Source organism: Poecilia mexicana, unplaced genomic scaffold, assembly GCF_051168715.1.
Source record: "Poecilia mexicana isolate PSO_F unplaced genomic scaffold, ASM5116871v1 scaffold_17, whole genome shotgun sequence".
NCBI lineage: Eukaryota > Metazoa > Chordata > Actinopteri > Cyprinodontiformes > Poeciliidae > Poecilia > Poecilia mexicana.
In genome coordinates, this window is record NW_028263386.1 from 18,837,441 (window position 1) to 18,980,480 (window position 143,040).

A 143,040-nucleotide genomic window follows, 5' to 3' on the forward strand; every position below is an offset into this window, starting at 1 on the left:
CACCTGTACATGTGGCATATGGGAGCAAATAGATTTCCATTTATCGCCTGAAATGCTAGGAACATCAGTCTGTGTAGATTAATTATAGTCTAAGCAGGATGTTCTGTGTGATTGCCGCCTTTATCATCAGTTTAAAACTCACCAGAGGAATGCCTGAATTGGATGTGTGGATTTAAAATTAAACAGGGAATTTGGGGGCTCAAAGAGACAATATTGTTTGTGGAGAACCACTAAAAAGCCCCACAAAATGACACCCGGAGTTTGCAAGTCTCAGAGGACACAGCCTCCGTTCGCGAAAACAGGAAGCTTTTGTTGGCGCAAAAGAGGATTTTGAACCATTGTTACTGTCCTTCATTAGTCCTTAGAAATGACAAAATGAGAAGAGATAAAGTTGCAAATTGGAATAAAAAAAAATCATCTTGTCGTATTTTTAGTGTGCTCTTTATTGGTAAGTTCTGGAACTTCTCACATTGCGTCAGTCATATTTACAATAGGAGTCTTTCAAAAATCCAGTCTTTCAAGTACACAAAGGCATGTATCATTTGCACAGTGACATGCAAAACTTTTGCACGCAATAATAGAGTAGATTTATTACAAAAATACAACTTCAAGTTAGACATGTGAACCGAGAAGAGCTACATCAGAGAGGGGCAACACCTTTTTGGAACGTCAGCGCGTCAAGAAAAATACACAAACACCGCTCTGCCATTCACAATGCTCACATACCAGCAAGCACTTAAAGTATGTCTGCGTGTCTCTGTTTAAGCTTAACTAGTCGTGACAAGAGGGACTCTGTCGACACACACAACACCGTGTGCAAGATGCAGCTCCCTGGTCATTGGTATGCTGCTTCTTGCCCAGTATCTGGAAGGGTGGGATGAAAAGGTCGGCGGAGGAGAGGCGAGCCGCTCACTTTCACTGGAGCCTTGACAAGGTCTCCCTAGAGGTTTGCGAGCAGCTCACTGAGCAGCACCTCCCTCTCACCCAGAAGCACATCTCTCTTCAGACTGGTTCCTTTGTTCACAACCTTTATCTTCATGGCCAGATTCTTCACTTGCGCCTGGGGCAGTGCGTCGAAAAAAAAGTCTTCATTGAACTCCGGGTTCCTGCTGTTCTTGATGATGGTGCTCCGTTGTTTCTGCTGCTTGCCGGGGTTCAGGTAGAGCGCCACGCAGCAGTTAATGCTTTTCAGGTCTGTCTGCCTGTTGTAGAGGGCCTCCGCGGCGAGCACGCGCACCCTTAGCCGGGCGGCTTCGGGGTCGTAGTGGGTGCTCAGCCTCAGGGTGCCCCCCTTGTGGAGGTTGACGGTGTGCTCACGCTGCAGGAGATCCGAGGCTGTTGCCCTGGAGCTGCCGGCTTTGGCTCCTCGGAAGGCAGGAGAGGGGGGGCAGCGCGTGCGGCGCCGTTGCATGTTGGGGCTGTTGTCAGCGGAACTGCATTCGTCAGTGGAGAGAGAACTGTGGCGTGCCAGGGAGCGTCTTGCACGAGATACCTTTGGGGGGGGGGGGGTAAAAGAAAAAGCAGCAGGTAAATATACGAAGGATTTACTTCTAGCTCAGATAATCTTATCATCTGACTAAAACAAGCAGAAGTGATCACCTTGGCCTGCGTTTCCTGGGTAATAGATCGAAGTAGGGAAGCAGACCTGGAGAGGAGGGGGGAGTTGAAGGGGGAAGACTCAGCGGATGAGCAGGTGTCGCTCTCTCCTCCACTGAAGTAGCGATAAGGATTGGGGTCAGCTGGGGCCAGCAGAGTCCCCCCTTGGGAGCGCCTCTGGGAGCTTGGGGAGTTGAGGGGGCTGTTGGGATCACTGTGGAACAGGCTTTCCTTGCGTCTAGTGTGAGGAGATTCTACCAAGGTGGAGAAGCCATAGGAGGTCTGAGCTTTAGGGACGTACGGCAAGGACATCGCAGTCTGCGACTGGGGGTCAGCGTTGGTATTGACGTCCACGGTGTGCTTGTCCATTGTTCCGGCGCCCGGCTCGTCCGCGCTCTCTATCTGGATGATGTGACGGTTGGCGGACTTTTGCAGGTTGCGGGAGAACAGGCGAGGGCTGCAGATGCCCTTGCTGCTCCGGGCTCGGGGGCTCTGGCTGCAGATAGCGTTGTCGGAGGAGGAGGGTCTCAGATTGGCGCGGGGCTTGGGCTCTGGGCTGGTGGACTCCTCAGGGGGGCAGCAGATGAGTTTGGGGGGGATAAAGAAATCAGGGATCCTTTCGGGGGTGAGCACATTGGCATAAACAGCAACGGGAATGGCCTCCGTCGTCTGCGGGGGCTGGGAATGAGTCCCACTGCTCTCCACAGAGCTGCGCAGCTTCTCCAGCAACCACATGCCCACTCAGACGCTTCAGCTCACCGCTTAGCGATGGAGACAGAGAAGACAACAAATGAAACCGAAACAGACAAAAATATCAGAGTAATTTTAATTTGTTCCAATAAAGAAATAATAAAAGAAATAATAAAAAATTATGTTTATATATATATTTATATATATATATATATATATATATATATATATATATATATATAAAGTAAAACGTTATTGTTACTATTATGAAAAATTAACTGTTAAGTTAACTAATTATAAATATGAATTAGTAATATTAAAAACATGTTTTTACAAAACAAAGAAATCTTTGGCTTGTTTATAAAATATATATAAAATAATACATAATCTTTTCATTAATATTAATATGTAGATACTTGCACTACTTGACAGAAAAAAATACTAATATTGCATGTGTTTCTTTACTACATCTTTGTTTTAAAAACTGAAATACAAAGCTCTTAATCTGAAAACGATGAACGAAATAAACACTAAAGCGAGAAAAAGACTTCTTTTCAGTACTTCAGTTAGACGTGAGAAAACCAAGCAACAATAATACACGAGCTCAAATGCATTCACTGCAGAGCGAGTGACAGTTTTTATTCGCTTGAAACGAAGATTTTGTTTCAAGTAAACTGCTTTAGGCATCGCGAATGTGTCTTACGAAATTAGATGCTGGAAATAAAAAGAGCATTTGCCCGTCTAAATAACTTTTCCTGTCGCCCAAATCCACATAAAGTGTCTTAGCTGCACTTTAGGAAACAAACCCACCTGTTGCTGGTAAACTCTTTGCTGATCAAAACAATGAAGCGCTCGTCGCAGCCTCTCCAAGCTCTCCGTGCGTAAAAAAAAGGGGGTTTTCCAGCCTGTTGAAGCGCGCTCCTCAACGCTCGCCAGCGGGAAAGAGGGGATGCCAGATCAGGCACCCTCTTTATATGACGAGGTCTGTGACTTCTGAGCCAATGAGAAGATTGTGAAGCCTTCCCATTACATTAACCACAAAACTGTTCTCAGCGCAGGAATGCGCGCAAAGGGAGCGGGGCTTCAGCTGCTGCAAAATGACATATTTATGTCATTTTGTGTGTGTGTGTGTGTGTGTGTGTATATATATATATATATATATAAATCAACAAACTCAATCCCCCATGATTGAGTTTGTTGATTTTCTTTGTTTTATTTTATTTTATTTTTTAAGAGTGCAATTTTATACTAGAGAGATCCAATCAACATACCATAATATTGGCATATTATCTGCGCAGCAGTTTTCATATCTTGCCACTAGTTCTCAGTTGGCTTTGAGTTTGGACCTTAGCCAGCCCACAGCGTCAATAAGATTTGATCAAAGCCCATTCGGTTGCATCTTTGGCTGTATGTTTAAGGTTGTCGTCCGCAGTCAGAAAGAACTGAGATCGTCTGCCAATTTTCTTTTTCTCAGTTCCCAATGAGATTAACTCACAGTTGGAGTTTTACAGGGTGCTTTGATTCTAAACCAGGGGTCCCCAAACTCTTTCCTGCGAGGGCCACATAGCTGTTCCTTTCTCTGGTCGGGGGCCGGTCTTAGTTTTTGGAGAAAGAAACCTTAGAAAATTCTTGTCGAGGGGGGGGGGGGGGGTCTAATAGGTGGTCGTGGTCTAATAACATTCACGCTTTTAGATAGATTTTTACCCAGAATGCAAATGGAAAAACCGTGAGTGAAACGGTGACTGGGACTGACTAGTATATATTCCATTGAGGGAAAGTTAGTTTCACATCTGCTCAAGAGCCCCTCTGGTGGTTGAAGAAAAATCCACATATAAACCAGAAAATACAATATATGAATAAAAAACACTGAACGCTCTCTGGTATGAGGAGGCGGGCCGATCCGGCATTGTTCAGAGGGCCGGACCAAATGACGTGGCGGGCCGGATCCGGCCCACGGGCCGTAGCTTGGGGACCCCTGTTCTAAACCATTACATTGTCGCTTTTGATTGCATGTTTAAGATTGGTGTTGTGCTGGAAGGTGAAATTTCAGCTCAGTCTCAAGTCTTCTGCAGCCTCCAACAGTTCATTTGTAAGGATGTTCCCAAAGTGCATCCATCTCCACATCAACACGATCCATAGTCCTCTTAGAAAATAACCTACGCTCCACACCAATAGATGTGGGTTTCCACTTTGCAAAACTTTTGGAAAAGCTTTCACCATTCTCCTTCCGATTCACAGTTATGTGCTAGTTTGAAATGGTCCATCACATAAGACCCCCAATTCACAAGTTGGAATACTTTTGCTAAGTACTTTAAATGTTAAATACGTCTACCCAAATTTGCAAACTGCTTTGATCAGGTTGCTTTGCAACAAAAAACAAAATGTAACAATATCTCTGTTAAAAGTTCCTACAGTTGTTTTTCAGATATTCCTGGCTGTTTTCATGAAATCCCACAGTTCATCCACAAATCTTCCAGCCGCTGACACGCTGCTGACTTTGATATCCTGCCAGAGTGTGTCCCACGTGAGTCCTTGGATCTCCAGACCCCGCTGATCTTTGTGCAGAAAAAACTGACAAACACCTGTATCAAAAGTTGCCTTCTGTAGTTTGGATGCAAACTCTGGAACGGTCTCCCCACTGATTTCGAAGGCGGTGCCTTAAAAGTTATTTTTAAGCCAGGGAACATATTTTTCTGTATTAATGTTAGAGCCACAACAGATTGTTGCTGAAATCATTGGGTTACTCAACAGACTTCCTGTAAAAGTTCAGAGAGGCGGCAGCCAGATGGGGGGTAATTTACAGTCTCACATGGTTTAATAAAAACACCTTTTGTAAATAGGACTTCTTTTTTCTTGTGACACGATTTCAAATAGCTTCCATATTTTTTTTCCCCTATCCATCCAGAAAGATGCATTGACAAAATAGTTCACAGTGCAAGGGCACAAACAAAGAAAACGTAGCTTTAGGTGGTGAATTTTCATTGTCTTCGATCTTCAGCCGGTTTCTGCTCGGAGCAGGCCAAAAATGCGTTCAGCCCACAACAGACTGTTTTGCCAGGTGTTAAACACGGAGGTGGATCTGTCATGGTAGGAGCAGCCATCTCGTAGGAGTAACTTGGACCAGTCAGCGTTCCACAAAACATTTTAAACATGGCCAAAAAATGCGAAGGCAACCTACAGAACTAGGATTTAATGATTTAGGTCTAAAATCCTCCTGTCCCAAAGGCTGCTGGTACGGTTCCTCCTTGCTGAATTGATCACAGGGGGAGAGTGTGGAACGTCGTCATTGCTGGTTTTGCAACGTGTTCCCGTATGTGTTTTAAATATGGAGAAGTTATGCTTTGCACAGAGGTTCATTCAACTTAAGCTTTTTTTTAATTTGTCGATTTTTAAACTATAAACTTTAACGGATGGAATTGGATTCTATCGGATAAACCAACATACAATAGTGCATAACTGTGAAGTGCATGGAAAAATATGAACCGTTTTCTTGCAAATATCTAAAAGTGTGCTCATTTCTTTGTAGAGCCACCTTTTACAACGGTTTAAGCTTCATGCATTTTGGTATAGGTCTCAGATGGTAACTTGAGTTACAGGATTGGACTCCAGTGCCACTTAATCTAGAGAAACAGAAACTTCAAACTTGACTCTGGCTTGTGCTTTAAAGAGTCAAAACTTGACTCAAACTCATCTTCTGAGATTCTGTTATCAACACCACATTTCTCTCAAGCAATAAAAGCGAAAGCACGTCTCTTGGCGCCGACCACAAAAGACAGGAAAGGCACTGCATGCATGCATTTTCCTTTGAAAGGATTGTGTTAGCTTATGAGTCTCGGACGTTCATGCATCAACTGATCATAAAAATCTGTTCATGGAATAACATTAATAACAAATCACATGGGTATATATCAAGTTAAATATGTTAAATTATTCTGCCTAATTTCAGAAAATAGAATTAATTTACCTCTGGCATCTTCTTTGCTTGCTGTGAAGTTAGCTGCAACGCTACGCACCTTCTATAAAACCACGAAGACCAGAAAGAGTGAGAAGGCATACTTTCTGGAAATCCTTTTGCACATGTTGCACCAAAAAGTGAATTTTTGCATTAGATTTGTTGGCAGAAAGTAAAAAAATGTCCACATGGTGCAGTTTAACGAGTTATTGCTGATTTTCCAATTTCAGATCTATGTAAGACATTTCGCAGAGGAAGACGCAAAGGTAAGAGTCAATAATGAAATTCCCAGAAACATTTAATTAAAATGTGATTCATACAAACAACTGTGGAGTTAAATAATGTTTAAAAATGTAGAAATGTGCAAGATCTAAAAAAAAAAAAAAAGAGAAAGATGAAGACGTTATAAAATGGTGTAAAAATGATTAAAAATATTTAAATGCAGTATAGTGTGTGTGTGAGTGTGTGCGGGAAGCTGAGAGATTAAATCATGTTTATCAGTCTTATGGCCTGTGGGAAGAAAGTGTTGCACATTTTGTGTCTTTGCTCTAATGGAGCGATGTTTCTTGCCAGATGGCAGAAGATAAACAATCCAGGAGCTTGAAGCAGTCCATGAGCAAAGTCAAGTTATTAATTTTGTGCTTTGTTTGGTACCCTTTAATTAGTTGTAGTTCAAACTCATTGTTGATTTAGTAACTACATGTCGCATGTTTTTAAGCTCTGCTAAGTTCAGCTTCAAAGGTTTCTTCATAAAATGGCATTAAAGTCGAGAGAGATAATCATTTCCAAAGCAGAGCAGGGCTACAAGTGAGTGAGTAATGACAACTGGATGGATTGGACCTAAAGTCAATTGTCTTCTGGGTCTCCATTAAGATCTGTGCAATGTTGTTAAACCACATGACCAGCAGCTTCACTTCCACTTCATAGCCTGTTTTATAGTCACAGCTGTTTAAATATAAAATGTATACATTTTTACGTACCGTATTTTTCGGGCAACAAGCCCGCTTTGAACCATGCGGCTTGTAGCCCGGTGCGGCTTTTCTGTGGATTTTTCTTCAACCACCAGGGGGCTCTTCAGCAGGAAGTGAATCATTGGAAGTCAAAATTGGAAATCAAAGAAGAAAGCGCTGCTTTTCATTTAGAACGAGCACATGCTAGCAGCATGCACGAGGAGAAATTTCTTCAAACTCATACCCCCCTCATCATGGAAACCTCACGTAGAAGTTCATATGATGGCGCTTTTAAGTTGAAGCTGCACGTAAGCTCAGCGTGAACGAATCCATGGAGACGCAGGGCTGCGACCTTAATAGCAGATTTATTAAGGATGCAACCTTCTGCTGCTTCCTTGTGGAAAACAGAGAGCGGCGGAGATACCAGCAGCTTATATCCTGGTGCGGCTTATATATGTACGTTTCCAGTTGTTTTTTTTTAATTTGTAGGTGCGGCTTCCATAACTTATAGTGAGGTGCGCTCTATAGTCCGGAAAATACGGTATTTTAATATATTCTATCAAAAGCACAACACAGAGAAAAAGTAGTGGGCTAAGGACACAGCCTTGGGAGCTCCCATACCAATAGTAACACTTATGAGATCATGGTACCAACCCAGATGCTTGTGGTCTGTCTGACCAAATGTTTTAAATGCAATTACAGAAATGTGAGTCTATTGAGGTACACCTAATTTTTATTGGGAGCAATCGATGATAAAAATTAATTATGTTTTTGTATCATTGTACTTTTGTAATTTATTTAGGAAGTGCTCAAAATGTCATGTCTGAGAGTCGATGCTTTCACGATGTAATTGTTTATATTCTCAGTTTAAGGAGATTTTCAAACAATAACATTTTACTTGATGACACATTGCAATTTCTACTTGTGCAAATAAAAGTAACAGAATAAAAGTAAAAAAAAAACACGATGTGATCGCAAGGTGATGAAATCATAATAAATGCGACACTGTCATAAAGTGTGTTGGATGGTGGTGAGGAGAGACGCCGAGACCCAGGTTATGGTGAAGATGATGTTTAATGATGAAAATAAAGCTCAGTCCAAAACAGGCAGCACGGCAGAGAGACAGGCACACAGCCAAATACCGGTAGCAACTGAATGACAGGACTTCGTGCGAGCGAACACAAACCAGGACTTAGCAGTACAACTGGCGCGAGTAGGCAAACGACAATAGACAAGGACCCGACGAGGAACACAGACAACAGGAGGGTTTAAATACACACGGGGTAGTCAAGGGAATGAGACACACCTGGGGAGCAATCAACGGGGAGGACAGGACAGAGACTCACAGGGAAACAGGACTGAACACAGAAAACTCAAATATAAACACACAAAAATACGGATCTTGACAGACACTAAATAATTTTGGGAATTTAACATAAATATGTAAATGTACTTTACACTATTGCCAAATTACTATCAATCACAGAAGAAATATAACCAACATATAGTGTGGCAAAAGGATAAAAATGTGCCAAAAGAAAATTAAAAAGGCATTTTGAAAATAAATACTTGGTAAAATATAATTATCTAAACATACATACATTCCTAGACCTGGGAAATAAATATCCTAAGATTTTCATAAGGAGTATCTGTGCAAAACAGGCCAATTTAAGCTGCCTTTCTAAAAGTAGAATGCAGTCAATTAGTTATATTAGTTACAAACCATTAGCTTTGTATATTACAATGATTCGTCCACTTACAACCCATTAGACTTTCCTCGTTTATTTATAATTCTTTCCCCTCTCTTTCTTTCTCTGTCTCCACTCATCGATCTTAAGATTTATCATTAAGCTTACTGTGACGATGGAGAAAGAAGAGTCGCCTGGATCAAATTATTAGTTACAAAAAATATATTTCCTCCTTACAAAAGGATTCCAACATATGGTGGAATGTTTTCTTTCCCCATTCTGAAAAAAACAAAACAAAACAAAACAAAAAAAAAAAACATTCTCCACAGCTTATGCTGTAAACGTATGAATATGTGTTCTTGCTGGACGGTGTGGCTGCCAGCTTTAATTGGACCCCAAGTAATGAGGCTGTGCACACTTATCTGATTCTTCCGGACCTCTCCACCACAGCCCTGTGGATGGAACGCACCGTTTTCTTGCTCCAATTAGGTGCCTGCCGTAGGCAATCCTCGGCACCAGTAACTAGCCACATCGACACGCCGCGTCTCACATGTCACTTTGACTCCCAGTCGCCTGATCCATAATATCACCAGTCATAAAGGTGTTAAACAACGTAATGGAGGTTTCTCTTCTGTATAAGCAGAAGTTGCCTCCGGGGCTCTTACGAGTTGTTTCTAGCCCTGTGACCAACTTAAATTGTCATCCTTTTATAAGCAAAAAGCTGATTTATAAAGTAAAGTTGTTCATAGTTCTAATTTGTAGACTTGTTGACGTGCAAAACTGGGTTTGATGCGTCGTCTTTTAACGCACTTTTGATGTATTTATGTTACTCTGCAAATCTGTCAGTTATCAAAAATGATCACTTGTGTTGGAACGTCTTAGCAGTACAATATTTAGGGGAGACTGATCTAAAATAAAGTGAGGGTTACAGAAACAGAACAGCTAATAATTACAGCAGGGCAGAAATAAATCAAAATGCAAATAAAAAAACTCAAACTATCCAGAACACTTCACTCACTGGGCATTCTTCTGTGTTTTCTACATTATATTACAGTTGCTGTTGACTATAAGGTTTTAGCTTCAGAAAATGTCTTAATGAAATTCTGAACTATGAAGAAAAGGTCAAATGAAAACATTTTTATTCATAAAATCTGGGATTATATCTAGCATCTTATTAAGGCAGAAGTAGTAATTTATAATACAATTTGGACAACCATTATAGTTTTATGCAAAACAGGATGCTTTACTACTGGAAATACAAAAACAAACAACGATGTAATTGCAAAATATCAGTACTAAGCATTAATCATTTCGACGGTTTCTTTCGAGGGTTGGTTAATAAAGTTAACAAATTTGACAGTCGGTCTTCATTAAATTGTCTGGTTAAATTACAGCTTGTAGCTCAAATGCATAATCCTCTCGGTAGTCCGACTTGTGTTTTTATGAGCTCCTAGCATGACAGGTGTCGTATATAAGAGTAGGTCTGTTATCGTGAAAGCTTGCAGGACATTGTGACATGGATAGATATTAAGTTTAATCAATCAAGCTTATTTGCATAGCACATTTCAGCAACAAGGCAGCTCAAAGTGTTGAGTGCCGTCACGACAACGGTGTAAAAGCAATTTAATGAGTTGGTTCAAGATAAACAAACAAACCAAACCATTCTGAAGATTGCAAACATCCACACATGATGGATTGTGAGCCTGACTTCTGGACCAACATGCTGACATGTTATCAAATTGTCTATGAGCTTTGTTCCTCATAATATCTCTTTACCACATTGCTGAGTCAAAAGCCAGCTTTAAAGTTGATTTAAGATTTATGAAACTGATAATAAGACCCGGTTAGAGAAAACATTTGTAAAAAATAACTAAATAAATAACTGATCTGATGTAGCGCAACATAAAATATGAAACTTGTTTACAAAACTTTGAAACATGATGCCAATTACTGTTGCACAACGGCTCTGTGGTGACTGAGTGTCCATGTACTATAAACAATGACTCTGCCTTCAATAAACGTTAGAACAGTACTCTGCATGGTAAAGATCTGATAACTGAGAATTTGTTGACATGCTTAAGAAATATTGTATGAAACAACAAAAACAAAAAGAGAAAGAACATTGACATTTCTTCAAATATATATGAAGTAGGCAAGTAATTAATAATTACCATGGTCAGTCTACTGACAAGTCATTTTCACTAGTTAAATATCTTGGGCAGCTTATTAGCTGCGTGAATTTTCATAACTTGTCACCTGTTGCATATCAAAAGGCAATAATTATCCACAAAGAATGGGCTCTGGATTTTATTCTTCCAAGAGTCTGCTGTTGTTGTTTTTTTGGAATCAAAATGTATTTCCCGTTTATCTTTTGAGATCATTCACTAACAAAATAAAACAAAAAAAAAAAAAAAACCAACTAGATAGGAAAGAAATTCTACATTGTATTTTATGCTACTGTAGAGCAAAGTGTGTTTAAAAGCAGGACACACAGGGCACAGCAGCTGAAATCAAGAGTCCACCTACGCTTTTCAGCAGCATCGCCTTCATTATGTTGTATTCACCGCTGGATGTTATTTGGCTGTCTTTATTATTGGCCTGATAAGCAACAATTGGACCCACATCACAAAGAAAATTTCTGCGATTATTATTTTTTTTATTTTTATTTTTTTTGTGGGTGTGTGCGTGGGTGTATGTGAGTGTGTGCCAGAGAGAAAGGACCTATTGATTTCAGCTTTCATTACTTACATAGTCAGTGGAGGAAGTTGAAATCTCCTCCAGGAAACAGTACTGAAAACTTTAAATAAATGTCAGAGTAAATGTCAAAAGACCGTCAGCCTCCACACTTCTGTTCTTCTGTAAGGATCTTTTGTGGATTTTTTCATTCCTCTTCTTCAGCAATAGTCACGTAACCCCGAATCAGTCAGCTTGAGTTGACTTAGACGGTGTAACATGACTCGACTAAAAACGTGAAAAAGGAAAAAAAAAAAGGAAAAAAATGAAACACATTGTGCAATCCTGTAGCATGAGGTAAACTTGTTTACTCCTCTCGTAGGATGGGGGTTACAAAGGATTAAATCTGTAGTAATGACGCTCACTGTGATTACTTACACAGTGTTTCATCAGATCAGACTGGTTCATTTAGAAAGATAAAGTTGTCCAAGACGACGGAACCAAAATCTTTATTTCTGTCAAGAAAAACCTGCTTGTAGTTCACATCCTTTAAGTGCAAATACGTGAAATTTATACCAACCAGAAGGAAAGAAACAAAGCAATTCTGTTCTTTAACACATTTTCCAATTTAACTGATTGTCTCATCCCCTGCTTGATAATTGGATGGATTAAGGTTGCCTGATTAGATTGGAAAATAAAATAAATTTTTTTTTTTTTTTCTTTAAAGAAATTCTGATTACTAGTGAAATAATTGGGACCATTTCACGAATATATCAGCAGTGCTCTAACAGAACTAATGAGAATCGTGTTTCAATGCACCGATTGCAAAATGTTATTACATATGAAATATATCTTTTATTATTATTATTATTATTATTATTATTATTTAAAGAAAGCATAAAATACAATGATCCATAATAAAAGACAGAAGCTTTCAGTGTGAGTCACGGCCATCCTGAGATGAGAGGATGGTAGTGAGTTGAGTCATGCAGATAAGTTTGGATCCAATAGTCTTATTGTTGCAATTTCTAGCACATTTTTTTGAACATCATCCCACCTCAGCGTGCCATAACATCATTTAAAAGAACCTTTTAAAATTCCGATTGCTGAATATTTACACATTCCATCAATGACATAACAAAGAAAAAAAAAACGGTAATGTGAAATCACAACATGCTGTTCATGTAGAAATTCTCACTTTATACTCACAACTATCACTACTCTTGAAGTAAACTGAGAACAAACACTGTTGGAAAACAATGTAGGCTTTTTTTTGCAATTCTGTGCTGTTTTCTACATGCAGGCTGACCTTTAGATTGAATCAAATCTGTCACATCAAGAGCAAAGAAAGGTTTGCAAAAAGGGATGCCTCTGTCCCTCGTGCACAACCACCTGAAGCGTGTGAATTAAAAAAGTGCATTCAGACGACGCAGCATCTTCTTACTGTCTGAAGTCTGCCTCAGTGTCCTCTTAAAATGCATCGCACAAGGCAGTTATGTGTGTGGCACCTCACACGATGTCCCGCAATATTTTGCAGTTCAAATGAGCGCCACGTCTGGATCTGCTGTGCACCTCCTCTTGTGCCTGTTTTCTGCTTCACTCGGTGGAGTGGAAAAACAGGATTGGTAAATACAGTATGAGGAAAGAATAAAGTAAGTACATTTGGTTCCCGTTTATTAAAGAGTCTCATATTAGATTAACATTATTATTATTTTTTTGATTGTCATGACTCCAGTACTGATAAACAAAAAGAATCCTGCATAAACGCCAAAACAAGCCTCTTGTGTCCGACTCTTCTTCATTCCAGTTCTTTTACTGACAGGCTCCAAAGTGACAGTCCCTCTGCAGACCACTGGACTCACGAGATTGAGTATTCACGTGAGAGTATGAGCCGGAAATCCCACCATAATAAATATGAGCCAGTCAAGCCAGGCTCGCAGTTTCACTTTTTCATTTTTTTCCTCAACTTCCGGGTTTCTACAACGGTTATTTACCCTGCTTTTTTGTTTTTTTTACTTTTTTTTTTATACATGTTTTGCTTTGCCACCGTGTTTCACTTCCTGTCTCATGTTGATCCCATCGAATTTCTGCGTAGCTCCGATCATGTGTGTAAGGCTCCATTGATTTTAACGTGTTCTATTTTCTGCATACACAATCAGACTCGATTTTCCGTCAGATTGGATGCCAAAACAGATCCAGTGTGTCTTTGTCTCATCCCTTCCATAATGTCACTAGATGGTTATCAGTACTGGTCTCAAACCTGGATAAAGAGGGATGGGCGGAACTGCGACATTAGAAACTACTATAGTCAAAGCAGGGGCAAAACCTTAGTTTGCCACAAGGGGCAGCGCCCTGGAGCCAAATGCAAATGAAGGAACGGGTGAGTTCACACTCTACTCTAGCAATAAATGGGTCTTGCTCTGTCTTTTTTACAGGTTTGCAGGGTAAACAAGAGTTCAAACAGTAGGTAGAAGTTGAGTGTTGCTGCATATAGAGTTGTTTGCAGGTTGGTAGGCAAACGCATATGAAGCTCAGTTGGGTAGTCAGAATCTGAGGTGCAGGATAACAAGGCAAGACAAGGCTTCAAAGACACGAGGAGCAAAATCTCTCTTCAAGTACGGATTTGATTCGATTGCGATTTGATAGGTGAAAACAACAACCTGTCGGAAATTTGATAAAAAAGATGAAAAATATTACAAAAACAAAAAAAACTAGTGACTGTTATAAATCTTATAAAGATCATGTGTCAGGTAGATTGGTGTAGATCTAGAAGCCACAGCAGCAGAAGCAAAGATGTGAGGAGCAAAGGACACACACATACACAGGGAACGATATGAGAAGCAGAAGGAGGAAAAAAGGGGAAGACAACCCAGCAGCCAGTCCTAATCATTACCCGCTGGTTTTCTGTGTGTGCTTTGCATCCGATAATCATTTATCATTCATGAATCCAAGGCGCCAGATTTCTGATAAAACACTCAAACTGCAATCCTTAACTTGACAAGGATATGCATATTTACAGAAGCATGAAAACAACACGGCTGTTGTAAAAAAAAAAAAAATCAGCAGATTTTCAGACTGTATGAAATTATGTAGACTTCAGAAGAAATCATTTTCCTTTACCTAATCTCCAAATGTGTGATTATAGCGCGTATACTTAGGATTTTCTCAGATAAAGGTGGATAGATATATGAAGTCACACGAAGCTGAATCAATTTGAAGGGCATAAAGACGCGCATGGTAATAACGGCATGCTGCAAATCTTTCAAAGGAGGGAAAAGATCTGAAATAATTATAGCTATTTTTTCTTTTAGGTTACATAGATATTTGCTTTCACCAGAAACATGACAAATAAAGATGCTGTTAAGGGAAACATAAAAAGAGCAGGTTTATTTTGAGAGAGATGGAGCAGAGAGGTAACTCTCACTTTTCTTCACTTTGGTGAAAGATTTGTTAAAACTGTAAACTGATTTCACTCGGTAAGCCACTAATCTGTGCTTCGTCACGCAGCCCCAGGGGCTTAGCCAGCATGCTGAACAAACGGCAAGCAACGAAAGCGAAAGACAGACAGAGTGGGTTCCGGGGTGCTTAGTGTCAGTGTTTGGTGGCGGTGATAGGATTAACTCATGTACAGTACAACAGACCACGAGCCATGTGTGTAGATGGAACAAATAAACACAGCAAACAGGAAAAAAAAAAGAAAAAAAGAGGAGACAGATGGAGAGGGGGTGAAGGCGGTACAAGAAGAAGCATGTAAAAAGTGAAGAGTGGACCAAGACCATCTGTAAAACAGTTGGGAGAAATAGTCTAGAGAAGACAGAACATGAGCAACAACAAACACCAAAGTGGATAAGTCACTCAGCTTTATTTGGTCTGGTTTAAAGACCAACTAATCAGTTCTAAATCACAAAAATGATCTAATGCCTTAGTAAAAAAAGAAGTACAGTGAAAAGTGTATGCCCCATTATGAGTTTCTGTTTTTTTTTTTTTTTTTTTTTTTTTTTAGTGGAATCACAAAATGACTTCAAAAGAACCTGTCTGGCAACATGAAAGATTGCAAAAAAAAAACAAAAAAAAACAACAACAACACACTAGTCCTTTTTTAAACAAAATAAAATCACAAGCAGGTGACACATAAAGTCACTGATAATATTTAGTCTGGGTTATAATTGAGAAAACATTGCACAGAGCATTTTTTTTTCGATAAGTGTTTATGAAAATTACTTAAAGAACGCACTGATAACTGATCCAGGAGGTTTCAAAAGATCTGGAGGTTTCACTTGTCTGGGTTAAAGTCAGCACTTAATTATGATCTATGGGAGCATTTAAAGGTCAAAAACACTTATGATTAGCAAACAAAGGCCCATCTCATGTTTGGCAAAGACACCAAAACAGCCCAAAACAAGAACGTCATGTTGACAGTTGTTGGTGGTGTGATTGTTTGGGGCCGCTGCTCCTTCACAACTTGTACAACTTGCTCTAATTGATGGGACTAAGAATTCTGCTTTCCATGAAAAAAAAAAAATGATGGAGAATATTGGAACAATCAGTTTGTAAATTTAAGAATATTCTTTAACACAGGAAGTGATGTTATCCGTTTGCCTCTTTTAAGCTTCTTGTTGTGTGTGTGCGTGCATGTGTGTGCGCGTGTGTGTGTGCTGCTTGAATATAGCGCTGATCAACATGCAGAGCAAGGTGCACCGCCAACCTGACCTCCGTGACATCATCTGGTCATAAGCTTGGTAAGCAACTAGAAAAAAAAAGATATTTTTGTCTATATATAGTGATTCTTGAGAATAGGGACAAAACAGGTCCTATGGATAAAGCATGAAATTTGAATAAAATATACACAAAATATATTTTTTTCAAATATCTAACTAAACTAACCTGGGTCATGTGAGCACAACAATGTATATTTTTCTTTGTTTTGCTGAATATTTTTTTATTTTAAACATTGTAGTCGGTGGATGATGCCTGTAAAAGCCCTTGTCCAGGAGCAGAACTCAACACATTCTTATAGTTTAAAACAATTAAAGAAATACTAAAATTATATATTATGACAATTAAGTATAAGCAGTCATATAAATAATTATAAAAGTATCGATAAATTGAATTAAAAATAATTTTTATATATTTTCCAACTCCGTTGAAATGTGTCCCTAGTTTTTGTCAACACCGTCAGAAATGAAAAGAATGTAAAAAAAAATCAGGCATTATTGGGGGGCACCAGAACTTCTGAGGACCCCATGACGTTGTCTTTTCTCTTCCTTTGCTAGGAGGGCTAGTTAGCTCCGGTTAGCTTAAGTTATTCTTTAGTTTTTTCTTCTGTTTTATTCCTAAGTTGTTTGTCACAACCATGATGTGTCAACACCATAACTGACAATTTACAAAACTTTGATGAAATTTTGCGAAATAAAAGCTTAATTTTGGTTTAATGTAAAGATTTCATGGACCTGACGAGCTACAATATGGCCTCCTTCAGAATAACATCATATAAATTGAGGTAGTTTGGCATTTCGTCAACTCCGTCAGATGTCAACTCCATCAGAGTTTTTCTGACTCTTTCAGTGAAATTGTTGTCAAATCTCACTTAATTGTGCAACTAATTAATTTTAATGTATTTTACATGAATTGCATTACTTCACATGTACCAAGTTTTTCATTTTACTCACTAGTTTGTCACCACCTTCAGTTCTGTGTCAACTCCGTCATGCACTGTCAACTCCATCAGATGGACTTTTTCTTGTTTTTTGTTTTAAATAATATTTATTTTATTTCTTGAGAAGCATTTGTCTGTAAATTGAGTAAAAATATCACTAATAGGGTATTTTAAAAATCATTTTAGATTTATTTCTGTCAGATGGTGATGACAAAGTTTTGGGTCAGGTCGATTAAAAATGTAATTTTTTTAAAAAAATTCGCAACTGGGAGCCTGTACCTTAGCATCTTCATATTTTCTAAACATTATTTGTCATATTTGCATACATAAGGTTGAGAAATAATAAAAAAAAAATATGGGAAAATTAAAACCCATTTTGTCCCTATTCTCAAGAATCACATATGTATGTATGTATGTATGTGTGTGTATGTATATATATATATATATATATATATATATATATATATATATATATATATATATATATATATATATATATATATATACACACGTTTAGGCTGAGTTGCTGAGTACAGTGAAAACTACTCAGCAAAACAAAGCAAAGCACCACTGCTTCAGCCTCACATTAAAACATGTTGAATCTCCTGCCTCTTAACATTGGAGAGGAAGCACTACCTTTAAACAAATATCTCCAGCAGAACCAGGTTGAATATGAGCAGCCATCTGTTCTGACTAGCAAAAATAGATGAGCACAGAGCAAGAGGTCAAGTTGTGCATCCGATAAGTGGAAGAAGACGGAGAACATGTAAGCTAATACACACTCCTTCTGACATGTTGCTTGGTGGTGAGTGGATCCAAAGGCAGACAAGCCGTGGAAAAAATAAATATAAGTGATTTAATGAAAATTTGACAATAACACAAGACTTTACAAACCACCAGAAGGACACAGAGAGCCGGAACGGACAGGGACCACCACATGGGATTAAACAGGGTATAACGGTAGGAACCAATGAGGAGAGGTGTGTAAATACTGGCAGAGTTAATGCTGGAAAAATAGGACGAATGACCAAAACTACGAACAAGAAAAAAGCCAAAGCAACCCAGGATCCTTCCCGACACGTTCAGCTGCATTAATGTTTTACTCCAGTCCCGTCATCGCCGCATTGCACAATGCACAATGATAATGATCACAAATTGTATGCTGCCCAGATGGAAAATCTCTTCAACACAAAGATTTTATAAATACACATAATTGTGAGCGCACTACGTTCTACTTTTCTCCCACTGTGAAGAAAACAAAGTAAAGCGCCACTCCTTCAGCCTTACTTTAAAAAGCATGTTTTCTCTGCCTTAACCAAAACTTATTCAGGCTGTGAAAAATCTAATATTTGTATGTATGTTTCCTCAAGCATTTCAACAACTGCACCTCCAACTTACGATCCATAAATCAGTTCTTATGCTGCCTTAACCCCTTAACCTGCAGCCTGTGTGCTATTTTTCCATTGCATTTTCCAGGGGCGAAGGTTAAGGGATTAACCACTAGCTATCTTGATAATGAAATAAAGAATGCAAGGTGTAGAAACTTTACTGGATACGTTGGTGGTGATTTGCAGCCAAAGCTTTCCGGTTATCACATATCGACAAAACATTTTTAAAAGAATAGTACAAAATATTCTGAATATTCTGAAATCGAAGAAAAGACAAAAAGGAAGCTTTATTAACAACTGGTACTGAGAAACCGCTTGAGGGATGTAAATTGATTAAGTTTTTAATTTTATTTAGAAGTTGAAATTTCAAGCATTAAGTTGGAAAAACATAACAGAAAGGTCCTGTGACTTTACAGTCACAAGTTAGAAAGTAGGAAGGTTATTTATTAACCTTGACCTGGAAATCTAATATTACCAACTGCTTAAAAAAGTGAAGAAATAGGGGTTATAAAAACAGTCTTTAGATTATTTTTATAGCCTTTCAGTCATTTTAACTTTTTTTTTTTTTTTCGCTTCAAGAAATGCCACCAGTGCTGCTGGTACCATGGAAAGTACAACTTCATCAACATACATGATCAATACAGTGTTTTGATTATTTGATAATTCTGTGGGACAGAAGATACACAAGTTTTTAGATGTCATGTATTTAAAAACAAATTTCCAAAACGTTGGTTACAAGGATTTGACGATCTTGAAGTCAGCATGTTTCTACTTTGCCAAAAAAAAAAGAAAAAGAAAGAAAAGAAAGAAACAGCCACCCCTCTGGGTCTCCATTGCTACTCTGCTGTTGTCTAGTGCATTTAATAAATGTCAAAAAAGATTTCTACTTGATCGAAAGCATCTGTCCTTAAAGAAGTTGTGCTTAAATGACAGCATGAAATCTTCAGTAACTTGGCCACTTCAGATCTCCTCCCCCCACATTCACATGCGTGTGCCTGCGTGTGTGTGTGTGTGTGTGTGTGTGCCTGCGTGTGTGTGTGCGAGTGTTTTCTCTATCCTTTGTGACAGCTTGGCATTTGACGAGTGTGTGACAGCTAAGTCTGTGACAACAACAGCATGATGAATCCTTACACAATATGCTGGAAACGAAAAGTGTCCCTCAAAACAGGAGGAGAGAAAAGAAGGAAGGACCAAATGGTACGTGGCGATAAACACACGACAGCCTGGGTTTATCACCAATACAAATAAATCGATGAATGAATCATGACAGACGCTTATAGGCTCAGGGACAGGAGGCGCTTGATTAGTTCCACGTTCAACAGATGTCAATAACGCACATCTTGAAATTACAGCAGGCCCGTTCTCATCTTTTCATTCTGGAGACATATTATCCCTTTTGAAAAGCCAAATTGATTACACAGGTTTAGCTGTTCAATCCACAAAACACAAAAAGTAAATTGTGAGGGGGTGAAACGGCCAGGACGCAGATCAACTCCAATCACAAGGAAAAGGCAGACTTCTCCCTCTGAATGAGGAGGATAAGGACCTAACATACAAGTTCAAATGTCTCGGTGTCTTGTTTACGTGGTTTGGTAGGATGGAACTGGATGGACAGATTTGGGCTTTGTCTACAGCATGATGCTTTTCATGAAGAATGAGCTTTACCAAATGCAAATCTTAGCTTACCAATTCATTTATGCATTAACCCTCACCAATGGTCTTGAGATGTGAATAAAGACCCAAAAACACAAGATCCAGGATGCAAAAGGCTGCCATAGCCACTCCCCACAGGGTGGTGGGAATCAGCATAAGAGACAGTAGAAGAACTCTGTCATTCAGGTGTACCAAACGTCTGCGACTCTGCATCAAAATGATTAATTCGAGGTGGCATTTGATCAGGATAGTTTCTGGATTCCTCCCTTTGGAGATTTTTTGTCAGAACTCAGAGCCCTTGTGGTCTGTAAGTAGATTTAGATCTTACAGAATGAGCGAGAGGTGATTGATGGAGAAATGGAAGTCTGGGTTTCCCTCCTAGACATGTGACCCCAACAATCCAACCTTAGGAAAGAGGAGGATGATGGATGGATGAAGATAAAGAAAGTTTGTTTTTTGTTTTTTGTATTTTGCAGTTTATTTGATGATGGTCCTGACAGTGCATTGTCAAAGCCAATGACAATGCATTGGTTCTGTCAAGGGGCCTAGGTGTTTTTGTTTTGTTGGGTGTTTTTCCATGTTTGGGCTTTATCCAGATACTGAGACATTACTGAGTTCAAAACAGCCACTCTAGGCTATTTGGAGATTTTGAGTTGACCTTTGTTGAGCGTTTTTCACTGTCGGTCTTGTAATCAATTGGGAGTCGTTTCATGGAGAACTCAAGCTGCCATTCTAATTATGTCTAGTTCCTCCCCCCCCCACAACCCTGAGTCATACCCAGCAGGTACAGAAAAAAAATATGAATGAAAGCTGCCTATTTTTAATTTACAGTCTGCTGTAGAAAAAAATGCCTCTCAATTACACCTTGGTGACCAGAGGTGGAAAAAAGGAAGTGGTGGAGTGAAGTGCCATAGAAAAAAATTTAATAAAATTAAATGACTCACACATCCTTTATTATTCTTGTAACTGTATCACATTTGATGGCTTAGGTGCAGTCTGAACAATGCTTTTTATAAGTTTAGTGCAAGGATGATTCACTGCCCTTCACAAGTTAAAGGTGGGTGATTACCTGGGCGACTGACCTTGGTCAGGAAACGGGGTACAACCTGAACAGAGTGCTGATCCAATCTTGTTCACGAGATTTAAAAGATTGCAAACATCTTAGAGTCATTTGCATGTGTAACACCATTATAACATTTCTTTATGACTTTATTTTATTGGTCATTATTCCAATTTTCTGTGAAAATTAAGATGCATAATGTAAGTGGGGATAATTTTTGTTATCCCTTCAGTTTTTGTTGGATTCAAAACCACTATTTCTATAAAGGAACCTTTCAGTGTCTGGCAAAGGCTGTTTCACATTATTGAGACCAATTTTAAACCAAAAAGTTTCTATAGACATTAGGAATAACATTACAGCCAACCAAAACCAAAGAGAAGCAGGGCAAGCCACATGAAAAAAAATCAACATCAGCCAGTCAGAGCCTGATTGGTGCATCTCTGGTTTCAGTCATTCGATCCTTGTCTTTGAGAACCTGGACAGAACTTAAAAGAAAATCATGGCAGACTTTAGCAGACTCAGATACCCGTTGAACATCACGTCCACTTTCATTTGATGTAGATGAGCCAATGTGCCGAAAAATCTTTTGGATCATCTTTACTGACAGGCCTTGTACGAACATGAAGAACACATCTCGGTACAGTGTGTGTGATGTAACTTTGAGAAATGTGACATGTGCCATGCTTTGTGACACCCCTGAAGAAGTAAAAGACTAAAAGGGAATTAGTAATAAGAAAAACGTGCGCATGCCTCAATGAAACTGTCCATATTTGATTGTAAGATTATTTTTAACGCTCTTGTCTTTTCCAACAGACTTGGTGCTGGGAAAAAATGATTGTCCTCTTGAAGTTGGCTAAGAGATCTCAAAACACTATTACTAGAGAAATTTTCTAGTATTTTTTGACCAAAGTCAACAATATTTTAATTCAGGAAATGCTTACAAAAGAACTTCTGAGACATTAGTGAGTGATTTAACCTACAAATAGGGACATCATGAAATAGCGATTACGGTTCCATCTACTGAAATTGCTTAAAAACTGCCTTACTAAAATCAGTCATGTTTACAGAAAATATTTCTTTGGAAGCCATATATTATGTTGCATTCTGGGATCAAATTAACTCAGCAATTTAAATATAAAGAGCACCATGCTGACAATGGTGAGAGCCAGGTTGACATGAATAGTCTTTTTCTTTAATAAATTATACGGTCATGTGAAAAGTGGCATTTTATATTCACCGATTACATCTTTATATTATATAAAAATTTGTTGAATGATCTAAAATGTGACCAAAAAAGTTCAAAGACATCGATAATACTTTTTTTTTTTTCTCAACACCGCAAAATAAATATTCAACAACTATTATTTGCAAGTCGTGATGTAAAATGGCCGTCTGTTACCATGTCAGCATTTTAACCTCCTCTCTGCGTTCGTTTTTTTTTTTTTTTTTGTCATGAAGATGTTCACACTGGCAGCTGAACGGTGAGGGTGTTTGGAGTGGAGGAGGTCCCACTTTAAAGTGGTGAGACAATAACGAGCCACACTTAGCACAGAGCCTGGTCTATTTTTATTGGTCACACTCCTACGGCGTACAGTTGGAGACTTCTCAGTCTCAGGCAAACCGCAATGCAGGCGCCAAAGAACTTGGATGCTGTCGTTATGACTGTTATGAATCGAGAGGACTATGTTTGAAGTGCTACTCTGCCAATGGGTAAACATACACATTGAGTACTTTTTTTCACATTTCTTAATGGTACACTGACTCTTTTTTTTTTTTTTTTTAAAGCTTGAAAGCACCCACTTTAATTAAAAGTTTTTTTTTAAAAAAGCACAATTGAAGTGTTCAGATGTGGCATTTCTTTGCACACGTTGATTAATCAGCCTTTAAAGGATGTTTTTAATTGGTGACAGTCATCCACACGGCTCCCTCAATAGTTAACCAACACGTGTGCCGAGGCGTACATGCAGTGCGTATCGTTAAATTGGCTTTTCACATGTCCCTTTAACTGGAGTGAAAGAGGGAGAATTTATAGGGATATGTATTTCTGAGAAGAAAGGTAGAAGACCCTTTCTGTCTTTCTTTCTTTCTTTCTTTCTTTCTTTCTTTCTTTCTTTCTTTCTTTCTTTCTTTCTTTCTTTCTTTCTCTTTCTTTCTCTGTTGCTAAAGCAACAAGGAAATGCCATGCCTATGTACAGCCTACTGATGTGAAACAGAAGAAGGAAAAAAAAATAAAAACCTTGAAAGATAACATTTTCCACCACTGCAGCTGCCATGTCTGCCCTGCTCAATTGGACATCTCCACTCGTCAAAGACCATGCCATCCTTCATTTAATGTGACGTACAGAGAAAGGAAACAAGGCGCAGGCTTTTCCACGCCTGACAGTCCATCGCAGAGCTTGTTTTATTGCCTCTGTTTATCTCAAAAATAATTATTCCTTCGACTTCAAATTATATTTATAGCGAGGTAAAATGTATGCCTCATCTGCTGGTTGTGCTCCAAAACCACAGGGGAGTGTAATTGCTAATGTCCGTGGCAATGAGGCTCTCGCATCCTCTGCAGCACTCCTTGGTTTATTTCAACCCAAAACACGAGTGTCTTTGTACATGACCAGGGGGAACAGAAGCAACAGGTGGTTAACAAAATATTTTTTTTCTCGTGACATCGTTTTAGGCGCTCATAAAAGGAGAAGTGTTGTAATTTTGATAAAGGTGGCCGTGTGTGTTTTCTTATTGCCAAAGTAGTCAAACATCTAGGTTTTTCTTCAACGCTTTGTCATGTTACAAGATATATTTTGTAGGAATCTTATGACCAGCAAGTGGAGTGAAAATTATGCCTGACGTTTATGTTTTCAATAATAAAATATCTGATAAGTGTAGCCCGCATTTGCACATTTGCTCGTACTTTATCAAAACTATTTAATCATACCCCTGACTGTAAGTCGGATGAGCGTCCTGCTGGAAAGTGAATCTCTCAAGTGTTTTCCAGCCTCTTGACAGGTTTTATTCCAGGATTCCCCTGTTTCCAGCTCCATCGATCAATTATGACAATTAGAAATCACATGTAATGTGGGTTTTTATGCAGTGTACTTCTATGGTACAGGCGGTCTATACAGGTGCTGGTCATAAAATTAGAATATTGTGATAAAGTTCATTATTTTCCATAATGTCATGATAAAAATTAAATTGTCATATATTTTAGATTCATTGCACACCAACTGAAATATTTCAGGTCTTTTGTTGTTTTAATTTTGATGATTTTGGCAAACAGCTCTTGAAAACCCAAAATCCCTGTCTCAAAAAATTAGAATATTATGAAAAGGTTCTCTGAACGAGCAATAAAAATAATCATCTGAATCAACAAAGTAACTCTAAACACCTGAAAAAAAATCCTGAGGCCTTTAAAAACTCCCAGCCTGGTTCATTACTCAAAACCGCAATCATGGGTCAGACTGCTGACCTGACTGCTGTCCAGAAGGCCATCACTGACATCCTCAAGCAAGAGGGTGAGAAACGGAAAGAAATTTCTGAACGAATCGGCTGTTTGCAGAGTGTTATATCAAGGCACCTCAGTGGGAAGTCAGTAGGAAGGAAAAAGTGTGGCAGAAAACGCTACACAACGAGAAGAGGTGACCGGACCCTGAGGAAGATTGTGGAGAAGGGCCGATTCCAGACCTTGGGGGAAGCAGTGGACTGAGTCTGGAGTAGAAACATCCAGAGCCACTGTGCACAGGCGTGTGCAGGAAATGGGCTACAGGTGCCGCATTCCCCAGGTCAAAGGTCAAGCCACTTTTGAACCAGAAACAGCGGCAGAAGCGCCTGACCTGGGCTACAGAGAAGCAGCACTTTGGACCACTGTTGTTCAGTGGTCCAAAGTACTTTTTTCGGATGAAAGCAAACTTTGCATGTCATTCGGAAATCAAAGTGCCAGACTCTGGAGGAAGACTGGGGAGAAGGAAATGCCAAAATGCCAGAAGTCCAGTGTCAAGTACCCACAGTCAGTGATGGTCTGGGTGCCATGTCAGCTGCTGGTGTTGGTCCACTGTGTTTTATCAAGGGCAGGATCAATGCAGCAGCTATCAGAAGATTTTGGAGCACTTCATGCTTCCATCTGCTGAAAAGTTTTATGGAGATGAAAATTTAATTTGGTCTAGAATCGGCCCTTCTCCACAATCTTCCTCAGGGTCCGGTCACCTCTTCTCGTTGTGTAGCGTTTTCTGCCTCACTTTTTCCTTCCTACTGACTTCCCACTGAGGTGCCTTGATATAACACTCTGCAAACAGCCGATTCGTTCAGAAATTTCTTTCCGTTTCTCACCCTCTTGCTTGAGGATGTCAGTGATGGCCTTCTGGACAGCAGTCAGGTCAGCAGTCTGACCCATGATTGCGGTTTTGAGTAACGAACCAGGCTGGGAGTTTTTAAAGGCCTCAGGAATCTTTTTCAGGTGTTTAGAGTTACTTTGTTGATTCAGATGATTATTTTTATTGCTCGTTCAGAGAACCTTTTCATAATATTCTAATTTTTTGAGACAGGGATTTTGGGTTTTCATGAGCTGTTTGCCAAAATCATCAAAATTAAAACAATAAAAGACCTGAAATATTTCAGTTGGTGTGCAATGAATCTAAAATATATGACAATTTAATTTTTATCATGACATTATGGAAAATAATGAACTTTATCACAATATTCTAATTTTATGACCAGCACCTGTATATCTGGCAAAAAATATCATCACAAAACCTGCTCTACTTCTTTAAGTATTAATTTAAGCAAAACTGGTTTACTTGTTTGTAGCTTCACTCTTCTTACACTTGCTTTTTTTCTGTGTTAATCACGCAACACACTGAAGAAAACCGTTGTGAACAAAGAGCACGACTCTAAACCACAGGAGGCTAAAATGTGGGCTGTAGGAATCTTTTGTATTTATATTTACCAATTTGGTGCTTTTATGTAAAACCGAAGAGGCTGGGTGAAGGGTTGAGTCGAGGAGTGATTTACACATATTACTCTCCCCCCCCACCAATACTTTGCCACTTTCTTTCATCTGTTTTCAGTTTGTATGCAAATTAGGGCGAGCAGAAGAGTCTTGCTTGGTTGCAAACACTGTAAACGCTGATGTGTTGTTTTGTAATGCGTTGAGCGCGGCCTCATTTCGAACCGACAACCGTGAGAATGTACTGATGCCGTTTCAGAATCTGAAACATATTTTCATCACATTTATTCAGATTAAAAAAAAAAAAACACAACAGCCGAGCCTCTCTGAGCGTGCATTTTGCAACCTCCTATGCGCAGCTTCTGTGCAGCCGAGGAGACGCTATTATGCGCTGAAAACAATCAGCTAACTCGCTTGAGGGAACGTTTGGAAACACAGCAGGCTGGGAACTTGGAGCAGAAACTGTCGGAAGGCAGATTGAGTGACGCAGGGAAAGATGAATGCAAACAACGGCGTACAAAACGGGGATCAAACTGCGGGAGAAATTAATATATAACAAATGGACATAAAAGAGCACTAACCCATTTAAAAAGCACCAGGTCTGCCTTGCTGCGTGGCAGCAGGTGAACGCCGAGCTGTTGCTTATCATTTATTCCCCCCTTTAGAAGGTTCCTCCAGAGGCTCGGCGCCGTGATTGCTGGCAACACGTGGTTCTTTTTAACACTCTGAAAAAAAACAAACATAAACTTAACAAGAAAAACTCCAACTGTGGCAGTTTTGTGTTATCTTAAATGACTCATTCTGTCCCCCCCCCCCTTTTAATCAGGTTTTTTTTTATACTTTTTTTTTCTTTTTTTCTTAATACAACACAGTAGACTACAAAACCTTTCCCCGAGTAACTATATTCATCATTAACTTTCAGCGAACAGATGCAGCCACCGGCTCCTCGAAGTCAATTTCCTTTAACAAGCTGCGGCGAAACATCTGTTCTGCTGCTGGTTTGCTCCAGACGTGCTGGTGTCATTCTGTGAGCCCAAGGAGGAGGGGATGAGGTGGGGGGGGGGAGGAGGCTGCACAGGGATCTGCAAATCAGGTGGGATCCAAAATTAGTGTCAAGCCTGCTGTCAGCTTTGCAGAAAGGTATTAGGAATCAAAGACAGATTTTTTTTTTTTTTTCCTTCACACGAAGGAGATTGAAGCTTTGAATTGCCAGCAATTGTGTCGAGGCAGTACAATTGCGAGGAGAAACCTATTATGTGGGGGGGCGGTGGGGGGGAGAGAGGAACTCTTTGGTCAAATTTTTATAGAGTTCATTTTAAGTAACGCACTCGATACCGTGGAGCTTTTCTGCATTTTGTCACATCACTATAATGATTTGATTTTGTGTGATATATGAACACAAAGGAAAGTGTGTGTGCTTGTCAAGTGGAAGACAAACGGGGCATTAATTAAGACTAACTTTCTAATATAACGTTTGTATTAAAAAAAATGTACAATTAACTGCATTACAATTTTTTTGTGTGCTAAATCTATGCAATTAATGAATCGTTAGAGTCCCAGAAAAAAAAAAAATCCTCTCTTTTTAAAGTTTATTTTTTCATGTTTTTACCATATTATGTATTTTGATGCCAGTTTGCTGTTTGGAAAATTTCACTGTAGTTTTGCATGAAACTGTTCCTCTGGAAAAATGTATTTTCCAACCTAGTGAACTTGTTATTTCTTCTTTGTTTTGTTGTTTGTTTGCACATGTGCGTGGACGATCAGAAATTAGCTATTTTGTGATAAGTCGAGTTCTAATACAACTCAGGGAAAAAGTATGAGCAAATAATTTTGCCTGTTTGTGTTTGATATTTCGTGTCAGTATTCAGTTTTTGTCAGTTAGGAGAGACATCACACGGAGACTTGATCTACATCCAAATATCTCAGGCCACAAATGCAGTGCCAAATGTTTAGGGTAGCTTATCTAAAATATAATATCAAATTCAAAAGCAGTGCTATGTTTCATTTCATAAAGATCAGAAGTTTACATATGTAATTAGTCACGAATGTCAATCCAATTAGGGACTTTCATGGGTTTTGAACTCCTCAGCAGTATTTATTTATTTTTTTTAATTTCTATTGACAAGTTGTGCCTTTTATCACATCCTTTTTGGAGCTATCAACAATATTCTATTCAAAATTCTGGTTGGATAATTGACCACTATTCTCTTTTTTTTAATCAGAATTGGAAATGATTACATTCTTATTAGGTATTGGAATCCATTTCAGAGGCTTATTGTTGGTCTGTTTTATCCATTACTAGCGTAATATGATGTGTTTCACATTATTTTCATGTGCTACCACCAGGCTCAACTGTAAGCAAGCTATTTTTTAAATTAGTTTTGAATATGATTTAAAGAATTCTTATTTTCTTTTCTTTACTTGTCTGTATGAATTTTATTTTCCGAACATAACCTTTGGATCAGAAAAAGAAAACAACCTAAAATCAATTTATATTAAATGGAATATATATTTTTATGTATTAAAAAACACACGCAGAAGTTTCATGTCATAATACTACTACTTCACCAGAAACGTAAAACAGCTCATACAAGCTTCTGACCTGTGTTGAGTATGGAAAATGCTTCTTAGCTTGTTTGCAAATAAATATTTGAAAAGTGAGGTGTGGATTTGCACTCCACCAACGTAGGAAATCTGGTTCTTCGGTTTCCCCGACCGATACTCTCTGAATGTGCAATGTTCAATGAGAAGAGACTTCTGACATCAATAAGTTGGACAAAGTTTTCTAACTAAGCCCATAGTACTCGGCCAATTTCAAACTTAAATAATCACTTAAAGCTGATGCGGTTGCAGCTGCTAAACCTGCAGATAAAGATCAGTGGCATGGATTTGAGAGCCATTGATGAAGGATAAAGTGAACTGGCAGCAAATTGCCTGTCAGAGTAACACCGAACCTTTTCAACACACGCAATACCTGCCCGGTCTTACTCGTGTCCCCTCAAGGAAGATGGAGGGGATAAGGAGGCTGATCTGGACTATTGAGATGCAGACATGGAAAACAGACCGTAGTATCTGTTGCCTTGCCAACCAGCCCCTCAGAGTGTGAGGGTTAAATATAAAAGATGCTCTGCCAATGCAAATATAGGTTGCCATCTGTTTTCATTACGTTGCCTTTGTCGCGTATTCCAAAACGGTAAAACTTTTCCACCGTAGCTGTTCAGATCAGCGGTTCCTTACGACATGATCTTAATTAGATTTTTTTTTTCTCTCTGTCATCCTAATATGTATACTTGGATAGTAACTGCTAAATCATTACATGCCTGTAAAGTCACAGGAAACATATGTCAGCTCCTCCTGTTGCACATCTTTAAATGTCATCCCTGCAGCTGTTGTGGCTAAAATGTGTAACAAATTCATAGACGTCATTTTGCTTTTCTTCTTGTCTAGTAAACAGCTGAATATTTAATTTGAAATCTTGGGGCTCAGCATTTCTCATCACATGCTTTTACACCATCCAGCCAGAAGATTGCCTGATTAAACCATTTGTCCTGGTGCAGAAAGGAGACTGTTTTTTTTTTATATATATATATAACCAGTAGTTCATTCTTTTTAGTTTCCTATAATGCTATTAAGGTGATACCAGGTCTTTTGTTGTCCTTCCTCCAACAAAAAGCAGACTTCTGAAAAATTGCTAAAGTTTTGCGGTTAGCTTAATTTCTGTCCCTGACTATTAAATCTCCAGCGGAGTCATCTGAGATATAGCGAAGGCTTAGAAAACAGCACACTTGTTGCTTAGGAACAGCGAGAAATAACCCTAACTTTTCTTGAAGCATCTGATCTGGTCTCCTATGGTGCTCATAGCTCTAAAGGTGTGTGTGCGTGCGTGCATATGTGTGTGCGTGTGTGTGTGGGGGTGTCTGTGTGTGTGTTGTGAGGTGGGGTGGAAGGTGGGGGGGCGTCGTAGTCAGGTTTAGCTGAGGTTGTTCCTAAGCAACTGTTTTTTTCCCCCCTTTTAATTTGAAACTTGTTTGTTTTGCTGTGTTTTCTGTTGTTTTCTATTCATTATCTGAGTATATGAGTTCCCATCATTAGTGCTTGGTTGACTGGTTCTGTAGAGCAAGAGCCAACTTAATTTTGAGAAAAAGAAGAAAAATTAACACCGATTGTTCTGCTCTACCTCAAAACGCATCCTCTGTGATGTTGTTGTTGTTAATACCTTTTTTTTTTTTTTTGCTAATATACAGAGTGAAACATGGGGTTATTTTTCTTTTGCTTTAAAAATGTGTTTAAGCCGAGCGCTAATTGCTTATCTTCAGTATAATTTTTTTGCTCAGATGTACGCCTCGAGCACAGATGCCAACAGTGGGATTGAACTGAACATTTGACCTATAACAATTGTTGGCTGCTTGCCGATTCTGCCTCAGATGTGAGCAGTTCATTACATTGCAGGCTGAGCTGTGGTAAAGTAAACAACCGAACAGATGAACCCCTTTCTTCATCAGGCCCTTTAGCGATCAGAAGCCTGTTGGACAGCTGTTGCGATGCCTGTTTCATGTGCCACTTTGAAATGTCACCTTGTGACATCATTATTCACGGTGCTTTAATTAAACCTGCATGCATGCATGCAGTTGAAACCAGCATTACAGAAGGACTTTTTTTTTTTCCAAAAGGTGGCATAAACTTTTTCACTAAGTTAACATTATTTGTTCTCACTAAAAACCAGAATAGTGAGGGAAATATTTGTCTAGCTAATATATTTGATCAAATAAATTAAGATTATTAAAACTGCCTTTAGACAGTTTTAAAAAGTCTGTATGTTGATGTCAATGTTTTTTATAGACTATATTTGAACTGTGTGTGTAATGCATGTGCAGAAGCCGCAGATGCACTTTAACATTTTTCACAATTATAGATATAGTTGAAAGAGCAGCGTCATTAAACACACGAGTTAATAAAACCCCAATACTGTTAAATGCATAAAAGTCTGCGCCAAACAGAAATAAAAAAAATTAAAAAAAAGAAGCTATGTTTATGTTACAGTGCGGTCGGACCAGCAGCTAATTGCAGCGTCTGACCCCTACACCTCTGCTCGTACTCACTTCTGCAGTGATTGTACTGATGTCTTTTTGCAGAGGAACCCCTTTGATCTGTGTTTTAATTGGCTGCGTCTGAAGCTTTTAATCATAGTCTTCAGACTAAATGTTCAGGTAGAAACCTGTGGTGGAGTCTGTGTTTGTTATACCCTAATTAAAATTTTCTTCCTAAGAAGTCATGATCACCCACATGCACTCTACGTGCACGGTAATATGCATACCGGGGCATCCTGCATGCACATTCCTTGTAACTATCTCATGCATCTCTTCATCAGTTTTGTCTGCATATGCTACACGAAAACTGGGCTTTTTATGATTTTTGTTTTTTTTTACCTATAAAAGCAGGTACAGTACATTCAAAGCAAATTTAGATTACTCTGTATCTGGTAGTTGAAGTAGATATTATTGAAATGTATATTAATAGATCAGACAGTGCCTGACAAAAGCAGTCATTAAACTTGTTCACATCTTATTATGACTCAACAGCGATAATTAATATACTTTCGATGGGTTCAATAAACAAAAATAAGCGCGTAAATATGAGGTAAAGGCAAAGTGTTGGCAAATTTTTATTGTTTTTACAAAGCAAAATCTTAAATGTGTCAATTTGCATTCAGCCCCTTCTACTCTCATACCTCTAAATGAGTCCATGTGTTTTGTGAAGGCCTCGGAGGTTTGCATTGTGAACGCTGAGTAACACAGCAGACTGGTCGGAGACAAATACTTGTGAATACTTTTGTTTCATCCAATACATGTTTACATTTACAGCTGATTTCTTTGTGTGCATTTTGCCCCTATTACATTATCCAGTCTCAGTTGGGAATAGATCTAATAAAACAAAAGCAAAGTGCCTGCTTTAATGCCAGATTTAATTGCAGCTCTTGGCTGATGTCAAACTAGTGTAACCAGTATTTTTTTTTTTTTTAGCAAGGGAAAAAGGGAGTAAGTCGCTGCCTGGATCAATACGACAACAGCAACAACAACAAAACAGAGAAAAGAACTCTGTGTACAAATTTGGAATTCACTCAAACTGTAAGACTTCAAATTGTTTTATTTATGCTGACACTTTAGGGAGAACGATTGGTTTTGTATCTACAAAATGTCACTGCAGTCTTAAAATCTCATTCTTGAATTTCCAAACTCTTTTTCTTCTAGCTTTACTTTTGCTATAAACATAATTAATTTAAACGCGTTCGCCACCTTCTTCTTCAAAGCAGTGCTATCATGCCCTCTTTTGGAGGAGGTTGGTAACTGCACATTTGATGATGACATGAAAAATATTTTTCAGCCGCATAAAATTTTGCATGACGGTCTCAATTGGAAAATTAAAAGTAATTAAACCGTTTCATATACTTGATGTGTACTTGTAATTACTAGAGAGTTGGACTCTATTTAGTAATAAGATGACTTCTCAGTAAAATGGGTTGCATTGAATTTGATTTAGAATTGATGAAAATTCATACGGTTTTCAGATGTTGGTTTGAAACAGATTTGAAAGCCAAGCACGGATCATTTCCTTCTGCTTCACAATGATGCAGGACTTTTTTTGTTGATCCCATGAAAAAGATCCCAATGGCTACTTGACCAAATGTCAAAAAGATCACAAGGTATGAATATGGAAATCAATCTACAGGTTGTTTAATGGACTTACAACCTCTGGTGTTAGACGCTTAAACATAACAGAATTATGTTTGTAGACATGTATTCATTCTGCTGATATACCATCTTAAAGCCCAGCGTATATATTTGTATTTCATACAAGTACTTGTCTATTTTTGTCATCATTGGATATTTCTTTTGTTTTACATATTTCCCTTGATGTCTAAATGTTTGTGATATGTTCATAAAAATACAATATGCTTAACTGAAGTTAGCATAACAAGCATAATGTCCTCTGAGTGTTATTACTGAGCTGACTTTAATTCAGATTCTTCTTTTCAGTCACTCTGTTGTAGATTTCATGATATCCTTGAGAGCATTGTCATCAAAACAAAAAAAGGCAAGTCCAAACCATCTTTCCTCCTCTACCGCTGTCTTTGACGGCTATTGTGCAGAGTTTGTGTTGATATGCTATGTTTGGTTGTTAGAAAACATGAAGCTATTCTCTATGCCCAAGTCTCAGCTGTTTTTGTTAATTTTTTTTTTTTTTTTTTTGTTATTCTGAATTTGAACATGAGCTGAATCTGGTCTGTTAAGCCAAACATGTAATGTTAAAATATATATATTTTTTAATTTTTATTTTTTTGTGGGTGTGGGCTGATTGCACGGTTTGACCTTAGTGTACTTCTTTGGTGCATCCACTCACTCCTGGGCGTTTTCCAGTTTCAGGTTTTAGCTGAAGGTATGTGGAGAACATGACTGAACCTACCTGCTATTTACCGACTTGTTTTTTCCGTGGAAGTTGTGAGGGTACATTTCCCAAGCTTCTTCTTCATTTCAACATCCACTGCTGTTTATGCAATGACTACTCGCCCGTTGTTGAACAGGAGGAGTATTTATGTTGTCATATTCCACATAATGTAGTACGGCTTGTTTACATGTTGAAACATGAAGTCCTCTATTTTTATGTCTGTCATTTTTCTTGGGAACCAGCAGCGGGTGATCAAACTACAACGACAAGAGAGTTTGTGAAATGTTTTCACTATTATTGTTTGGTTTGTGGTTATACGGTATAATGAAAATTGGACATTAAAATTTGGTATTTTTTTTTCTTAATTTTCAGGTTATCTTTCTAAAATGGGGATAAGAAATGAGGCAGATTTGTTTGGAGCACACTGCAAATGTTATTAATTATTATGACACGAAGTCTTGACTGGTCATAAATATCACTTAAATGAGGGATTTAACATTAATGTAAATTGAGAAATTGTGGTCTTTAGCAGACTTGCGATTTGTGTTAATTGGATATACTTGGAATTGGGGTGGATTTAAATGGGATATTTTGGAAATAAGTCTGATATTTTTAATGGGTTTGAGGAGCATATTCTTCAAATTGATGTAAATTAAGATTCTTGGCTCAAGGTGGCTAATAAACTTTTGGTAGTATGTTCTTATCTGGAATAAATTGATTACACTGGGCATCTAACTTTGTGGGGAATATGAAATTCCCCACGAAGTGAAGGATGGGTTGATGGTATCCTATTTCTTGATTTTACAGCTCTGAGTTAGGTTTGTTTTTGTTTCCTTTTAACATAAGAAAGCATAGGGGGATATTACAAAGATAAAATATTACTGATAAAACTTTAAATCCAAAACATCTCATAGTTTATTTTGAATTCTAGATAGCTGATTTGGAAAACTTGTGAAACACCTCGAAATATTTTAATTTTTGAGCAAACTATCTCATAATTTGCTCAAATTATAAAATAATTTGCTCAAATGTTATAATAATTTGAGCAAATGGATTCCAAATTGGCTTCAAATTGATAATTTAATCATATCTTCAGGGGGAGAAGGAGAAAAGCCCTATTTCAGGTCAAATTATATGTGATAAATGGGCTACCAAATTTCATAAATAGATTGGAGTTAACTTTGGGGTTTGCCGGCACCAAGAGCCTGAAAGGAGTGTTTTACCATTGGTTTAACAAGTTGTAAATAAAATTTTATTGTTACATATTTTTATTGTAAAACTGATTTAAAATTTGTTCAAGTTTTTTCCTGTGCAAGTTTTAAGAAAAAGAGGGGGTTGCAATGAATGAACCTCTCAGGAAGCTGGTCATGTTTTAACCCCATTTTGCACAGAGGCTTTGATAGCAAAGTTGAATATTGTTACAAATAAAAAAAAGAAATATGTTTGAAATAACACTGACAGCAAAGAATACTCTTCTATAGTATAGAACTAAAAAAAAAAACAGTTACACAAAAGTGTTTCAATGTAAAGATGGTTTGTAGTTTGTTTTGTTGCAACCTGAAGTGTGAAATAAATTTCAGTGGAGTTTGAAAACAAAATACATGTATAGGTTTATGTCTGGTTGAACGATATGTATGCCCACTTTATATATATATTTTGGTGGGGTTGGGGGAATTTTGTGTAATCCATAGAGGGGTCCAGAAGAAAATCTTTGGGAACCACTGACTTAGGGAATATTAGCTTTCCCTCCCATTATCTTACACACTTGTCTTAAGTGTGTTTACTAACACATACAATGCACTTCTGATAAGGGCTCTATTACTAAAGCTTATGATCAACGTGAAGCAGCATTAAAAGTAAAATGCCATCACACTCAAAACAATCAAAAGTATATCTCTTTGAAATGTAATTTCACCTTTTCAGGGAATCTAGACTGTATGAAAGGAACAATTGTAATATACTAAGGAAATATTTAATTTGCAGAATCCAGATTTTTTTTTTTTTTAAGTCATTTTAGTAATATGTTGGTTAGAGCCAGTGTTTGCAGTAATAACATGGGCGGAGCTAAGATAATGATTAATGGGAGGAGACTAGGACGTCATGTGATAAGAGTGGCCATTATGTGGCTGAGACCGACAGTTTTGCTAGGTGTAGTGGGGAGCAGGGGTCTAGTCAGAGCTATGGTAAGTATACAATTCTGTATTAAGTACTTATCCTGAGTCTTTTACTTTCGGTACGAAGTGACACTATAACCTTTAACCGTTAGACCACATGTAGGTCACATTCAGGGCTTTTCTGTTTTTTGGTGCGGTGCAGCACTCAAATGAGTCCGATGTTGTTACGTTTGTTATCGTTAGCTTGAAGCTGCAGCAACGACAAAGCACGCTCTGTTATAAATTGGGCGTATTGCAAGTTCTGAGTTAGAATATTTTGGACATTTCTCCAGTATGAAATACGTTTTCCAGTGAGCCATTTCATTTAAGGTTTTCGTATTACGGCAGCGCGACTATGTTTCGTTGATTTGTAGAGAGCTTAAATATTCCGTTGTACCTGCTTTAATCCATAAAAACAAAGCTCTTCCGTTTGTGCCTAATCCTGTTATTTTCCTCTTTGTTATTCAATAAGATTACGAGCCACTGGAGATTTTCGGTTAAATCGCTTTTCTTCACCCCCTTCTCCGAAATGTCTTGCTCTGTACACATTTGTGGGATAGGGCGTGCGGATGATACAAATGGGCCATAGTGCGCACAAAATGAGAACTGGTGAACTCGCGAGAAAATATGATTCATCTTCTTACTTAATCTTGCCCTTTAGTCCATGCTAAAGGGCAGGAGTAAGATCCAACCCTTCTATTCGGTTATTGCATAATCATGTTCATTCACATGTGCAATATCTCTTAATATTTCAGTGTGCCCAGGTGGATAATTGGAAAACCGCCAAGTCTATCTACGAGTTCTCTGCCACAGACATCGACGGGAATGAGGTGTCTCTGGAAAAATACAGGTAAAATACATTTACTCCATTTGGAAGCTCGGCTGTACCTTTTAAGTTCCCATTTCTGATGTAACTTGGACAGTATGCAGTCTATTTGGACATGTAAATTGATTTTATTTATTTATTTTTTTTAAGTGCATATGTACAAATCCACTTTTCGGTGGATTTTGAGGAAAACTTGTCCTCAGGTAAACTAAAACTTTTTTGGCAAAAAGTTTACCAATATACCATGTTGAGACTAAAGGGGAATAAATTAGCAAACAAATTATAGTCTTTGTATGTATACTTTATCATACTTAAAATTTTTAAGCAATTTTATATTGCTTAAAAATGCTTCCCTTTATTTCAAAGTGAAATTTAAGAGTTGTTTTTAGGTTATATTGAGCTATAAATGTATATCAAAGCGTTAGCATTTCATCTCATACTATCCTACCTTCTTATGACCTATTTTTAAAAAAAGTGCACAGAGCAACATGACCCTGTTCCACAGTCTCACCTTGTTTAACTTAACTAGTTAAAATGCGACTCCTTCGATTTCCTTCATTTACATGGAAGAGAAATATGTCTGTCCTGAGATAATTTACTACTCAAATAAAACAATCACTGCATGGAACCCACCCTTCACTGTTACTGATAGTTGGAGCTAAAGTTGCCAACCTGCAGGCGTCATCGATTAAGTAACTAAGTGCTCACCACACTTGCAGATACCGTAACTGATTAACCCGCTGATATCGGCTTGTTGTTTTACTCTGTAAAGCTTGTGAACATGAGTAGACGGATAATTTCATGCATAATGAGCATATTTATTTGAACATCTAATAAATTTAGCCAGTATTTATTCTTTAGTTTTCCTCATGTCCATGTATGACTATAGCATACAAGCTAAAAATCAAAAGCAACATGAATAGTTGCTGCTTGCCTGTTCTTTAATAACAGCAGCTCATATTATCTTAGTTTAAGATGATTGTGGAGCTACTTGATGACATGTTTTTTACCCAGGGTTATCATATCGTGATGCTCCTACCAATGAATGTCCTTGTTTTAGTTGTGATGACTGTTTTCAAACTGTTTTTTTTCCCTATGTAGTTAAGGGGGAAAAAATAACTCTTTACTTTATTCAGGAACTGTGACTATTTGGGTTTGAAGCAGCCAGCAATGTCCAATTATACCTGCAGTGATGCATTTGTCCCAACACTTTTGCCTTTTCTTATTTTTCTGCCAGGGGCCACGTTTGCATCATTGTAAATGTGGCCTCCAAGTGAGGAAAGACGAAGGTAAACTACACTCAGCTTACGAAAATGCACGCTACGTACGCTGAGCAAGGTTTACGCATCCTGGGCTTCCCATGTAACCAGTTTGGAGGACAGGTAATGCATCATAAAACTGATGTTGGTGCCATTTTTCTAGATAGTTTTATGCTTTTTATATATATATAATTTTTTTTAATTTTCTTTGTAACTTAGGAACCGGGGACAGAAGCCGAGATTAAGGAGTTTGCTAAAGGTTACAATGCAGAGTTTGATCTCTTTAGTAAAATTGAGGTAAACGGTGACAATGCTCACCCTCTTTGGAAATGGATGAAGGCACAGCCCAAAGGAAAGGGATTGCTTGGAAAGTAAGTCAGTTTTCTGCTTTTTTTGTTTGTTTGTTTTCTTTGTGGTCACGGTCTAAAAGCAGGTTCAAGCCACTACTTTACCTGCGATTATGTCACTTTTTCCTTTAACCTAATCCTCAAGGCAATGCATCTCTGCTAAATCGCTCTTGTAACAGACGATTGAATTACGCAAACCAGAGTTAAACAACCTCTGACGAGTTGTAGCTATTATAAATCATGTGTGTCCAAGTAACAGAAGGTCTTAAATATGATGTGAAACACAAAAGGGGGTTTTAATTTTAAATGTGTGCTGTATGAATGAATTCAGTTTTTATCAGAATACAAGGTATTAAAAGTTTCACATGACCATTTTGCGTTGCCCCTCTTTCTGATCTAATGAACCATTACAACTACCACATTATCTCCATCTGCTTGACCCTGAAATTTGAAATGTGAAAGTTTTTGCAGGGCCCTCCTACTTTTACCTCTGCTTTTAAAAGCTTTCTTTAAATTCAGAAGTAAACTGGCATTTTTGCAGTCATCCTAAAGCTATACTTTTAAAATACTATTTAAAAAAAAAACACTCCCTATGCATAACTATTAAGGTTTGGTTGTAATTTATATGCATTTCTTCTACCAACAGTAACATCAAGTGGAACTTCACAAAGGTAAATTGGAAATGGCTTTTTTTTTTTTTTGTTCACAACCGTCTTAAACAGTGTGTTAACTTTAATTTTTTTTTTTTTTTTTTGCTCTGCAGTTTCTGATAAACAAGGAAGGGGAGGTGGTGAAGAGATACGGTCCAACTGACGATCCAGAGGTAATCCATTGCAGCTGTGTTTACATATTTCTGCACACAGCATCATTCACATGATGCTGGAGCCCATGGTCTTGCACTTTGTCAAATCTCGACCCTCAAAACCTTAGAAGCAATAAACGCGTTTCTTTGAAACTCAAACTCGTTTCTCTGTGCAGGTGGTGGAAAAAGACCTGCCCAGATATATGTAGCACCTCTTTGCGTTCCTCTACTGCCTGACCTCTCACGTGAACTTCAGGGTATTTGCGCGTGTGTATCTGGACCAGTGACGGACCTGTCTGTAAACCCAACCTCGGGGTAGGCAGGGCCTGATGACCCCCAGCGTGCAACTTATTTCCAGAAACCGCTCACTGCAAACCTTGTAAAGACCACTTGAGAGGACAGTAGTTAGCCAATATAGAGGGTTTGCATCATGGATTTCACTATAAACAGCCATTCCTTTTTTTTTTCTTTTCAGTCCAAATACCATCCCAGTTTTTGTTTGGTAATGAGTTTGCTTATAAGAACAAATGCCACAAATAACTTTGCTTTATGCAGAGCTAGTTTACCTTGCACTTGTCAAAAAGCTTATTATTGTAACATACACTGGTAACTTATGGAATAAAATGAAAAAAATAAAATGCTGTCTTGAACATTCTTTTGGTGTTATGTTAATTTATTTACCTATATGTGAATTTTGTCTTGCAGCAGAAATTAAACAATTGCGTCCGACAGGTTTTTTTGTACAATACCAATCCTTAAAATCAAAAGTGTCTCAAATTATATTTGATAACATGTTAGATTTTTTTTTTTGCCTATTCATAGGTTTTTCTAAATATTTCATTTGAGAAATAGACTTCTGGCATTCAGAATTTCCACTGACCAAACCATGCTTCCTGTAGCTGTTCTCTGGATTCTGCTTCTAAACATGATCCATAGTTTTTGGAGGGATTTCAAATTGCATTTTTTTTTTTTTTTGTCTGAAAGGATGTTCTTTTTTTTTTTTTTGTAACTTGCCTATATTATGGGGGGCTTCAAATGTAAGGGAGATTAAAATAACTGTTTAATAGATCACCTTGTAAATATTCAAAAGTTGCAACAAACAAGTTTCTGCTACTGAAAAAGAAACTCATTCAAGCTGCAGCACAAAGTTTTGAAAATAATGCAACTGTGCTTTCTGTTCAGTTTTGACTGAAACTTGACCTAAAATGAAGAGATTATTTGCATAAACCAAAACATTTGTTTAAAGTTGGGGATGAAAGACGTGTAAACTGATTAGGAAAAAATTCCAACTGAAACTCTAGCCAACAAATTTCTTGAAATTAAATTTTGAAACAAAGTTTCACCATTTAAAATGTAGTTTTTGCATTGTCATTTCTGGTCAAGTTGAAATATTTTTAAATTTGTCGAAATGTTTTTGTTTTTAACGTCTTGGTGAGCTGGGAGAAATTTCCGTTGGCTGCCGACATCTCTTGGGAAGATTTATATTCGCTCCATCTCTAAATAATAACCCGGAACGTGGTTTGCTGGAGTTCCAAATCAATGTCAATTTGAAGATTTGGAGCCTGATCTGTTTTGAGGCATTTACTAGTTCACTGACAAATGGGCTACACTTGTAGTCAGAGGCTCGAAACATTTTAGGGCCTCTTCGCCTCGGATGTAACCTCACTGCACGAACCTTTAGTTTTTATTCAAAACATTGTATTGCCTCCGAATGCGTAATGAAAAACGTGCAGTCGACTGCACATTTAGTTCATTCAGCCTGATGCAGCCGCTGCGTGAAGAGGATGACGCACAACAGCGGCGGAGATGATCAGCACCGCTGGCTCTGAGGGTGGCGGCGTCGCCGCAAAAAACCACATCCAGCGACAAAAACACATTGACCGGAGAGTGATGCCGTCGTCTGCAGCTGAACCGGGAAACGCAGAGTAAGATGAGATGTCCGGCCGTTTAGCGGCGAGTATCGCTGCACCTCATTCCGTCTGAGGCAGACAAGGGTTGCGCATCGTCACAAGGAGCCGTGCGGGACATGGACCCAGCGACTGCGGGAATCGGGAGCGATGGAAGCCCGACAGAGGAAGCGGCCGCCGGATCCAGCCTGGAACTTGACTTTGGGGACACCGGTAGGTGTCGTAGCCTAAATGTGTTCAATGCGATGTCAAAATCACATAGGAGCATTTTAGCAGAGTTCTTTTTTTTTTTTTTTTTTTTTTTTTTGTAGATGTGAAATAAGCAGCTTAAAGAAGTGCAACACTTTAAAAAGCATCATTCGATCAAATAAATGGCTTGACTTGATAGCTATATAGATGTATCTGCAGCAGCAGTTGTCAGTAGCTCCATGCACGCCGTGTCCTGTGTGTGTGTACACACGGCTGTTGTGAGGAAGAAGTCATAGATATTTGAATATGGAACCATTCTGCCGATGGAAACATCGATAAACTCTTTTTAGAAACAGAAGCTGTTTATTTCTATGACACGCAACGTGTTCTGCTGCTGTCATTGCAATTCTTATCTCATATGTCAATCTGAAGGATGCCTTTACTGATTTAAGATTCTAACATAAATCATACTTGCGTTTGTTGCAGATGTGAATGTACAGACATACATTTATTGTTTCATCTATGCCCATAATGCTTCAGTTGATAATTTGATAAAACACGTTAATAGTCACCTCCAGAGAACAAGGGAATCGAAATCCACCTATGTTCAGTGTTAGATTACTGTCATAGCTACAGACCCGCCATTTTCTCAGCTGATAAGAGGCAGATTTAATCCTCTTAACTATGACACACACACACACACACACACACACACACACGCACACACAGGCCCCCAAAACACACTTGAGAGCTCCCAAAATATGTTATTACTCTGTCATCATTTTGAGATGTCTCTATTTGCTTTTTGTTTCAGTGCATAAACTTTGAAACTGAGAGTACAACTGGCGGGCCATTGTGCTCAGCTGGAACGTGACAGCGATGTTGTGTTTGTTGCTCACTGACACATTTATTCTGCTCTGACCCTAATCCCACCGAGAATGTTTGTGTGCATGTCCTACGCTCACTGTTCCAGCATTAATCTGCAGGTTACAGGTGTGGGCACTATGGTGGTGGGGGGGGGTAAGAGGCGCTTTGCGGCAAGGCTGCTGAAAGGAGGCTGCAGAAACCACGCAAATCCATCAAATGAAGGACTACGATTCGCCTTATTGGGTTTAAAGTAATAAAACTATTTTAGACTCTCAAATAGTTTTATGCAACTTGTCCAGCTTTGATTTCTAATTGTGTACGCAAAGTCGGTATATTAGTTGGAGTTTTCCTTTGAAATTTGAATTATTTAGCCATTTTAATGATCTTTTTATGTTTTGCCAACAAATCTGTTCATCTTAACAGTTGTTGTTAATCCTCTGCTATATCGTCTGTTGCCACAACAGGATACATGGGGTCTAAGAGTACATGGTACTATCCTAGGCTAGGTTTGAGACGCTCCTGAAGAACTGAGTTTTGTTCAAGGAACGACCGAAGACCAGTTTTTCAGAGAATATCCGTATCCTGGCACTTACCATTTACTCCCCTCTATCTCTGCACCACATTTCTAGGCTGTCACTTCTAATTTCTCTGATAGAACCTGACTACTACCTTTTAATAGTCAGGTTATTGTTAGCTTTGATTTCGACTTTATTGTGAGTTATTCAGTTGTAAGTCACTTTGTTTAAAAGTGTCTGCCAAATACATAAAAACACATGTTGGATCACTGTGAGATTTAGTAGATACTTTCCTGGTCAAAATTGTTTTTCACATAATAGAAACAGTGCATATGAGACAATGTTAATGAGGGTATTTCATTATTTTATTTAATTTTAATTTTTTTTTTTTTTTCAAATTTATGATATTTCCAAAGAATATCATAAAAATAGATTTGAAGTCACAGTATCATACTTTTTAGTAATCTCCCAAAGCCAGGATCCAACCAACAACGACATTGTTTGATTACCACTAACAAACCTTTTGAAGGTTTGGATTTTGGACTATTCTCTCACTCGAATATTATTTTCTCTAAACCATTGTACCTCCTCGGGAAAGTAAACATTCACCCGAGTCTTTTGGAGCCATAAACAGGTTACTTCCTGGATTCTCCTCCATTTATCTGCATCCATCTTCTTATCTGCCAGGCCTACCTGCCTCTAGCGTTTGCTGTGTTCCTTACATGGCTTACTGCAATTTAAAATGGGATTAATTGTTACCATCTTTCATTGATACGCTTTGCAACAGTTCCTTCAAGACCAGATTTGAACCCGTTTAGGCCTATAGTTGCCCCATTGACAGATTCCTTGATCTGATTCAGACCACATAAATAAGTTGCATCTCAGTTAAACATTTTTTTTTTGCCAATATTTGATTTGTATAATGATATAATATATGTATTTGCACTCGCTAACCCAAGCAAAAAAAAAGTTATTTCTTTCATCGTATCATTTATTGCACATTGCCTCCAGTAGTGGCAGCACCATCTGCTACAGTCTCTACTGTGTTCATTTCTCACGGCTTAAAGATTCATCAACTCAGCTCCATTAGCAACCTTCATCTCCTCCTCCTTATAACCTCGCACACCATTAAAAAAAAGCACATAAAACATACAGTACTTTGATGTACAATGTGCTGTCTTTTTGACTAACTTCCTGTTCCTGTCTAATGGTCCCACATACACACAGGCAGCATCTAGATTGGTCCCTCTTGTCTGGTGGAAAGACTTTTTTTAATCCTTGATTGTGATTGGTTGCTGATGTGATCTGCAGCACCCAGCCAATGACTGCTCTCAGATTAGGCAGGAAGTCAATCCAATAGAGTTTTTACCTTGCCTGCACAAATCTACAAATCTTACTGATCCAGAAATAGAAAACAGAAGACGTCGAGGCTGAGAAGAGATTTTTTCTTTCGGCTTAATTTTTCTCTAGTTTTTCCTCTCGCTCTCTTTTTTTTTTTTTTTTGCCTGGATCTTCAAAAAACGTGCAACTTGTAAGGTGGTAAACTCTTCTCCTGGTGAGTTAAATCACCAATTCACCTGGAGCAAGGGTAACAAAAGATGTTAAGTTAGCCCTCTTTGAAGTTAAGGTATTCTTAAGAGTTTTTGTTGTATGTATCTGTCAGTGAATATCCCTTGTGGTGTTAAATGTTTGTCCAGCCTGGGAAGCCTCTTGTTCTGCTTTGTGCTTATTTAATTCGCCTGGATGATTTTCACCAACACCACAAGCTTGAATTTAGAGCTGCTGCACCTCGATAAATAACAAATAATATTTAATAATGCATTGATGTAGGCACCTCTTGATCCTTCTTTCCCCTGTGTCTACAGATTCAACCCAGAAGGCTCAAATAACAGAGGTGAGAGGCTACTTCACATGATACACCTGACCGTCTCATCTGTCCTCAGGGCTTATTCTAGCTCCTGTTTTACATTCTTTCATAATTCAACTCAACCTTTTGGGGCATTAGAAGTCGTTTGTGCTACCTTTTGTCACAATCACAGTGGCTTTCCTCACTCTGTGTTTGGTTTTAGATGCCTTCCCTGTTTGGAACAGAACCAAGTCGTGAGAAGAAGATCGGCCACAGGAGAGTAGATGCCCACGGAGAGACTACATATAAAAAAGTGAACTTTTATTTTGTTTGCTTAAAACCGTCTTGGCCCTCTTGCTTCTTTTCTTAGCTACTTTTCACCTTCGCTCTCTGCGCTCTCCGTCTTCAGACCACCTCTTCTGCCTTGAAAGGGGCAATCCAGCTGGGGATCGGATATACCGTTGGCAACCTCAGCTCCAAGCCTGAGAGAGATGTCCTCATGCAGGATTTCTACGTGGTGGAAAGCATCTTCTTCCCCAGGTGGGTGAAGATTGGGGTCACATTTATCGGTGCTTATTGTAATTTTTATTAATATTAAATTTACTGGTCCCTTACAGTGAAGGCAGCAACCTCACTCCAGCCCATCACTACCCAGACTTCAGGTTCAAAACCTACGCCCCCGTGGCCTTCCGCTACTTCAGGGAGCTGTTTGGGATCCGGCCAGATGACTACCTGGTGAGGTCTTTTCCATGCATAATCCATATTATACTCTGGCTTACATTTACATGTATTTGCTGCACAAAGTGATGTGAAGCAGTATTACAGTCCATTCTGTAATAATTCTGGATAATTCATACTCCTTATTTCATTTTTTTTTTAAATGGAATAATCTAAACGTTCAACATAATTGATCAGGATTTTATGAGAAGGATTTTGAAATTTTTTTATAAGTAAAAAAGGGTGCACTTTTATTCCAGCCTCTCTACTTAAATACATCCAAATTATGTAAATGGCCTAATTTAGTTTCAGCATAAATCCATTTGTTCTATGAAGGCTTTAGAGGTTTGTTAGTGAACAAACAGCAACACCAAAACCAGCTTGGATAATTAGACTGGATTTTAAAACAACATTCAAAACTTTGAACACCTGCAATCTGCAATCAAATATCTGCAGATTGAAATAGTGTGACAAGTAGCTGTATATACCTACCAAGGTTATGCTTCTAAACTTACAGGCTGCATAAAGAGAGCATTAACAAGAGCAGCAGCCATGACGTCAATGACAGCTCTGGAGGAGCTGCTAAGATGCACAGCTCAGGTGGGAACATCTGTTGGGAAAAACAGTTCAGGCTGCAGAAAGAAAAAGCTGAAGGGGACAAGTTCCAAGACTATGTATTGACGGAATACACTCGCACTGTATTTGTCATTCTGTTGAGGTAAATGGCCAAAAAATATATATATATAAAAAAAACCCTACTCATTAGTAGCACAAAAATATTAAGCTGCAAAAAATAATAATAATAAAAAAGATTAAAAATCATAATATATTTTTTGTAGCAGGTGGTTTACCTTTCAGAATCCACATTTGCATGCAAACTTGCCATGAAAACGAGCCTCATAGGCTTGTGCCCTTATTGCACAAGCCTATGAGGATCATGCATGTCACGGCGCACCTGTGGCCCCACAGTGACAACAACACGTTTAAGCAGCTGGTCGGTGCCAGATGGGGATTAGAAGAGAAAAGCTTTCCTTTTTAAATTCCAAGTTGTGACAGCAGATGGCCCACATACTGTAATTTGTTTGTCTTCTTGTTGTTACTGTGCCCATTGAGCAGGAGTATCGTCTCATGTTTGAAATGTTTGAATTAATTTGGCAAACTACATGTGACATTACCCTGAGCTCAAGTCACATTCTCGTTACCAAACAGTCCGTGTATAGTAAGAAATTCAGAGTAAATGCAGGTTGTTTTTCATCATATATATATGTTTGCTAATGTGGTTTGACCATTCCAAACACAAAACTTCCCGCAAGCCCTGATTATGTTACATAAATGATTAGTAGTGTTTTATTTATTTACTAAGTTTTATTGAAGTACACTTATCATCACCTCCAACAAATGAATTGCCAGGCTTGTCATAAAATTCAATATGTATAAAAACAAAAGACAAAAAAAAACAAATATTAGTCTGTGTCTGTATTATTACTTTCAGACGATGAGTCTGAGCAGCAGACTTGGCAGGCCCAATTTTAATCCGTTTGTCCTCCGTCTCTCCATCTAGTACTCGCTGTGTAACGAGCCGCTGATTGAGTTGAGCAATCCGGGAGCGAGCGGCTCCATTTTCTATGTGACCAGTGATGACGAGTTTATCATCAAAACCGTCCTGCACAAGGAGGCAGAGTTTCTGCAGAAATTACTCCCTGGATATTACATGGTAAGAAGATAGGATTTTTGAAAAAATGTATTCTTAGTAGGCCTTCCAATATTTAATTTGTATGATTCACATTAGGAACATTTTTTTTTTTAACGTGAGAAAGAATATATCTGAGTAAATGCAAAAATGGGTTTTAACACTATTAATTAGTTTATTAAGGGGGAAAATAACTATATAACCTCCCCTACCCAGTTTATTTATAAATTAACTGATTAGCCACATTTTTTGATGGCTAATCGTTTGGCAAAACATATTTTGATGATCTCCAAGACTTCTAGGAAAAAAAAAATTCATTGAGAGACAAAAGGTGAATTTTTCGGGAGGTGTGCGTCCTATTACATCCGCAGTAAAACTAATGCAGCATTTCAGAAAAAATAAAAAACATGACGGCTCCAGTTGAGCATGGTAGAGTGATAGTCAGGGGCTGCGTTACGGCCGCAGTACCTGGAAAACTTACCATGAAAATGGTAGATTTGGTGGGCATCTACCCCTTCATAAAGAACCAGACTGGTTTGCACACTTTGTCCTCTTAATACATGAATTCACCAACTGCATTTTGCTTTCACTCTGGTTATCTTTCTCTGACATTGATATTCGTCATCCAAGTGCAACAAGCAAGCAAAAACAGAAGACATCTTAACAAGGGAAATAGTTTTGCAAAGCACATAATTAAATCTACTAAATCTCTGAGAGCAGTAGGGATAGTGAGCTGTTTGTGTGCATGGCCTCTTACTCAAGAGGAGCGGTGCAACAGAATCTTCCAGTCATGTTTATCCTCTTTATCCACCGCTGATGCTGGCTCTCTGTCAGCTGTGACATCAGCAGGTGACTTTGGGATGGGTCAAAGCTCACAGGCATGCTCAGTTCTCGGCGAGGAGTTAAGTGCGCGCGCAGGCTTGTGGCGTGGCCCGATGAGGTCACGCTGTCTGGCAGGTGCGAGCCCCAATGGAGCATAAGCCCATTTACCACTAATATGCTTTGTTTCCTTTTTCCTTTTCCTCTGCCTTTGTCTTTCAACCCGTCGACCAGAACTTGAACCAGAATCCCCGCACTTTGCTGCCCAAGTTTTTTGGCCTTTACTGTGTCCAGTGTGGCGGCAAGAACATTCGAATAATTGTGATGAACAATATATTGCCACGCTCGGTTCGCATGCACCTCAAGTTCGACCTCAAGGGCTCAACGTACAAGAGGCAAGCGTCCAAGAAGGAAAGGGAGAAGTCCAAGCCCACGTTTAAAGACCTGGATTTTCTGAGTGACGTTCCCGAGGGCCTCACTTTGGATCAGGAAATGTACAGCGCTTTGGTCAAAACACTGCAACGGGACTGCCTGGTGAGAAAGATAGCAAAGAGGGGGAACGCATTATGGGTTAATAGATAAAGTAAAAAAATCCAAATAAAAGCAGGTGTTGCAACAAAGAACATTTTGTTTAAATCCCCTTGAAACATTTTCATTATGTTGTCAGAGAACATCTCAAAACACACTTCGTTTCTTTGTAGGTTCTGGAAAGTTTTAAGATCATGGATTACAGTTTGCTGCTTGGCGTTCACAACCAAACCCTAGCAGAGAAAGAAAACCAGTCCCAGGGCTCACCAGCAGGAGGCGGCGATGAGAAGAAGCCTGCAGGACAGAGGGCTCTCTATTCCACCGCTATGGAGTCCATACAGGGCGGGTCCACATGCAGGGACGCACTGGCACATGATGACACGTATGTCCCTATTTCATAATATTGACCGTCGTCGTCCTACACATTTAAACCTAATGGCAAATTATTTTTCTTATCTAGTATGGGAGGAATCCCAGCAATGGGAAGTAAAGGAGAGCGCCTCCTGCTGTTCATTGGGATTATTGACATTCTGCAGTCCTACAGGTAAAAAGTGAGCTTATTTGTTGCATTTTAATTACCACTATGCTCAAGAAAGGAGACTAACAGGGGCAGTAACTGAGGCATGACATATTCAAAAAATGGAAGAAAGTAAAAAAATAAAAAAAATAAAAAAACTTATGAATAACTCTGATAGCCTAAATAAAATTCAGTGTAACTTTGGGTGCTTTTAGAGAAAATGTATGAAAAGAGAGCATTATTAAGAGCTAGGAACACAGCAGACAGGTCAGAAATAAAGCTGCAAGAGGTTGAAAGAACCTGTTGACTGGACACCTAGTAGGTCTTTATGTGTGGCAGGACAAGTGTAGTCAAAGTCCAGATTTTCATCATGTTGAGAAACTGATGAAAGACCAGAAGTTTGATATTCATAGATTCTCTTTATCCAATCTGACTGAGTTATTTTGCAAAGAAGAATTAGCAAAAATAATTGAGGCTCTAGATGTGCAAAGCTAGTAGAGACAAACCCCAAAGACTTTGCAGCTGTAACTGCAGCAACAGGAGGTTCTGTAACATCCAAACGCATGGCACATTTCTAGGATTTTATTTGTTAAAAAAAAAAAAAAAAATCCCAACTCGCAGCTGTGTATCATTCCGGTTGATATATGACAAAATGATATGACTGGTATAGGTTTGCGATTCACTTTAAATAGCAATGCGATGTTGCAAGAAGATGCCAGGGAACAAATGATGAGCCATTCTTTTAAATACACTTTAAAATACACGTCAATGAAGTCTGTAATTAAATTTAATTGTTTTGTCTGACAGGCTGATTAAAAAACTGGAACACTCCTGGAAGTCTCTCATCCACGATGGAGTAAGTTGCATTCATGTGGCTGCTTTTAATTTTCGTTATTTAAGTACACCAATCCACATTAAGCTGTCTATTTATGCAAGCTAATTAACTATGCTAAGTCTTTCCATTGTCATTGTTGTTGGAGGGCAAGACTTAATTATGAACACTGCTGTCTTCCGTTGAATCGCAGGACACGGTGTCGGTCCACAGACCCAGCTTCTATGCGGAGAGGTTCTTCAAGTTCTGCAGCACAGTTGTCTTCAGGAAAAGCTGCTGTGAGTTGAACATTTCACAGCATGTATTTTTCATTCTGATTACTGGTATGAACATCTAGCGGAGGTTTCAAGGTAAATCACATTTTTCCTTCCAGCATTACGGCCATCTCCGTCTAAGAAAGGTCGAGGGGCCCTCTCGGGGTCCAAGTACAGTGCCGGAGGCGGATCGGCCGGACACCGTCCCTCCCTGACTGACGAAAGGCAGGAAAACCTGGAGAACTTGGAGAACCTCAGAGGAGCCCGTAGCTTCTCTATACTGGAAGAGAATGGTGCGCTATGCTGGAAGCAGTAATAGTAATGACACTAAAATGCCTTTTTCTTTTACTGCGTTTTAACTGCCTCAATACATTATGTCTCTTACTTTCATCCTCAATGGCTTACTCCTTTTTTTTTGCTTAGCTGATATAAAGGGAGTCTCTAAAGATATAATTAGAGAGGAAGCAAGAAGCTGTAGAAACCAGGGAAACAGAAAATGAAGCTCCACTCAGACGTTTCTCTGCAATTTATGTTGGGATCATTGTCCTGTCGGAACACCCGGTTGCATACAAGTTTTACCCATTTGAATCCCAAAGTTGATATATCCAGATGAAAGGAAATTGGATGTTTGGATGTCATTGTCCACTGTGAACCCATTTTAACATCAGCCTGAAATAAGAAGGTGCTGGTCAATCATAAAGGCTTTGATCGTGAATCGACACCCTGAAGCTCGATTTAAGCCAGATGGCTTCTGCAGAAAACTTTTATGGTCAGACGAGGCAAAGATTGAGCTTTTTGGTCATAGTCACTAAAAGTAGGCGAGGCTGTCAAACTAGAAACCACTGCCCTAAATGTTCTGTTAGAACACAGTTGGCCCTCTTAAAACAAGATTTTGATTGAATTAAGCAGACTGACATTTCGCTTCCAATCAGAAGCGTGCAGCTGCGTGTGTAACTTTAATGGTCGGAATAAAAAACAAACAGAAATGTGAATAAATAACTTCTTTTGTCTCGCTCATATGCTATTAATATTGTGCTTTTGCTTCATTCAGGTAAAGAGCCACCCTGCACCCCTCCGTCATTTGAAGACGCAACGACAGCATCTATTGCAACCACGCTGTCATCTAACAACTCTTTACCGACCACCCCGTTTGATACTCCAGAACACATGCGCCCCAGAAGACAAATGCATTCACCAAACATTGTCAGGTCAGAGATATTGTCCGTGCATGTCAGCAGTTGTGTTATTATACGAGACCCACTCAACTGTAAATGTTCAATCGTACTTTGTGTTTTCTTGTGTCAAAAAAAAAAAAAGATCACAAAAAGAGCTGGTTGAGGTTCACGGCGAACGTCAGGACACTATAACCGTGGAAGTGGAGCTGAGGTACGAACCTCAGCAAAAGTGCTATCACTCACTCAGTTATGTTTGTTGTGCTTCATCTGTTTCGTTTGTGTTTTCTCAAACAGCAAGATCCCGCAGAGTACGGAGCTGACGCAGAGGGCAGAGACCCCGTCTTCCAGCCAACAATCGCTCAGTCATCAAACTTGCACAGCAGCTCCGTCCGCCCCCAGCTCTGCGTGTCCGTCCTCTGCATATTCCTCCGCCACTCTTCCTCCTTCCTTTGCGTCATCCTCCTCTGCTCAATGTGCTGCCCAGTCATCCCCTACGCTTTCTTCGTCCATCCGTCCGTCCACCGAGCCGCTCACCTCTCCAGGAGCCGCTCTGTCTCTGACTCTCTGCTCTCCGGTCTCTGGCTCTAAAGCAAAATCTGTTCAGCTCACCGGTTTGTCTCCAAACGCCTCCACCCTCGCTCCTGCCTCAGCGTTCACCCCCATCCACCCGGCGTCCGCCAGCTCCTCCCAGCATTTCCCCTCCACGCCTCCCTCGTCAGCCCCTTCGAGCCCCCAGTTGCCTCAGGAAGAACCGCGAACTTCGCAAAAGCAGCTTTCGGTGTCCAGCAGCCACAGCTCCTTGGAAGCGGAGGTGCAGGTCTCTGACATTTACTTTGTAAGTTCCTACCCCAAATGTTTCTGTGTTCATGTCACATATAGACAGAGAATGGATCGGGAAGTAAAGCTAACCGAAATTAGCTGAAAGGTCACAATCACATAAGAGTGAGTTGAGACCAGGCAGTGAGGATAACTTGCTTTCTGTTTCTGTATGATCTACTGGATCCTCTGCAGTGGTCCAGTCAGGATAGCGTGGTAGAGTTGTGATGGTGAGAAGGTCTCTGTGTGCACGCTATGGGAGCTGCTCTTCCTGCTTTATTTCTAAAGCCTGATGCCTGAAAAAGGACCTGCTTTTAACTGATATCACCAAAAAAAAAACCAAAAAAACAACAACAACCTGCACAGCATGAAGTCCATCCATCGTTCTCCTTTTTTTCGTTCAGTTCTTTTCACTACATCTGGTTTTGATTTGATTGTTTGCCACATTCATTCTGCATGTTCTTCTTCTTTTTTTTTTTTCCTGTGTAATCTTGTGTAACCCATTTCACATCCCTCGTGTGCTCATCTGTGTGTCCAATCATCAGTATGCGGATGGAAGATACTGGGTGTATTCTCCAGTTCTTGGCCGTCGTAAACTTAACTCTAGTTCGAGTTACAACGTAAGTCGCTAGCTAGGTAGCTATAGTAGCCTGGGAGACGAGGGATTGCTGCTAGATTTGTCAGTGGGATTATTTAATGCAAAACAAAAACCAATTTTGATGGATTGTTTGTTTGCTGACGGCTGAAGAGAAATGAAATGCATGTGAAAACGGCTGCCTCTTCGTTTCCTACATCAGCAGTAAAAAGTGGTCCATGTATATTCATGTAATAAATACCCAGTGAATGTGTAGTTGGTACATTGTAGTTAGACTCAGCTCTTAGTGACCCCTTGATCTTTTTGTTTTGTAGCCCTGAAGCCGGAATGATTCCCTTTCTTTTGCTTCTGTGAATTATCTGATTGATAAAGTTGTACTTTGTATTTCTTCATAGTCCATGGAATTAGTGATATAAAATATTTAGAAAAAATTATGTTACGTTTAAGAAGTTAGTTCAGGAACTTTTGAGTCAGATTCTGTTGAAAGTGAGTTATTTCCAGTAAATAATGCATTTACTGTTTTCATTTTGTGCTCATTTGGATTAGCCGGTTCAAGACCAAATCGGATCTTTACCTTCTTAAAACAAGTCCAGTCTCAAGACGTTAATGTTTGTTACCGTATGAATCTTTAAACTATCTTTGTGTTCGCTGTCCCACACATAACTTGATCATTATTCAGATAGAAAATGAATGTACTTTGAACGGAGAAGCAATTCCGATGAACAGTAAAGCAAACCAGTTTAAAAACAAAAAAAAAATGCTCTTCATTTTTTACATTTTTGACATTGGAGTTATTTTAGGACAACAAAAGGTCACTTTGAGTGTTGCCCCTGTCAAACTGGCCTCCAGTTTCAGCCTCTGGGTTATTCTAAATGAAGATATGTGTCAATGATTGAATGTAGTGCGAAGCGCTCTGGGGGTCCTCTGAGCTTGGTAGAGCAGGAGACAGATACAGGCCGTTTTATCAGAACCTGACTTCAAAAATCCTGAACTGATCCTTTAGTACAACTTACTATTTATTCGTAAAGTAACTGAAACTAATTTGAGTTGTCTTATGAACGAACTAAAGCAAGAAAAATCACCAGTTTGACTCTACCTTACCAACATGCACGATGCAACTTTATTCCATTACATAAAGTTGGAATGTGTCTTCAAATTCGTTCTTCCCCGCCAATAACCCACCTATTTGTTTTTCTTTTTCTGCTGCCCCCTGCTGGTTACTTTGTATAACCACAGACTCAGGAGGACCAGAGCTGTGTTTTCTCTCCTTTCCACTGCAGCTCTGAGTCCAGAAGAGACTCAGATGTGGACAGTGAAACAGTAAGTCAACACCCCGGCCATGATTTATGGTCAACTCTAAAAATACCGAATGAATTGATTTATGCATTGACTTTCTCACTCCCGTATCTGATATTAATCATCTCTATTTCTCCTCCAGTAATTTCAGTCGGAGGCAGCGGCAGTGGGTGGAGCCAGAGGCTTTCTCCTCACACAAAAGCTGGGAGAGTTTAATGGTACAGGCAGCAGGACGCTGATGATTTACTACTGGCTGCTGAAGCTGCATGTAAGAGTCTGCTTTGCTTATGAGTAAATCTTATTACCTGGCATTCAGCTGAAGGAATGCAGCTTTGCATTATGCACTCGAACAAATGTACGGAGAGATTTACTGCTAATATAGTGGAAGACTACAACGTAGCCGCAATCAGGACAATTTGCTCATACAGATGTGGAGAAACGTATAAATCTTACGGTACAATCGGCTCAGTAGCACTGTGAGCAATTTTTGGTAATTGTGATAAAGCTCATGCTTATAACAGGATAATCACTGTCAAGATTCAAACGTCGATGTAACTCCCACGACATAAATATTGTGTCAATTAATTACAATTTAATTTCAGTGCAAACCCCACCATTGTTGTTGTTGTTGTTGTTATTATTATTATTATTATTATTATTATTATTCTTTTAAAAGCCAAAGGTCTGTGTATAAGTAACGGCTTGGCTGCAGAGGGAGCAGCCGAAGCAAGGTGAATCAAACATTCCTTTCCTCAGCTCTGCCTATGCAATATGTGTTATCGATTCCTCCTATTGACTCACTTGTAATTAGCCTGGACTTCGTTGTGCATTTGTTTTAACTAGAGGGGAGTCAGCCCTGTATAATTTGATTTTAGCACTTTAACTATGTCTTTGATTGATCTTAGCACACACACACACTCAGACACAGTGTAAACCCTTTGCATACAGTGGTCCTCCAGTGGTGTGTGTAGTGGTTCAGTTAAAAAAAAACAGACAAACAGATCTGGAGGCAAGTGGTTTTGTTCAAAATGCCTTATCAACTAACTCATAAGCTTATTTTTTCTGATAAAATCATAAAAAAGAGAATATGACTTAATAATTCAAATATGGACAAAATATATATTGGTAAGTAAATACCAAATATTAGTAGCAGGGTAAAAGAGATAAAACGGTGAGATAATAAAATATCTTTTGTAAATCATTAGTTTTCACGTGCTTGAGCACATGCATGTAAGTGTGTACATGTTGTGTGTGCATGTGTTTGCATGTCTACAGTGTTTGATTGAGAGATGCACATGTTGATTTTTTTATTTTTTTTCCTGTGTTCTCTTTTTTGTCAAATTGTCAAAAGGTGTTGTGACAAGTCATGGAATACAGCAGCATCTCAATAAATAAAAAAAAAGTGTAAAGACAACTTATTTCAGTAACTCGGCTTGAAAAGTGAAAATCATAAATAGATTTAGTACACTCAGAATAATTTATTTTAAATGCTTATTCTTATTAATTTTATGAAAGCTAATGAAAACCAAAATGTTTTTTTTTTTTTTTTAGAAAAGCTGAATTCTACTTAAAACCAACAATGATACTTCATAGTAGAAATAATTCATGCAATGGCCTACACAGTCATGGAGAAGACGGCTCACACAGTTGTCCATTATTGACACCTACAAGCGGGATACACCACGACGTGTCATTGTTTAATAAAAAGCCTGCATTCAAGTATGTTAAGTACGGAAAGTTGAGTGGAAGGAAAAGGTGTGGAGAAACACAATTTTAGATTTTCATAGTCATACCCACTTGTCCACACAAGGCTGCGGGGGTGCTAGTCGCTACCTCAGCTGCTCATTAGATGAGAGGTGGGGTGCTTCCTGCAGCCCTGATGGCCTGGTTATCTGTCATATTGATAGGTCACCTCTCCATGACAGAGCAACACAAAAAAAACACAACAGACAAATAACCTGGCATTTGCATGCACATGCTAAATTGTAATTTAGAGAGAGCATTCAGCCAAAGATCGATGAATCTGGTCTGTAAGAGGGAGACTGGTCCTGACTGGTCCCAGTCAGGATTTTAGCAGAGGCATTTTTTTCAGACCACAGGATTAGCAAAAGCTAGCTTTCATAATCATCAAATTCAAAGTAGAACTAGCCCATATTAGTCTGTGCGTTTATGCAGAAATATGAGTTTCCCTTTTTGAATGGAGTTACTGACAAAAAGTATCTTATGCATTCGAATTTACTGAGTTTTACCTTTATTTTAATCACCTGTTTTTCATGCTTTCGCTGTCTGAGAAAAATAAAACGCTGTTGACCAATTGTTTAATGGAGCATGATACTTCATAACATATGCAGAAATGAAAACTCTTCAGTTTTCCCGGCAGTTTGTTTGGCAATACATCTTCCTTGAACTGTGTGACCTGCTGGAACAACAGGGAACCGAATCCCTGTCTTGAGTTTCTTTTTGTACTGTGTCATTTGAGACTGCTGATGTTGACTTGCCTGTTTGTGGGCAACAGTATTTGTAGATTATCACTGTGAAAAAAATAAAATAAAATTATGTTGTCTAAATATTGTTGGTTATTTCTAATCCGTTCACTTCCCCCCCCATTTGAGTTTAGAGAGATCAGTCCACCAGATGGCACTACAGCGCCTGAAAAGGACTCTGCGCTGTTGTATCTTGATTATTATACATCAGCACACTGCTTCGTGTTATCTAAAATTGACCTCTCTTTGTTACATTTTAAAATTGAATTTCTCAATCTCGTACGGTGAATTACAAGCCACCTGTAGGCCACGTTTCTCTTTATTGTGGTCTTGATGGACCATAAAAGCGAGGCTCATATTTAAAGCCACATTCATTAGCCCTCCTTATAACACTGACATGTTAATGCACAAAAAAGAATTGTATGAAATCTTTATTGCTTCAGTGGGTATGGCTTTCATATTTTATAGCTGCAGGCTGTAGCGCCTGCAGAAGATGGATAGAAAAAAGATTCAATAATGCTTTCTCATAAGCGGACTCTTTGAGTCTTGTCATAGAGTTTGTACCAGTTACACTTTTTCACATTTGTTGTGATATATTAATGCAAAGTAGTGTACAACTGTGACATGGAAGGAAAAAAAATGACACAATTTCAAATTATTCTAAAAATAAGATGCATTTTTGCATTTTGCATTTAGGACAAAGTGCCATCTGAGCGACTTCTTTGACATGTTTTCTGTGTACTCCTGTGTGGCTTACAGCAAACTGCATGGAGTTGTTATTGTTGCTCTCTTTCAGCAGTTTAACAATCTAGCCTCTGTTAATGAACAGAGGCATGAATATTAATTGTTGTCAACAGATTCCTTCACCTGAGCTTTTGGTCGCTGCAGCTCCCCCAGAATAACCGTGGATCGCTTGGCTACTGCTCCAGATTTGAATGTCTTTACCTAACTTGTTTGGGTGAATGGTTGGTCTCTTTACAGGACTGGAGTTGTTCCTCTTTGGCTGCTGGACTGAATAAGACTCTTCAAAGTATTACTTTGTAATCTCATCAGTAGATCTCTTCACGGCTTTTTTCTTGAGCTGTCTGCTCTTCTCTGTGATCTTCATGATGCTGTTTCTTCACTAATGTTTTCTAACAAACCTCAGAAGCCTTCACACAACAACTGGACTCAGATTGAATGTTTCACAGATGGACTCCATTTGCTAATTAATCAAATTTTATAGACAGTCTTTGAACTACTTCTTTTATAGTTAGAGAAAAAAATAACTGGGGGATGATTACAAATGGACAACAAATACTGTTAGTTTTAGCATGAGAAGGATGTTGTAAAGAATTTAGAAAACTATTTTTTTTTTTCCTGTTTTCCGACATAACGTCCTGCCAAATTACATTGAGGTCTGTGGTTGTAATGCCAAAAGTAGTCCAAGGTGTATACATCATTTTAAAGTTTCTGCATATTAAATTCATATTAAGTTACCTTTAAAAATGACTTTTACAAAGTACATCTGAATGAGCACAAGGCACTTTTAGAATGCCAGATGTTTCCAGGTGCACATCTGTTACGCTGAGGATGCTTTATGTAGAAGCTGGAGTTGTGAGTGTCACTCATGGTGACAAGTCAGCCATGTCTGGCCATGATGGAATGTGTGATGGACAAGGATCAGCAGCCACCTGACCAACTGGCCTGGAATGAAATTTTTCTTGTATACACACACACACACTCGCATCCGCACACATATCCTTACAAACACATAATCCTTTTTCTCCTTCCTATGTCTGTTCAATCAGCTTTCTCGGGTATCTGTAGGGCTTCCTGTTCCCCAAGTACAAGTGGATCCTGAGCACAGGTTATGTTGCAAAACTGTTCAGTCAGATGACGCTACAAATAACCCTGGTTATCTACAATTTTATAAAAATAAAAAAAAAAGTGTTATTCTCAATTTTTCAAAAGTAATGCGTTTGGAGAATCCAAAATGCTGCTTCCCGATGATAGACTGTTTTCAAGATGCCATAGCGACACAAATTCATTGCGGAAAAGCCACATTCTCGCTAGATCACAGGAAGTGGAAGATGAATATATTCTGTAGAAGGACACTTCAGGTTTTCTTGGTGTCTTCGTTTAGTATAAATTAGAGATAGATGTAAAAGTACAATTCTGCCACTTTTAAGCTGCACCAATCTTAGAAACGGCAGTGAGCTCTTAACACGTTAACTCCTGTTACCGTCCCTTGAACAAATGCAATTTTCACTTTTTGTTGATGTTTGTGGAAATGTTTTATTACGTGAAACTTGTATCTTCTTCACATAAAAGAAAAAACAGAAGCAGCTGTTTACCGTTCATTCAGTACAAAGAGATCAAACCCACAGAGAGAGAGAAAGAGAGAAAAAAAAAAAAACAGGGTTGTGAAAAACGGGCGCAGCAGCAGCAGCGGTATCGGACCTTTATGTTGCCTTCACTTGAGGATACTCTGTTTATCTCCACAACCCAATTTCATGCATGTCAGTTGAACTGAAGACAGGATAAACGCCTTTCTTTGTCAGCTGTCCGTTTGCTCCTCCGCTCTGCTGCGTGCTCCCATCCACACATCAGACACCTGTGACTCTGAATGGGAAGAATAGGTTTCTGATTGTCGTGACGTCTTCACCGAAACCTTAGTGGCAAATAAATCTAATAACAAACCTTCTAATTTTACAAAGAAATAAATAAATTGGAGTGGCAGCACCTGTACCAAAGGTGAATGGGTCATCTGAAAGCTGGGCTTTCATCTCTAGGGAGCATAGACAAATGCCTTTGTTCCTTCAAAGAGGAGAGGGGCGAAAGCCACAACAAACAGGGTGTGTGTGTGTGTGTGTGTGTGTGTGCACCGTGTGTGTTTCTGCATGTGAAAAGGAAGGAAAGTGAAGTTGATGGAGAGAGAGGGAGAGAGAGAGAGAAAATGCAGAGACAGATCAAAGCAGGGGGTATGTTTTTGAAACCCTGTGTGGGAGGTGAAGCCTCACCTACCCAGAATGCCTTGCCTCACTCCTTCCAGCCCACTCAGGTTTTTAGGAGCATCACTTTTTCCTTTTCAGCCTTTGCAGCGCGTTGCGCCACCTCTTCATCTCAGTCATCTCAAGCTATTCTCAGGGAGTCTTGAACAGGCGATTTGATACGAACCGGCAGTCAATCTCTGATCTGAGCTGCACAACCTGGATCGCACACAAACGCTTTTGCGACGCACTTTCGCTTGCTTTAAATGCATCCTATCCGTGATGCAGAAAATAAAGCCCACGGAACATCAATACTTGATGTCTTGGTGAAAGATCTCAGCGTAAACGCCTTCTAAACTTGATCAGAGCCCATCCCCCATTTTTTATTTATTTTTTTCCCAGTATCATGGAGGGATCGAAACGTCTCTTTTTAACTCAGCGTGAGAAGCAGCAACCAGATGTGTATCTTGTCCACACAGAGGGGATGTCATGCCCTCTCTGAGGCATGAAAAGCTGTAAAAGACTCTCCGTTGCGTTGTCAGTGTCTTAAGGCAGTGTTTATCTTTGGCCGAGCGAAGAAAACAAAGTCATCGATTTCTAATCCTAATCCCCTTCCACTGCTTCTCCCCTATTGATCATCCATCCTTCTTTAATTAGATGGAGGATAGAAGGAAACTGAGATGTAGGGCTGATGAAGGACGAAACTTTCCTTGACAGAGTGGTGCTGCCTCTTTGCCTTCCTCCATCGTTTTTGCTCTGTCTCTCTCAATCAGGAAGCTATCACTGAGTTGACGGTGGACTGGAAGACAAATGCAGCCACTTGGGTGCTTTTCAAATCAAAGGTCTGCAGAGATGCGCTGAAGATAGGAATTACACAGACCCTGAAATGCAACCGCATTGACAAACGCACTCTGAAGTGCGTACTTAAGCAGATTGAGGGTTGAATTTCAGGCTAAACACCACTAAGTGCATTTCTGCGTCCTTTTGTGCCATCCATAGACTATCTTAAAAATGTAGACAGTGGGTGTAACGCTGCCTTTTAGTTAATGAACGACTCCTCTAAAAGGTCAACGCCGCTGTTCGATAAAGTTGAAACTCGTCCTCTGAAGTCAAATCTGAGGGAGCTGACAGGAAACCCAGTGGAGACCAGTTGAGGTAACGTCCTTGGTAATTAAAAGAATTGTGTTTTTTGGAGTCAAGGAAAGGTTTTCAAACCTAAGAACGATCAATTCTCTCAATTGTAGATCAACAGCTGAACTTGGATACAAATGAGTAAAGACATTTTTTGTCTGGATCAGAAAAAAAACCAAACAACTATAAAACGCTTTCTGCACCCAATTCTTGTTGAGAAATATAAATATATATATATATATATTGTCTCTCTACCTTGAAAAATAATTGTTCAAATGGATCATTAAAAGCCCAAAATTAGCATGACATTTTAAAAAAAATTATTTGCACATTCAAACGTAACTTTAAATGTCACTCTAATCAGACGTCTATAGGGCAGTAACTTGTCTAAACCCAGAGCTGTATTCTACCCAGAGGTGTTTTATCAGCCTGTTTGACGGCTGCTTCTTTACCGCTGAAGTCTTTAGAGGCTGATTTGATTTTAGAGCAAAACATAGAAGGATCAGGAAGGCAGTGCCTGGATATCCTACATGGGCTTTTGTCTCCTCATGGAAGATTGTGAATCATTACTGTACTTTTAACAACACATGGAATAATTATGGATTGGCTCAAAGCAGAAGTGTATAGTACATTGAAATACAATATCAATGTACAACTACAAAAGACATGCTTCAATGCAAAATTTATAAGGCCTTTGTGTTTCAGATACGTCTGCTCCATATCTATAAGATTTTCACTTAAATCGTTGAAATTTTGTTGCAAGTTGTGAGATGTAAAGTGTTTGTGAATATTGTGCTGAAGGATAAAAAAACAGCCTTGTTGACCCTCAGCCATCATTTGTAAACACTTTGACTTTTCACTTTTTCTGCATCTTGGCCCGGGATTACGCTTGTGAAAAAGAGGTTTTTAATCTCAACGGGACCTTCCTGGTTAAGTAAAGCTCGAATAAAAAAACAAAACAAAATTGAGTCACTGTTTAAACAAAAACATGTAGCATAATTGTAAAGCATTCAGCTTTTAAACCATTATAAGTGAGATGGGCGGTGCTGGAGATGAAACGCAAAACTACTGGAAGAAACAGAGTGAAAGAACTGGAACCCAGTGACTCTGAAGACACTGTTGGTGACGTTTGAAAACTGTTTGTATGCAGCAAGTCAAAGACACCTCGGGTCAAATGCCAGTAAACGCCTTTATACAATCTGGAGCCTTTGCAAAAAAGAAAGTCTCGTCCACAAAGGACAATTACAATAATGTCATACTTTTAATGTACAATATGACATGTTCCATAGCTAAAAGAGTCCCTCATTGGATGTTTTCTGTGTAAGTATTTGATAATGGCCTCCATAAAAGCCATGAATAGCAGCCTAATGTGAGTCAGATGCTACCTGTCCAGCAGACGCAGCAGAGGCAGCAGGAGAGGAAACAGAGCCAGGACACGAGTGAGTGGCCAGCATAATGAGGGGAGCATGGCCTGCCAGCTTGGGCAGCTGCTTCTCTAGTGGCACTGAAGTGGTGTGTGTGTGTGTGTGTGCGTGTGTGTGAATCCGAGTGTGTTTGAGGTCCAAATATTATCTGGTTGCAGGAACCCAAATCTGTTTAAGCAGCCACATTATTTGCATGTTTTTTTTTTTGGGGGGGGGGGGGGGCTGGGGGGAGGGTTGTGTGCAAAGACAAAAGCAAACACTGAAATTTCAAATAAAATAAAATAAAAAAATGAAGGGAAATAGCTATGACCGATTAAATGTAACTTAATGCATACATAACTGTGGGCACATCTGTTTCAAAAAATGTGAACAGATTTGTCTCTCTTGTCATTGGCCTGAGCTTCTTTTCCACCTCCGTGTCTCATCAGGAGCAGCTGAAAATACCTGCTGCTCAGCAGCAGTTGTTGTTTGAGTTTTTTCCTTCTTAATTGCTAATTTTATATTTTTACAACTTATAAAATAATGCATGCGAAATGTTGACCTTCTGTTTGACACAGCATTGGCTTTCTCCCTGATTTTTTACTTATTATTATAATAAACACACAAACTCAGCACTTACAGCTATCAAACAGACATCCTCATCACGCTTACCGTGGGAATGCCTGTGGCACTATATCAGTCATTGAGGTGATGCTTTTAATCCTGAAACAAACCTCGACTTTGTGCAGCGCGCCTCTGTCTGTGCGCGAGTGAACGTGCTCCGGTATAAAGCCTAATCTCGCAGCCTTTAGATTACGGCTGGCCGCACAGTAAAGACACCCTGCTGCCACTCCCACATGGAAACCCTGGCAGGATTAACCGGTTCCATACCCGCCCTAATCTGGGAACAAAACCCCCACAATCGCCTCCCACTGAGAGACGAAGACAGAAAGGTTCAATTTGATCTGGCCTCTCTCAATATGATGAGAGTGGCTTTTAGGGTTAAATAGACTACTGCTCCCTCTACCATCAGTCAGTGTGGCTTGTCTGTCCTTTCATCTCAACAATTAATACTTTTTATGACAATGTGGAACTCCTTCAGACAAGCTTTTGGCAAAAAAATAACTGTATTTGGTTACACTAAATTGGCAGCTATATCATTTGGTCTCTAAAGCAAATTACTTTAGTAGAAATTGTTCTTGTTTACAGATTTGCCACATAGTATTCTAAGGACTGTGACTTAAAGCTAATGAAAACCCAAATATTCTATTTTCTAAAATTTGAGGGTGGCCTGCGGACAATAAAAAAAATAAGTTTTAACACAGAATTGTTACATTGTGGCTTTCACAATTTGTGATGTAGACTGCTGGCTTGGGAGTTGTTAAGCAGTTCACACACAAACAGACCAAAGACAACTTTTGCACCCCTTCCATTACACTTAACACCTCAGCAGCCTAAGATCACACTGTCTGTGCCACTTTTCACGGATTCTGTAATTCATACAAAATCAGTCACAGCTAATTGTTTAGTGGACAGGTTTTACTGAAATGTGAATTTCCCCCTGGGATTAATAAAGTATATACATCAATACTGTAAGGACATTTGATTGGGCCTTCATTTCTGCATTAAAATCTAAGCAGTATCGTGGTAGCTTTCCATTTCTAGTTAACTTTTGCTGTTTGTTTTCAACATCCTTTTTGTGTCTTATCATGGGGGGGCTCTTCTCTCAGAGCTGAATTGCAACCCTAACCTGCTGCAGAAAGGACATTAGCTTGTAAAAAGAGTACCAGTCATTAGCCTGATCACCGAACGGCTCAATTAGAAGTTCTAATTATTTTTCAAACTTGGAACCTGGAAAATAATAGGTTGGGTTTATGTCAACTTAACTTCCAACTTCAGCCATTAATGGAACCCCAGGAGTAGCTACCAGCATTTCTTCCTCCATCCACTCTCATCCACTACGTCACAGTCAGTTTGTTCCTATTAGTATTAACCAAGCGAGTATGAAAACTTAAAGTAGCTAAAATCTGACTCAACTGCTCTCATGAGTGAAAATGGCTTCAGCCTCCACTCGATGCATTTGTGTAGGTCGACTTTTGTCCATCTTCTTTGCATCTTCCTCTTTTTAAAATGCTAGATTTAAAGGGGCTAATGCCAACGACCTAAGTAGCATGGATGCTAGTTTTGTCCAAGCTAGCATCCATGTCCTTGTGATGCTAGCTTGGACAAAACTTGAGAAGTTAGAAGCAGCCGACGGGGATAACTTGCTCTACACTTACAGCTACTTCCTGTCTGGAAAGGTGCCAGTGTGCATATTTTCAACCAGGGTTCAGTGTGTCGTATCGCCACTTTCAGCTACCTGCATAATGTGGTGTCAGTATCTCATTAAGTGACAGAAGCTTTCTGTTTCATTGCCTTGAGGCGAGGCTCCATCCTTCCATCTCTCTTCCTGTGTCTCTTACTCAGAGGCTTCTGCCTCATTAACCACCATCAGCATTTCGTTTGCAGCGGTGTTATTTGGATGTAAGAGGGAGGCAGGGGTCTGAGAGTGTGTGAGGGTATGCGTGTGCATTCGCTTGTGTGTGGAAGCTAGCAACTCTCATTAGGCTGAAAAAACATTGACAATGTTGCCAGAAACCAGATCATATCCTCTCGCTCTTTAAATATCAAAGGCTTCCTCCAATCAACTCCCTGGAGTCTCTCTCTGTGTGTGTGTATACATTTATATGTATGCTGTGAATATATCTGTGTGTGGTTGGCGGTGGGAGACAGATGTTTGCTGATTCGACAGGTTTGCACTTGCAGACTCAGCCCGATTTAGCTGACAAAAAATGTGATGCCACGCAGATGACATCTCACTCTCGTTTTTGTTTTTTACCCCCTTTCCATTCAAGCCAGTCTTTTTTCTCGCTTTTTTTTTAGCCTCCTCTTTTTTTTTTCTTTTTGTCTCTTTTCTCTTTGTGTTTGTTCTCTCCTCCTCAAAACACCAACCCAACTCCGTGTGTCATTACACCAGCGGCACTTCAGCAGGGTGTCCTTCCAGGGTTGTTTTCCTCGTTGCAGGAACCTCTTACTCAGTCTCGGCTTTCACAGAGGACACTTATATTGCCAAGATTAAAAACGGAAAGCACCTCAAGTTACTACACAAACAATGCATAGCGCCTGCCACATTTGTTGGCACCAGGTGACAATGTGTAAAAAGCCTTAAAATAAAAATAAATGGATCTTTTATGGCTGTAGCGCACTCTCTCTCACACACACACACACACATATATATATATATATATATATATATATATATATATATATATATATATATATATATAATCTTTTATTTTGAGTTTATTTATGGAGTGGGGGAAAAAAATCCCGCTTTTTACTCTGCAAAATCACTGGTGGCACAATCACTGATACTCCTAACAAAGATAAACAGTTCAGATTGAAAATTGTGAAAAAGGGTCAACGCTTTTTAAAATGTATTAAATACACACTTAACGCCCGAACTAGCCTGAACTGAGCTAGTTCATACCAAGTGATCTTTCGGTATGCAAGATCACTTGCCATCTTCGGTATGCAAGATCACTTGCATACCGAAAATATGCAAGTGATCTAAAGAAAAGACAGAATGAGAAAAGATCCACGATTCTGGATGATCTTGAGAGAATTTGCAAAGAGGAATGGTTAAAGATCCCTCATGCTGATTGCCAGAGGAAAAGATCAAAGTGCCGTCCAATCGCCAAAAATGATTAAAGTCATTAAAAGCATCAACCCTGGAGTGCCACCGATCGTTCCACCAGGATTTTTGGTAAACACTCATTTCTCTACGTGTTTTTTTTTTTTTTCCTCCACAAATTAAACGTATTTGAACCAATAACGTGAATCATCCTAAAACTTTTCAGGTTGAGGGTTGGCTTTTGTGATAAAAGATTAATTTATGTAAAGGCTTTTTTTTTTTTTTTTTTTTTTTGTTCTGCACTGCTGTTCAAAGACAATCAAGCATGAAGTACACCAATGAGTTTGGCATTTATTGCAACGCAATATGGCACTCATTACATCTCCTCAGCGTTTCTATTTTACAATGTACAAACTTGATAAAAAAAGGACCATAAATAAACAAAATGCTTCAAGTAGCTAATCCTCAGCATCAAAGAGTGTGTGTATGTATATATAGACACAGATGAATGACATTCTAATCTAACTGTCTAAGTCGACAAAAGCAATAGTTTGTTCAATCTGGAAAAAAAAAAAAAAAGATTAAGAAAAACAATCAAATCAGGCTTTGATTAGAACAATCCACTGGTGTGAAATCAGTAAGAGCTCAAAGTGATACATTCTGTCTGAGTCCTCCCGCTATCTCTTAAACTTTGCATATTAAGATTACATGAAGACAGCTGACACATCTTAACAAGGAGAGTTCATGTTGAATGGTTTCATGCTACACAGTGTACACACACACACACACACGCACACACGCACGCACACATTCATCAGATAAAACAAACAAAAAGAAATACATTTAATTCAAGTGAAGCGCAAACCCCCCCCCCCCCAAAAAAAAAAACAACAACAACCTGGAAGCCATTCTGCTTATGCACATGTCAGCCTTCACCAAACAGATAAGAAAAAAAAAGAAAGAAAGAAAAGAAAAGAGGCGAAATCAGAGCTAGAAAAACAGGATGAGGCATCAGTCAAAGCTCTCAGGAGCTCAGTGCTGTCTGTGCCCACGTCCAGAACGGGGTTTTGTAGAAAGCTCCACAGGATGGAAGTTCACAAAAGTGCTCCTCATTATAGTTTTCCTCTTATTTGCCTTCACTTCTTGTACTTCCACTGGTGAACAGTTCCTCTAAAGTGCACAGATGAGGTAAATCAAATTCTTCTCAAAAAAAAAAAAAAAAAAAAAAAAAACAGGTCTGTAACTGCTCACCAGTTCAGACCGGGACCATAGAGTGTTGCATGTGTTGCATTTGGGACAACATTTCCTGCTGCACACTCGCAATTAGTATGTCCTGATGCGACGGCGTGATTATTCCGAGTCTGTCCATCTCCCTGCGGGGAAACAAACACACAAATCTGGTTCAGATGTCTGGTGTGTATTTTGCCTCAAAGCACTCAGAAGCCTGTAGGAAAAAGATGCTCCAGATTTTTTCCAAAACGCAAAACACCGTGTGATGTAGCGTGACGCTGCCACCAGCATGACACACGGTGGTGACAGCATCATGCTGCGGTGATGCTTTTCTTCAGCGGAATCAGGAAATCTGATCAAATTTCTGAAAGGCAAAGCTTTCAGAAGTACAATGATGCTAAATATACACACTTGCAATAACTAAAAATGCATATTTTGCTTCCACTTTGCAAATTAACAACACTTTTTGTTGATCTGCCACATTAAGCCCAACGCAGCACATCAAAGTTATGCTTGTAACATGGCACAATGTGCTCGTGGTTCAAGTCGTAGAAATGCTTTTGCAGGAGCCTGCTTCCTATAAGCTGCACCAGGTCGTTTGGTGGTTATGTAGCAGAATCAGCATCAGCACCATGTCGCTGTGTAATGCAGAAAAAGCACATTTAAAATAAGCTGCACTCACTGGTGTGTGAGAGCCAGGAGGCTTTCAAGGCTGGAGTATCCTGCAGCTGCCAGGACGTCTCTGTATCTCTCCAATCCAATGGACTGCAGCCAATCGTACATCGACCACTGTGGCACACACACCTCTGGTACGACAGACACACACACCTCTGATCCCACTCTGGACTCCAGCATGGTCCCCGGAGGTCTGCAGGAAAATAGAGTCATTCTCATTTTGCGGGAGACCGTTACTTGCAATAGTGATAAATTGGATATGGGAGTTCATGCGTAGCTATGCAAGTATTTGCCTTGGTGCATGTGCTTATTTTTATCTGTGTGCGTTGACATGCGCTATGTACCTGTCCCCTCCTGTGCGCCGCAGGGTGCCAGGGTTGCGTATAAGTTTATCCAACATGTTAAGGATCTGGCTGAAGGAGGGCCTGTCTCCTCGCTCTCTCTCCCAACAGTCCAGCATGAGTTGGTGGAGAACCACAGGGCAGTCCATGGGAGCAGGCAGCCTGTATCCTTCTTCTATCGCTTTAATCACCTTCAATAAAAGAGCAGGGATCAAGGATGACCTTTGAACTGTTGCGTCTGTCCGATAATTTTCAAAACTTGAGCCATCTGTAAAATGACTGAACCAAACGCGAGTGCTTTCGGAAGAGGTGCCAGCAGCAGTTTGACGCAGCTGCGCTTCGGGCTAAATGTTATGCAGAGACCTGCCAAATGGCAATCAAAACATGCCGACGATCAGCATGTTCAATATGTTCGTCTTTGCTTTGAATGATAAACTAATTGAGCAAATTACCAGTTGCTTTGACCTTTAACTGCCACCTGAATACTTGACAGAAATGTCACAAAATACTGCAGATTAAAGTGAGTAGCACAGGCTACACATTCTGGGATAAAAAGCATTATTATTAAAGCACATACACATAATTTAAGATTCCCATGAATTGCAGTACATTTCAAATTTAGTGATATTTATGTGTCTTGTAACTATTGTTGACCTACCAGGTCATAATCCTGCAGCACACACAGTCGTGACGATACCACACCCAGAAAATATTTTATTAATGTTTGTTATGATACCAAGTAATGAAATAACAAAAAAAAATGAAATAAAATACATAACTTAAATATTGAAAATAAAAAAACAATCAAATAAAATGCGAAGATAAAATAAAAAAAAGTAATACAAGTAAATCCAATGAGAATCCAAAATAAAACAAAACGCAAAACTATTAAGACAAAAGCTAAATAAATTGCTTTTTTAAAAGTTTTTTTATTTAAAAAAAGGGGATCTAGTTCCATCTACTAGTAAAAAAAAACAAAACGTATACTCTGTAGCAAGCCTCAGGGCTTTTCCCCATAAAGGCACTCATCATTATATCTGCTTTAGTGGTGAACAATGAGCCAAACAAACTCCTCTGTGGCTTCCCAGGGTGTGATTTCAGACAGTGTGCTCAAGTTCTCAGATCGGAGACTGATGAGGCATGACAAGTCGATATAATGAGTACCTCTGCCGCAGACTCACTTAAGACAAGTGTGAAGGGAATAAAAAATAATCCCAAAAGACAAGAGCGGACTAAAAGGTGTGAATATGATTTATATAAAACCACTTAAGATTTTTCTTCACCAACCAGATTGACTTTCTCTTTTCTAAGCTGAAATCGTGACACTAAGAAAAAAAAAAAATAATAAAAAAAAAAAAATAAAAAATATATATATATATATATATATATATATATATATATATATATATATATATATATATATATACACACACACACACACACACACACACACATACTGGACCATATCACATCTAAATTTAAATTTAGTTGCAGCTTGTTGGCTGCAGGATGAAAATAAACAATATAAAAAAAACACTTTACAGCTGTAACAAAATATCCTAAGAATAATTAGATTGGTGCACGGAAGCAATCCAAACTTGGCCTCAGCAGTGTTTGGAGACAATTTGAAAGTAATTTCTAAGTAAGTGCTGCGTTCAAAGACGGCGGCTGGAATGCAGTGGATAGGGTGCAAGTCATTTGGCCCTCCAATACGCTAAAAAAGCTGCATCTGTTTAATTTATTTTGCTATTTAAATTGGCTCGGGCTAAATCCCTTTTGGTGAGCGAGGAGAGGTAAAAGTTTAATTGGACTGCCACACAAAGTCACAGGACTTAAATCATGTTTAGAAAATTGTTCATTTCAACATTAATCCTCAAGTGCCCAACGAAGGGGCAATTAACAGTTGCTGAAAAGCGGGAACCGATGGGCTGTTTTCCTAAACCAGCACTATATTTGTACATTCCTCTAACCTCAAATATGGGTTCATTGTTCCTTTTGCACGAGGTCGTGTCCCCGTGTGCTATCAAAACACGTCATATAAACCTTTATGTGACGATAAAAGTGAAGTTGAGACATGGCAAACGTAAGTCAGTGATTCAAGGGAAGCCACTTCATTTACTCACATCCTGGTTGTTCATGTCCCAGTACGGCCTCTCTCCATATGAAACCACCTCCCACATGACTATCCCATAACTCCACACGTCGCTGGCCGTGGTGAACTTCCTGTAGCTGATCGCCTCTGGAGCCGTCCATCTGATGGGGATCTTCCCTCCAGGGGACAGGTAGGACCCAGTTGCCTCCTAAAATAGCAGCATAATTGATTCACTGGATGATGGAATACCTTTTGTTGTCTAATTTATTCGGTATGACTCACTTGTTCATTTCATCTCACTAGAGGAGAAGAAGGGCTTTTCAAACGAAATCATTTTTTTGCTCTTGCACAGATGTCCATGCATTTGGCAAACTTTTTGCCAAAGTAGGTGTTTCAGTTAGTCAGACAGCTTTGGCAGCGTTCAAGTACGTGCGAGTTTGTGAGTGAAAATGTGATAAAAACAGCCAGTAAATATTTACTCAATAAACAATGGAGGATATAAAACTGGTTTATTATCAATTCTGAAAGAGCCCTTCAAAAGTACTCCTTCCCTCTAAAACCCTTTTTTAGATTTTATCATTTAAACCAAAAACTTGATTGTATTTTTTTTTTTTTTGTGATTTTATATAATAGACCAGGGGTCTGCAACCTAAGTGGACCTTTGGACCTTTCACAATGACTCTTCAGAACTATTGTTGAAATGATTAAAAAAAAAAAAAAAACTAATATTTAAAAGTAGATGTAACAATAACATGCACATTTTGCATTTGTTAAAATGAAAAAAAAAAAGTTTTGCAAAAGAATTTCACATTTGCAAAAAAGCAGCTGCATACAATGATATGAAATATGGCATGTCTTAAAACCTAATAATAAAACTTAAATGTTGATTCTTTCAAAATTACTGTAGAAAATACAGTAGATATACACAATAAATGAGAGGGTGTCTTTCTTTAAAAAGGTGATGTAACTTCTGTGACTAATTTTTTCTTTATCTCTACAAAGGATAAAAACTGTAAAGGTTGCAGACCTAAGTAATAGACCAAGGAATTGTGCATAATTGCAAAGATGAGGGAAAATAATACGCTGCTTCCATAATTTTTAAATCAAAAATAGTCTGAAAGCAATGAAAAAAAAATCCAGTGCAGAAATTTGCTTTATTTCACTTTCACATCACAATAGAGCAATCCTATGGTGAAAAATGGTGAATAATACGTAAACCTCCTTAGTCAATACAGATGACACAGTTTCAGAGGTGAAAATGTTTGAAAAACCATGCAATAATTTCTATCTGCACCACTTTGGGTTGGTTTATCTCATTGAAATCACAAAAGCAGGATATCTGCTGTTTGTGATTGCAACGTGGAAAAATGGAAAACTTCAGGGGCTGTGAATATTTTAGCAAGGCACCGTATGCTTTCTTCATGCTCCATCCAGTTTTGCCTTCGCAGCTCTTACCCTCGTAGTGTAGGCGGCCTCGGGGTCGTCCTCCAGAACTCGGCTCAGGCCGAAGTCGGACACCTTGCACACCAGGTTGCTGTTGACCAGGATGTTTCGAGCCGCCAGGTCTCTGTGAACGTAGCTCATGTCTGACAGGTACTTCATACCCGAGGCGATGCCGCGCAGCATACCAACCAGCTGGATCACCGTGAACTGGCCGTCGTGTTTCTGAACCATTAATATCACAGAGAAAAAAAAGGGGGTCTGATTAACTCACAGCGGATGAAGACATTTCATCAACCAATTAAAACTACGTTTATGTTCGTTTTGTAGAAGAACACAGATCAACGTACACGTAAAAAGGCATCCAGAGATCCATTTTCCATATATTCCGTGATTATCATCAGAGGCTTGCCTAGTGAGGGGAAAAAAGTTTGAGATATTCCAGTTAAACCGTGCTCCACAACTTTCATACAAAACCAGAACAACAGCACCACTTACACCTGGTGACGACACCCTCCAGCCTGATGATGTTCGGGTGGTCAAACTGTCCCATGATGGACGCCTCGGACAGGAAGTCCCTCCTCTGTTTGTCCGAGTATCCTGCCTTCAGGCTCTTGATGGCCACGTAGATCTCCCTCTTCCCCTGCGAACGCAGCCGACCGCTGCACACCTCCCCAAACTCTCCTACACGTGCGCAGCAAAACAACAATGTCGGTGCCAAGCCAGCATGTGTGTGTGGGTTTGTGTGTGTGCTTGCGCGCCAAAGCGAGACTTACCTATGCCAATAACCCTCTCGATGTGAATATTGCTAACATCTATTTCCTTGGCAAACTCGTGGATGGCCTGATCCGGGTCCTCATACATAAACGGGTCCACATAGATTTTGACTCCTACCATGGAAGGGAGGCGGGAGCGGACGAGGAAACGAGGGAGGAGATGGATGAACGAAAAGGAGGGCGAGAAAAACGAGTTGTGTAACTGCATGTTATGTAAGAGTGCTTAGGAAAGTGTGCACAACAAACAGAAACTGAGCGATAATAAAGAGAAGGATTATCTCTAAAACTTTGTAAAATTCTCTCCTGCTACAATCGCACGCTTTAGTGCATTTCATTCTGATTTGATGTGGTAGATAAAAAGAAAGTGCTCCATAAATATGGAGCTCAGGTAAATGGATACAACGGTTTCGAATGTTTTAAAACAAAGTTAAACACTTGATAAAAGCTGTGAAACTCCTAAAAAAATTTTTTTTAAATTGAACAATGTGGTCAAAAATTGCTACATGAGGGGAAAACACACTATCAGCATCATGAAATCTGGTGGTGGCAGAATCAGCCTCTAGGTCAGAGCTGAAAACATATGGAGATAGATATAGGGAGATTGTAGGAACTGTTTGAGGCTCCAAATGATTTTAATGAGTTTTACAATCCATCAGGACAACAAAGCAATTATAGATTACAGTCTGAGCTACAATAGACATGCTCAGGTTAAAGGAAATAATCTAGTCAAAGCCCTGACCTAAATCCAATTTGGAATTGGTGTCAAGACTTGAAAATTGATGTTCCCAGATACTCTCCGTTCAATGTGAGCCGGTTTAAAAGAAACAACGGAGGAAACATTCACTCTACAGAAATGCAAAGCTGGAGGAGACATTCCCCTGAGGAAAAGGTATGTGGTTGTAAAGGGACCCATCCAGAAAACATTAAAGAAGCATGAATATTTTTGCAAAGCACTGTATTGGCTTCTTGTGTGTGTTCAGTACCTGGGTTCAGATGTTTCTCCTCTTCCGCATCCTGCTTGGTTTTGCTGTACTTGCTCCTCCTGAAGAGTCAAACACAACGCATTCTTCACACAAAGACCAGCAACAAACGCTAAAAGTTTGGTTACTTCCCGAGAGTCTCGTAGGAGTTTTGCAGCGACGTCACTTGACAAAAAGCGTACATGTCCTACATTTGTTTTTAATATTTTTTTTGTCATTTCTCAGAGCTGCTCTTAAGTTGAGTTTTCCTTCTAAGGATTTGCGGCAAACAGAAGGCGACAACAATGAGAAGGAGAGAGCGACGGCCTGCAGGGAAGCACCAGATGAAAGCATTTTCAGGCACAGAGGGAGGAGGGGCGACGCCTCAGGTAGCGGCAGATAAAAAGGTGTTTTCTATTAAACAAAGAAACTGTCAAAACCTCCTTTTCTTTCTGAACAGGTGTGAGTGAGTGAGTGTGTGTGTGTGTGTGTGTGTGTGTGTCAGTGAGTTTGGTTGTGGACACCGGAGCGTGTTTGTGCGCGCGCGCGTGCACGCCGGCTAACACGTAAACCGCGCAGCTGAACACATTAACAGCAAGTCTGGGACAAAGGGATAATCACTGTCTCCACTCTAATCCCCCTTTTAAAAAAAAAGCTGCAGGTAACACAAGTTATTTAATCTCACTGTTGAAGGAGAATCCGGAGACTTGTGTGTGCGTTGCTGCGTACTGGATATAAAACCCCCCCCCAAAAAACAAAAAAAACAATGCTAATTAAATTTTTATGTGGTAGTCCTGCTTAAAGCAGGGCGTTCTAGGTGAATTTAAACTTCCTTTATCTTTCCCAACTTAAAATTAAAACATTTCCGACCAGCGCGAACAGTTTCTGCTGCTGCACCTCGTTGCCTTTGTGTCGTACCCTTGTTTGCTTTCTCAGTGGAATATTGTCTGTGTTTCAGCATGTAATTGCGTGCATTGATCCTGTTGGGTGTATTCTCTTGGTAATCTGCAGTGATTAGCTGTTCCAACAGTCTAATCCTAAAAGAAGGTTACATTTATTGATTGTTGAAGAGTAGAAACATTTTTTTGTTGTTGTTGTTCCGGGGGAATAGGAGGAGGGGAGCTTTATGAGCCAGAACACAAACAGAAACAACAGTTGGAACAACAACGGGCAGATTTAGAAAGCGAAGAAGGAAGGAAGAAAGGAGGAAAGGAAAGGAAAGGAAAGAGTTGTAGTTTAGCAATATATCAATCAAATCCATGTTTTTCCCAGACCTTTCCAGATGGTGCATTAAACCCTGCTAACAATGATCTCTTGCAAAAGTAAAGTGCTTTTAGATAATGGAAAGTCGCTTCGTAATTAGGACTCCTCTGTTACTCTTCTATAATGTCCCCCTGAATAACACTTAGACTAACATAAAATACTAAGACACTAATCGTAACCACTCGAAGTAACATGAAAAGGACAAAGACGACTGTTTTGACTGAAGTGTGACCTTGTGTGTTTCTATACCTGCGACTTATGATGACGACAGCCGCCGATATGAACAGTAAGACTCCCACCCCACTGACAGACAGCAGCAGGAAGGCAGAGTTCACGCCTTCTCCGATCAATGGAAAGGGATCTAACAGAAAGAGATGAGCATTTATTTATTTATTTGTTTTTTAAATTAATACTACCGATTAAACACGTTGTGCTAAAGCTATGCCTGGGTTAGCACCTGAATTGGTGGAGAATTCAAACGGAGCGCTGTACTCGCCGTATCCCGCGGCGGTGCGAGCGCGAACATGAAACACGTACACAGTGAGCGGGTTGAGGCCCGCCACGTCCACACTCCGGAGGAAGGTCCTCATTATGCGGTACGACCTCTCCCTCTGATCCTGATTAGACGAGACAAAAAAAAAAAAAAAAAAACACTGTCTCTTTCAAATGTCTGACAGCAAAGACCATCCACACCAGGAGTGAAAGAGAAACCGCGTCCCAACGTGTTGACATTCACGCAGCCGTCTGGGCCGCGTTAACCTATGGGGCCCGCTCACCTTTTCGTAGAACTTGACCTCGTACTCCAGGATGACCCCATTTGGTCGGTCGGGCTGTTGCCATGCCAACGACAAGCTGTGCCTTGTTACGTCGGTGAGTTGGATGGATGAAACCGGAGAGGGAGCTGAGAGGAAGCGAAAGATGAGTAGAGATTAAACAGTGGCACAGCTTTTTTTTTTCCTGAAATTGTAAAATGACACTTTCACTGTACTGGATGCGGCTAATAGCGCATTCACTGAGCTTTTTTAATCAAAGTCTCTTGGAGCCAGTGCACCTCATTACTTTCTATTCCCTCGACACCTGCCTCGTTTTACTCTCACGACTCTCCGTTTCTCCATCATTTTTATCCGCATTCGTCCTTTTTTTTATTTTGTGCCTGTTCGCATCATATCGGACCATATGGCAGAGCAGGTTGGACTTGACACATCCCAGGCACACTCTCGTGCTGTGCAGACACAGCAACTTATTTCCCCAAGGCACCTGGAACTAAGCAGGTGTGCTGGTATCTAAATGCCACCATAAAGACTTGCAGCAACGACGCTTCAGATGTAGCAGCAGGCAAAAACAAAGCGAATAAAAAAAAAGGGGGGGGGGGGCGAGGGGGGGCAAGGGTTCCACTAAAAACTAATAAAGAGCACGTGCGAGGGAGACGCCACACATAAGCTGACTCCTTCACAAGGAAAATGAAACACTTCATAAAATGCGGGTGATTTTTCTAACGCTTCTTTGGATCCGTGCTGAGGGTAAGAAAAGCTCCAGCTCTGCTTGTACCAGCGCTGTTGTTCAGTTACTTCCTGACCGTCATGATTTGTGTTTTTCTCCCCCTCGTCAACTTTTTTTTTTTTTTCATTTGTCATTGAAGTCAGTGATTTCCTGAATACTTTTGACACCATCTCAAGAGCCCCCCCGCAGCCCCCTGTAATTAATTCAGTTGTTTGGTGTGGGAGGACAAAGTAATAACTATGAACGATATAATGGTGATACTAGGAACAACAGTTTCCAGTGGAGGCAGAGGAGGCAAAAAGTGAAAATCCAAATCCAAATCCAGTGTGCGGTTGATATGAATGCTAAAGGCGTTCCGCTGTCAGCTGCAACGCCATGCATGCTCGTTTAGCGAGCTAACTATGCGCTAGCTTGACTTTTATACAGGTGCGATGAAAAATAAAGCACATCCCATAGAAATTTTACAGTTTAGTGTCATCAATGTTTTTGGGATGTGCTTAATTTTTTCCACACATGAGCAGCTCCAGAGAAGGTAGAAAAACAAGCTAAGTAGCCTATTTAAAAAAAAAAAAAAAAATGTTTGCATTTTTTAAGACTTTATAGTTGGTGTTCAGGTATTAAGCTTCCAATCTAGTTACATAATATTATCAAGTGATATTTTCAAATTTCCTGTCAGCTTTAAACATTTTTTAACTCAAAAACACGACGGGCCGCGAATGACTGCCCTGGTGTTCAATCACCAGGCTTAGCAAGTTTTCTGGGGAAAACCTTGAAACAACTTGTTACTTCTTTAAAAAAAACCTTATTGAAATGTTTTTTTTATATATATATTATTTTTACTATTACTGCAAATGCTGCAAATTGTTAGATCTTTGTAAAGTTTGTCTGTTGTGGAGGGGTTTCATAATCTACCTCTGTTTTAGCTTAGCTGTAAGGTAAGTTTGACCAACTTATGAAAAATAAAGATGTGTTCACATTTATGTTTCTTTTTTTTTATTAATGTAATGTTCTATTTTAGGGAGAAGTACACAATTTGATTTCAATTTCCATACAATTAACACTTTTAAAACAAGATGAGGTGTAAGAGGACCTTTCAAAGCCGTCTGCGTTTATTATGCCGTTTACCCTTTTCAATGCAAATGTGTGACAGCTATAAACCACAAGCGTTCATCTGCTAATGGAAATGAAGGCCTAAATGCTTAATGTTGCCGGCACACCAGTAATGCATTTATGTTTATTTCAGTCACACGGTTGAAGCTCTTCTTGGTGGAACTAAACAGGGCATGCACCTGCAGATGCTCCATTAAAACAGTGAGCAACCTTACGCCTACACCGGCGCTCCGATTTTCTCGCCCGGTTACAAATGTTGGACACCCACCTATCTTAGATTAAAAAAAAGACGACTCCAGCATCAGTAAGATAAAGCACTCAAATGCTATGTTAAACTCAGCTCATGAATCGGAAAAGTAAAGAAGCGCATCTATGCCAGTGTCAGTGGAGTTAATCAACAGCAACCCTAACCCTAACCCTAACTATTTTAATTTTGGCTCCAAACAATCACAGAGGCAACTACTTTTAAAATCGGTTGAAATCCTGGAGTAGGCCTAGAGTCAGCAAAGTCTTTTCAAAGTCTTTTCAAGAAGACATAATCAACAATAAACCTAAGCCTTAAAATATAATTATAGCAGTTTTTTTTATGTTTCTCAAACATATTTACCACAGCAAGATTAAAAAAACCACCGAGACGCTATTTTTTGAAAGGTATACAAATCTTGCTCGTTTCATGCTTCCACAATTTTGACCATTACTCATGGGATCTTGCCTCCCTCTGGGCGCGCAGCAAACAGCAGTTTGTGCTCAGCTGACCCTCTTACGGAGCACTTCTTTATAAGCAGATTTCTCGTTATTACTGGAGTCAACAATCTGACACGTTTATCACACGCAGCACTTCTTCCCCTCACCTGCTTGGTTGGTGGTGAGGCTGACTGATGCGCTCTGTGATGCCCCTGCGCCGCTCACCAGGGAGACCCCGTTGCGGGCGTAGACGACGAAGGTGTAGCGTGTGTGGGCCCGGAGCCTGCTCACTACCATCCTGGTGGTCTGAAGGCCGGTCTGGTCCGGAGAGAAGAGCACGTCTGAGCCGCAGGGGAGACAAAGCTGGGTGCCGGAGGCAGACTCCGATCCGGGCCACGGGTATTCACCGGGCCCGCTCTGGAAAACCCCTCTGCCGAGCTGAACCTCCGATCCTACAATCCCTTGGTCCGACTGCATTCCCAGGCTGCTGCGCTGGACCTCAGGCTGGGAGACCGTGTGATTTCGTGGAGGCTGACCGTGGCTTCCGGTTTGACATATGAGACACTCCAGACTGTAACTGATGTCGCTTCTGCCTCCCAGCCGCCGAGGGGGTGCCCACTCCAAGACCACCGATGTTTCGTTCACTACAGAGATGAGCTGCTGTGGTGCTGAGGGAGGCTCTGGAGATAAACATAAAACCAAAACCGACTGTATTTATATCTACATCACATAAGGAAGGAGGAACAATAAGAAAGCAGAGGGGTATTTCAGGGGGCAGTCCTTGGCTTAACATGAAGACATCTGGTATTACGCTGAAAACCATATGGCTCTGGGATGCTTTTGATGGTTTGGTTGTTTTCTTTTTTGGAATCTAATGTTATGTGTGTGCGTGTGTATGTATGAGAGACTCGCGTACAAGTGTGCGCTCATTTTTCCCAGGCGAAGGAAACCATGTGCTGTATATAGGCATAATTAGGTTTAAGACACACAGAGCAGCGTCTTCAAATCTCTCGCACAGACTCAGAGAAAGAGTAGGTGCATTTATTCAGTCCTCAATGTCTGGTAGTTATCACCACCAGACAGGATGTAGATGGTGCCTTAGTCATAAGCAATGGGATTATAAAACAGGGGTGGCATTCACATACGTTTGTTTAGCCTTCTGTTGGGAGGAGATAGAGAGTTTGGGAAACAATGCATGTTCTTCCCTTTTTATTTGGGAGAATTGCACGCACCCATCATTAGTGTTTTCGCTTCCATTTTAACTGTTTGTGTGTCTGTGCTCTTACGGGTGCAGGCCATGGAGGGTGGGTCAGAATCTGCACGGAAGAATCCTGTGTGGCAATCGCAAACGTTAGCGCCGTCCCGAAGCGAGCGGCTGTGAGGAGGGCACTTGGAGCAGCCAGGATCCGAAGACTTGGACTTGTAGAAACCAGCAGAACATGCTGCAGAGAGATGACAGAAGACACTGAATTACTTCTTTAAAATGATGTCGATAAAGAGCACCAAAGAGATCCATAAGCTGCAGTGGTAACAATTTACCTCCACAATAGCTCAGATTTGAATTTACAATGTTGCTTGTAAATGAGCTTTTACAACTGGTTCTATCTGAAGGAATGTTTGTAGGAACCAACATAAAGAGAGTCTGTGGTTTCTTCCTTAAAGAGGAAGCATTATGTACTTTCCAGCCATATAGTATCGTTTTATACCACAATCAAGTAACTATGTTAACTTCAGTTGTTATGAAAATCGTCTATATACCAAAAACAAGAAATTTGACTTCACCTCATAGCCCTATCCTTCCTGACACTTCCAACACGTCTCCACGTGTGGCAAGGAGAACATTGCTTCTCCGTGCCATTCATCGATCCTGTTTACAACCATTCTTAGGACCATTTGTGTCGTTAGCTCAGCAGACACGCAGTTTCACAAGATGTTTGCTGATTTCTGCTACCACCAAGCCAGATGGAGGTGTGAGGGAGGGAGGGCCGTTCTGTGTTGCAGGGAGCTCAGCTGGGGACTAACACTCCAAGGTGGATCTGTGGGTAAATGGGCAGTGCGTTGTATGAGCAGGCTGCCGCGGGAGATTTAAGGAATTTTCACACAAAAAAATGTGTGAATGATTCAAAGGAGCACTCCAGATGTGTGTTTGAAGAGGGAGTAACATTATAACATGACATAAATCTCAAAAATCTCATACTGCTGCTGTACTACTTCCAAACAACTACTACAGTATGTGAAGTATGAAGGGTGGGGTTTAAACATATCCAGTGCCGACTGATTCTTTTCTACACATTCTAGATAAGATCTCGTTTAGGTTTAGATCTGGACTCCAATATGCCATGCGGAGGTTCTCTGGTGTAGATTCTTCAATCCTGTCCTTAATCTTTAGAGCATCTGACACGGACATCCTTGATCCACACTCACATTGTCACCGGGGTCTTTCTTTTTTTTTTTTTTTTACATCAGTTTCTTGAGTCTGTTGGTGTACACCACCTCACAAAAAGGTTTACCCACAGAATAAATTTCCAACCAGGTGTTTAGCAAATTCAGAGAAAATTTTGAGAACATTTCCCAAATTTTTTTTATTTTATTTTTTTCTTGGGATGAAAGAGGCTTTCAGATGCCAGTGGTAGCTACTGAACGTTCTTACTCAAAGAGTGTAAATCAAATATGGGACGGTAAAGTTACAATAAGCCTCACAAAAAAAAGCAAAATGTAGCACAGAAAAGAAAACTTTTAAAAATATAATTTTTTTTTTTTTTTTTTCGGTGGGAGGTTGGGGGGTGTTTTTGTTATCCACTCTGATGCAGATAGCCTTTTCTGACCTGGGTTCAAATGCATGTTAATCCTCGATCCTTATTTTTGACATCCTGGTCAATACGTTAATCAGCCGTTGCAGTTTTAGGGCTCAAGGACAAACAACTGTAGAGGAAGATCTTAGGAAAGAAAAGGATACAGTGCGAGGGGGAGGGGCACTTTGACTTCCATTATCTTGACTTTTGATGAGCGAAGAAAGAAGCACCTAAAAGAACATTAACTGATCGGCTCCCACTCACACGTGGAGAACAGAAACAGTGGAAGTGAATACATCAAAACTGCACAGTCCCGTCGGCCCACACAAACACAACTGACATTTAAATACATGAAAGAGGAGAAACAGAGAAAGAGAGAGGGTGACAGAGAGACGAGGAGGGGTGGCGGAGGGAGGGGAATCTTCTCTCCGTATACCGAGGAGTTCATGCATTGACAGAGCCACAATGCAATAAATGAGTGCATAATTATACCGCTTGACATCCACTGCTGAAGCAGAAGACATTGCAAAGCGTGGTGGGTTTGAGCGATTTTTTTTATTTGCATGTTTGATTTCACAAGGAAAACCTTTGCTTGTTGCTGCTGAAATTCCTTTCAGAGCCTCCTTTTTCATCATCAGTTCCTATTCATCCTTCTTTCTGGGTCTCACCGGCTTCCCCAGTTCCATCCTTTGTTTTACAGCCCTTTCACATTTCCAAGGCGCTCGAAGACATCCCAGTGGGAGTGGATAGGAATGCGGGAATGATGTGTGTGCTCAGATGTGTCAGTGTGCTTTATGACGCTCGCATCGCTAAATGAGAGGGAGGAAGTCTTCCCTGTAATCTACTCTGACCAACTATCCTGCCCCATCTGCGCTCGGCTCCACAGATTTGCTCTTTCACACAGTCTTCTGCCCATCCTTTTCACATTTCACATTCTCCCCCATTTTCTCCCTCTTCACTTCCTTTTCGACCTCCAACTCATTGGCGCTCCGCTCTCTGATAACTCTCACTTGCTTGAGGCATCTCCGTACAGCCATCAAGCTCCGTTTGAGGCATCACTCACGTGCTCCGCAGCGATACCAGTTGAAACAAGACCGCACGTAAAACACACAAACCTGTAACTTCATAAGCAGGTTTACGGCTGATAATGGGAGGTTTTCATCTTGTGAATGATTCATCCTGTCGCATCAGGTGATACAAACAACTGAGAGATAAAATGCAGTGTAGTCATAATTCTCCTGTTGCACACATTCCTTTGTTTGCAGCCGTCAATGTATGTAAAAGTCCATTGTTGGGAACGAAAGGTGAATCAAATGGGGAAAAAAAAGACTTGGGGAAGCATTTAAACTGTTGAGGACCTCGAGGTTGATTACAGGACTCAACGGGAATGCCAGGAGGGGAACACTCTGCTTTTGTCTCTGTCCTCTCCAGTCCTTACCGCCTGGATGAAAAGAAAGGGAGGTATTTGAAGCCATAAACTTCTGTCAGCACCCTCTCATGTCTCTATTCTTTCTGTCTTCTGTAGCTCTTTGTGTCTTCTTTAGCGCTGGTTTTGACAGGAGGGGGCGAGTGCTGGTGACCTGGAATAAGAGCTCATGAGGGTGTCATTAACCCGACATTAACCCTGCGCTACCGAGGGCCGAGGAAGTGCCTGAGTCGGACGATAAAGTGGGAGCAACGGGGACAAACGCACAGGTCCTGATAATACAAGGTGAAAACTTGAGTGGAACTGTCTCGACTGTGGACACGTTATTATACCGCCTGCTAGAAAAGGACAATAATTACACTGAAATCAGCTGTTAGGAAATTGTAAGGGATGGAGAAAGGGCTGTGGAAAAGACAACACAAGGGAGAGAAAAAAAGACGGACGTGGAGCCAGAGATAAAAAGGTGAGAGGAGAAAGACAAAACGAGGAAGAGGAGGGAGGGACTCGGAGGGGAAGGTGCCCTTTGATTACTATCAGCATTGTCGGCATTTACATACGCATTCTTCTGCTACCTAAAATGCAAATGCGGCTCATTGCGAATCCAAGCAAGAGCCTGGTCGGCGCACTGTATACGGCACATGTGTGGTGGTGTGTGTGTGTGTGTGCGGGGATTCTCCTTGACCCGTTATCTGTCATCATCCCTTGTTCCTTCGTAGCAGAGGGGTGGAGATGGAGGAAGTACCCCTTACTGCTCTGGCCTGACACCTGTCTGTGTGATGGATGGAGGCAGGGATGGATTGATGGATGAAAGGGCCGATACACTGCCACGAAAGAAAGAAAAACACTTTGACTGCCGGGGGTCATGCCCCTTTTAATTAAAGCCTGTAGAAATGCAGATGATCATTTCCTTGTGTACAAACACAGCGGAGGAGCTGACAACTTTTTGCTTGGTGAAAGCAAAAAGTTGGGGTCAGATTTAAGGAACTCTGGAGTTCAGATTAGTATAAACACATGACCTATGCAGTTAGCAACAAAAAGTGGCCAAATTCAGCTGCTGACCAGGATCAACCTCTCTTTGTCATAGAATGTGTTGGGTTTGGATGTAATAGCAGTCTTTGGGATATGCCAGGATCAGTACTGTGCTGAGGGCTTAAATGGACAAGGATGGGGGAACTGAGACCCCTTTTCACAAGTCAAGCTAAAAAGCAAAAAAAATTATTGAGAGTGCACACTTTGCTATAAGTGTCTGAAGGGATCGTTCTAAAGACATATAGTAAAATTTAGGCTCCAGTGTTTATTTGACATCACAAGTCTCTTTTACCTCTATGTTTTTGTAGGTTAAGAAGCTGAAATATTTGGGAACAACTGTTCTAGGCATGACCATACTATACAAAGGGCTTACCAGGGCAGTAGCCCAGGGCCCTAATGCTATGGGAGCCCCTTTAAAAAAAAAGAACTGTTTTGAAAACATATTTTTCAAGTTTCTCAAGTTTCCATCACTGTGAGATGCTTTAATTGGTTGTGTTTTCAAGTGGATATACCAATGCATGAACAATGTCAACTCCTCAATCACTTTAACTTCGTTCTAAAATTGTAAGACCCTGTTTTGCAAGAAGTTCTCCCTCACACATATGGTTTGACATCATCTCTACTCCAGTATAAATATTCAATGGAAATCAACAGAAGAGAAAGCTAGAAATATTTTCTGGATGCTAATCTTACAGCTTCACGCATTAGAGTTAAGGGAAAACCAGCATCTAAATTTCAAATCAGCCTCAACGTTTTGCTCGGTACATCTGTGATTTCAGAGCGTCTGTCTGAAACCTTTCGAGTTCCCGCCATGAGGGTGGCTGCTTTCCATCTCATTGAAATCAAAAAGAAAAATCAAAAATCTGGCTTAAAATTTCTGAGGTTTAAAGAGAAATGTGTAAAGACTGGTGAGTGTGTGTGTATGCCTACCCAAATCCAAGGGTGAATACATTAGCATTTGAAAAGCGGTCTACAACAATATCCCCTCCTCCCTATCAGACACACATCTCTACCCCACCACCAGCGGAAGCAAACCCCCTTACTCCTGACTGAAAATCTCAGAGAAGAGTTCAGGAAGAGAAAGGAGGGATAATGAGACCAAGACAGAGAGAAACTGGAAAAAAAAAAAAGCCGGTGCCGATGCCAGAGAGCTATAGACAGCTTGGTGGAACTGGCAAAGCTCCTCTACATTAAGACCAACCTGGGAGATGGAGACAATAGCGCACAAACACACGCATGCAGTCTGATTCTGGTTGGAGGATTGCAAACCACTCCCCCCCAACCTGAGTTTGGCTCATTTCAGACAATTACTCGTGGCTCTCCAGCGTCTTTCCTCAGACTGTCACCTGCTGTACACAAACACACCCTTGCACACACACATACACACGCACACACACACACACTTCCTTCTCCGTTTGCCCCTCAACACTGCTCTCCAGGCATTCCTGGGCATTCCTCCAAACAGCAAGTACATTTGAGGGAAGGCTTTGTTGGGCAGAAAATCAGAGATGCGATGCACAGGCGCACACTCGATTATACGCACACGCACACACTGTATGTTAGCTATCCAACATGTCCTGAGTCCAGAAGCGCCGTGCAATAATTAGAGGGGCTGAATGCAGCGATTACGCACTCATTCCATCATCTGCTTGGTTCTTCTTTCTATCATCTCTCTTTCACTGCGGCTGCCTTTCTGCTCAAATGCTTTCTGCTGTTTACAAGACACTGCAGGTGCGTTGGAGGGAAGCACAAGCATGAAATCTCTCTGGATGGAAGTGAGCACAGAGGCAAAAAAAACAACAAAAAAAAACGCTCAGACACACAGAAACATTCCAGTCTTCCCGGGCTGCAAGTTGAGGAGAATCAGACGACAAAGACGGGAGGAGGACGGCAGAGACAAAAAGCAGAAGGCTCCTCTTTCATTCCGCCTCCCCAATCGTTCACTTTTCAGATGCTTTCTGAGGTCTCTCCTTCCTCGTTTCCGATCATCCCAGACGGATCACAGCTGTCAAACTTTTGACGTCTTCATCTGCCTCGGTCATGACCCCGCACTCCGCAGCTAAACCGCCTGTGTGTATGTGTGTGTGTGTGCGTGCGAGCGGCTGTCACTCAGGGTTTTTGACGTCTTCATCGGGCTCAGTCATGACCTCGATCTTAACCAGGGCTATAGAAAAGATGAGGGAGGTCCCTCTCGCTTGTGTTTTCTGTGTTCGTCCCCTTTGCTCCCAGTGATGGACCCCTCCACCACTGTGGGAGGAGCAGCCCATGTATTGATGCCTTCTGCTGTCAGTGGCCTTCTTTCAACCCCCTCTTGCCCCATTCAACATCTAATCCCTTCTTCCTCTCCAGAGCTTCTCCTCTCCATCCTCATTACCCTGCGTCAACACTCCAGATGAACTTTTCACATCACCGCTTTGTCTGAATCTGCTCGGATTTCGGCTCATTTTATAGCAGCAAGTTTTTGGATGTGCCAAGATTCCTTGCAGGAGTTACTGGCGATTACACGTTGTCAATATAAATAGTGACTTGCTAAATTTTCACTCCCCCTTGAACCTTTAGGTATTTTGTCAAGAAATATGATCACTGGTTTCAAATATTTATTTGTATTTAGACCACTTCACAAAGATGCCAATAACAACAGCTGACTTTACAAGTCCACATGTGTGAAAGCATCAGAGGTTTGGTAGAAAATCCGTAAGCAGGAAGAGGCACACCAGAAACGCTAGTGACAAAGTTACGATAGCTTAGAGTAGAGTTTGGTAAGAAAAAAAAAATAATCAGAAAGAAATGTTCACTCCATAATCTGAAATGGAAGAAGTTTGTTAAAACTGTATTGAGAGCAGTTGTGACTTAAGGGGAGCATGAATTAGTAAATCAGCCATTAGCCCCATGGTAACTATGAAGGAGCTGCCGAGATCCACAGCTGCTGTTTAGGAATCTGTGCACAGTTGACTAGTGGTCGTGCACTCCAATAACCTGGTCTTTATGCAACACTATGAAAAGGAAAACCATAAAAGTCATAAAACGTTATGCCTAAAGCTTTTCAGAAGCAGTTTAAGGTAGATGGCAAAAGTAGAAGGAGCTCTGGTCAGATTAGATCAGAGCTGATTTATTTATTTTTTTTCCCTTTTGGCTAGAATGCAAAAACTATCTGCCAGAAACCGACACTGCACATCATCCTACACACCCCATCCCAACAATAAAACATAGCAATGGAAGTATCATGCATTGATGATACTTTTCTTCAACAGGACCCAGGTACACAAAGCTGGCAATGGAAACTGCTTCTACGAAGTGTTTACTCAGGGAGGCCGAATACAAATGCATAATATTTCTTACCACTTACAAATTATTTACTTCCTTGTGCTAAACTTACAAATCAGCATTACTTGCATGATAGCACCTTTGATTTAACATCTTCTTTAAAGTTTTACTGCAGAGTCTGTTCTGTTTTTTTTGTTTTGTTTTGTTTTATTTGAAAGCATCTGGAGTTAAATTAAATGCAGAGCCCAACATTTCGTAAATATGTATATTCCGTTTCTAGGTGGGTATCCTGTTATGGCTTTCATACACGTCTTACAAATCCAGCTGAAGCCAGACAAAGATTACTGTAGCTTAATGGGAAGAATAAAAGCAGGAGGAAAGACCCACCCTGTGTCCATTCAAAGGTAACAGAATCTGCCTACCAGCATGCGAAACTCTTCCTCCCTGGAGGCCCTTGTGCTCGGCCTGGCTGTGTTCCTTATAAAAACACAAACGTGGTGCATCCACTTAGGTGGCTGCTTATTGCCATGAGCATAATGGATGCAGTGATTGTAATTTTCCTTCTTTTTTTTTATTCTTGTGGTAATAAATATTGCGGACCTGCGGCAGAGATTTTTGGAACATGATCAGCGCTGGCAGTCGTCTACTTACTGAACAAGACTTTTATTAACTCTGATTTACAGTTTTGATGAAGCTGAAGCTGTTTCTCACATCTTACCCTGGGAATAAGAACGGGGGGCTCTCACACTCCAGTTGGCACATGTGTCTCTAGTTTGGTCTTAGATGTGTGGAGCTTCTGCTGACTGAATTTGGGGATATTTATACAATTGAAGCTGTTTAAATGTCAAACCTGCATCATCCTACGAGGCTCTGCAGCAGAACTATCAAAATCTAAGTCGAAGCAATTTTGTGTTCTCTATTCCTGGGAGTTTTTTATTTTAAGAAAGTGATTTTCCCGGTGTGGATAAATGTGGTTGACCAACACAGAGAGACCGTATGGGCTAACATTTCCCACAGCTCAGCCTAGAACGTGGAACGGACAAGATGAGGTTGCAACACAAGGAGAATGTGAAGCTAATAAAAACCAAATCACTCCCATGAACAGTTCCTTCCAAAGGTCTTCATAACCCTTCAATATTGAAAGTGGAGAGAATACGGTGGAACTTCAAACCGAGCAAGACACGACCGTCTAAGCGGACTGGCCGGGAGAGGAGAGCATTAACCAGAGAAGAAGCAGCCAAGATTCTGCTAAGATTTACAGCCCAGTTGGAAGAATCTGTCAAGGACAACTATTAGTTGTGCACTACAAAAATCTGGCTCTTATGGAAGCGTGACAAGAATCAAGCTATTGTCGAAAGGAAGCCTTAAGAAGTCTCTTTTCACTGGATACAGTAACCACAAAAAAAGCTGCTTTGTTTAATTAACAAAAAATATCTAGCTAAGAAACTAACACTGCACATTAATCTAAAAAAACAAAAAAAAATCACCAAGAACGGTGGTGGTAGCATCATGCTGTAGGGAAGATTATCTTCAACAGAGATAGCAAAGTGTTAAGTTGTGTAAGTTGGAAGTCTAATGGAGCTAAATGAACCTAACCCAAACATGCTTGAAGAAATCCAGGTTTAGTTGCAAAAGACTGCAAGAAGCGGGGCGAACCTCCCTGCAGGACGATGACTCATAATGTGGTTTAAGTTTGTGGTTGGAAAGAAAGCAACTTAATGTGCAATCTTTCAGACACAACCCCCAGCAGCTCTTCATCACGACATCATCTTCTCATTTACAACCGTGGGACTGAGAGTGTAGGACTGAGAAGTGGTTTGTATGATAAACTAGTGGGAGCGATGGGGACGAATGCACTGACAATAGTGGTTCCAACAGGTGTTTGTCAATTGCTGCTGCCACTAGTCTGGAGGAGCAGAGTGGCAGGAAAGGGAAGAAGCTGGAGGAGGAGTGCTGGGTAATGAGGTAGAGAACTGAATCCACCACATGACTGCCATGAGAGATTCAAGAACTTCATCCACAACAGGACAATAACCATCCAGGTATGTTTTGGATGAGGGGAATAACATTACATATTGATTTCACATAAATACCCCCTTTAAATACACAGTGATTTGAAATGGTCTTGCGTCAAACTCTATTAGATAAGACCTTCTGACTGTCTATTCAACAGGTCTTAATAGATCTTCCAATTCTCCTAGTGGTCTGTCTTTTTATTTTTGAATGTGGACTTTGCCTTCTCTGTCAGTACGTTTTAGTTTAGTTTTGTTTCTTTTATTTACTTATACCAGCCTATTTATTAGATAGAAAGGTATAAAAGCTTTTATTTTCTTTTTACTACGCTGTGGTGAAATAAAAAAAAACAAAACAAAAAAAAAACACATTACCGTTTAGTTGTCAACAACAAAACTGGGATATCTTGTTATGATGCAATGTTTTATTGAAAGGGGATAACAAAAGAGAAAGTGCCACACCTAAAACAAGGTGAATGAACGTTATGAACATAATGCAGAAGGGAAATCCTCGATAAACAGAGAAGAAATCGAGAATAGACACCATGACAGAAAACCAGAGAGATGCATCATCATCATCATTTGATCAACTACTGTGTGCCAAGTTTTCAGCGAACAGGTTTTTGGCAATTCCCTTGTTGTGCTAAAATAATATTTTCTGTCTGTTCAATTCTGTGATCTTTGGTAGTTTTAATAGCTTCCACTTACAATATTGGTGTAAAATACTAGCATCACTAGTAGTAAAAGAGCCAAACGATGCAGAGTAAGAGCCTGGTTCAACTCTTGAGCTACCTTATGCTTGAATGATTCATAAAGTAGAGCTAAGTGGCTTAACATGTCTATGGGAAGAATATTCTCGAACTTTATAACCTCGGTGACATGAAAAGACTATAACCGTTTTCTATCAATTATTCCTCCATCCAAATCTGCCTTCCCCTTTCCACCCCCTTTTTTTCCCCACAGATTGTTAACGGAAACAATTAGAAACGTTCAGGTCTCTATCTCCGGCTGCTGAGACAAGAGATTCTCCGGATCAGCGCTGCGAATTCATCCGGACTTTGATGGATTTCCCCTGACGCAGCTGCTCCAAGCCAACAACCTGACAGGCGGTGAGAGCGGGAGACGCAGAAGAGAGCTGCAGATAGATAGATGGCACTTCACATCTGCTGGACGTTCAGTGGAGTCAAGGGGGATCTCCTAAATCTCGGAACATATTTCAGACCTCAAGGACAACCCCGCAGCACCTCCTCCTCCTCCTCCTCCCCCAAACGGGGGACAGGCAGGATGGAGGTTTCAGAGAGCGTTTGTCTCACATAGAGAGAGGTTTGGCGGCGTTGTTCTCACTGCATAGAATGAAATGTCAACTTTTTTTCCGCCTCTCTTTTTATTGCCAACTGGCACAGAGTTGCGTCCCGCTCCAAGCGTCTCCTCTGTTCTCTTTGAGTTATGGTTCTGTTTGTTATACAATTAGCCCGCCAGGACGGGCATCATAAATAAAGCCCAGGGCGTAGATCAGCAAGTTGTTCTCCCCTTTTCACTCTGTTGGTCCCGGTCCATCTGCGTATGTATGTGTCTGAGCTGACGTGTTGCGTGTCTGCTCCATGTGGGACTGAATAGCGGGAGTCAAATCTTGTCATAAAACAAACAAAAAAAAGGTGTTTCCGCTCTGTCTGTTGTCTCCGCGCGCCTCACGTTGAGACAAAAAGCGCGCACGTTTAAACATCTGCACCGACAAAACGCTTCAGATAAACTGTTCCACAAGAACGTCAACCAGTGTCGCTGGCCAGACGGTCAAACGTCCAACTTAAGCTCACACTCGCACCAAAGAGCTTCCATGTAGCCCGCTTCTTAACAGGGGAGAAGCTCTGAGAGGAACATGCTAACAAGTTCCGACTCATTTGATGAATTTGTTCTGCAACCGAACTGCGAGTCGCACATTATTTCTTGACTGGGCACAGTCCGACTGTGGAAGTATCTCATCGCGGCGACTTTGCCAAGTAAGCACCAGTGCAAACTATCAATGTACTGCATTAATTAGTCTAAAGCAAAGATGCTTTAGACTCTTAAAATCTGCAAAGCAGATTTTATGGCTTTCAAACAGACGAAAAAAAAAATATCATGGCTGTTTAACAACTTTATACTTGGCACAGCAGCCCTATTTAATCACAGGTAATAAGAGATTGGGGGGATGGTCTTTAGGTTTTATCGCTGTATTTTGTGGTATTTTTTGGGGGTGAGATTATTAAAGCACAAAATGATTCTAAAGTCCAGCCCGATATTTTAAGCAACATACCTATCACTGCATACAGTTGGAGCCTTACAAAAACAAATAGCTGGAGTGTAACCCCACTGAACAACTGTACACACTAATTTCAGTCAATAACTTGGAAATTCTAATTCAGCATCGTGCGTTTTGCTCATCTACTGTAACAGAAGTAGTATTTTGAACATTCGAGTCACAAAACATGCAAAATCACAGTTTATTTTGTTTGTAAATTACAATTTTAACTTTCAAATGAGTAACGATTATTGTCCCTTTTTAAATAAAAAAAAGAATGAGAAAATCCGTTCCTTATCATTTTTGAGTTAAGAAAAGTCCCAAGAATCACAGCAACTTTAGGATTTATATTGGTGTTTTCAGTGTGAGATTACACAGCACCGTTACTGTGTTAGCAGGACCTATAACGGTCACAACTGTTTCTAAATGTATTTTTTAAATTCGTTTGAAATATACAGTGATTATTTGATAAATCCCAATCTTTTCCATTTCCTTTCTGTATCCTAATGGACTGAGTGATAAAAGTTGTCACTGACGCTGTTGTGGAAATTCCAAATGCTGGCATAAAATAATCTAATGCCTATAGTTGACAGGCATTCAGTCAAAAGAAGCTACCTAGAAGGAATCATTGCATCCAGCAATAGTTGCCTACCTTTACATGCGCCGCCCTGCTCTTCGTAGCCTGGCTTGCAGAGACATCCGCCGATAGGAACCAACCATTCTCCATCTGCTCCGCAGTACATTTTCGGCTCCTCACGCTCCTCTGACTGGTTGACGCATGACCCCCTGACCTCGACCAGGGAAGACGTGTCAGCGCCGGTGATCGTGTCGGGAAAGGTCGCCAAGTTCCGTACAGTGAGCGGGCAAGTTTTGTAGAAAACCCGGACGGAAACCAAAGCAATGCAGGCGCCCACGTCCTGAAAGGCCAGGTAGAAGCCCTTCCTCGTCGTGACCTTCACATCTCGAATTTCTGTGTTCAACTTCATGATGCGGTCCCCGACGTCCACCTGGAAGTGAAGAGGACGGAATAATCTTAATGGAACGTGCAGTAAAGCATCTCAGTCCGGTTCACTGGTTCAACCCGAACGTGAGAGTTTCAGCTGAACCGTTTGCCGATGTTTCCATTTTCGGCACTTGGCTCTCGTTCAGGTGAACTTTTATCGATTTCGCAGGTAAAAGTAACGTTTAATGCTTGCAACACTTAAATCAGCAGAATTTTTTTTTGTTTTAGGAGCGGCTAAGCAAAAGCATGCTGCCAATTTTTAGAGGACAGAAAAACAGACATCCAAGATCGAAGCGCTTGTAAACCATGTCAGAAAATTACAGCTAAGTGCCAGAAGGTTTTATTTTCCGCATGGAGGCAAATTAAAGTGAGAGGAGGTGGGCGGATAAACAACTGAAAGCCTGACTCAGTTGTTCGGTGCTACCTGGGTGAAACTCTCGTCTGCTGCCACCGTGTCCACCTTAATGAAGCTGCTCTCCTTGATGTAGCTCTCTCTGTCTTCGTTTGACTCGTGGTAGTACAGATTGAACGTCTCCTGCAAGATAAGAAACGGATTTAGGAAAAAGCTGTGGCTGAGAATAACATCGATATAGTTCTATTTTGGCTCAAAGATAATAGGTCAAATTCAGGTTTGGGCTAAGCTAATCAGCAAATAATGCAATGCCTTGCAGTAGCATATACATGCATTTTAAAAATGAAGGGTTTGTGCATATAAGAAAGTTCTTTTGGGAAAAGTCTGTGCTCGTGGTGAAAGCCAGCATGAGAAATGGAGTTAAATCTTAATTAAAAATCCCTACAGTCCTGCAGCTCCCCTCTGCTTCCACATCATGCAGAACGTTCTCTACCTTGCAGGTGCCGGTGACTCCTGGCAGGCTGTTGCAGTCTCTCAAAGTAAACTTGACTTCGACGTAAACCCGCTGAGCACCGGACCGTGGGATCCAGTCTGTTCTCAGCCAGTTGTTCTGACTGGGCTCCAGAACATTACACACCTGGTACGTCCTGATGGGGATGTTCTTCTCATCCATAATGCTCACTTCCTCCCACTTCAAACACACACACACACACACACACACACACACACACACACACACACACACACACACACACACACACACACACACACACACACAATTCTGTTACTCCACAGGAGAAATGAAAGTTTTACATTTTTTTAGGAATAAAGAAAAATGTGTATAATTACAGCTCACTGAGTAAATGAAGATGCCTCGCATCTTTTAGCCGCTTCCTTGCTTTGCAGGAAACTGCTAGACTTTACCCATGCAAACACTAACACGCTGGCTGACAAGACAAACTTTTAATAAGCAGATGTTTGTTCAGTGTGATCATCCTCAGTGGCTATACTGTATAGAGCAACAGAGAAGGATCCCTGCTGCCAGCTGCAGCTAATTTTGCAATTTTGTCAGGAAGCCACTTAGACAGCCATTATTTTTCAGAAAATGACTCAATGTTTGGTGGTTTTATGTTTACATAATCTGCCCTCATAAACTGAAAGCGGTCACTTCATCGGGTCCTCTTTGTCCCAATGAAGGCTGCAGACTGGGTCCAAAACCATTTCCAATGCTGCGTCCTCTTAATTCACAGCAGTGATTTAAAGCTTCGCCATCCAACATTCACTCTGGCATCAATATTCTGCACCGGCCAGCGGTTCCGATCTGTTGAGAGTCCAAGGCTTTCTGCGGGCGCATTTCCATACAAGCGAGGCGGGCTCAACCTTCGCCGCGCCATCCATCTCAATAGGGCCGATTATTTGCCTTGTACTGTGACCCTCCAAATGACCGCTGAGCCTCCCAGCTCCAAATTGGCTTTTTATTGCCACTGAATAATAATCTTGCTCTCTCCGTACCAGTGAGAGCTGTATACACGCTAAATTTACCGTGTCCGGAGAAAGAAAAAGAGAGGGCGAACTGTGTGAGTGATAGAGTGTGCGCGTGTGTGTTGGCGTGCGCGTATTATAGGGTGAGTGTGCGAAGAGTTTTCTTAACCTGATCAATATGTCATCAGTGGTGCGTGCAGGGTTACAGCAGAAACGCTGATAAATTACCAGTGATGTAAATTTTAGTAGATGTGCAAAAAGAACCCGCAGTGCAGCAAACGTGTGACAGACTCTGACCTTCAGTTTGTAATAAAACTTCATTCTTTCATCATTTTTCAGTTGCAGGGCAGTTAAAATACTGAAAACACACTGGGCAAGCGTCGTATCTGACAGCTAAGTTTCATGGCGACGCAATGACTCATACGCCTTATCTGAGTTTTATTGTCCAGATATACCAGTCTGCTATTGTTTTAACTGTACGCTGCTTCCTGCTGTGCACAAAAGCAGACATAGAAACCTTTTTGGTGTGACCTCTTTTAAGGCAGACAGAGATCACAGCTGTCAGAGGGAAGAGTCTCTTTGTCCCAACCATAAAGAAGCTGAGTTTTTCTATCTGTGTGTGTGTGTGTGTGTGTGTGTGTGTGTGCGTGTGTGTGTGTGTGTGTGTTTCTGAAAGATGGGGATGATGGGGGGTGCCTCTAATCTAAAGCTCAGTACGTGAAGAGCAGGACCCTGTCAATCAAGCCGCACGCGATAGAATAAGAGCACGGTAACCCCGAAGAAATAGAAGTCAAGTTCACCAATAACTTTTATGTTACAGTTTTAGATCACGGTGACAACAAAAAGTACCAAAAAAAAAAAAAAAGAAAAAGCTGGTAAGTTAAAATATAAAACAGATATTTCCAGGATTTATTCTGGCAATTACTTGGTAGTACAAATCCCTAAAAAAAAAAAATGACACCCACCATCAAGCTGGTTTGTGCCTTTGCCTGTGCCAAATTAAACGCCAGCAATCTCATATTAGCACTTAGTCTTGGTGAACAACAGCACATTGCAAAATCTGTGGGAAGATTATTTACAGCTTTCCAGACCAAGTGTGCACAAGTGTGTGTGAATGTGCATGTGCTTAAGATAGAGATTGTGTTTTCAGAGGAGAGAGCAGGTTGTAAACAGTGTATCTGTAAAGAGAGAGAGAGAGAGAGAAAAAAGAGTCTCCCACTCACCCCTCCCTCTGCAGGATTGGCTGCCCATTTCAGTTCTCCTGGCACTGTCCTGGTATCCAGCAGGGTCACTGGAATCGCAGATACACACGCACACACACACATGCATGCAAATAGTTTAAGAACAAACAGCGTACAGTGCTTCACAACAACGTTATTAAGCCATGAAACTTAAGCTGGATAAGTTAGAAAACCCTGTTCTGGCTACAGTATGTGTTGGCTGGAGTTTGTGACAACTGTAAAATAAGCAAGGGCCTCTTTGAGTTTCTCATAGCATGATGAATACTACACTTTCATCAACTTTATCACGTTTACACAATAGCCCTGCTGAAAAGTGTAAAATATATGGAATAATACCACGTATACAAGTGGTATATTAGCGTGGATTTGTTTCCACACTAATAAGTTCCAAACACTGGGCATCTATGGATATTCTCTTTTCTTTCTTTTTTTTATTTTTATTTTGACCAATTTATATCTTTTTTTTAACCCGAACAACTGATACCCTGTTTACATTTAGCTCAAACTAAACATTGGCTAGTCCATTTCATCAACACTCTTGGCTTTTATTAGATTTTGTTTCTCCATAAAGCAGATTAAGTCTTCCTTCCAATTGGGGGAAAAGCGTAGAGGCCTCCTTTCAGCCAGCTGACAGGCAGAACCCATAAACAGGCATAGGGTTTGCACTGCATGATGCTAAGCTGTAGCATTCTCTAGTTTATTTTTATTGTCTGGCATTTCATAAAAAGTGAGCAGAAACAGCATGATATCCTTGGTATACATTGTTGCTCATACTGGTCTACGCTTACTGCCAAAATACAGAAAGTTTTATAAGATGGAGACAACTTTTAACCCTCTAGACTACCATTTCCCATGTTGCTGCAGCACAACTTGAAATAAAAGGAGAAAAAAAAAATCCTCAGTTTAAACAGCCTGCTAGTGTGCAAATTCATGTTTTCAAGCATGTGCCGGATTTCTGCAAATTTGATGCAATAAAACATGCTTTATTTTAGCCACTGTACACCAGCCACGATTTGAAAACTACTGTAATTCTCATAAGATATGTAAAATCTGTATCATTTGAAGGCGGGGCCATAAATGAGTGGCATGGATTTAAAAAGGGGCACTATGAAGGACAAAAGGGAAAGCACATTAATGGAAATCAATCAGTCAATCACTTGTTCAATTAATCAGTCATTCCACAGATGAACAATAGAGCTGCCCATTGCTCATTTAACAAAAGTAAATAGCGAGGTTTGTGTTACTTTATTTTAGTTTGTAAGTTGCAGTAGCAGCATTCCTTTCGTGTTGCACTGCGTTGCAATACGATTTCAATCAATTGCTTCATAAGTGTTGACGTTCTATCTTAATCCAAAGAGATTACCGAAGCGTGAAAGATATTAATTTAACTTCAAAGGTTTTACAATAACATGCAGTAAAAGCTGTAATGGCCGTTTTTTCTTTTTTTTTGTCACCCCAATCCATAACAAAAGGGATTCCCCCCCGCTCTTTACAGAGAACACTTGCAAAATTATGCAGCTCAAATGGAGAAATCAACCATAAAATCATTACAAAATTCATAAGGTGATAAGCATTTAACTTTTTCTCTGATAGTTCACGATCCGCGCAGCTCAGCCCTCCTCTCTCGCAGTCCTCGGATTGCGCCCTGAGCGCACGCAGCGCCTCTTTCCAGCGGTTTAACCCCGGCACGCACACTCACCTTCATTGGGGAGATAGCTCCTCGTCCTGGCGCAAGAAACCAGCGTTATTATCCAGACGGATGATAAAAATGTCCGCAACAGAATCCCAGCCATGTGTGCCGTGCGGAAGCCTGCGAGCTCTCCGTGGGCTGTGCGCGCTGGCTGAAGCGGCTCCATCCCGGTGGGAAAACTCCGTGTGAATGAAACCAAGTGTGAAAGCGAGTTGGGATGGATGCAGGCGGCAAGAGCGGCGGCGGCGGATTCAGGGGCGGTCTCCCACTCAGAAGCTTCCCTTGATGGTAAATGACATGAAGTTAACGCAAAACAGCGCTGAGGCTCATATTAGCGTCAGTCACTGAAATATTACTTGTTAGTAAGCGCATCTTAGAGAGAAAGTTGCTGATAAAAAAATAAATAAATTAGGTTTATTAGGAGACTGGGTGACAGAAGATGATCGGTAGCTTTCGAAATTTATGAAACGTAATGAAATAGCATATATAAATAAAGAAAACTTTAAATTATAGAAAACCCCCAGCAAGCTTCACCTGCTTCATCTGTAATATCCTCTTATCTAAACCAAGCGTCTGCCTAAACAAATATAGAGATAATCTAAAGGAGGCCGGAGGTAAACGTTACAAGAGCTACACTGTAAATAAAGAAAAGAAAAGAAAAACCGCACTGTGCTGCATAATTTCAAAAAACATGAATGTTTCACAAGTTCCCCACAACTGGTTGGGCTGCATGAATGTGGCTGGAATTATCAGAGGCTCTTTGTCCGCATGAGCAGACAACAGGATGCTGCAGAGTGTGACTACAGCGCCACCTGTTGACGGATGGGAACCTCCGTAGGTAGTATGCTAATGACATGAGGATAAGGAGACATCTCTCAGCTGCTAATATTTTAAACTCCATATGGGCGTAATAAAGGAAATAAAATAAGCTGACTCATTTCTTTAAAGCTCTTACGCTAGCTTTTCTGTAAAAATAGAAAAACTCAATTTACCACTTCAGAACCATTTGTACCCCCTGTTGAGCTATTTTTTAAAAATCCGTCTTGTCTTCACTCGTGTTCAAAACAGAGGTATAGGGTAAACATGTCATTCTTAGGTTTTCTATTTGCTTTGTAACGTTGTGATTTGTTATTTAATTAAAATAAATACAATCTTCCCAAAAACAACGAGCACATAAAAGGTGATTAAAACAGCTGATTAGTCATTTTGAGTGTTTAGCTTGTTCATTTACATTTTTTTTGTTTGTTTTTTTTTTTTGTTTGTTTTTTTTACAATTACTGGCATACCCTTAAAAGTATTTGTTGTGTACAGCATGCAGAAAAGTGAATCAAGTACACTCGAGAGCAACGCATGGGAACTGGGGCAGGGAAAAGTGGAAAGGTCAAGTTGCATTATTAATTTACTCCTCAGTTGTCCAGGTAAACATCTTATTGAGATCAAAATACATTTCTTTATGTGAGACTCACAAAGTAGTAGGAACACAGCAAGTTAAAATAAAACAATTTCCTAAAAAAAACAACAAAAAAAAACAAAGTAACCACAACTAATTCTGCAAGTAACTAGATTTCAATTAGAGTTGGAGGTAAGCACACTTTTTGCATTTGTCATCTGCATATAAAAAGGAATTTGGCATTTTATATATTATTGTAAAGAACATTTGTACAGAGAGGGTGTAGCAGGAGCTAGATGGATACTGGGATTATCAATTGTGCACACAAATCTTATAAAAATGTCCATGGTTTGGTGATGATGAAGTCTCAATGACGTTTCCTGCAAAACTCATGCATTACAACATCAGTTTGGCTTCCTCTGCCAAATGATCACCAGATAGACTAATCATCCCATCACTTAGCCCCAGCATGCATGCATCTCCACTGCATCCTACGACATTACTATTCCAGTCAACACTAAAGGGAGGAGATAAGAAGGAAACACCTTCTCTCTGCAGTCTTCAAGTTGTTGGGGTAAGCTAAAGTGCGTGCATTGCCTTTGTGTTGACAAATCATGTAACTATTCAGTGTGACACCAGCTGAAAATGAAACTGACTCAGATTTTAGTGAATATGCATTTCGAAGTAATGGAAAAATACAAACAGGAACATCACCTGTTAAAGTTCTGAAGACACTATACTCATTACCGTTTGCTTAAGTTTGAACATCTACAGCAGTGAACAGCATGGCTTGCTGGAGTCAAACTGTGGCTCAGGCTGGTCAGATGAACACATGGTAACTCAAAGGAGATTTGAAAAGCTTTAGAAATGTTGTTGATGTCAATCAGAAGAGATAAAATCCCTTCACCATTGAATATACTAATATTAGTTGATTAGCAGGATTATCGTCTCCTGTAATTTTGAATACAAAAGCAAACATAGTATTTATAAACTGGATCATTTTTATGTGGTGTCCCTTTCAAAAGTGTTTTGATTTACAAGACACACAAAGAAAAATAAATCATTACTTCATTGTCAGGCTGTATCTTCATTATCGAGACATATTTATTTATTTATTGGAAAAAAAAAATCGCCACTTGACAACTTCTTTAATAGAAGCAAACATACGCTGGGCAAGAGTTGTGTGTAAAAGCATGAGGGGACAAACAAAGACGAGGCACATGACGTGTCCTCCTACACTCTCCTTCGAAACAGAGACATGCTGAACATCTACAAATGTTAGTTTCTTTATAACCTCTGTTGAAAATCACCAGCGTACAGCACTACATAGTTGATGCCTGATTTTGTAGGGAGTAGTGTGAACAGGCAAGTGTATTTGTGAGCGCAAGTGTGTACACGCCGAGAGTTTCTGTGTGTCGATCCCTGTTGGTCTCCATCTTGCGTTTTTGTCTTCACAGTTGCTACGCTGAAACCATCTCAGTCCCCTGTAAGGCACCATAATGGACCCAGGAAGAGCATCTGGCACTTTGGGACAACAACAAAAAAAGAAAAAAAAAACACCTCCCCGCTTCGATCTGCCAATCTAACCCCCCCCACCCCCCAACGACCATAATACCATTTTCACGATTCATTCTCCTTCCACGCCACGATAGACTGCGCAATCACAAAAGCCCAATTAGCCAAGAGAGGAACGTCGACTTTGCTCGGGAACCGAACAGCCAATGGCATCAGGCGGCGTCCGACGAGGGCCTATGGGGCCACGGGCGCAGGTGGGTGGGACATGGTGACACGATGACATGGATGGAGAACGCACCATTTGTTTCTGGTCATTTATGTCAACCAAAGTTTTGATTGATGATACTCGGGGATGTTTTTCCCACTCTCCCTTGAGATTCCCACCTCTCAGGAGCAGGGGGGGGGGGGTTTCTTGGACCCTTAAGTTTGGCCCTTAGTCCTGTGCCACACAAACACACATCTTGCACTGACTTTTTGTTCCATTTTAGGGTCCCCAGATGGCTGCTGCCCACACATCTGTATTGAAAGAAAAATCTCTAAATATAGGCTGCGTTACCATTTGCACCAATTCACTTTGACTCGATGAAGGTAAGGTGAGTGGAAAAGGACCGCGAAAATTTCCCCCGAAAGTAAAAAACAAAGTAGACAAATGTAAATTTGTGCGTGTGAGTGAGAGTGTAAAGAGAAAAGCCCGAGGGACGGTAGGTGTGTGGGCGTCTGAGATAGGAGAACAATAGAAGCAAGGAAGGAGAGATGAGGAGCAGCACGTTGCCAGTGAGGATTTGATTGGGTGGGAGGATGGTTAGTGGTGGCGTGGAGTGGGGTGTTGGGAAAAAAAAAAGGATGATCCCTCAAAGGCTCTATGAGATATTCCTGGAGCGAGCAAGGGTTTCATTTGGCTTGCAGTCCTAAACAGAGAGCTTAAACTGTTTAATATTCATACAGCCAGACTGGAATTCTCCTGGATGTATCGCAGATAATAGAGTTTCTCAATGTGCGCTGTGGAAGTTTGCGCGGTCGAACTCGTCGGGTCGACAAAGCGTCATTAGCATGTCAGAGGCGTTCTGTTGGGTACCCAGTTCCCTCCGTAGCAGCTGCTAGCCTGGCAAATTACTCAGTTCATGTGTGCATTGGACTGAACGCGCATCCGTGTTGAGAATGCACAAAGGAGGCGGCAGAGGGAAGGTTACATCAAAAACACCCGTCCTCAGACTGTGTGTGCGCCTGTATGTGTCTCAGCTTTGATGACTGGAGAAATCTCCATCAGCACCTTGCTTTGGGAGCGTACAGTATTTGTGTGTGTGTGTGCGCACGCGGGGAGTGTTTGTGTGCTGTGTTTGTGTGCTGTGTTTGCGTGCGATTGCATAAACATGGTGTCAGAGTGATGAGATGTTCTCTCTATCCATCTGTTCTGCTGGCATTTACATCTTAGGGAGCACTACAATGGAGGAGAGGCAGACCGAGAAGGATAAACAGTGCTGTGGAGAAATTCAACAACGTTGTCAGGTTTGTCTGTCAGTCCCTGGAGTCAAGATATGTTCGGGTTCTCTTTGGAGCTCCAAGACTTTGCTGGCCAATTGCTCCCTTTTGCCATTTTGTTTCTTTTGCAGTTTCAGCCATTGTACTTAAGTCCCGTGAAGGGCACAAAACTGAACTGAGGAGGAGCATCTGGCACTTTGGGAAGGCAAAAAAAAGAAACATCTCTCAGCTTCGATCTGCCACTCCTCACCACCTCCTCCGCCACAATACGGTTTTCACATTTCATTCTCCCCCCTATAGATCACAAAAGCCCAATTAGTCAAGAGAGCAACACGAACTTCGCCGAGGGACCAACTAGCCAGCCGCATCAGGCAGCTCCTGGTGAGGCCCTGTGGGGCGGCATCGCAGCTGGGTGGGACGTGGCTGTGGGTTCGAGGTGACATGGTTGCAGTAAGGGAGAATTATCCTTTTTTCTTTTGGCTATTTGTGTCGCCGTAGTTAGTTCTGCTGAAGCGTTCAAGAGAATCGGACAATTTGCGGGAGCAAAACAAAAATCTTCCCAATCTCTTCTCATCCGTTAGTAATGCATTTGTTATGTTGGTTGTTGAGGATGGAGTGGCACCGTCTGTCACAGATTGCGTTTAAATAAGCTCGCATATTATTTTTTTTTACGTTCAAGGAAATGTAGTACCTGCTTTGACTATTGAGAATTTTTACTCAGCATTTTCGTGAAGGAATGTGGTTGTTATAAAATGAAAAATAAATATATAATGTAAACAGCTTTTTTTTTTTTTACACTCTATTTCAAGCGAATTTCTTTCAGATCCCCCGTTTGAGCCAATTTACTCTAATGAGTTATATGAGATTATAACTCTTGAACAAATTAAAATAATTCTAAATGACCTCCTGTTGGCATATTTTACTTGTTTCTTACAGCTGATAGAAAATAAATATCTTAAACTATCTGTTGTATGAAACAACCACATTTATAAGAGTACAAAATGATTTTTGATGACTGGTTGCATACGTTGTGCTTAACTTATGTACAAGCACTGTCATGTACAAAAGGTGACCTGTAAATACATTTTGATTGACTAATAATTCATGGAAATGCTTAGCTATGAAAAGAAATCGACCTGAAATGAAGTGGACAACAGTGAAATGAAATCAAGTGCGTACACAATGCTTTGTTTGGGTAAGAAACAGAAGGGGAACTATAGCACAAGTCGAGATCAGCTATAGGTGGTGGTTTGACCTGATGCAAACCTTTACATCAGATCAGGGTTTTTAAAGTGAGGATTTCAGAGAGAAGCTGCAATGTGAAGTATATTTTGTTGTGTGTGCCTGCGCCGTTGTGGACATGTATGAGTGTACGTACGAGAGACTCAGAGAGGAAAAAAAAAAAAAAAAAAAATCATTGTTCTGTTCCTTCTTATCTGCCGTCTCGGCGGAGTTCCTGTGCTGTTTCCCCCCACAGCGATGTGACCCGACTGTGATACGGCGCAGCCTCCTCTCCGCAGATAACATAGCACCCTAAAAATACTCCTCTTTCTACCACTCCAGTCCCCTTCTGTTCTCCTCACCTCCTCTGGATCGGTGTATCTTCTGAGATCTCCCTCTCTGCCGTGAGTTAGCGCTGCCAGACTGAAACACCTCTGGGCGCCTCCTGGTGTCACGGGGGTCTTTTAACTCGGTATCTTCTCCTCTATTCGTCATCTGATGCTCGCTCTGTCAGAGGCCGTGGATGTTTGCGGTGTTGCTTTGAACAACAAACGTGTTGGTGAGGCTGTTACATCACAAGTTTGCTTATAATCTTCCACAATAACTCCTTCAGCTACTTCAGTCACCCACAGTCTGGACACACAGGGCAGATGGCATGTAGGAGGAAACAGTGAGGACGAATCTGCTGGGCTCACATAATTATATATCAAGTAGTTTACCATGATTCCTCAATAAAGCACAGATGAGGCCATTGCTTTTGGTGCCACGCTGCTCTGGCAACGGGGAACAATGCTTATTATGATAAACAAAAGGATCTTTTAGAAAGATCATGCCACAGCCAACTGCTTTTATATATATATATATATATATATTTTTTTTATCACTCTCCTGTCTGAACTCTCTTCTGTTGTAAAAGTGCTTTTAAGGAAACAGACAAAACCCCTTCATGTGAGCTCGAGGAAGTTTCTTGCTAATTAAAAATGCTTTTATTCGACGCTGCTCTGCCACGTTTTGACATTTAGGGTTAGAAAGCTGCCGGTTTTTGCTGCTGCGGTTTGTGCCTACGTGCACGAGCGTACGTGCGCATCCTCGCCTTTTCTCTTGGCCCACACCCACGCAGGTGACCAGAGTGGGGCACATTGTGTGGGTGGACAACTCAATGGTGACCCCCCCCCCCTCCACCCTCTCTTCTTACTCTTACTCACCCTCTTTCGTTCCCCTCCCCACATCTCTTTTCTTGTCCTGCATCCAGCAGTGTGAGCTTGCAAATGAGAATAGGGACCAAAGAGAAATCTTCCTCACCCTCTTCCTCAAGTAAATGATTCCTGAAAGAACCAAAGCATGATTGTATTAGTACTAAGGCGTATGCATGTATTTTAATTTCAGCGGAAGCGATTTTACGGAAGATACCTGGAGTCAGTTTTTTTTTTTTTTTTTTTTTGATGAGAAAAAAATTGAAGTAACCCAAATCAGTGTCCTTTATATTAAGAAAGAAAAGAAAAAGATGTGTAATGAAAGCTGTTACTCTTAGCGATAAACCCACAACCGATTCCCCTCCACAGTGCCAAGCTTTTTAAGTGTCTTTTTGGCGTCATGGTGGTTTTACCGCCTGTAGCACTACTATTTCAGGGCACTCTCACGGCTCTCGGCAGTGTTGTTTCCACTTAAAGAAATCAAATTCTTTTTTTTTTTCTCTCTATCAAGGGAATTTTTCACAGACCTGCTCCACAGTACTTTTGATGGAGCAGCAACATTTGATAAAAAGAAGAAAACAAAAAAATCAGCAGGTAAGGTTGAAATGTAAGGAAAAAACTACAAAAAACACAAAGGCAGATATAGGTGACACTAAGTAATTGAATAATGTATATTTTTTATAGAATGTGTTATTTTAAATAATAGTTTTGGTTAAAATGATAAATAACCATTTTTTAATGGAAATGATACCAAATTTTTGTTTGTTTGTTTTTCAATGCCAACAAATCTTCACGACACAAAATGACACTAAAATACATCAATTTATTGCTATTATCTTTACTCAATACTGGACACAATGTGCTTTCTTTGCATTATTTTCCACAAATATCAGCATCCCATAGATGAAAATGTGTTCATGCCTATTTTGCAAAGGGTTTTGTTTTTCTTAATTTCAAAACCTAAACAGAAAAATAAAACGGTGATTACTCAAAACTGAAAGCATGTATTTATTAAAATTTACAAATGTTTTTTTTTTTTTTTCAAACTGCCCATGTAACAGTGGCGACTCTAAAGTTTTATTTAGCTGGACGGAGAGAACGACGGCTCTTTGGACCTTCGAACGGACAGGTTGGGACGCTGTCCTCTGTCCCACTCAAACACAAACTTGGACATTTACACATTGTTTTACACAGTTTCATGTTAAGATACGCAGTATTTGTTTTATTACTTTAGAGTAAAAAAGGGAGAAATACTCGATGCAGCGTAACAGGACATATGCTCTTGAATAACTGTTTACGAAACCCATCTGGAATATGTAAAAGTGCCTGCTGGTGGAGAGAAATGTCGTTTTAAGTAGTGCTCAATTTATGTGACATTTGGGGTAAAACATAATGGAATGAACCAATTTTACTCGCTGTGTTAAGATGTAAGGGTGAAGCAGATGCAATTGGTGAGACTGACTGGGAGTTCATTATGAAGATTATCTAACTCCTGTTGCCTCTCTGCTGTCTGGAATATTGTTTTTTGGTGAATCACTGCCAGAAGTTTATAGCTTTTCTTCTTTAAGAAGTTAATGTACGTTTGGGGCAGCAGATGAGGGAAGGACTGAAGAAATTCCTGCAGGTGCAAAATGCCTGTGGCTGTGTAATAAAAATGGATAAACTCTTAAATATTATTGGAGCTGTAACACTGATGAAATGCTGCGTTATTTCACTGCATCCTATAGCGACCACGTTGACGAGGATGTACATTGCATCAGTTTTTATGATGTCTGACGTATTGAATTGGGTTTCAATGTCTGACGTATTGAATTGGGTTTCAGCAGCAAAAATCCGGGTCTATTTTTTGTGATTAACTTGATATAAAATTATCTAAAATATAAAGCTGACAGTTAACAATTTCCTTTTATTCAAAAAAAGTAAACAAGACCCTTCTATTCAAAAATAATGACATTTTCTTATGCAATAAATCTACCTCTATATTTCATTTAATGATTAACTTTCCACTGGAAACCTGAAGTAAGGAATAAGTAAACCTGAAACTGTTACCTCCAAGAAAATGTGTTGACTTTCTGGGAAAGGCGCTAAGATAAGAGGTTGTGTTTCATAAGGGATTAACAAGGATTAGTCTCTCAAACAAGACAATTATCCCTTTTTATCATGTCACATTTGTCTTTATCCTCGTGTGCAGCAGGTCACGCAGATACACACAGGTTCACAGACACAGAGGAGTGAAACAGAAAGCAGGATTTTAAAACCAGGTTGCAATGTTGACACGTTTGCTGATGTCAGCTGTTTACTTATTTAGGGGTTTCTTATTTCTTTCATTCTGTGACAGACAGTGAAACTGTCTATAAAGCATTCAGATTCACATTTTGTTAAATCACTACTGTTTTTTTTGTTTGTTTGTTTTTTTTGGCCTTTAGCAATACTGCCCCCATATGGGGAAAGGGAGCAAAAAATAACTTGCATTACATTGTCTAAAGCCTATATTTTGCATGTTATTTCCCTTTTGAGGTAATTTCTCTATATCCCAGTGAGTTAAACAATGTAAAAAAAAAAAAAAAAAAAAAATATTAGAGATATATAAATTACACCCAGCACCTGTCATGAAACCTGGTTGGGACTGATTGAAATCTTTGCAGGACACACAGAAAACAGGTCACAGAAACCTAGAGGCAATAAGTAATCTTGTATTCTGATTTAATCTTGATTGAAAATTGTGCAATTTTGTTTTAAATACACCATGACTTATTGTTGATTGTGAGTTATGTGATTTTGGTTTGAAAGTAATAAGGAATCTTGACTTAACAATGGAAAAAAAATCATAAATGGATAAAAGTAATGACTACAAATTAAGTGCAAAAGTCTCTTATACTGTGTTACAACTAGAGGCCAAATGGGAGGAAGAACTGTAGTCACGGAAGAAACAGGAAATGTTGTGGAAAATATTTGCGATGGCTGCAGATGAACGGGAAGCGCGAGTGCTGATAAGAACATCGGCAAGGGTATTTCAAGAAAAATGAAGTTCAAAAGTTAATGATGGTGTTCTAGGGAATTAAAAGTCAGCAATTAACCGTATGCGCCTGATGTCAAGGGAAGGGTGGTAGTTGCACAGAGAAGGTTGTGTAAGCAGCCGGTGCATGCACACCCAAACATGGAAGATATAAAAATAACGAGAGAGGGAGGAACCAGGCGTTCTTTGTTCCGGAGTGTTTGAGTCAAGACCAAACGAAGATGCAGGATCGACAGAGGGCTGCGCCTTGATACCCCGGGGAGGCAAAGACATCACACTGCTGCAGAAGGGAACAGGATCCGTTTACCCACAGCCCGGGTTTCTGATTTGACAACTGCCCTATGCTCAACCCAAAAGATCTCAACTATGCTGCAGTGGACTTGGGGAATAGACAAAGATCACTAAGGAACTGAGTCCACGGAGGACACACACCAGTTCAACTTTGGTTCTATTCTGAAGAGGATTCTGCCTTGCCAAGACAGGACTCTATCCATGGATATTAAAGCTCCCAAGATCAACTCAACATCTGGGGACGAGTGGAACTGCATCCCAAAACCTCACTTATTTAGTTCGATGGCACAGTATAGGGACTGGAGGGAGGTGTGGTTTCTAAATTTCTTATATATTAATCTCTTGATTTGTTGATTGAAGAAGCTGTTTGTCAGTTTCCCCCTGCTAAAGCTTGGTAATAAAATATTAAAGTCTGATTGATGCCATGGACAGTTAAATTAATTGAGTGAATTGAGAGTTAATTCTTATGATTAAGGTAAAATCAATGGTCATGATCCTAGTAACCAGGGGCCTTCAGACGTTTCTTTGGTGTTTGTTAAAAAATGACCTTGGGACTCGTGCCGAGTCTCTAAAATGTATCTAGACTATAACAAGTGCACATTATTGATAGAGAGAGAGCTAGTGTTAACAGGAGTGGTTTCTGAAACCAAGCAGCTGCAGGCTACTCAGCTGACTGTTTCATTATAACTTTCGGATCGGAAGGTAGTTAGAGTCTAGACGCAGACTCTAACTATGTCTTTAACATTCTGTTTATTCTCATCTGGAGTAATACTCAGGAGTTGGAGGCTTTCTGGACCCGTTAGGTGGAGAGCTGGTCAGTAGTCAGTCTGTGGGAGTCTATGAGGAGGTCTGGGTGTGTGGCTGACTATTGCGTAATAACACACCACAACTGTCCGGGCCAAATGGCTACTTTTATGTTCCAAATAACTTCAAATGGATGTTATTGGACTTGAGAGGAAACTGAAGTATATCCCCCACATATCTGCAAACTCTATACAGAACCCAACCTTCCTTTTGTGAGGCAGCAGCACAAACTGCTGCACCGTCACGCTGTCTGAGTTCACACAGTCTGTTACCAAAATGTGTACGAACCCGAACCTGGATGACATGATTTTAAGGGTTTTTAACAAGAGACTTATAAGCTTGTTGCTTACGTGTTGGAATGATGGAACAGCTTCTGACTACCTGAACTAAAGGTGGCCTATTAATCCTGATAGTTATCATCAAATTAATATTTACAGTCAGCTCCAGATACTAATATTTGCAGTGTTTAAATCCCTGTTTCAAACACTCTCAGTGGTGAGACTTGAACAAATGATGGGAGTTTTACTCTCCATCTGGTCCCTCAATGCAAACATCTGTGTTTGCACAGGAAAGGGCAAACAGCAGGAGAGCAAAAATTATTTAGCAACAGGGAGTAATGTGCAATTGCATCTCAGTTTTTGCACTTTATGATGCAAAAAGTTGTACATCACACAGTTTATCAGATTAAAAAAAAACAAATCAAAGAAAAGCAGCAACTGACTAGTCCATCTCTAAATGACTGAAAAGGCGTTGGTATCTTTTGGCTGGTCTGAACTGCGTCAGAAAGCTGTGAGAGCTGCAAGTACCCTGTTCTTACTCAGAATCCCCCCTCACCCCGACTTCCTTGAAAGTGTGGTTGAAGTGAATGTTAGCCTGCAAAGCAGAGTGGGCAGAGGTTCCTTCATGGTGACGTAAAATAATCGCTATCACAAACTCTTGATAACCCTCAGTAGGTTTAGGGATGGCTCTTTGTGTTTACTTAGGTTACCTTTGCCTGACATTGAAATCAGTTTGACCGCCTGAAACATTAAGAGTGACAAAAATCTTAAAAGTCCAAGAAACCTGAAAGGAAACAAAACACTTTTCACAATATTGTAAACAATGTCTGATGAGAACAGGATGTGCTCGCATCTTAAGAAAGTCTCGTCTTTCTAGGCCAGCGAAGGTGGTGGGAGATTCATCAGCTTCTTGCAGATCAAATAGGTCAGCGTAACTAGCGAAGGGATTTTCACACAACATAGCCTGCTTGCTCATCACAGTGCAAACACAAGATTACAGATACTGCAAGCAATGAAATATTTTTATTTCTACTGAAGCTTTTAGGTCAAGTTGTGGTGGTGGCTAATAGCAAATTTCTCAGAATCAGATTAGGCTAAAAGAAAAAAAACTTGTTACGTGCGATAGCTTAAAGGGCAAAAGAAACGCAAGTGCAACCCTGTTAAACGACAACTAAAAGGACTGAGGATTGTGCAAATTTAGAAGGAACAAAATTAACCAAGAAATCTTTTTTTTTTTTTTTTTTTTTGGAGAAGGGAACCCAAGAAGGTTCTGTGTCTTATTATGCGACAAGAAACGGTGAAAGAGCAAGATGCATGCTCAAATGCCACGTCTTGCCGCTGTGGTACTCAGATAAAATGTGTTATCAAAAAGATCTTAAGCTTTGGCTTCCGTGATGCAGCGCTGGGTTTCCTGTCCTCAATGTGGGGCCTATAAAGGCAGACGTCTGACCGAACTCATACAAATACAGTAGAGCGGTTGTTTGTTATCTACTGGATCCTCATCATGACTCCCAGAAGCATCATCATGATCGCCATCCCCCTCTTCATCATAGTGGGGATACTGAGCCCAGCTCCAGCTGCCGGTGAGTTTAATTCTGTCACTTATTCAATTTGATCAAGAACATTGGACATATTGAAGACTGAATATTTTATTCAAGCCGGCCTGAAATGCACGACTCATGTTGTGAGTCATCCTTTGTGTGTGACTTTTCCGTCGGTAGGTTATCGAATGAGCAAAACCTGCTGTACAAGGTACAGTAAGAAGCCAATTCCCTCTGAAAATATCAAAGGCTACAGAGAGCAAGTAACTCTGGAACACTGCCGCATCAACGCGATCATGTAAGATTCCCCACACCATGAATCTTTACACTTTCTGCATCTTTTCGATTTCTTGCAACAAGTAACAGTGCTAATTTACCGTTGTTGCAAGAATTTGATACGACTTTTATGATGGGAAAAGCATGCTTTCATTCTAAAAATGACAAAATTACTAACTAAAACAATAAAGAAATTTTTTTCCCCAAAGAAAATTATATATATATGTTTTGTTTTTTTTTTTGCCAAAATGTGTCATATTGCTCACATAAAAGTTAAATTTCACTTACCACTCTGTCTTGGTGGATGGATTTATTTTATTCTCCAGAATGAGTTGCTACAGCTGTATTTTCTCAGAATAAATAATCCCCCCCCCCCAAAAAAAAAATCCATGTTTTCCTTAGAAAATAGCTTTATCTTGTTACTCCAAGTTACTCACGTGTAATAAATTCAGATGCTGTTTATGTGTCTTATTATATTCCTTTTTATCACAGATTCTACACCACCAATAACCACGAAATCTGTACAAGTCCAAATGATGACTGGGTGAAGGAAGCTCTCAGCTCACTGAGGTAGAAGATCCTGACTTTGTTTTTTTACAGCAGACTCTCCTTTGAGTTTAGATCCAGACTCTCTCATTATGAAGCAGAGACATGCTGTTTACATGAAGGGTTTGATTTTAGGAGCAGTTTGATTTAAAACTTTTTTTTTTTCTTTTTTTTAGCTCAAAACTGAAGGCGATGTCCCAGAACACCGACGGTAAAAAAATGTGACGCCTGCAAACTCTTCCGTTCGCGGAGCAAAGTGGATTTCTCAACGGTTTATAATTCTTCACAAGCTATAAATCATTTACGAATTTAAAACAAGAAAAAAAAAGGGTTTTATGTAGTTGTCTAGAGCAATAAAGTTTAGGGATTTTATTCTTCTGCAATCATGTCTTTCTGAGAATATAACTTCTTTTAGTATTGATTTTAATACGTCCATGTTCAATAAGTTAGAATATTAAGAAATAACACTTGTTTATCCCAGTAACTCAATTTACGTTTTATTAAATTAATTACACACTCTGAGGCTTACAAGGCTTCATTTCTGATATTTATAGGTTTTGACTAACAGCTCATGAAAATAAATTTATAAAAATATTACATCAGAGCAACTATATGTAGGTTTATTGGAAAAATATGGGCTTGATGAAAAGTATGTTAAATAACTGCTTAAGGGTTTTTATTTTCAAAACAAACAAATGAGTGTTATTGTAACCCATATTCTATTTCATTGGATGTGAGTGTATTTGCTTTTTACTGGTGCTGGCTTAATAATGTTCATTTATTTTAGAGTTAAACTGATAAAAAAAATAATGAAAACAGCTAAAAGATCAATTATTTACATTTCTTTCATAATTTAGAAAATATTATTGTATATCTTTCTTTGTCTTTATGCTTTTTTATTCTCATAATAATTAAATGCTTAAGTAAACATGCTAATAATGAAACAGAAATAAAAGATTTATAAAAGGTTTATTGCTGTTGTGAGCTTTTTTTTAACCAGTGTTCAAATTCTAAAAAAATAATTTCTTCTTCTATCAAACTACTATAATTTTATTTAGCAGCTTTGACTGATTTATTTGGGTTTGCCTTTTCAACAATTAGCCTTTATAACAAGTAAAAAAAAAAAAAAAAAAAAAAATATATATATATATATATATATATATATATATATATATATATATATATATATATATATATATATATATATATATAATTTTTTTTATTTTTATTTTTTTCAAGTTCAACACTGTTTGGCTGATCCTGTCTAACTTTAACCTTGAAAAAAAATTTAATTTATAGATTAATTTCACTTTATTTTTTCAGTGTTTGAAACACGTAATCATGTAAACAACGGAGGCCAAATGAGTGCACCAGGGAAAATGGGTAATAAAGAAGTCAAGATTTTCCTCAGTGAATTGTTTCTTTAGCAAATAGTTTCTTTAAATAATTGCACTAGCATAAAATCCACAAGAAATGTCAGTAACCCAAGAAATACAAATGTACAAAGAAATTTGAACACATTTTCTATAAGTTAGGTTATATGGTAACAAACTGAACAGCCACAGACGATAATTATTTCAACACCCTTAATGAAATGTGTATATTACTTAGCAAAAGTTTTCATCGTGACAATGGAGAAATTAGTAACCTGTATTGCTGTGAATTCAGCCCATTCTGTCTCAAAACTCTGTTTTGACTTTCAAAAGTTCTGAAATCCTCTTCCATGCAGTTTGAAAAATGTTCAGACACTGATGTGAAGCTCATCAGACTCAAATTTGAGAACTGACTGGGCCATTTTTCTAGCAGCTGTATTTTCCTTTTCTTTAACCAAGTGAGAGTGTCCATGGTTGTTTTTCGGCTCAATGTTTTGCTGAAAACTCTTGAGAAATTCTTGAAATCCTCCAGTTCCTAACAGGCTGTAAAACAAGCCCTCACCATGATATTCCCACCACTATTCTTTCAGTTTTGTGTTGTGTTTTTGAGGAGGCATCCAGTAGCATTCCTCCTTCAGACATGCAGTCATAGCCAACCACTTCAGTTTTCATCTCATCTTGTTACGTTGCATTCTGTCACCTTTTCATTGACTTGTTCAAGAAGTCTTCAGCCAAATTCATGCAAAGTTTCAACATGTTTCTTTTTCTTCTGAAGTGGAGTCTTGTGTGGTGTCCTTGTGGTTAAGCGGATTACTTAATTAAATACCCTATATCTGTTTATCCCAGGTATTTCTTACACTCTTTGCAAATTCCTATTGGCTCTTGGACATTTTTTTCTGATTATACTTTTGCCTGCTTTGACTGGAGTTTGACTGTAGTTACAGACATCTGGTGTCTGTAACTACAGACACCAGACAGACAGACACTAGTTACAGATGTCTGTAACTACAGACATCTGGTGTCTGTAGTTACAGACACCAGATGTCTGTAACTCCTGGTTGTGGCTGGATCACAATGAATGAATGACCTTTGCACTGCCAGACTATAATCAACGCTGTGGTCTCCACTGTAGCATCCAAGTTTAGAAATGAGTCAGCACCTGTTGCATGACAGTTCTTTTGTGTGACGATTCTTTTGCAATGCTCCGATTGCTCCGAAACAAGCTGATCGTTTCTACTGATAAGGTAGCAGGTTGCTGTTAAAACACAGACAGACTCCCACAGCGGTGAGAAAGTGTCATGTTGGGTTCACATCTGTTGACCCACATACAGAACACATAGAGGAGACTATGAAATCAGACAAATACAGTTTATTTTGGAGGGAAGATGAATTGTGAGTTGTGTGGTCCTTGTCCTGTGGGTGGGAAGCCGGGGTCGTTGTTACGGTACTCGCAGGCAAACACTCAGGCGTCGAAGAGCTGGCAGCCCACTCCCCGCTCCTGATCTACTCCAGGCTGACGAAGTAGGTTGATCACAGGTGTGCTGAATCCAGATGTACCAGGTAGGAGCAGCCCATTGGCACCATCTAGTGGATGATGAAGGAAGCAGCAGACATCAGAGACTCCCCACAAAGACCCAAAAACCCCATTTCCCTACAGACAGAGGAGCAGAGTTGCCTTTTCATGTTTTTTGTTTTTTTTTATTGTCTTACTATTTCATTATTTTCTGTGTCATTTCAATTTATTACTCACAATACAATCCATGGAGTTATTAGTTTTGATATTTTTTTACTTTGGTTTTAACTGACATGGAGGGCAATTTATTTTCAATAGTTCCACTATATTTACAGAAAATTACCTGCTACATGAATGTGAAGCTAAAATAACTTAAAAAATCTTTTAAACAATAATAATATTAATGTAGTAGTTTGCGTACAAAATCATTCTTTTTTTTCAAAAGGATAAACAGCATTAGTGACAGGTTGCTGTGTCATCTGAAGTACAGAAACTGCTGCTGCTCCAGATGGTTAATATTTTAAAGGCATCACGACTGTCTGGGTTACCTAAAAAGGAACGCTGCCAGCATGTCTGCTGAAGGTGTCTGCAAACTTCTCAGTGACGCGGTCTGACCTCTGAGCTGCGGCAAATGCATGACAGGACTGAGAAGAAGGTAGTTTCTATTTCAGCTCAACACCCAGAGGGGTTGGTGTCCCAGACTGACAAGGTGACACAGCGAAGCTCTTCTGGTAGTCTGTGTTGAGTAGCCACTAGATGGCAGTCTGATTCTTTAACACAACATGCTGCCAAAACATCCGTCAAGATTATGATTTTTTTTCTTTTGTTTTTCTTTGACTGCCTTAATAGTTATAATCATTTGGAAATTAGGAATGAAAAATAAATCCATGCTTAAGGGCAAATTTACTTCGATACAGTTGTCAGAATTTGGTATTTAAACTACTTTAAATGATGAAACACATCACACATGAAACCATGGCACATGTACAAATATAGTGAAAATATGATAGTAATGGAGACTGGACATTTGAACTGTTCTCATTCAGTTTACCATGCAAAAAAAAAAAAAGCATGAGAACCACGTCATGATCTAGAACATCTCAAATGACACAGGGATGCTATAATCCAGTAACTGCTAATCAGTCTAACCCTGAAACACTAAGTGTGTGAATAAAGTTTACTAAGAGCCTGATTGCTTTTACTAGAGCACAAACTCTGAAGTTCTATGCAAGTTACCGTGGTGTATGCAGAGAGAAGATGACTGTGAACTAAATGAAGCTCGGGCCATATAATATAAAATAATATAAGATCAGAGGGACAATCTGTATGATTGCTGTCATCAGTGATGAAGAAGTGTTAAAATGTCTTTGAATAATTTTCTCTTTTTATTCTCTATATGAGACTTTAAACATAAACAGGCCCACAGCTGACTTAATTGTTGACATGACATATCTTTCCACTTATCTACCCGTTGATTTGAGCCAAACGGAGATGGAACGTCTTCTTAGTCTCATTTGACTGAAACATAAAGTCCTGGTATCCCACTCTTGTTGTAAAGAAAAAGTTTTTTGGGGGGTTTTTTCGGCATCCCTCCCAAACAGCTGGTCAGCTTGTCAACTGCTTCTCTTGAATTTTATGGAGACTTTGTGACCTCTAGATGGAGCTGTTTGCTGCAGTTGTGAACAATCAATAGATCTTGTTTTAAAGTCTCCCTTATGTTCCTCTTGTCAGTGCATGATGGCAAGACAAGCTTGGCTCAGTATCCAGCGCGGTTTGTCACACTTTCAGTTGTTTTAAATCATTAACTTATCGATCTGACTGTAAATACAGGGAGGTTTAGTGTCTTGCAGCAGTCTCTTAACTTTTAAAGTTCAACACGCACCCATCTTGGTTGAATGACACACTCTCTTTGTCTTTGCTATTTTTAAGTGGGGCTTGAAAATGTTGGTACCTCTGTCAATTTTTTACTAATGACTCAGATCAGCTTGAGAAAAATGCAGAAACGCAACAGAACTGGACAGAGTCGACATACTTGGACGGATGACAAGTGTTTCTTTTATTTCTTCTTGTAAACTTAACAGTACCTCATGTGTTTTACTCTACATTGCACATAACGGATGGATTTAGTGAATACACGCAGTAGAGATAAAACTGAAGAATAAATACAGCTGGTAATAAATATTAAATATTAAAAAATACACCCTTGAATTTTTAATTATCTTAAATTAATGAAGTTGGACTATATAGGCTTCTAGGACGTGGTGGTGCTCATGGTGCTGGTGGTGCTGCTGCTGCTGGTGGTGGAGGCAGGAGTTGTCTGCTTTGCTCTGCGAATCTGCCTGTGAGACACACAATCAACAGACCATTGTTAAAACACCGCCTCTCAATAAAGCCATCTGCAAAAACCTCTTTATGGAAAAACTGACAGAGAGAATATGAGGGTCTACTCACTCCAGCTCCTTGATCTTCTCAAACACCCAGTCCTGTTTCCAGTGGCTGCAGACTTCACCTTCTGATGTCTCAAATCTATTAGGAAAATATCGTTCAGTTAAAATACATCAAATCTGTCCTGCACAACATCTTGAATAAAGCAAAGATTTTGAATAGAACCTATGAAATTCCTGTTTTTAACAGTGAACTGAAATCGACTGCTTTGTTTTATAACTGGAATCAAACTGGACTGTATCTGTTAGTCTTTCAGCCCTGACTATGTGATTAGATAGAATGTGACCGTTTTTCTGTGTGTTTTGATTGGCTGGTTATTTTCTGTCAATTGTCGTGATGCGACATTTCTCGTAGATTTTTCGTTGTGTGAATAAAACTGACTAAAATGAATCGAACAGAAACAATTTCTTACACGACTGCACGGACACAGGGCAGGTTCTTCCTCTGGATCCTGTAGCCAATGATGGGAGCGGTGATGCTCTGGTCACTGACCTGAGTGCAGCACTTTGGAATCTTGATTTCTGTTTCATATAACAAAATGAGAAAAAAAAACAACAAAAACAAAACGTCATTAATTTCCATTTACATTTATTTTTAAAAAGTGTGAGAAGGAAGATTTTTTTTTTGGACGGAAAACTTACCCGAAGCAGATGCTACCAGCATCACTCCAGCCAGAAAGGCCAGACAAGTCAGTCCTCTGATGCACATCTGCATGGTCGCTGTGTGAGAGGCTCCGGGAGATTCTTTGCAGTCACTGAAATGCGGACCTGAGGTTTGTTGTTGAATCCTAACGACCAGCCTCTGGGTTTTATTGCACGAAAAGGGGAAATGGAACCAAACTGAACGGATGAACAGTGAGAGCATCACAAGGGCGCATCCGGGTGGAAGGAAGTGATGCGCCGGATTCTCCTGAAGACACCCATTTCCCTTTTTTATGGTTTGGTAATGAAGTTGACCCGGTTTGACAGTGTGGTGTGTGCTTTTACCTTGTTGAACTTCTAAACTGGGCTGCACAGTGGCGCGGTTGGTAGAGCTGTTGCCTTGCAGCAAGAAGGTTCTGGGTTCAATTCCCAGCCCTGGTCTTTCTGCATGGAGTTTACATGTTCTCCCTGTGCATGTGTGGGTTTCCTCCCACAGTCCAAAAACATGACTGTCAGCTTAATTGGCCTCTCCAAATTGTGTGTGTCTCTGTGACAGACTGGTGACCTGTCCAGGGAGAACCCTGCCTCTTGCCTGGAATGTTAGCTGGAGATAGGCACCAGCAACCCTCCCAACCCCACTGAGGGACAAGGGTGTAAAGAAAATGGATGGATGAACTTCTAAACTATTTAAAATACAAGTACAGATAGACAACATTACACATACCTCTGACAGATTTTGCATTAAATTTCTTCCTTCAATAAAGAAGTTAGGTTTTCGTTAGACATGAGGCAAATATATTTATGAAAAGGTAACATACTGAGAAAGGAGTCAGCAAGAAAAAAAAAAGTCAGAGTTTTAGGTACATTTTAGTGAAAACAATGTCAAAAATAATTTCTACCATTGTTATTAATCAATGGAGAAGCTTATGATCATATATACTCTCTGTATTGTGCACAATATACAAATAAACCTGATTGAGTGATTTCATCCAACAGTGTTTGGAAATACATTTTTTTTCACATTAATATAGTGTGGAAAAAAATTTAAAAAAATTTTTTTCACACTATATTAATGATTCTATTCATATCTTTGATTTTCAACAATCTCACCAGGACCACAGGCAGGCCTGTACCCGGGTGGTCTTTTCCATCAGCTATATCATACCATACAAAATGTTCATTATTTCTGATTTCATCATTACTTTATGGGAAACACCACATGTTGGTCACTGTATTACTTCTCTGTTCTGTCACTGAAAGTCATGGTCATCATAAGAGGAAAAAAAAGGGGGAAGGAAGACCTCTGACCACAAACCACAGCTTTCCGAGCATCATTCGTCCATATTTGGTCATTTGTTCCTGCCTAATCCATTAGTCAGCTTTCTCAGGTCTCTGAAATTGAACAAGTCAAGACTCTGGTTTCTAATGCAGCCATCTATCCATCTTTCCTTTATTTTTTAACTCAAATGTTTTTTTTTTGTTTGTTTTTGTAATCTTTGTTTTGAAAATGTCTGTTTTAAAAGAGGAATATGGAATCTACAATTATAACTTACTCTGAGCAAACTTGTTTTTTCTGGTCTGGAATTCAATCCTGATAATTGAGAAATATATTTATGGGTTTTGTGTAATGAATTATAGGAGACTAGTTAACACAGATGCTTCATCTTAACTTTAAACAACACTCTCTCACTTTTGGTGAACTGGTGAAAATAGAAGATGTACCAGGTAGTAATTTACCTGCTGATTCTTGTTTACTTTTTTATAATGTGGAGACTCTTTGTAATGAAAGGAGACTCATTTAAATTTTGCTTAAAAAAGATGACATCAGAAAATTTCCCCACTTCCACTTCCAGTCACTCAACCTTATTTTATCTTGTCTGCCGATTTCTTGGTGGCCGCTGGGATGGTTCCGGAATTTTTTCCACAGAAAAAGGAAAAGTTTATTTTTAGCATATTACAATTTCTGTTTTTTTTTTTTTCAGTTTCTGAATGAAGGGGCGGCTAATTGACATGTTTTACAATACTCCCCTAGCTCCCCTAGCCCAGCTCTAAATCCAAAGCTGACATATGGATTGACCACCAGATGGATTTTATTTAATATAAGATTCTAGTGTCAGAAATCTTGATCTAGAATACTGTATTAATGTTGTAACTGTGGTTGTAGAAATAACACAAACATTTTATTGAGTTGTTTCCTCTTTTTATTTATGAAAACCTCAGTTTTTCCACCAAAGTTACAGGCTTTGAGAAAAACTTTCTCTGGGAGTAACAACATTTTATAACTTTATTTCCATCCATCCATCCATCCACCCATCCATCCATCCATCCATCCATCCATCCATCCATCCATCCATCCATCCATCCATCCATCCATCCATCCATCCATCCATCCATCCATCCATCCATCCATCCATCCATCCATCCATCCATCCATCCATCCATGGTTATTGCTATTGGGGTCACCAGGGGTGCTGGTCCCCATCTCTATTGGTTAACAGCCGAGAGGTGCAGTCATCCTGGACACGTCTCCAGTCCATCGCAGGGCGGTCATCTGCTTTCATAAGAAGCTGGGGTGTCAATTCTCTTCTTCTAGGCTCTGGTTGAACTTGTCTCAACTTACCTGTGAAAAACTTAGATCTGACCTTAAAAAAGGACTGAAAATATGTTTGTTTTTAAATGTTGCACTGTGCTGCTGGCACATCTTTGTCTTACTGAAAAGTTACCCCTTAACATCCGAGAAAGGACGCTTATGGCTCACCAGATTCCTCTGTTGCCTCTTTAAGTTCTCCATAATTTAATTTTGACTTACGGCAAAATGCACCTGGAGAAGATTACCCATATTACTAAACCGTATATATTAGGAAATACATTTTTTTTTTTAACAAAACCACATTATGAACAGAAACTAATGTTACAAAAAGAGAAGTGAAGAAAGAGCACATGACACGAGCTTACGCTTTCATTTGGATGCAGTGCTCAGCAGTTATGAAAGAGGAATCACTGAATAACTGTGTACTGTAGCGGAAATGAGGTTCTTGAAGGCCTCATGGAAAGGAGAAATGACTTAAATGAAGTGATAAGTTTACCAAAACTGCTCCCTCATATTTACTATGGGTATGAAATACACTTGTTTTTAAAAATTCCTAAACCAAGTCAAACAAAAAGAAAGGGCATTTCATGATTGCCAAAATTACAAATTCAGGCAGATTGCTGTCGACTAATGACTTCTTTCTTATTATCTTTATGGGATCCGACTTTCTGCCAAATGGGATAAAAATTTACTCCAGTATGAGGCAATCTTAAAGTGAATAATTGCACTGCAGACCTCAGCAGTTTGTGGCAGGAAAAGAGAGCGCCCGTTGTTATTACTAAGTCATGCATTAATAACAAACTGTCATTGAGGAGGGAAAGGACAGAATCAATTAAATGTAATGGAGCCGTACAAAGATTCCCACTTGCAATGTTATTTAAAAGCCAGGAAATGACAGCAGCACACGTTTTCACGGACGAAGAGATAACTCCAACAGAAGCTTTGCAGACTTAATGTCATCTTAGACTTTAAGCAGAACTATTTTTTTTTTCTGCCTGTGCAGGAGTAAAAGATAAAATTGTCTCATATTTTTTCAGTGGCTTTGTGTCATGCAGCCAACCATTATCTACGCATGGAGCAATCTGAAGCTGAAAAAAGTGACTACAGATTCTTTTTTTGTCTAAATAATGTCTAAGTAATTTGTTTATAAGAATAGCTCTGTAATTGGTTAGATTTACTTTCGCTTTCTGGGCTGCAGGATTTTGGTATTCGACTACATCCCGATCCCCGAGGATTAAAATAAAGTGGATTATAATTGCAGAAAGAATCCTGACGCTGACCCAATGGTCACAGGCTGAAGGCAATTTCATGTCATGATCCCAGGATATTCCAAAAATAATTAAACTACTTACATGGAGCATTTTGTTATTCAGATTATTCAAAACAATCCAGCATATTTGCAGAGCTGCTTGAGTCAAAGTGGTGTTTTGTTTAACCCAGTAGCATCAATTTGAATTCACATGTAAACAGTGTACATGGGTCATTCCAAAAGAAATGTGAAATATCATTTGGCAGAGCTCCTGCATTTCCAATTCCCTTCCTGGTTGTTCAAATACATTCAGCGCAACATTGGATTCTGCTGATCAATATAATTCTCAAATTATCTTCTTGCGACACCAGACTGAAGGGCAGCTACTGTCTTTTCTTGGGATTATAGTACGGGGTCACAGAGTAAAATGTTCAGCAAATGTGGATTCATCCCATGTCATGATGTGACATGGGATGATTTATGTGAGGTGAACAGACACAAAGCAGCTGTATTATGACTCTTAAACACGTAAAGATCCATACTATATTGAGGCGTGCAGAACATGTAGATTTGTAGTTTGATTTAGAAAAGCTACATAGGCTCTAAACTGTTTAAGAGTAGGTATGGAGTGCTTTGACTTGAGTACTGGTGGTGTTTTCTACTAAAACTGTTACGGTGCTTAAACGTTTGGCGAGAGCACTCCCAAATGACGGCCACGCGAGATTCAATGACTCCTCAGAATCCAAGCAACACTCCAGGTATGTTTTTGATGAGCGAATCACATTATATAAATGTGACTTATATAATATATAAAGCTCAAAACACTTCACACAATAACCCCCCACTCCTTCAAAAATGTAATGGCGATCATGAGCCAAGCTGTTTTCTGTGGGTGATTTTCTGTCTGTGCCTGGTGGTCATTAAAGTTTTATAATGTTCAAGAAATGGGCAGTTTCATAACTATTAACACGTGATTACCTACAAATGGATTGAAACATGCTACAAATCAAATGATCTGACTCGCAGCTGAAGTGGGCAGGACGGATTTGTGATTTTATGTTGCTTACAACATGGAATTGTGAACAAACCATTTAAATTTAGCAGACGAAACCAAGACTCATGAAACCACAAAACGTTTTGCCAATCTGTCTTTCAACTTTGGTAAGCCTTTGTGAACTGTGGCCTCAATTTCCTGTTCTGAGCTGACAGACGAGTGTGGCGTGTTCTCTGCTGCTTTATCCCCAGTTCAAACCAGTATGCCCATTCTCCTTTGGCTTCTACAAGGCACTGAAAAACCATTCGTTCTCAGACTATTCCCCTTAAACCCAAAGTCTACATATAGTTGAGTGTGAAAACTTCAGCAAGTTTAGATGATTTTTTTTTTTTTTTATAAAATACTAAGATCAGCCTGGGTGGAACCAGCAATCGTTCAAGGCCACCTAAATGCCCTTTCTTCCCCACGCCGATCCTCCGTTTGAGCTTTAGCAAGCCGTCTTCACTACATCTCGATTCCAATGTCCATCAAATTGTTGCCATGAGATTGGCAGATTTTCTATTCGTTTTCACCAGCGATTGGTGTATCGAACAAAGTGGTCAAATGCTTAATGTTCGTGAGTTCAAAAGTTCATGATGTCATAACTGCACGCACAAACGGATCGATGACCAAAACCATGTGGGTTTCGGTGGAACAGATTAACTGTTTGAGTACAGTTTTAAAACGCCCCGCGTGCTTGTAAATGCCATGAGATCAAAAGGGAAAGGCAAGTTTGAACTGTCTGCATGATGTGTGGTTGCAGAAGTGAGTAGAGCAGCAGCAGCAGCAGTAGCACAAAGCGAACAGTTACCTCAAAACCGAACAGGAAGCTTCCATGTTAGAAAGTGAAAAACTCAGTAGAGTAGTGTACAAAGTCAATGAACATTTTCATTTCTGTTCGATTTCGTGTGTGGCCATCTATAAGTTGTAAGCTTTCCCAGACTTTAGTTTTAAAAACAGATCTCCAGAGTGCCTTCTTTGAGATGGCCCAAAATCAACTTACAGTCACAATAGCAACACAACAACGTCTCTAGAAGACTTGGAAATTTTGTGAACAGAGACAATGTTTAAAACAAAAAATAAGCTGCTACTGTAAAATGTCACCTTACATGCTTAGGAATTACTGTAAATATTTGGAAACTTCTGTAAGATGTCAGCTTAAATATATAAATGCCATCATTTATATGCATCTCTAGTATAGGTGTCATTTGCATAAAGTAACTTGACTTAAAAATAGAATAAAGAAAGATGTACAAGGGTGGAAAACGTTTCGACACCTCCAGACCACCAATGAGGAGAGTGGAGGGGTGAGGACGGAGCCGGTGAGCTTTGTGGGAGGAAGCATTACTTGTACTTTCCAACTGTGTGTGTGTCTGTGGGTGCGGAAACCTTGCACTGCAAGAGGCTTAAATGAATGCAAAAAGGAGTTGGTGGTCTTTAAAACGGCTCCAGGCACAGGCTTCACATCACATCACATCAGTCTTTGCTGGAGAGAGCACCATGACGAGTATCCCCCTCATCCTGCTTGTATTGGTAGCCGCGATGGTGCCGACAGCCTCAGCGCAAGGTAAGCGAAATGCAGACTTCAAGCAAGTCTCATTGCTTTCAACCTGATTTCTGTGTATTTTTAATGCTGTGTGGCAATCGTAGTTTACTCTTGCCTGTTTTGCCTTTATTAAGGTGGAATCTCAACCTGCTGTATGAAATTCACCGGCACAAAAATTAATCGAGAATTGCTGACGAGCTACTACCAAGAAGATAAATCATCATGCAGACTACAAGCAATTGTGTAAGTCAGAAAAACCTACTCCTGGCTCGGATTATTTTGTGTATGTCTTTTTTTTCCAGTGATATTCATTATTATTTCTACTACATATATCTTTGTGGAGAGAAGGTTTATGTCTTCTGATTCTTATATGGTCTCTGTTTTTTTCCCCAAACAGATTCACAACAATCATGCGTAAAAGAATCTGTAGCAGCCCCTTCAATCTGTGGACAAAAACCAGCATGGCCTTTCTGGACGGAAAGGCATTTGCGTCAGAGTCAAAGAAGCTTAACACAAAGGAACATCAGTGACACTGATGCTTCTAATTGAGACACAAGCGCTCGATCTGTCATCTTAAGCTGTTTGAGTTTAATCAAATTTAGACTTTAGAATGTACCTCAGCTTTATAAAAATTTTAAAATCTGTTGTATGTGACTTTTGTTTGAGTTTATTTAATATTTTTTATAACTAATGTAAAAATGTAAATAAATATTATTTTTCTAACTGACTCAAGCTTGTTATAATGTCAAAAAAGTATAACTTTCTTTGTGACGTTAAGATTCAAATCTGAATAAAACTGGTGCCTACTCAACTTCAGCACCCACTCTTCATCTTTTCTCGTCCTTATTGTTACTCAACCCGCTAACACCGCAACACGTTCAATAATTAACACCGATGTGAGATAAGAGCAGCAGCACTGGCTCAGATTTTTGAGTCAGGTAAGAGATTTTCTGATAACAATCAGATCTTAATGGTGGTGGATGAACTGCTTTCACTGAAGTAGAAAACAAAGTGCTTGAAGCCAGAGCTGCAGAATATATTTGATATAATGACATTTAGGTAAGGTGAGTAATTTTGAAAAACACAACTGTTTGGTTTAAACATCATTTTATGTAGTTGAATTTCTAAGATCATTATGCCTGTATGAGGAAGGGAACATTATTGAAAATATGGAGTAAATTTAGGACATGCATTGCACCCGTTTAATACATTTTAAAAAGTTACCATTACTAGAGTGGCATTTAGGTCATTGTCACTGATCCATTATATTACTGGAACCGTCATCTGTTTGGCATCTATTTGTGTGGAGGAGGTGGGGTTATTAGACCCATTTCTCTAGAAAACAAGCTGGAAAGGAAGTAAGCTGGAACCCAGCATAAACCCTCACATGTGACTTTTTCAGTAATAATCAGAGGCAGTTATAACACAACTCGCCTTACAGGAATGCATAATGATGGGGGGGGCGACAGAAGTAACAGAAATACAAAAAGCCCCTCTTAATTGAGTGTTGCCTGTGTTGTGCGCATTGGAAGCACTGTAAAACATAGAAATGCAATGCAAGTGGTCTATGCTGCTAAAGTTAGAAAATGAGTCACAGCTGTTTTTTCAGCGGTTGAAGCTACATGCCCTTTGCTGCATTTAGGCACATGGTTTCTACCCATCTCACCATAAACCCACATAAACATGCACAGTAGTCAAATAGCTGACGGTGACACAAACACAGTGTTCCTAATTCATTGATACGACGTGATGCCAGACCCATTTTTGCTTCAATAAAGTCAGTCACACGATTAAGATGCCATCTTGAGGTTGTCTTTTTAGTCAACCTTATGTTGTCTAAATAGACAACATAAGGTTGTCTGGCTTCACACACTCACTCCTAATGAGAATTTAGAGACAAATTGAGGTGTTTTTGGACTCCTAGCCCAAAATTGTCATGTTTTTCAATCAATTCCCATTCTTTGCAAAAGAGTCTGGATTTTGTCAGGCTGGATGGAGATCCTCAGTGACCCTCAGATTCCAAGTACTGAATCAAATCCCACATTTTAAACTTTAAATATGCTCATATCTAAATAAATTCACTATAGGCCACATATATATATATATTTTTATTTCCCTTAAGCCATTTCCCTATCAATTTTGACCAGCTTCCCTGTCCTTGCTGAAGAAAGCGCCCTCACTGTATGACACTAAGGGTACCATACTGCCCCCAAGAGGCAGGTGCCGTGTTTGTGGCGATGAGCAGTGTTTTCCACCGCACTCTGGGAACCTTCCTGCACATCTTACTGTGTTTCCTTCATGGCTTGTGGCAAACAGCAGATGGGACTCATTGTGGTTTCTTCTTGCCACTCAAATTATTTTTCAGTCAGGTGGACTCTACTTTCTAATTATGTGACATTGAAAGCAAATTTCTTACACTGGATTTTATTTCACCAGAACCAAAGTGTGTATAACACACCACACACACACACACACACACACACACACACACACATATATATATATATATATATATATAAAAAGAAAACTGTGAACACGGAGAATAGTTCTTACACTTTTTCCACTTTCACAAATGAATGCAACCACAAACCATCCGAAATTCACTGGAACAGAACAACAACTGCGGTGCATACTCTCTTAGCCATTCTGTTTAGAAGCTTATGTAAACAATATTTTTGGAGGCCATTGGGGAGCAAATCCAGTCATAATGCAGTAGGCCAACTTACTGGGTTTAGGGCTTTGGAAAATTAGGGGTTCGATTTAGGATTAGCCTTACAAAGTCCCAATGTGGGTAGCAATGCACACTTTTATATGTATTTTTATAAAAAAAGGTCTGTCTGCTTGAGACTATCATGTAAATAACAAGGACTTTTTGTTCAACAGCATCTCTTGTAAAGCAAACACTTAAAAAATCAAAAAGTATTTTAAGTAAAAATAGCCCCAGCATACTGTCTCAGTATACTTATATATATATATATATATATATATATATATATATATATATATATATATATATATATATATATATATATGCACAAACTGTATGTTTGCACCTTGTTCTATCACCAACACCAAAAAACAAAATGGAAACGTAATCTTGAACATCCACTCATCTATAAACAAATTGCTGCGGCCTGAAAACAAGGACCAATCATTCTTTCTCTATTAAAAACAACTTTTTTTCTCTCTGTCTGCATATGCTTGGATGCAACAATAAGTTGTTGCTAGAGGACAAGATCAACGTTGAACCATATTTGGAGGATCAAGGACTTTCGCTAATGGAAGAGGAGCTATGAGAAGGAAGTGAAAGAAAAACTGCGTAGGCGACGACCAAATGGCCATGAGTATGTTTACGATAATTGTTACATCAGATGATGGACTGGAATAAATCTCATTTTCTTGTTTTGGTTTAAACTGATAGTAGTAATGTAAAGCTTTAAGACACTGCTAAGTAATGCTAACATAATTTTTGTTTAAGTAGCAGTGAAATAAAAATGCATGAATGTTTGACTGTAAATCTATATGTTTAGTTGGTGTTTTATCACTTTTTTTTTATCCCATTGTCAGCTTTTTACACTCAATCTTGGACGAATGTGAAGAGCAATAATCTGTTGCAAACTGTTTTCTCCACATTATGCATCTACATCATAGTAAAATCTCATGAGGATATTTGGAAAGTATGTTTAGCAGTGGAAAGATTTATAGTTTTAAGGGTTTTTTTTACTAATAAAAACCTCAAGCGTTCATTATTTGCCTATTCTTTTCGCCAAACAGATCAATCTGACAGATGGACGGTGTGTCCAACCACAGATTCCCCATTGGAGTTTGGTCTGGACCATTCTAATTTTCCTTTTATGTAAATCTTTATATAATGGATGGATGGATATGTGCTGTTGCCTAACAAAGCTTTGAGGCCTTAACCTCAGAGGTTTGAACATCTGTACCTACACTGACAATACATTAAAGTCTCTAGCTACACAAAAGTGTAAAGTATACCTCTCAAAAAGTATTTCGAGTATCTCGACGGTATTTATCATTAGTGTTAAATTATTTGGGGGGGAAACGAAAAGCGGTGGGAGGAGGATCTGGTTGTAAAGTGTTGACGAGAGATGGCTTCATGCTTCCTCTTTCCAACAATATATTTGTGGTGCAAAGAATTTCAATTGCACACCATATGGATACGATTAAGCCGAGTCGGTCATCTTAAACAGTGCACAAGTAAAGGACCGTCCTTGAGCATCTTCTCTCTCCATCATGAGTCTCGCCATCCTGTTCTTACTGGTAACTTTGATGCTGCCAACTTTTTCAGCTCAAGGTAAGATCAACATTTCCGTCTTAAATAAAAATAAGTCGGCTTTTAATTTTGTTTGGTATAAAATTTCTCTATTTCAATTTTCCAGGAGGCATCTCTAAATGCTGTCTGAAAAACGCCAAAACTAAAGTTCCTCGAATGTTGCTGAGGAGTTATTATGAGCAAAATGATCCATCATTATGTTCTGTATCTTCAGTGGTGTAAGTTAAAAAAATTTTTACTTTTATCATTGCACTTTATTCAAGCAAGTATATAATACAAAAATGTGTTGAATATTTTGTCTTTTATTTTTAAAAGATTTACCACGACGAAAGGGAAAAAACTCTGTGCTGACCCCAGCAATACATGGACAAAGACCAGCATGGCCTATCTGGATGGAAAGAACTGGCAGCAAAAACAAACTACTTTCAAAAAGAAGATGGAAAATTCATCAAACTAATCCTACTACTGAAACAATAATGGTATCCCATTTTCTTCCCTGCTGTTTCAGTTTAAGTACGCGTCAGCTTTGCAGGGTGCCACATTTTGCTAAAATTGTATCATCTATCGCAGTGAGTTTGACTTTTAACAAGTTTTGTTGCCAATGAAAACCTTGAAAATTGATACTTTTAACTGAAATGATCATGGATTCAACCTAAGGACAGTCACAGTGTAATTAAGTTCTCTAATCACGAGTTTTAAATCAGGGCAAATTATAGATGCACAAAGCTACAATTGCTTTTGTGTCACCTAATGTTGATGCTGTTATGTGTTTGATTTCTGTGATATCACAAGCTCTCACACTCTTGGGGCATAAGAGTGAGGGAAAACTCAATTAATTGAAAACTAAAAAGTGTACCCTAATAGCTATTTTTTACATTAAAAAAATAACACCAAATTTATCTCAAATTTAAAACCCAACTCATCAGCGGTCTGGCAATATGATGAATTTTTGCCCACAACAATGACCATTGCTTTCCACTTCCCCTCACAGGACGGTTTGACACTTTAGACTACGGGCTAACCAGACGGAGGCTTGCAGTCAGTGTATTTCCATTAGTGTTTTAACACTATGATGTGTGAAGCTCTACAGAAAAAAAAAAAAAGTTTGGTCTCAGTAGGCTGAGAGAGAAAGTACAGCTGTGTGTCAGTGTGGTGCAGCTGGGGGATGTTTGAGGGGCTGAGAATGGAGAGCGTTTGAGGTTGTTGCAATGTTTGCTAAAACCAAACTGTAATGGGTTTTTCCCACACCCTGTATAAATTATAAGCCCACCCCTATTATTATGTGTATGATGGAGAATCTGAATGAAAAAAGGTGAATTACCTCATGAGTTATAAATAAATGTCATTTTAATAATTAAGTTGTGTCTGCTATTTATTTGCAATAAAAATCTGCTGCTACAGTACTCAACAAAGCTTGGTGTGTGCAGAAATAATTTGTGCTCTAGTGTGATTAGTCAATTGAAAGAGCTTACCAATGATTTGACTTTGGTGGTGGTTATGACAACGAACACATTTTTAAATCAATATTCACCTATGACACTTTTTATACTATACATACATTTAGAACTTGTTTTTTTCTTTTTGAAGCAGTCCTATCTCTCCTTCCTCAAAAGGACACTTGTAGGAAAATCAGCTGAGAGAATGTTCCAGAAAACACCACAAAGCGTCTGACCATCAGCTGGACTCAAACCCATCAAAGGTAATGACTGGTGGTTGGAAGAGTAGTGGGCTAAAGTGGGCAGTTATGAGTAGGTTTTTCACTGAAGTGATGTTATCTTTCCCAGACATTGTTTTGTCATGTGCTTACTTACTTTAACTTTATTTCCAAAAGGTTGTTTGGAACAACATGTCTGCTAACTTCCCTGTCTGCCATTGTGGGAAAACCCGTGGATAAGAGTGTTAAACCAGACAACCTACCTGTGGGAACCAGAGTTAAAGAGATGAGAGGGAAAAGAAATGGATCATTTAACAGTCTCAATCATTGATTGATCAATTATAAAGAAAAAAAAGTACAGATAAAATAAATTCAGAAATAAAAACACATTTCCAATATTTATTTTCCACCATAAAATAACTTAGATCTAATTGGCCTCGAGAGGGCCACACGTGTACAGGGAAGTAAAATTATTTCTGTGTTTACGTTTACTTTGCTGGATCTTACAAAGAGGTTGTATCAAAGAGAGTTCTAAAAACATCTTTTGTATACTGGTAGATGCTACTTTTAGAAGATGCTGACATCCTTCTCATTCTCTGAACACTGGCATCCATTATTGTTTAGTTGAAATGCTTGAGGAAGGGCAAACAATAACAGCATTAGAACATAGATTACATAGAACAGTTTTCATTTTTTATTCCACCTCAATACTCTAATATATGTCACAGTAATTATTTAATCAAACACAAATGAGTCTTGCAGAGTACTGGTTGGGTAAAATGACAAAATGATGCAAAGGATGCGGTACGCATCTTTTTGCAAGACCAGGGCAACTTAGACTCAGTGGCAGCTTGAATAGATAAGAAGCCATGTAAAGATTAGACTGACTGAGAAAACACTCTGGTACGCCTAGCTGTGGAGGTTACTCTAGTTTTACACACTGTGGTTTGAAGCTCAAATGGTAAACTGTGGCTTCTTAACCCTGAGAAAGCAGAAGTAAAAGTTATGTCTCAGTCTTTACAGCGATGATCTCAGTGATCAGTGGACTTACTATAACAGAGATGATTTTTTTATAAATAAAAAGTCCTGATGAAAAAAAAACAAAACTATTTAGCATAAATTTTGGGTCAACATTGAATTGTACTGAATTTATAGTTACATAAGACTGACCTACTAATAAAGAAAAACATCCTTAATATTAACTTGTTCCACCGACAGAGTTGCTGCTTCCTCTGCAGTTCTCACTCTCAGTTTTATTAGCTGTTGGTTTCCTTTCTTTGCATCTTTATTTCCATCCACATATAGACACAGAGTACTACTGATTCAAATAAAAATGTTGTTTGCTTCCAGCAAAAAGGTGCTTCGTGGTGTTACAGGGGGATCTTACCTGCTGATTGGCTCATTGATCTCACCTGTGCCTCTGCTCTTCCTGCTCCTGCTGGCTGCTGATTGATGATGACTCTCACCTGAGCTGCTGCCGCCATCATAAGCCCATGCTCTGCACTCGGTCAGTGTGAGATCACCAGGGTCTCTTGAAGCAGAAAAACTACTGGTGGGAATGTCAGCTCTAGACTCCTTAAAATGTGATATTGTTTAAATTAATGTATTACTAAAAATAATGTAGGATAAGTTTTACTAGTACAAAACATGTATAAACATAATGGTACAAGTGTTAAGTTTTAGTGTGTTAAAGTAAAAAAAAAAAAAAAACTTATTTGTGCGGGTTGCTTGAACTTGTTTAAAGAGATATTTTAACATCGTACACTTTGCTTTTGCCTTTAAATTAAATGAAATGCATACTATTTTTGTTCTGTTTTTTTTTTTTTTTTTGCTGTCATCTCTTCTCTCACTTTTTTCCTCTCTCTTTCTCACCCCTTACTCTCACCTGCTCTGGTACTTCTTGCATGCCCTTCCCCTTCCTGCTCCTTGCAGACACACTGCCACAGTTCAAATGCAGCTTCACCAAATAAAATAGTGGGGAAAATAAACCTTTTTCCTCATAACCAACACATGACTGCAGATCACCACTACAATCATCATGTTTGTCATGAAAATATTGCTGGATTTATACCAGTTTTAGCAGGATGCACACGTCCAACAAATAATATTTCCCCAAAAATAGCCTAAAGAGAGGCAACTGTGGCTTGTGATCTTCTGGATTGGTTACCACAGGGGAATTTTGAAAGGTCGCCCTCTCCTGGGAAAGTTCAGTACTGTTCCATGTCTTCTCCGCTGATGGATTATGGCTCTCCTGGTGCGTTACTAGAGTCCCAAAGTATTTCCAGAGAGAAAGCTGTCACCAACCTGATCTGTTCTTAAGCTTTTTTTTTTTTTTAATAAACATTGGGATGATGTTTTGCAGATTTCTCCTGAATGAATATCTTCCTACTTCACGTCATGTTCGGTCTGAGTGGCATATTTGCCCAGCTGCCATATGAGTCAGAGATATTTCTTTCCATGAGCTGTCTGGAACCCAATAGTTGAATGTGAGGTAATAATGGCATTTTGATTCGGCTGGAACGCTGCTTTGCACTGGAATGTAGTGACAGGCAAAAATAAATTTAGACAATGAAATTATTTCCTTTTCCTTTTAAAATTCTGAATATAGAGTTAAACTAGGTTATTTACTTTCTTTAATCTAGATATTTAGGCCGTTTTTACTGTTGTAGCTGGTTTCCTTCATACACATGCAAGCACAACGAGATACAATCCAAAACACTGGAACCATTGATTAACCGTTCAGGTAAGTAATGTTGCGAACATTGTCATAGTTTCCAGTAAGACTATAAATTATCAGTAACATTAATATTTTGTTAAAAATTGATTTAATTTTAAGATGGATCTCTAAGAAGACCTACATTTGTGTTTGACACAAGCATTTCTTAAATAAAATTGAAGAGTTCTTAACTCTTCAAGGTTTTGCAGATATATAGTGTGTATTTTTGCTTCACAATTTCTTATTTTGTAACATTGAGCCAGAGTTCTACTCAGCTAGAAATGGGAGAATAAGTTCATTATGTTGCTACATGTTGAATTTGTACAAAAGCGAGAGCTGAGTCTGCGTTCTCAGCACAATGCTGGGTCTGTTTTGCAGGGCATGTTGGAATCTGCCAGGGATTTCCTTTGTCACCAATCCTGTTTGTGGACAGGATCTCAGGACCTTGGACCGCTGTGTGTTGTGTCTCTCTCTCTCTCTCTCTCTCTCTCTCTCTCTCTCTCTCTCTCTCTCTCTCCCTGGGGTCCTAATTCTCAGATTGTGTGGACAGTCCTGCTGCTGTCCTGTCCCAGCTCATCAGCACATCAAGTCTTGTGCATAAAAGGAGCTGGAAGAGTTTGGCCAATGTGTGCAGTAGACAAAGGTGCCACTAACCATTGCTTTGTTTCTAGTGAAAAACCATAGCTCAATCTCTGTTCTTGTTGAGTAATGCCCAGAGCTTTGTTTCTCTTCCTTGTTTCAATAACCAATACGCTCTCCTTACCCCCACTGGCACTGTTCTTACCCCTTTTCTCCTTAGAGCAATACTGCCACCAGTTGTGGTTTTTGAAATGGGTGACACGGTTTTCTGCCTAGGATGCACCACAATACAAATGAAAGGTCATATGTTTGCCCCTCCTCCAAAACAAACAAAGGGTATAGGCACTTCCGTCTGGCATGCGCGGTGATATTGTATTGCAATACATTTTTAAAAGGGAAAAAAAAAAGAGTTTCTTCCTATACAACATGTTTCTTTAAAACTTGCTTGCATACTGTCAAGTTCTACTCACCACAGCCCCAAAACAAGTTTTTAAAAGCAACACCTGTGCGCTACATGTTGTGTGTTGCCTATCAGCGAGGCAGGTTTTCTGAAATGTTTTGTATAATTCTTAGAAGAGAGGAAACAGCCCCTCTAATACTATTCTTCTAAATCAGACCCCCAGAAGCACATGCAGGGTTGTACACATTTGCTCAACTCAGCACGCAGGATGTGGTAATTGGTGTGGTAGCATAGGTCCACCATCTCAAAAATAAACACCCCTGAAAGACAAAGTGTAATAATACAAAGTTTAGAGTATATTGATGATACAATCTTAGAGTAGCCAAGCTACACATCATTTTAATGGTGAAATTTGAGGCAACTATCTGTCTTAATGCATGCTTTTTATATTTTAATCGGCAACCACTAGGTTTGATTTTGTGGTACTTTGTTTGCGTCACAGTAAACAGGAAAAACAGACGTTGCGATGCGACTGGCAGGATGGCAATGAACAAGACAAAGTGCTGCTAAAAAAAAAAAAAGACAGCTGTGCCCTACTTGCATCTATATGTTAAATCAACAACCTGCACCCAGAAAAGATTTAAAAAACTTTCATGTCAATGCATTTGAGTTCTTGCTCTAAATGCAGAAGACCACTATAAGCCAAATTAGACATAAAACAGCCATAGTTTGCGTGTCCATAAAATATATAGATGGCTGTCCTGTACGCGACATGAATGCTTGTTGCTGTAGTTTCAGATGTGTTGTATGCAGAGTTTTTTGTGCAATTTTGAGTTTCTCATGAAAGATCTTGGGTTTGTGTGGGTTCAGCAAGCTTCCTGACTACATCACGTAAGCTGACATTACCTGTTGTTTTCTGACTGCTGATCCCAGCTGTGATAGTAGGTTCTGATTTACATCCTCTGACCTAAATGTTGTGTCTTGAGCCACGATGATGAAAAATGTCCTTTTGCTGTTTGCACAGCAAAAGGATTTCAGGACAGAAGAAATTTAGCTTTCTAACACTAACTCTTGACCAAATCTAAAACAACAAGCTGCCTTTAGGTCCCTGGTGGAACTAGAGGCACTGGATCTCGTAATATTGAATTGTCGCAATATCTCATGATTTGATTATTTTTCTAGGCAGCACGGCTATCACTGTCGTCCTTCTCTTAAAGCAGCAACAAACCATTTCAGAGTCCATGAGCGACACAGTGAGCTGAGCATCGGGACGCGATCCATTCACGCTGCACCACAGCACAACACACGAGTCACATGATGTGCGAAGAGTCCTGATTACTGGGGGTCTGTCGGCCGATGTTGGAACCCGGCCCTTGTAAATTGTCCTAATTTTCCCCCCCTATGCAGTGTTCCTGGCTGTAAGTCACATATGAGTCCTGTTCATATCATCTAAGTACTAGTTGTGTGTTAAATCTTGGAAAATCATCTGTATTTTCCTAAGCTGTGGCCTCATGGCTCACTCCGTATGGACACCACTGTCCATCTTATAGGATGAGTTGTTTGGATTAAAATTTGGTTGAGCAGTAGTTTGTTGAATACTTTTTAATTGTGATGTTTTTAAAATGATGCTATGTTTTTAATGTAATAGTCAAACTCTTCTAATCTAATCCCTCAAGACTCTTATTTGTGTTGTTACCATTTTTTCCGTTTTTATATCCAAATGGATTTCACTTTGCAGCAATGTCTTGTACTGACAGAATACACACACATCTGTGCAATAAATAATTTATTTGCATACCAGATTAATATCCAACAGTAATACATTATAAACACTACCAAGCTTTATTAGGATATATTGCAGATTTACCATATATGGTTTTGTTTCCCCAGATTACTGTGTTTTTTTTCATCACTGAAGCAGTGACTTGCAACCCAGTCACTTGGACACCAAGTGGAAATTGCACAAGCAGTTTTATAACATATCACATAGTGAGGAGACACATGCTTTGTGCTCGACATTGTTAGTTTATTTTCAGATTTAATTTGAAGTGACATTGTTTTTAGTGTTTTCTGATTATTGAAGGTTAACTATATGCATCTCTGAATAGCAAGTGCCTGGACCAATCATCCCATTATTCAGGCTCGTGATTTGAATTGACTGAAAAGCACTGCATTAAAATATTAACTATCCAAATAAATAGAATAGGATTGGCTGGTAAGAGACACTTTCATTACATCATGTTTTTACTCTTGGATTACTTTTTTAACTTTGCTTCATTTTTTTTTTTCCTTTTCGGGTTTGTGAGCTGTTGTGATGGTCCGATGGTGTAGTCCCACTGGTTTGGACATTTTGCTACTGGCTGAAGTGTTGAATTCTTGTCTTTGCCTTCAGCTTCTGGATAACATGCTTTGCCCACTTGCTGTTGGGGTCCGCACAAATTATGCTTCCACGCACCGTCCGAAACCTGCAAATGTTTTTAAACATAAATGACATTTATTTGATGATATATACATATTGAAATCTTCTAACTCAGAGAAATCTTGCTTCACATTGCAGGACACAATCACACAACAGGCTGGAAACAATCAGCAACGAAATGGGCTGGAAGGAGCCTCATCGTTCTTCACCAACCAATATGTTTAACTGTACAACAATGTACAGGGATGACAGTGATTCTTTGCAACCCCTGAACCTCTTCCACCGGATGTAAACTGGGTTTTCTTCTCTCTTTCTAATGACATATCAACGTTTTTTTTTTGTTTTTGTTTTTTTTTTGCTATAGTTTTGTTCATATTTAGCATTTTTTTTAGACCATTGCTAGGATTTTTTTTTTTTTTTTTTTTTTTGGATGACCAGGATATCAGATAAATAAAACATTCTGTATTCACTAAAATGTGTAAAAGGTTAAAAACAAACCATTTCACAAACACTATAAGTACAAATCTGAACAATGATTAATTTGGACGAATGAAGAGAGACGTTGCTATGAGGTCATCAAGACAGTGAAAAAGCATAGATTACTTACACAACTACACTAAAGAGACAGACATGTTCCTTCTGAATGGTGTATTCCTTAATCTTGGTATAAGGGATATTTGTACTGGAGACCGAAACACACGGACAGTCATTTCCAGGTCCACCGGCTACAAAGATGACACACAGAGACAAATTATTTAAGTATTAATACACTCAGACCACTCAATCAATGACATTTTGATATTTCCTTGCACTTACTTGCTTGGACCAAGTTCATCCATGCAGCGAAAAAAAGAAGAGCGTTTAAAATCAATCCGAATTGCATCTTCACAGAGTCGAACCTCGTCTTCAGTCGGCAAGTATCAAGTGTATCGATCACTCTGAGATCGGAGGATCACATTAATTCAATTTTTGAGCCCTTCTTCTGTGCTATTTAAAAGCCCCTCTCTCCTCCCTCAACCATATCCGGTCCCCAGAAGTCTGTTACTGTGGTAACAGAGTGGGGAGAGGAAATAGTGAGTTTTTTTTTTTTTTTTTTTGCCTCTCAAAAGTCAAAGATGACAATCAGTCCATTAACCACAGAACAAGTGAGAGTGAAACAAACACAAGATTAAACCTTCCTACTCCTGAATACAGATAGTCATCATTTTCCACCATACTTACCCAGTGGTGTCCTCTGAGAAGACCCCCTGATGGGTATTTTTCTCGAATCTACATAAAAGAACCACAGACAACGTATATGAATTTTATGGTCAAGCTTTTGCAAAAGGAGAAGTCTCCATCAACAATCTCCTCCGAGCTGCTGACAGAGAGTTCTGATCTGCTTTCATGTGAGCTCCTTCTTTTATTGTCAAAGAAAAACAGTCACAGGGGGCAGTCAGTAAAAACAACAGAGGTCGTAAAACATTTAACCAAAACAGTAGCAGCCCAGTTCCAGGTGTGATATCTGATCTACGGTCTGAGCCCAGTTCAGCTCTAGGTCAATCTATCAACTAAGAGAAGGGTAAATAACACAAGAAGAATTTAAGGTCTGAGAACCACAGAGTTTGACTGTCTCACATGAAGATAAACAGACAGTCGTAACCTCCAGGTCAGTTTATACACACATAAGGAAGAGAACACTTTAAACTAAAAATCACAATAATACTGATTAACATTAGACTGAATATGAACTAAAGTAATAACAAAATGATAATACCAAAAATCTCTATCACCCCCGTCCACTTTCATAAATCATATTCAGTCCATATAGTTGTCATCATCTTCTTCGATCAAGACAAAAATGTAAAACCCAATAAAGAACATACATCTGTTCATTTCATCCCACTGAGACTATGGAAAGTTTCTGGGGTGTTAAATAATTTTACCCAGAAATTTTAAAAGGTTATCTACCCATTATCACAACTGATCTATTTACAAAACTAAGGTAGAAATGTTCATCTCAAATTTGATTGGTTATGTAGGATGCAGGTCCATATTGATAACACGTAATCACTTTAGACTTTCATCCTCTTGTTTTTTTTACACTCATCAGGAAAGTAACCTTATGAATCAGCATTTTATCCCACATTGATGTGCTACTCATTAACTTTTTAATAACGGAAAAATGTAGCCACTATGCACCACTTTAAAGGGTTTTTTTCTCACTTCCAAATAGTTGGTGTCTATCTGGCAGTTGTGGGTGGCTTAGTTGATTTCACATTAGGTGCTTTTGCCAACCGTTTGGGCTCAGTTATCTAAGGAATTATACAAACTCCATATCTCTGTTTAATATAGTTTGCGTAGTCAAGAAATTTTAAATCGTCATTATCTGGACTGCTAATTTCGGCAAGTAAAGTGATAGTGAAAGTGCATTATGGAGCAATGCAAGAAAATCCCAGAAAGAGAGTAAAGACGTTTTAAGGAACTACTTGTGGGTACAGAAACCACCTCTTTTGGGTCAGTTGTTTATAAATAAGCTCATTGCAAAATCTTAATAACAAGTAAGTGCTGATCAGTTTTTTATTCCTCAGATTTGTCATTATAAAACCTGATCTCTTTAAAAAGGAATAATTGATCTCTGTTTTAATCTGTTTTTAGTTGCTAAGATATAAAAACCTCCAGAAAGAAATGGAAATATGTTCTTTCTGGAGGGCATTTACAATGCAAAAGTGAAAACAGGATGACAATGTGTGGAAAACAGAAACCTTTTGTAAAGTTATTGAAGATAAATCAAAGTAACATCTGAGTTAAAAAGCTTAGGGATAGGGACCACTGCAGACTGTCTGAGGCTTGATTTAGCACATATGGGCTATGCAGCCCCCATTGTCAACAGGAGAATTTAACATTAATACTTTACTTTTATTTAGCTGTTTTATAATTACACTATATTTGCAAGAAATTAGATAAATTTCTATGTGTGTCTGTATGGCCTGCTTGACCCATTGAGCAAATTTTGTCATGTGTTGCAACCTCTCGGTCCACGTCCACCACGCATTTATTCCTGTCCATTTCCTCTCACCACCACTTCCTCTTTTTCTCCAGCCCTTTCTCTACAGCTGATCTGTTTTGTTTCTTTTCACATTACATTTTAGTTCCATTCGTCCCTTCTTGTTCTCCTGTACAACCCACATGCATTAAACTTTTTAAACGCGCCTCTTTACGAGGTAAATGAAAAGCAGCATAACAGGTTGATCTTTGTTTACCGCTTTGTATAAACTACGGTTCTAGTCCATTTCTGCAGTAGCTGATGCTCTCTCCTCTGATCAAACCAGGGAACTCACATTGTTGACGTGGTCTCTGTGAACATGGCAATATAAAACAACTAGAAAGAACGCAGTCACTAAAAAAATAATGATTGTGTGCATTAACTATTTTAACTTCATATTTTAACTTAAAAAAGACCTTTTATTTTAGGTCTTTTTTTTCTGACCAGTGCTGTGTGAAGTTTTTTTCCATCTTACTTCTTAACTGCTCACGCAATCTGCATTTGCGACGTTGGCATTTATCTACACCGTTGCTGCTGTCTCTCTTATCAGCTGTATGTCTGAGCTGGTTTCCTGCCTACATATGCAAACCCACTGACACACAATCTGATGCACAAAGACCAGCAATTAAACTCATGGTGCTCAGAAGCAACTCTAAGAAATCATGACAAACTGAGGTAGTATTAAGATTTTACATTTATTCACAGCAAAAGCACATTTGTTGAATTATGATTTAATTTTAAGTGATAGGAATTTTTTTTTGCATTACATACAAATTTTATAAATAAATAGTCATTCATCTTTACATGCACATTATTTTATTGTGCTACATTAAAGCTTTGATCCACAGGAGGAGTTACAAGACGATCTTTGAGTGTTGAATAAATGAGGAGTAAAAATTGTAAACAAGACACAAAGAAATAGAAAAAATCAAACATATAAATATTGCAGCCCTTCATTGTGAATTTGTTTTATGTGTTCGTGAGGTGCGATGCATTGAAAGCCACAGTATTTAAATATTGCATGCCATATGTCTTTGAAGTAACTTTGCAGACAGCGGTCACTTAGATTCCTATGTACATCTTCTCTGCCAGTTCTTCACTTCCTCGTTTTGTCATCTGCTTAGTGTTAAACGTCTTCATGTGGACGCTCTTCTTGTTGTCGAGGACGTTGCTAGAATATGGTGAAGTGCTGACCTGGTACCAGAGGCACCAGAAGTGGTGTTTGGTGCTGATGTTGGATTTGGAGTGGATTTTGCAGATATTGGATTTAAAGTTGTTGATGACGGTGTTGAGGATGGTGTTGATGATGGAGTGGAGGATGGTGCTGCTGAAGAGGCTGATGTTTTGTTTGTTGGTGCTGATGTTGGTTCTGATGTTGGTTCTGATCCTGATAATGATGCTGGACCTGATGGCGCTGCTGATGGTGTTGATGGTGTTTCTGATCCTAGTGCTGTTTTTGGTGCTGATGTTGGTGTTTCTGTTTGTTCTGATCCTGGTGACATTGCTGGTGTTGACGGTACTAATGCTGTTGCGGATGGTAGCTCTGATCCTGGTGCTAATGCTGGTGTTCCTGTTTCTTCTGCTCCTTGTGCTGGTGATGGGCCTGATGATGATTCTGATCCTGATGAGTCTTTTGATATTTTTGGATTCTTCTGTCTTTTTTTCAGCTGCTGAGTAACATAATTTGCCCAGTCGTCTTTGAGGTCGGAGCAAATGGTCTTTCCACTCACTGTCCGAAACCTGAAAAAGATTTTTAGTTAAAATCATTATTATTCAGTTTTATCGTTGTTTCTCATTATAAATGTAACATTACACTGAAAATAATGCATCTTTCAGCCTGTTTTGCAAAATCTTTGTTCCTGCGACGATTGTGAGATTAAATGAAAAGCACACAGTGCATTAAAACAAAATGCAAAGGCAAGAACAAATCTCCTACACATCAGAAATAAAAACAATTGAAAAATTAGTAATTTGCACAAATGAACAGAGATGTTGTGATGAGATCAGATGGAACTGACAGTTTAAAACAATGCAAAAAATATATACTACTTACACAATTGCTCTAAAGAGACAGGTGCCGTCATCCTGAATGGTGTATTCCTTAATTTTAGAATGATGGACTCTTGTTTTAGAGACCACAAGACATTTGCAATTGCCTAAAAAGGTAAAACACAGACACATATTTTAAGTATCATTATATTCAAACTACTTAATCAATAACTTCTGAAATTTCTTTGTACTTACTTGCTTGGACCATGTCCATCCGTGTTGCGAAACAGAAAAGAGAAGTTAAAATCAGGCTGAACTGCATCTTCAGGATAAATCTTTGCCCTTAAATGGGAAGCTGTCGAGTCCTTCAGTCAGTTCAGTAAACAATCTCCCTGCCGAAATGTGTACAACAGCAGAGAATCCAATGAGTCTTGTTCAGGCGACAGACACGTGGTGTTCGTCTTTCAAGCAGCAGGGTGCTTTCACTCTTCTGAGACGCTGGGTTTTGATCTCAGATCTTCTTATACTACAAGCCCCTCTCCCTCCTACGTAATTGTTTCCCCCGCGACCAGAGAGAGTTGTCACAGCAGCCGCACGCATGGCGGGTAGAGGAAACATCTTTGACACTGAAAGGTTAATTCACTGTGAATCATTCCATTTACCACCGTCCTGCCCACACCGCACTAAATTTGAGCCTAAACATTCCTATATCTACACGCTATATAGACAAATTACCATAATTTTCCATCACACTCACTCTGAAAATCTTGATTTGCCTCATATTTTTAATTCACACAATTTTTGAATCATTCTATTTCCCCAATGTGCAAAACCATCAAACTTTTATTTACTCAATGTCACTTTTTTTTAAGGGTTTTTCTTATACATAGTTAACTATAGCGTTCTACCTTCTCACCAGACAAAGAGAACTCATCTGAACTCATGCAGTAGACTTTCTCAGTTAGACAAAGTTCATGTGTTCATGTAATTTAAGTCAGTCAGTCAAAATAGAATCGGCCCAGATATGTGTTGCTCAATCAGTTGTTTGAGCTTTTCTTAGTTGTCAGGGTTTTGTTAACTGCACTGCATTAGAAGAGGTTTTCTTAGACTCCATCTTATGATGTAAGCAGATGTGAAATATTATTCCAACATAAAAGGTTTTTTTTTAGATTTACCATCTTTTATTCTTGTTTTCTTTTTTAGAAGAAGTGAGAATCTCTGGAGATTTTTTTGTTTTCCGTTGTCGCCCATCATCCTAAACCATAGTTTTGGCCCTTTCCACTCATCCTCCTTGACCCTTTTGTGTAGTCATCTAGCTAAACTGTTTGACTTGAACAATTTTTGATATACTTACAGTCAACTGGAGTACACTCTACATAAAAATATGACCTACAAAACTCTCTTTCTGAAGCTAAGTCCACATGGAGAAGAACACGCACAATTTGTGTAAACTGATTAAGAAAGAATGTGAGTGCAAAACACAGGATGCAGCATCACATTATGTCGTCTCATGTGTAAACATTGAAACATAAAGCCAGCATTGTTCCACTCTGGGACCCAAATTAGAATTTTTTTTATTTTGCCATTTTAATTTACCTTACAAATAAAAATGGTTCTAATGCATGCATTAGCTCATCCCCTCTCCCGTATGGTCAAACCAGTGAGCTCATTGTTATTGTCATGGTCCTTTCATGAACATCACAACTTAACACTTAAACAATCAAAGTCACTCAAGTTGTGTTCCAACTTTCTTCTTAACTGTTCACATAATGTGCATCTCTTTTCTTTTTTTTCAAGGTTTTGTTGGCTCTAGTTGTCTTTTATTTGAAAGTAGTTTGACAGGAACCAGGGTAATGAGAGAGGGGGAAGACATGCAGCAAATGTATCGATCCTGTGACCACAAGGACTAAGGCCTCGATACGTGGGTCGTGCTTTGCCCCTGCGCCACCACAGCAAACACACTGAGACACAATCTGGAACATAGAAACCAACAATTAAGCTAATTGTCTTCATAAGCAATTCTAAAAAAAAATCTTATTGAATTAATTGGGGTTTGCACCATGCAAATGCACGGCAGGCACCTATTGTTCTACACCCAATTTAGCAGGCCCCTATTTACTGCAGTCTTTCAGAAATATCTGAAAGTCTGCAGAATTTATCAGAATGGTGTGATGAGAGCAGAAGTAATTGATTTGGCCAACATGGAGAAAAAACATGCACTACTTACACAATTGCACTAACAAAACAGATGCCATGATCCTGAATGGTGTATTCTTTAATTTTAGAATGATGGACTCTTACTTTAGAGACCGCAATACAAGGGCAGTCGACTAAAACGGTAAAACACAGACATAATTTAAGTATCATTATACTGACACCATTTAATCAATTACTTTTGGATACTTTTTTGTACTTACTTGCTCAGACCATGTTCATCCATATTGTGAAACAGAAAAGAGAAGTTAAAATCAGGCTGAACTGCATCTTCAGGATAAATCTTTTCCTTTAAATGTCCACCTGTCGAGTCTTTCAGTGAACACAGCTTCTCAGTAAACGATCTCCCCGCCAAAATGTGTAGAAGAGCAGAGAATACAACCGGTTGTGGATTTTCTGCTTGCCCAGTCTTGTTCAGGCAACGGACATGGTGCTCATCTTTCAAGCAGCAACATGCTTTCACTCTTCCGAAACTCCAAGTATCGACCTCAGGAAACGGCAAGTTTACCTTTCAGTGTAAGGTGTGAATCATTTTATTTACCCTGGTTCTGCCCACACTGCACTAAATTTGAGCATAAACATTCCTGTCTACACACTGTACAGACAAATTATTATAATTTTCCACCACAGTCACTCTGAAAATCTTGATTTGCCTCATATTTCTTTAAAAATCATTATATTTACCTTATTCACAAAACTACCTAACCTTTATTTATTCAGTGTCACTTTTTTTAGGGCTTTTCTTATACATTAGCATTCTACCTTTTCATCAGACAAAGAGAACCCATACTTTTTGAATCATTGTATGTCCCTTATGCACACAACCATGTAACATTTATTTATTCTAACCACATTTTACATCACTAATAATTTACAATCTACCTTCTCACCAGACAAAAGAGAACTCATCTGAACTCATACAATAGATTTTCTCAGTTAGACAAAGTTCATGTGTTCATGAAATGTAAGTCAGTCAAAATAGTATTGACCCAGACATGGGCTGTTCGATCAGTCGATTGAGATCATCTCAGTTGTCAGGGTTTTGCAAACTGTATTACATCAGAACAGAAGGTTTTTTTAGACTGTATCTCATGATGTAAGCAGTTCACAAAAATATATCAAAATGTTGTGAAATATTATTCCAGCAATATATTTTTTATACTTGTTTTCCTTTCGGAAAAAGTGAAAATCCCTGGAGATTTTCTTGTTTTTGCCCATCATCCTACGCCATTGCTTTGACCCCTTCCACTCATGCACTGTCAAATGGAGTTCACGCTATTAAAATATGACCTACAAAGCCCCCTTTCTGATACATTAGCCCATCGTCTCTCCTTCATGATTAAACCAGTGAGCTCATGTTGTCGTTGTCATGGTTCTCTCATGAACATGACAATATCTACGCTCAAATTCATTGGGTTGAGGTCAGGATTCTGTACAGGCCAGTCCAGTTCATCCACACCAGACTCTGCCATCCATGTCTTTATGAACCTTGCTTTGTACACTGGTGCAGCCATGTTGGAAGAGGAAGGCCCCAGCACCAAATTCTTCCTACAAAGTTGGGAGTATAGAATTGTTCAAAATGTCTTGGTATGCTGAAGCATTCAGCGTTCCTCTCACTGGAACTAAAAGGCCAAACCCAGCTCCTGAAAAAACAATCCCAAAACATAAGACCGCCTCCACTAAACTGTACAGTATTCACAATGCAGTCAGACAAGTACCATTCTCCTAGCAACCACCAAACCCAGATTCCTCTGTCAGATTGCCAGATGGAGAGGCGTGGTTTGTCACTTTAGAGAATATGCCACCACTGCTTTAGAGCCCAGTGGTGGCGTGCTCTAAACCACTGCATCTGACGCTTTGCTTTGCACTTGGTGATCTAT

At 39.6% G+C, this 143,040-nt stretch overlaps 9 protein-coding genes across 12 annotated transcripts; 5 read left to right on the forward strand and 4 right to left on the reverse strand.

Annotated features, from left to right (window-relative positions):
- Positions 1-470: 470 nt before the first annotated feature.
- Positions 471-2,426, reverse strand: LOC106918626 (C2 calcium-dependent domain-containing protein 4C-like). The gene is made up of 2 exons (XM_014988518.2): positions 1,600-2,426; positions 471-1,492 (listed from the first exon to the last, which is right to left on the reverse strand). The coding sequence occupies exons 1-2, from the start codon at positions 2,329-2,331 to the stop codon at positions 941-943; spliced, it is 1,284 nt and encodes a 427-aa protein (XP_014844004.1). The 5' UTR covers positions 2,332-2,426; the 3' UTR covers positions 471-940.
- A 33,326-nt stretch (positions 2,427-35,752) lies between these two features.
- On the forward strand, positions 35,753-39,721 carry LOC106926317 (phospholipid hydroperoxide glutathione peroxidase-like). Its single transcript, XM_015001152.2, has 7 exons — positions 35,753-35,862; positions 36,588-36,682; positions 37,896-38,040; positions 38,137-38,288; positions 38,911-38,935; positions 39,028-39,087; positions 39,243-39,721. Exons 1-7 carry the CDS (start codon positions 35,800-35,802, stop codon positions 39,273-39,275), a joined length of 573 nt encoding a protein of 190 aa, XP_014856638.1. The 5' UTR covers positions 35,753-35,799; the 3' UTR covers positions 39,276-39,721.
- A 1,318-nt stretch (positions 39,722-41,039) lies between these two features.
- Positions 41,040-56,196, forward strand: LOC106926316 (phosphatidylinositol 4-phosphate 5-kinase type-1 alpha-like). Of its 2 annotated transcripts, XM_015001144.2 has the most exons (18): positions 41,040-41,186; positions 44,410-44,438; positions 44,614-44,703; positions 44,800-44,930; positions 45,008-45,125; positions 46,669-46,821; positions 47,851-48,150; positions 48,318-48,526; positions 48,605-48,688; positions 49,469-49,517; positions 49,687-49,771; positions 49,867-50,040; positions 50,799-50,955; positions 51,065-51,133; positions 51,217-51,757; positions 52,284-52,358; positions 53,570-53,653; positions 53,772-56,196. In XM_015001144.2, exons 1-18 carry the CDS (start codon positions 41,093-41,095, stop codon positions 53,772-53,774), a joined length of 2,445 nt encoding a protein of 814 aa, XP_014856630.2. In that variant the 5' UTR covers positions 41,040-41,092; the 3' UTR covers positions 53,775-56,196. The 2 variants fall into 2 exon arrangements, with proteins under 2 accessions (XP_014856630.2, XP_087870637.1); XM_088014511.1 differs by lacking the exons at positions 41,040-41,186; positions 52,284-52,358 and having other exon boundaries at positions 42,248-44,438.
- A 9,426-nt stretch (positions 56,197-65,622) lies between these two features.
- On the reverse strand, positions 65,623-97,924 carry LOC106926314 (ephrin type-A receptor 4-A-like). 2 transcript variants are annotated; one of them, XM_088014423.1, is made up of 20 exons: positions 95,940-97,924; positions 94,223-94,290; positions 92,011-92,208; positions 91,590-91,700; positions 90,815-91,169; positions 78,648-78,803; positions 77,529-78,041; positions 74,844-74,968; positions 74,525-74,684; positions 74,317-74,428; positions 72,829-72,887; positions 71,846-71,959; positions 71,568-71,753; positions 71,420-71,481; positions 71,085-71,294; positions 69,661-69,837; positions 67,541-67,728; positions 67,204-67,389; positions 66,543-66,664; positions 65,623-66,461 (listed from the first exon to the last, which is right to left on the reverse strand). In XM_088014423.1, exons 1-19 carry the CDS (start codon positions 96,094-96,096, stop codon positions 66,547-66,549), a joined length of 3,255 nt encoding a protein of 1,084 aa, XP_087870549.1. In that variant the 5' UTR covers positions 96,097-97,924; the 3' UTR covers positions 65,623-66,461; positions 66,543-66,546. The 2 variants fall into 2 exon arrangements, with proteins under 2 accessions (XP_087870549.1, XP_014856629.2); XM_015001143.2 differs by having other exon boundaries at positions 65,623-66,664.
- A 9,999-nt stretch (positions 97,925-107,923) lies between these two features.
- Positions 107,924-110,450, forward strand: LOC106926307 (C-C motif chemokine 20-like). Its single transcript, XM_015001138.2, has 4 exons — positions 107,924-108,700; positions 108,839-108,956; positions 109,427-109,504; positions 109,657-110,450. Exons 1-4 carry the CDS (start codon positions 108,622-108,624, stop codon positions 109,703-109,705), a joined length of 324 nt encoding a protein of 107 aa, XP_014856624.2. The 5' UTR covers positions 107,924-108,621; the 3' UTR covers positions 109,706-110,450.
- A 3,948-nt stretch (positions 110,451-114,398) lies between these two features.
- On the reverse strand, positions 114,399-115,602 carry LOC148154799 (C-C motif chemokine 8-like). Its single transcript, XM_088014946.1, has 4 exons — positions 115,453-115,602; positions 115,224-115,332; positions 114,818-114,892; positions 114,399-114,705 (listed from the first exon to the last, which is right to left on the reverse strand). The coding sequence occupies exons 1-4, from the start codon at positions 115,523-115,525 to the stop codon at positions 114,618-114,620; spliced, it is 345 nt and encodes a 114-aa protein (XP_087871072.1). The 5' UTR covers positions 115,526-115,602; the 3' UTR covers positions 114,399-114,617.
- A 6,052-nt stretch (positions 115,603-121,654) lies between these two features.
- Positions 121,655-122,698, forward strand: LOC106926311 (C-C motif chemokine 2-like). The gene is made up of 3 exons (XM_088014874.1): positions 121,655-121,891; positions 122,005-122,113; positions 122,268-122,698. The coding sequence occupies exons 1-3, from the start codon at positions 121,735-121,737 to the stop codon at positions 122,398-122,400; spliced, it is 399 nt and encodes a 132-aa protein (XP_087871000.1). The 5' UTR covers positions 121,655-121,734; the 3' UTR covers positions 122,401-122,698.
- Positions 122,699-126,021: 3,323 nt separating this feature from the next.
- LOC148154800 (C-C motif chemokine 4-like) lies at positions 126,022-127,522 on the forward strand. The gene is made up of 3 exons (XM_088014875.1): positions 126,022-126,185; positions 126,271-126,382; positions 126,480-127,522. Exons 1-3 carry the CDS (start codon positions 126,125-126,127, stop codon positions 126,619-126,621), a joined length of 315 nt encoding a protein of 104 aa, XP_087871001.1. The 5' UTR covers positions 126,022-126,124; the 3' UTR covers positions 126,622-127,522.
- Positions 127,523-133,284: 5,762 nt separating this feature from the next.
- On the reverse strand, positions 133,285-141,547 carry LOC106926312 (eotaxin-like). Of its 2 annotated transcripts, XM_088014613.1 has the most exons (5): positions 141,364-141,528; positions 135,154-135,201; positions 134,749-134,870; positions 134,540-134,657; positions 133,285-133,978 (listed from the first exon to the last, which is right to left on the reverse strand). In XM_088014613.1, the coding sequence occupies exons 1-5, from the start codon at positions 141,384-141,386 to the stop codon at positions 133,867-133,869; spliced, it is 423 nt and encodes a 140-aa protein (XP_087870739.1). In that variant the 5' UTR covers positions 141,387-141,528; the 3' UTR covers positions 133,285-133,866. The 2 variants fall into 2 exon arrangements, with proteins under 2 accessions (XP_087870739.1, XP_087870738.1); XM_088014612.1 differs by lacking the exons at positions 133,285-133,978; positions 134,540-134,657; positions 134,749-134,870; positions 135,154-135,201 and adding exons at positions 137,634-138,697; positions 139,011-139,113; positions 139,202-139,338 and having other exon boundaries at positions 141,364-141,547.
- Between the last annotated feature and the right edge of the window lie 1,493 nt (positions 141,548-143,040).

Coding starts and splice junctions, on each gene's coding strand:
- LOC106926316 (XM_015001144.2), top strand. CDS start 41,093: ATGGACCCAGCGACTGCGGGAATCGGGAGCGATGGAAGCCCGACAGAG. Junction 49,772..49,866: donor TGTCTTCAGGAAAAGCTGCT/GTGAGTTGAACA, acceptor TTTTCCTTCCAG/CATTACGGCCATCTCCGTCT. Junction 50,956..51,064: donor CATTCACCAAACATTGTCAG/GTCAGAGATATT, acceptor AAAAAAAAAAAG/ATCACAAAAAGAGCTGGTTG.
- LOC106926307 (XM_015001138.2), top strand. CDS start 108,622: ATGACTCCCAGAAGCATCATCATGATCGCCATCCCCCTCTTCATCATA. Junction 108,957..109,426: donor TGCCGCATCAACGCGATCAT/GTAAGATTCCCC, acceptor TTTTTATCACAG/ATTCTACACCACCAATAACC. Junction 109,505..109,656: donor GAAGCTCTCAGCTCACTGAG/GTAGAAGATCCT, acceptor TCTTTTTTTTAG/CTCAAAACTGAAGGCGATGT.
- LOC106926311 (XM_088014874.1), top strand. CDS start 121,735: ATGAATGCAAAAAGGAGTTGGTGGTCTTTAAAACGGCTCCAGGCACAG. Junction 121,892..122,004: donor GCCGACAGCCTCAGCGCAAG/GTAAGCGAAATG, acceptor GCCTTTATTAAG/GTGGAATCTCAACCTGCTGT. Junction 122,114..122,267: donor TGCAGACTACAAGCAATTGT/GTAAGTCAGAAA, acceptor TTCCCCAAACAG/ATTCACAACAATCATGCGTA.
- LOC148154800 (XM_088014875.1), top strand. CDS start 126,125: ATGAGTCTCGCCATCCTGTTCTTACTGGTAACTTTGATGCTGCCAACT. Junction 126,186..126,270: donor GCCAACTTTTTCAGCTCAAG/GTAAGATCAACA, acceptor TCAATTTTCCAG/GAGGCATCTCTAAATGCTGT. Junction 126,383..126,479: donor TGTTCTGTATCTTCAGTGGT/GTAAGTTAAAAA, acceptor TATTTTTAAAAG/ATTTACCACGACGAAAGGGA.
- LOC106926312 (XM_088014612.1), bottom strand. CDS start 139,268: ATGCAGTTCAGCCTGATTTTAACTTCTCTTTTCTGTTTCGCAACACGG. Junction 139,114..139,201: donor GATGGACATGGTCCAAGCAA/GTAAGTACAAAG, acceptor TTACCTTTTTAG/GCAATTGCAAATGTCTTGTG. Junction 138,698..139,010: donor TGTCTCTTTAGAGCAATTGT/GTAAGTAGTATA, acceptor AATCTTTTTCAG/GTTTCGGACAGTGAGTGGAA.
- LOC148154799 (XM_088014946.1), bottom strand. CDS start 115,525: ATGCAGATGTGCATCAGAGGACTGACTTGTCTGGCCTTTCTGGCTGGA. Junction 115,333..115,452: donor GCTGGTAGCATCTGCTTCGG/GTAAGTTTTCCG, acceptor TATATGAAACAG/AAATCAAGATTCCAAAGTGC. Junction 114,893..115,223: donor CCCTGTGTCCGTGCAGTCGT/GTAAGAAATTGT, acceptor TTTTCCTAATAG/ATTTGAGACATCAGAAGGTG.
- LOC106926314 (XM_088014423.1), bottom strand. CDS start 96,096: ATGGAGCCGCTTCAGCCAGCGCGCACAGCCCACGGAGAGCTCGCAGGC. Junction 92,209..94,222: donor CCAATCCTGCAGAGGGAGGG/GTGAGTGGGAGA, acceptor GTGTGTTTGAAG/TGGGAGGAAGTGAGCATTAT. Junction 71,754..71,845: donor CGAGAGGGTTATTGGCATAG/GTAAGTCTCGCT, acceptor GCGCACGTGTAG/GAGAGTTTGGGGAGGTGTGC.
- LOC106918626 (XM_014988518.2), bottom strand. CDS start 2,331: ATGTGGTTGCTGGAGAAGCTGCGCAGCTCTGTGGAGAGCAGTGGGACT. Junction 1,493..1,599: donor CCCAGGAAACGCAGGCCAAG/GTGATCACTTCT, acceptor CCCCCCCCAAAG/GTATCTCGTGCAAGACGCTC.